The sequence below is a fragment of the Thalassophryne amazonica genome, chromosome 12, assembly GCF_902500255.1.
Source record: "Thalassophryne amazonica chromosome 12, fThaAma1.1, whole genome shotgun sequence".
Lineage (NCBI taxonomy): Eukaryota > Metazoa > Chordata > Actinopteri > Batrachoidiformes > Batrachoididae > Thalassophryne > Thalassophryne amazonica.
In genome coordinates, this window is record NC_047114.1 from 8,924,021 (window position 1) to 9,068,199 (window position 144,179).

Genomic DNA, 144,179 nt, shown 5'->3' on the forward strand with positions numbered 1-144,179 from the left:
TTAAATGAGTCAACACCCCCGAGTCACACTAACTGCCAGAATGCTCGTAGCACGGGCCGAGGCGGAGGATTAGCAGCAATCCTCCATTCCAGCTTATTAATTAATCAAAAACCCAGACAGAGCTTTAATTCATTTGAAAGCTTGACTCTTAGTCTTGTCCATCCAAATTGGAAGTCCCAAAAAACAGTTTTATTTGTTGTTATCGTCCTCCTGGTCGTTACTGTGAGTTTCTCTGTGAATTTTCAGACCTTTTGTCTGACTTAGTGCTTAGCTCAGATAAGATAATTATAGTGGGCGATTTTAACATCCACACAGATGCTGAGAATGACAGCCTCAACACTGCATTTAATCTATTAGACTCAATTGGCTTTGCTCAAAATGTAAATGAGTCCACCCACCACTTTAATCATATCTTAGATCTTGTTCTGACTTATGGTATGGAAATTGAAGACTTAACAGTATTCCCTGAAAACTCCCTTCTGTCTGATCATTTCTTAATAACATTTACATTTACTCTGATGGACTACCCAGCAGTGGGGAATAAGTTTCATTACACTAGAAGTCTTTCAGAAAGCGCTGTAACTAGGTTTAAGGATATGATTCCTTCTTTATGTTCTCTAATGCCATATACCAACACAGTGCAGAGTAGCTACCTAAACTCTGTAAGTGAGATAGAGTATCTCGTCAATAGTTTTACATCCTCATTGAAGACAACTTTGGATGCTGTAGCTCCTCTGAAAAAGAGAGCTTTAAATCAGAAGTGCCTGACTCCGTGGTATAACTCACAAACTTGCAGCTTAAAGCAGATAACCCGTAAGTTGGAGAGGAAATGGCGTCTCACTAATTTAGAAGATCTTCACTTAGCCTGGAAAAAGAGTCTGTTGCTCTACAAAAAAGCCCTCCGTAAAGCTAGGACATCTTACTACTCATCACTAATTGAAGAAAATAAGAACCCCAGGTTTCTTTTCAGCACTGTAGCCAGGCTGACAAAGAGTCAGAGCTCTATTGAGCCGGGTATTCCTTTAACTAGTAATGACTTCATGACTTTCTTTGCTAATAAAATTTTAACTATTATAGAAAAAATTACTCATAACCATCCCAAAGACGTATCGTTATCTTTGGCTGCTTTCAGTGATGCCGGTATTTGGTTAGACGCTTTCTCTCCGATTGTTCTGTCTGAGTTATTTTCATTAGTTACTTCATCCAAACCATCAACATGTGTATTAGACCCCATTCCTACCAGGCTGCTCAAGGAAGCCCTACCATTATTTAATGCTTCGATCTTAAATATAATCAATCTATCTTTATTAGTTGGCTATGTACCACAGGCTTTTAAGGTGGCAGTAATTAAACCATTACTTAAAAAGCCATCACTTGACCCAGCTATCTTAGCTAATTATAGGCCAATCTCCAACCTTCCTTTTCTCTCAAAAATTCTTGAAAGGGTAGTTGTAAAACAGCTAACTGATCATCTGCAGAGGAATGGTCCATTTGAAGAGTTTCAGTCAGGTTTTAGAATTCATCATAGTACAGAAACAGCATTAGTGAAGGTTACAAATGATCTTCTTATGGCCTCAGACAGTGGACTCATCTCTGTGCTTGTTCTGTTAGACCTCAGTGCTGCTTTTGATACTATTGACCATAAAATTTTATTACAGAGATTAGAGCATGCCATAGGTATTAAAGGCACTGCGCTGCAGTGGTTTGAATCATATTTATCTAATAGATTACAATTTGTTCATGTAAATGGGGAATCTTCTTCACAGACTAAGGTTAATTATGGAGTTCCACAAGGTTCTGTGCTAGGACCAATTTTATTCACTTTATACATGCTTCCCTTAGGCAGTATTATTAGACGGCATTGCTTAAATTTTCATTGTTACGCAGATGATACCCAGCTTTATCTATCCATGAAGCCAGAGGACACACACCAATTAGCTAAACTGCAGGATTGTCTTACAGACATAAAGACATGGATGACCTCTAATTTCCTGCTTTTCAACTCAGATAAAACTGAAGTTATTGTACTTGGCCCCACAAATCTTAGAAACATGGTGTCTAACCAGATCCTTACTCTGGATGGCATTACCCTGACCTCTAGTAATACTGTGAGAAATCTTGGAGTCATTTTTGATCAGAATATGTCATTCAAAGCGCATATTAAACAAATATGTAGGACTGCTTTTTTGCATTTACGCAATATCTCTAAAATTAGAAAGGTCTTGTCTCAGAGTGATGCTGAAAAACTAATTCATGCATTTATTTCCTCTAGGCTGGACTATTGTAATTCATTATTATCAGGTTGTCCTAAAAGTTCCCTGAAAAGCCTTCAGTTAATTCAAAATGCTGCAGCTAGAGTACTAACGGGGACTAGAAGGAGAGAGCATATCTCACCCATATTGGCCTCTCTTCATTGGTTTCCTGTTAATTCTAGAATAGAATTTAAAATTCTTCTTACTTATAAGGTTTGAATAATCAGGTCCCATCTTATCTTAGGGACCTCATAGTACCATATCACCCCAATAGAGCGCTTCGCTCTCAGACTGCAGGCTTACTTGTAGTTCCTAGGGTTTATAAGAGTAGAATGGGAGGCAGAGCCTTCAGCTTTCAGGCTCCTCTCCTGTGGAACCAGCTCCCAATTCGGATCAGGGAGACAGACACCCTCTCTACTTTTAAGATTAGGCTTAAAACTTTCCTTTTTGCTAAAGCTTATAGTTAGGGCTGGATCAGGTGACCCTGAACCATCCCTTAGTTATGCTGCTATAGACTTAGACTGCTGGGGGGTTCCCATAATGCACTGAGTGTTTCTCTTTTTGCTCTGTATGCACCACTCTGCATTTAATCATTAGTGATTGATCTCTGCTCCCCTCCACAGCATGTCTTTTTCCCGGTTCTCTCCCTCAGCCCCAACCAGTCCCAGCAGAAGACTGCCCCTTCCTGAGCCTGGTTCTGCTGGAGGTTTCTTCCTGTTAAAAGGGAGTTTTTCCTTCCCACTGTCGCCAAGTGCTTGCTCACAGGGGGTCGTTTTGACAGTTGGGGTTTTTACGTAATTATTGTATGGCCTTACCTTACAATATAAAGCGCCTTGGGGCAACTGTTTGTTGTGATTTGGCGCTATATAAATAAAATTGATTGATTGAAATTTCATGGACTAATTTGGTGACTTCTGCTAGGGTGATGGCGCCAGATCTGTCCGACTCTTCCATCCTGCCTCCTTGATGGAGGGCATGTCAATAGGGTTGAGGAGATCCTCAGAGTGTTCTTTCCACCTTATGATAATATCCTCAGTCCAGTTTAACAGCTCTCCTCCCTTGCTAAACACAGCCTGGACTAATAACTGCCTCCCTTTCCTGAGGTGCCTGACAGTTTGCCTGACTTTGAGGCTGACCGAAAGTAATTTTTTATGGCCTCTCCAAACTGCTCCCATGCCCAGGTTTTTGCCTGACCCAACACTGAGGCTGCTGTCCTTTTGGCCGATTCCAAAGACCTCTGTGCCAACCAAGCACAAAAGGCCTCCTTCTTCAGCCTGACGGCTTCCCTTTCCACTGGAGTCCACCGGTGGGTTCTAGGGTTCCCGCCACAACAAGCACTGTCCACCTTATGGGCACATCTCAAAAAGCAGCAGCCTTGGCAATGGATGACTTGAATGTGGACCGCTCTTTTTCCATGTCCTCGACCTCCCTCGGGATCTAGGAGAAGCATATGCACAAACAACAGTGAGATTCCTCTCTGCGACACAAAGTGGCATAGAGGCAGCCGTCTCATTCACAGGGGAAAACTACAAAATAACGGTGTTCAGCTGGAGACATGTGAATATCCCCTCACCCACCCGGCACCTCTCACCCTGGACAACTCTGGAAAAAGAGAGAGTTCAGCCCGTCTTTAGGAGTATGATTTCAGAGACCATTCTGTACGTGGAGGTGAGCCCAAATATTTTTAGAGTGGTTGATATCGCTCAACCTCCCACACCAGCTCAGGCTGTTTCCCCACCCGAGAGGTAATGTTCCACATTCCCAGAATTAAGTTCCATAACTGAGTGTCAGTCCATACCTTTTTCCTTTGCTCGTTTCTCCTTTTCTTCTTTTTCTTTCAAAATTGGGCACCTGATGGCTTTGATCGTTTCCTATCCATGATTATGTCTTACTCCGTTTCAACCACCTCCTCGTCCAAACATTGAATGATTCCCCCCTCCTCCTGCACAAACTGCACTGTGCAACCTTGCTCACCTAACGCGAGAGGTGAGATGGGGGGAGCGATCTGCCGTAACGTAACCACGAACTCCCCCGTCAGGACAACCCCACCCCGGTATTATTTATTTATTTATTTTTTGGACAGGTTTTTTTTTTTTTTTTTACCGTTTTTTTTTCCCCGCACGCTCGTGCCCCCCGTGATACCGCCCTGGGTGGCTGCCCAGTCGGTCCGCCTCCAGGACCATCCCTGCCTGTTCTGGGCGAGGTGACTCCATCCCTACTGGTGTCCGTCATGCAGGATCATAAAGAAGGGTCATAAAGTGCAATAGAGTTGTAATTTAATAATTCTTGAAAGTGTAGTTGTAAAACAGCTAACTGATCATCTGCAGAGGAATGGTCTACTTGAAGTGTTTCAGACAGGGTTTAGAATTCATCATAGTACAGAAACAGCATTAGTGAAGGTTACAAATGATCATCTTATGGCCTCAGACAGTGGACTCATCTCTGTGCTTGTCCTGTTAGACCTCAGTGCTGCTTTTGATACTGTTGACCATACAATTTTATTACAGAGATTAGAGCATGCCATAGGTATTAAAGGCACTGCGCTGCGGTGGTTTGAATCATATTTATCTAATAGATTACAATTTGTTCATGTAAATGGGGAATCTTCTTCACAGACTAAGGTTAATTATGGAGTTCCACAAGGTTCTGTGCTAGGACCAATTTTATTCACTTTATACATGCTTCCCTTAGGCAGTATTATTAGACAGCATTGCTTAAATTTTCATTGTTACGCAGATGATACTCAGCTTTATCTATCCATGAAGCCAGAGGACACACACCAGTTAGCTAAACTGCAGGATTGTCTTACAGAGATAAAGACATGGATGACCTCTAATTTCCTGCACCTCTCACCCTGGACAACTCTGGAAAAAGAGAGAGTTCAGCCCGTCTTTAGGAGTATGATTTCAGAGACCATTCTATACGTGGAGGTGAGCCCAAATATTTTTAGAGTGGTTGATATCGCTCAACCTCCCACACCAGCTCAGGCTCTTCCCCCACCCGAGAGGTAATGTTCCACATTCCCAGAATTAAGTTCCATAACTGAGTGTCAGTCCATGTGGGCATTTGCCCCTGTTCATTGCCAAGAGAACAGTGCACCAGACCCTCTACAGACTCCATGCAGGTGGTGATCCCACTTTGAATCCCACAGTGGTAGCAAGAGGAGGCCCCAGTATCCCTGTTCTCAGTGGCTGTCCTAGAGTGATTTACTCCCCGGGCCAAAACCCCCTGCGCACACTAACGTGGCCACCACCTCCGCCCCACCACCCATGAAAACACTAACTTCATCCAGAACACCCACAATCCCACAAATTAACTCACAACAGCTATTTTCAATAACAAATTTCCGGTTTTAATGACTACTGCAATAACAAACACAAAGATAAACAATAATTACTTCAATAAAGTTTTTGAACATAAAAAACAAAAGACTCAGTGACTTCACATTACAACTATGTACAGTACAGGTATTTAAGAAAGCACAACTGCACTACAGCACCACCCAATGGTCAAAATATTGCACGTCATTCAGTTTTACCTACAGAGAGCACTTTGCATTATCAGAGTATCATTCACCATAATGAACAAGACTTAAACCTCCATTAAAGTCGCACCATATAAATAAAAAAAAGAAGTTAAACTAGTGTGAAGTGTGTACGCCTGTGTGTGCTTTGTGACGGTGGAGGAGCTCAGCAGCACCCGCTGCTCAGTAGGGACAGAAACTGCAATAGAAGTCAGAAAGAGTGATAGAAGTCAGTCTCCAAACACAAGCAGCTACAAAAAAACACACCAGAAATAGAAGCTCGATTTGTCGCTAGTCGTTTTTAACAAAGAAAATGCCGCTAGAGGATTAGGAAAGTCTCCGGTTCAACTCAGAACAGAATGAAAATGCTCCCACGGATGTTTACACCAAAAGATCGCTGATTCGCTCATTTCGCTGTCAATCAAAAAGGGATTCAGCCTCGACAGATCATCCAATCATCATGCAGAAGCTGAGCGTCCGGGCCAGCCCACTGCCCCATAGACCTCCAGACACGCTGAGCGTCCGATGGGCGGGACAAAGCCCAGCATTTGTCCAATGACACGTCTCGTTTCGCGGCAGTCTTTGCTTCGCTAAAGCACTGTGAAGCTGCGGGAATACGTAAATAAATACATACCTTTTTCCTTTGCTCGTTTCTCCTTTTCTTCTTTTTCTTTCGAAATTGGGCACCTGATGGCTTTGATCGTTTCCTATCCATGATTACGTCTTACTCCGTTTCGACCACCACCTCGTCCAAACATTGAATGATTCCCCCCTCCCCCTGCACAAACTCTGCACTGTGCAACGTTGCTCACCTAACGCGAGTGGTGAGATGGGGGGAGCGCTCTGCCGTAACGTAACCACGAACTCCCCCGTCAGGACAACCCCACCCCGGTTTTATTTATTTTTTGGACAGGTTTTTTTTTTTTCCTGCATGCTCGTGCCGCCCCCCACGATGCCGCCCCGGGTGGCTGCCCGGTCGGTCCGCCTTCAGGACCGTCCCTGCCTGTTCTGGGCGAGGTGGCTCCATCCCTACTGGTGTCCGTCATGCAGGATCATAAAGAAGGGTTATAAAGTGCAATAAAGTTGTAATTTATATTTTCTTTTGTTTGTATATTGCATGCATGTGCCTGTATGTGCACAGGATGAACTATAACATGTCATTAAAAAAGCAGAACGTGCTCTTGCTATTTTCCAGACATGTAAAATTGAGTTGAAATAAGTGGCGACGAGACGCTGCCATCATGCAGACGTACAAAGAGCTATTACAGGCTGTGATAGAAACAGATTGTACTGTACTCCAGCCTGAAGATACGACCCCACAGGGCAGAACGAATCAAGTGTTCTCCAAATGAGCTCAACAAATAGCACAAACGGCTTTGCTGGGCACTCCTGCGGATGAACATTACCCTGTACCTTCCCACCCGGAAACTGAACATTCTTTGAATGTTCATTGAACGTTTGCATGAGAACATTTCCCACTTTTTTATTAAATCCTATGCTTCACAAATGATTAAGCCAATGCTGTTGACCTTTCATCATGAGCACGGACAAATCTGTGAATGAACTGAGTGATGAAAGTGAGCTATGGAAAAAAAAAAAAAAAAACTTGAAAGATCTAGAAAAGGCCCTGGCGGGGTCTGGTGGTTGTCCCCCAGAAAAATGTGAAATCTCAAATGCATTCTGGTGCTTACTCAGGTCTATTCCAAAAGAATCTCAAAAAATTAATTTTTTTTGTTGGCACAGGTCAGTTTTTCCACCCCAGATAAGGTGGTAAACCTCAGTAGTACAGCATAGAAGTCCTTATGTTTCAAGTGTATGGCACCATAGACAGTATGCACACACTATGCAAATGAAACATTATGCAAGGGACACAGAATTTTTTATATAAGAAATTCTGAAACTTTAGCAATAAATAAATATGTTTATTGAGTAACAGGGCCTGTAAATTATTTCTTTAAGGAAGGAAAGTTAGCATATACAACTTCATTACTGACAGATTTTACTTTATTTTCAAATTATATCCCAAATAGAACAGACAGAGTATTTCTTGCCAGCAGAGGTGTCAAGTAATGAAGTACAAATACTTCGTTACTGTACTTAAGTACACTTTTTAGGTATCTATACTTTACTCCATTACTTATTTTTCTGCCTACTTCTGACTTCTACTCATTACATTTTCACACAAGTATCTGTACTTTCTATTCCTTACATTTTTAAAAACAAACAGCCTCATTACTCTTGGCTTCAGTTTAACGTTTATATATATATTTCACGTCATGTGCGCCTGTAATCAACTTTTCTGCAGCACGGCTTTGCTTTGAACCGTGAACCAATCGAAGCAGTGGTTCGCAGATTGAGGCAATGCTTCGACCTATTGCTTCGTTTATTCTTTCGCTTAATTTGCCCCCGCTAAAACCATAAAGAGCATACTTCTGTGAGTATTATTTACCTTTTCTATGTTAAACTGACCTGTTATGGTCTTCTGAAACAGTTGATAGATGAATTTTATAACTTAAAAACGGGAGCAATGCTAACGCGTTAGCATATCTATGGCATTTTCAGTGTTAAAAGTTAGCATTTAGCAATTGCAGCCGTCATCACGTTCGGGTGCATCCATCCATCCATTTTCTTCCGCTTTATCCGGAGTCGGGTCGCGGGGGCAGCAGCTCAAGCAAAGCCGCCCAGACCTCCCGATCCACACACACCTCCTCCAGCTCCTCCGGGGGAACCCCAAATTGTAATATTCCTTAAATTTATTTTTGCTTATATATTAAGATGTATTTTATAACTTAAAAACGGGAGCAATGCTAATGCGTTAGCATGTTTATGGCATTTTCAATGTTAAAACTTAGCATTAAGCAATTGCAGCCGTCATCACGTTCGGGTGCATTTGTTTTCAAATTGTAATATTTCTTAAATTTATTTTTGTTTATATATTAATAATCTAATGATTATTATATACAATTTTAGAGAAAGAGGCAAAAAGAACCTGAATAGAAACAACAGAAAATATAAAAGCAACTAACAATGAACATACATAAATACATAAATAAGTGTTTCCTGTGAACACCTAGTGACTCTTACACCTCCACTTCATCCCTGTCTTATTTAAGTTTAATGACAGTTTGTTTTGGTCAAACCATATTTTCAATGTGTTAATTTCTTCAGTGATTTTCTCCAGAACTATCTGCCAAACTAGAAAACTGCTGCATCCTAGTAAGAGCAGAATACTACTAGAATGAATGTGAATGAGGAAAGTTGTGGGTTTTTTTTTTCTTCACTAAATGGATGCTGCACTCACTGCAGTTTATTGTCTGGAATAGTCCCAGATTGCATTTCAGAGCTTCTAGAATTGAAACATTTTCGTGCAGGTGGTGTTGGGGGGTAATTTTGGGTTTTGGGTCTTGGACCACATGTAGAACGAATCAGTTTTTAAATTAAGCTTTCAGTTCATATAGTGGCATCTACCTTTTTTTTTTTTTTAAAGGTTACTTTATACTTTTATACTTTAAGTAGGTTTTGGAGCACATACTTTTTCACTTTTACTTGAGTAAAGAAGTCGAGTTGATACTTCAACTTTTATCAGAGTGCTTTTAAACTGCAGTATCTATACTTCTACTTAAGTAACAAATGTGTGTACTTTTGACACCACTGCTTGCCAGAAATGTTTGAATATTTTGCTTGCTGAACATGAATTTTAGAATCTACTGGCACAAGACACTATACAATCTTATTTAACCATTATAGTACAAACCTCGAGATAATCGGGCTGATGTGAATCAACTTCAGGCACACACTCAACCCACTGATCAGATGGAGGATTCACTGATTCAACAACTCTTATGGCAGCCAGCATGGTTGCTGTTGGGGGGAAACAAGCAATAATCCAAAAATATTATCACAAGCTTATCTTCATAAAGTCTCTTTCTGGGCACTGACATTACTTAAATTTCAAATGCGTCAACACCTAATACAAAAAGAGTATATATTTTAGTCATGTTTTAGTCAAAATATTAATTAGTCCTGTGCCTCTCTGTGGGTAACGTTAGCTCTGTGCTAGTCAAAAATGTGTTGGTTTGGTTCCCATTAATCTATGGCTGGCATAATCAAGCTTCAAGCAAGTTTTGTTATTTCTGGCTAAAACAAATTTGTGCCCACATCAGGTTCCGTTACCTTTTGATATTCACAGCGTTGATATCACGGCACAAAGGCCCAGCCATTTGAAGCTAGCTGCTACATCATGGTAGCTATGTGGTGGTTCTTTGTGAGGAATCCCAGTCGACGAGCGTCCGGCGTTAGTCTCCTCTTCTGCTCTCAGTGGTCTCTTAATCACAGTATAGAGACTAAACAATCAATCAATTTTTTTTATATAGCGCCAAATCACAACAAACAGTTGCCCCAAGGCGCTTTATATTGTAAGGCAAGGCCATACAATATAACTTATAACTATAAGCAAATTAACTTCTATTTGCTAAAACAGAACGGAGTTGAGTGCTGCAACTCAGCCAAGTCGTCTTCTTCTACTCTGTTAAACAGCGGGTTTTAACACAACTCGGTGCACTACTGCCACCAACTGGTTGGTGAGCAGCACTGCAAGCAACTGTGAAGCAGCAAGCATATTGTTAAAATAATTTAATAGTAAATAGATCTATATACACAAACTACTTTAAATAAAATGAATTCATTTGAATTGTATCCTCTGATAATGTTGGTCAAACATGTTTTAAAATAAAGCACTATAGTGTTTCAGACGTTCTGACCCAATTATTACAGTAGTTTTGTGAGACAGCATTTCTCTGAGCTGATAAACCTGCTCTGGCTTTACCTTTAACCACGAAGGAACCAAACACGTATGCTAGAAATTTGTTAACTTAATTGGCAATACTTGAATATATAATGTGATTACAGGAAATTATACACAATGATCACTGATGCTTATTTATTTATTTATTAATTACCAGAATGAGTATGTTGCATTTTACATACAGAAATGATTGTATCCAGGTGTTACAATTATATTGTGTACAATGTACATGTTTTACCCTGGATAATTATAATATCATGCCTCACTGCAAACATGAATTAAGCAGCTGATATTAAAGGAATCAGAAAGCAAGAAATATGTTGTAACAATTACGTGGTAACAATTCCCACCAAACACTGTTCGACTGTGACATGAAGTCATCCTCAAATGAGGCCTGAGTGAAACACTAAACCCTGGACAAATGTTCATTCTGGAAATGTGAAATCTAGTTGATTTCTGCCACTGTAACGTGTGTGACTGCTATATTCATCTCACGTTCAGCATATTTGTTTAAAAACATGTTTGAACTGCAAGTTGTGAAGTGACCAGAAAAAAATATTATTTGTCTGTGAGCTGTTTTATTTAAATGTCAATGCTTCCTGCTCATGCATGTTGAAAACATTATTTTGTAAATCAATTTTTAATAACTTCAATGTATTTTTCCTTATTTTCAAAAATGCTAAAGATAGGCTTTTTTAAAATTTGGCAAAATGTATGTAACTCAGGTCTGTGGGACGTCTGGATAATAAGATGCCACTGCAATCTGTTTCCATAAAAAACATATTTTGGTAGCTGACAACCACAGTCTGTAGTGATGTAAATTATTTTGCAAAAATTAATATTCCAATTAACAGAGTGCATGTTTATGCAAGTTGCACCAAGACATGTTTTGGAGTTAGCTCTGTCAGTTTATTACAGTAATCTTGAAATTATACAGTATATTCAGTAGGCCTGAATAAATCATAAATCGATAAATTCTTAGTTATGGTAGAGCGCTTAAATTATTTCCTATTGTTCATTCTGCCTATGTTTGCACACATAATTTAAATGGAGTCTAACATTAACTTTCTGTATGCCGTAAATGATATTTAATGTTTTCCTATAATGTGAAATTTTACATATACATATATATATATATGTGACGGGTCGCAGGCTACCACATTGCTGTTGCCTCCAGAGATGACGACCAGGTGGATTATGATGGTACTTTATTACAGCACTGCAACACAGCATATAGCACCGCAGTGGTGTGGGAAAGATTGCATCAGTGTCGGGACAATCTGAACACACCACAGTGAAGTCCTCTTTTTTTCTGTGCTGGACAGTAATTAAGTCAATTGTTGCAATTAAATACAGAAATCTGTTCATATAAAATAAAAAGAAAAATACATTCTAATGTGATCATATAGTGTATTATTTTGTTGTTCTAACATTCTAAATTGACAATCCCTACATAATCATTATATGACATGAAGCATCTTTGAAGAACACAATAAACATCTACTATGAGATATTTTACTAGTGACTCATTAACATTAAATACAGAACTATGTGAACAAATGCGAGCCCTTTAACTGAACAACCAAAAGCTGCTCACACAGGCTGATAACAAAATAAAACATCAGGGAAGGTTACATTTACAGGAAAAATGCACAAAAAAGAATATTACCTGCAACACAGCATATAGCACCGCAGTGGTGTCGGAAAGATTGCGTCAGTGTCGGGACAATCTGAACACACCTGCCACGAGGGAAAACATTTAAGCTAGTTTAGCATCATTAATAAGTCTCTAAACATCTTTTTCTTGGTCCAATAACTCACAGAAAGTGCTCAAGCAGTTAGCTTAAGCCACAGTGAGTACATGCCGCGGCAAAATGTTAAATATAACCATTTGGAATGTAAAGAAAATAATTAATTATCCCGGACCGTAGGAAAGGACGTCTTACCACAGTGAAGTCCTCTTTTTTTCTGTGCTTTACCCAAGTCCACCACTGCGCCACTAGATGGCGGTGTTGCACCTTTTTGCCATAATTTAACAGGTACAATTCAACCCCGTTACATATATATATATATATATATATATATATGTATATATATTTATGCATAAACTATAACATTGACCAAACAAAAACTTGACTATGCTAGACACTAAAACGTTGACCGAACGAAAACTTGACTGTGCCATAAACTAAAATGTCAACCAAACAAAAATCTGACTGTGCCATAAACTGAAACATTGACCGAACAAAAACCTGACTGTGCTAGACACTAAAACGTTGACCGAACGAAAACTTGCCTGTGTCATAAACTAAAATGTCAACCAAACAAAAACTTGACTGTGCCAGACACTAAAACGTTGACCGAACGAAAACTTGACTGTGCCATAAACTAAAATGTCAACCAAACAAAAACCTGACTGTGCTAGACACTAAAACGTTGACCGAACGAAAACTTGACTGTGCCATAAACTAAAATGTCAACCAAACAAAAATCTGACTGTGCCATAAACTGAAACATTGACCGAACAAAAACCTGACTGTGCTAGACACTAAAACGTTGACCGAACGAAAACTTGCCTGTGTCATAAACTAAAATGTCAACCAAACAAAAACTTGACTGTGCCAGACACTAAAACGTTGACCGAACGAAAACTTGACTGTGCCATAAACTAAAATGTCAACCAAACAAAAACCTGACTGTGCTAGACACTAAAATGTTGACCGAACGAAAACTTGATTGTGCCATAAACTAAAACACTGACTTAACAAGAACATGACTGTTATGTGTTGGGGGGCTTGGCTGGACACTGTTTTGCGGTTTTTGTGTTTGTTTTCCTTCCCAGGTGGTTTGGGGCTGATCTCTGGGGAGAATGTGCTGCAGAAGAGTCTCTCACCTCTGTCACGGTGATCTGCTGCACCTGTTGCACTCACGTGCGATTCTCTAATCAGGACGATCTATGACACCTGTGACATTCACGTGCAGTTCTGAGGACTCTCAGCTGGTACCAATGAAGGGATGAAGAACTGCATTTAAGCCAGCAGTGATCTGGGCTTAATTGCCGGAGAATACGACAGTGTGACGACCGTTTGAGGACGCTGACGGCCGCTCCAGAATCTGACATTGCGTCTGTGAAGGAGGACGAGGGTGAGAGGCAAGCGCTGTCAGCACGTCAGTGGTGATTATCCTTATAAGCTTATCTGTGAATATAACGTGGCATTGTTGCGCAGCTAAAATTAAGTATTGAAGAGAATCGTCTCGTTTGCTCCTCGCGGCTGTGGCGTGCGGATTGATAATCCTCCACAAGCTGTGAGCAGCTGTTCTTTTGAATTAAGCCTGAAATCAGTCCTGAACGTGTTGCTGATAAGTGTGCCTCTAAATAGTTTTTCTTGATAAAAGTACTGAATAACCTTACCTCTGTTCCTCCTTCGCAGAGTACAGTCTCGGGAAAAGCCACCTGGGGGGTGTCGGCGGAACTCCTGAGTCCAGAATGTTCGGGCTCCGATCCGTTGAGGCGCGGGGAGAGCGCGCCGCCTCTTCACCCCACCAGACTCATTTACTTTGTATTTGAGTATAGCACAGTGGGAAGAAAAATAAATTTCTTTTTGGAACTGCTTCTGGTTATTTAGCGCTGGGTTCAGTCAGACGCTGGACCGCTCCTCCACCTGCGTCCTACACATAACAATGACTGCGCCATAAACTAAAATGTCAACTAAACAAAAACTTGACTGTGCCATAAACTGAAACACTGACCGAACAAAAACCCGACTGTGCTAGACACTAAAATGCTGACCGAACGAAAACTTGCCTGTGCCATAAACTAAAATGTCAACCAAACAAAAACTTGATTGTGCCATAAACTAAAACATTGACTAAACAAGAACATGACTGCGCCATAAATTAAAATGTCAACTAAACAAAAACTTGACTGTGCCATAAACTAAAACGTCAACCAAACAAAAACCTGACTGTGCCAGACACTAAAACATCGACCAAACTAAAACTTGACTGTGCCGTAAATGAAAACGTTGACCAAACAAAAACTTGACTGTGCCATAAACTGAAATGTTGACCAAAGGAAAACTTGACTGTGCCGTAAACTAAAATGTCGGCCAAACAAAAACGTGACTGTGTTGTAAACTAAAACATTGACCAAACAAAAACTTGACTGTGCTAGACACTAAAACTTTGACCGAACGAAAACTTGCCTGTGCCATAAACTAAAATGTCAACCAAACAAAAACTTGACTGTGCCAGACACTAAAACATTGACCAAACAAAAACAGGCTAGTTTTTGTTTGGTCGATGTTTGCCTCAGGATTCATACAGGCTATTTATATCCTGTGTGATTATTATCCCAAATATTTTATTGATTTTGCTTCCCACTTTATTCATTACTCCTGATTTTGCTATTTGGTGTGTAATTTAGGCAAAGTACCTGTGTGTTGTTTTTTTTAATATTCAGTTTATACCCTGACATCTTGCCAAAATTTTCCAATGTGTTCAGAAGTTTAGGGATTGTTACATTAGGGTTTTTTTTTTAAGTAGGCAATAATATTGTCTGCAAACAGCCCTACTTTACGCTCCTGTGTTGCGATATTGAGCCCTTCTAATTCCTTATTTTGTCTTATGTCCTGGGCTAATGGCTCAAACAAAGCAAAAAGGGAAGGGCTAAGGCAGCATGCCTGTCTTGTACCCCTACTGAGGTTAAAATCACTGGTTAGAGAGCCATTAATCCTCAACCTGGCGATGTATTTTATAAAGAAAACGCCATCTAACTCTGTCGAAAGCCTTCTCAGCATCAAGGCTAATCAATGCTGTGCTAAATTGTCTTTGTGCATTTTATATTATCTTGCGTTTGTCTTCCCTTTATGAACCCAGTTTGGTCTTCATCTGTTAAATCTGGGAGGAAATGCTCAAGCCTTCTGGAAAGTATGGATGTAAATATTGTATAATCTACATTCAATATGGAGATCAGGCGATAAGATTCACATAGCTCTTTGTCTTTACCTTCTTTTGGTATCAGTGATATCACTGCTTCTCTCCACGATGGAGGTATTTTAGCATATTTAAGAGTCCATTTCAATGATTCAAGAGGTATGGGTGCAAGATCTGCAAAAATCTCATTTGGGAAGCCATCACTCCCTGGACATTTATTGTTTTTCAAATTGCCAATTGCTCTGTCTAATTCTTCCTTTGTAATTGGGGTAGACAAAGATTAATTTTGTATCCTTCCTATGGAAGGGAGATCAAGTGATTGTAAATATTTATTAATTTTCTCTTCAGCTAGTGGGTCTGAGTCTGAATATAGCGATTTATAATATTCTTTGAAGCAGTTTTCAATTGCCTTGGTTTAAAAATTAAAGCATTACTCAAAGGATCTCTAATCTTAAAGATACAATTTTTAATTTGTTGTGTTCTTAATTGTCTTGCCAGGGTTTTCGTTGATTTAGAGTGAAGTTCATAGAAGATTTGTTTTGTGAATCTATATTTCTTTTCCAGATCTTCAAACAGGGTAGCATTTATTTGTTTTCTGATTTTGTTTAATTGATCCGTCAGCCCTATATCTTTACTTGTTTCCTTTTGTTTCTCTAACTTTTTCAGTTCTTCCTGTAGTTTCTCATATGTTAGTCTCCTCGCTCTGTTTATATGAGCCATCTGTGAAGTTTCCTCTCATAATTGCTTTAACTGTATCCCAGAGTATTGTTGGTTCATCTCCACAATTAATATTATTTTCAATACAGTCCCCAATTTCTCTTTTTATTTCATCCACGGTTGTTGTGTTATTTAGAATACCAATATTTATTCTCCACTGTACATTTGTTGGTCATTTAAATGAATTGTTAAGTACATTGCATTATAATCTGTGACATCTGCGGTTCCATTAGAGCATTCTTTCACCCTGTGTCTGTCTATGATGCTCATCAAGAAGAAATCCAGTCTTGAGTGAATTTGGTGTGTAGCTGAAAATGAGTATTGTCTTTCTCTGAGCCATGAAAATTCCTCCATACATCAAACATACCCATCTCTTTGATTAAAATATTGAGGCTTTTAGACATGTAAGACTTGCATTGTTTTTTGCTTGTCGTGTCCAAGGAATAATTCAAGACCGTATTCCAGTCGTCAGCCAAGACAAGTATTCCCTCACTGAAGGTGAGAATTTTATCAAAAAGTTGAGTTGGGAATATTCTATCACTTTTTGGAGGAACATAGATACTAGCAAATGTGACCAATACATTATCCAGTTTTCCCTTGACTAAAATGTATCTGTGTTCCTTGTCTCTTTCTTCCTTGATCAAGTCAAAATTCAAAGAATTAGACATCATAATGGTTACTCTTCTTCTCCTACTATTTTTACAAGAGCTATAAAATGAATTAAAAAAAACAAACCTCTTCAGCTTATTATGTTCTTCTTTAGACAGATGTGTTTCCTGGAGCATTACAACCTGTGATTTATCCTTTTTTTTTTTATCTTTGTCAACACTTTACTTCTCTTAATTGGTTTCCTAGGCCATTAACATTCAAGGATGTTATCTTTAAGCTATCTGACCTAAACATATACATCACCTCTCAACACAACCCGTTTAATGTTAGAAGAGAACCTAGAAAACACGATCAAGAACATCAAGAACAATTTTACAAAAGAAAACTCAAGTGAACTTAGACTTTCAAAAAAGGAGGGAGAAATCCATTTCCCCCTGTGACCCAGGTGGGGGGTCGAGGGGTAATCCTCCTGTTTAGAGAGGGCCCGCTATTAGAGATGGTTATTAATTCTACCATAAGAACTTTCACCACCCTATAAGTCCAACAACTTCAGTATAATGTGCCTGGGATCACTCTTCCCTGTGATAGTCAAATACTGGGATCAAAAATGAATTAAAAGGTAGCCGGTAATCCATTCACCCCACCGGGGTCTCAAATCCTACCAAATCTTGCAAGATCCCAGAGAGGTGGCCTTTACTGGGAGATGTATTCTATGTTGTATTCTATGTGTGTAGCATCATATATGTCACACTACACATATTATTATATGTGTAGTGTAACATACATATTGTCAGGAAAGATGACTTTAAGCTTGCTTTCAGCTTGTTTTCATCTTGGAATATAATACGTGCCATGGGATTAATATACATGCTGTTGGATTAAACTGCACAGTGTTTAGTACCTTCCCGGAGTAAGTGAGGTCATACCGGACTTTTCCATTACAAATGGGGAGGCCCACAGAATGAACTCAGTGGTGAAGACGATGGAATATGTCTAAAAATGATTCTAACATGACAAGTATGATTAAATGAAGTATTAATGTGTTAAAATTAAGAGTTGATTAGAAAAAGTATGTTATAAATAAGTGAAATGAATGATTATATGAGTTGTTTTTCATAAAGAGTGCAGAGTCAGAGGAAAAGGGGAAGTGAAGAAGATGTCACAAGCAGGGCAAGAAAAGCTGATGATAAACAACTGATCAAATGATTAAGATGTTGGTAAAATATGAAATGAATAATAGGGAATGAAAATGTTTGTATATGATCATATGAATTGTTTTTATGTGAAAGAGAGTTGTAATGAAATGATTGAATATGATTGATGTGATTCTAAAGAAATGATTTAGAAGAATGAATTCTCAGAAAAGCTGAAGTATTAACAGAAAAGAGGAACTTGAGCAATAAGTTACTGGTAAGGAGCTGCAGAAGATTTCCAGTAAGGGAAGGAGAAGGGAGGAGGTTTTGAGTCAACAGCGTCCCCATGGTAACCAAGATCATCTGAACACAACAAGAGTCAAGCACATATATAAACTGAGAAACACCAGGAAACTGGGTTATTCTTCCAGGGAGAGGTGCTGTTGCCACTTCTCCCCTGCTATGAGGAGATCACAAGACTTGACCATCTTGTGAGCAGCAATTGGAATCGTGGAGTGAGAGGATTGGAGCCATAAGAGATCATTTGAGAGAGTTTTCAACTCCCACTCAGGCCGTCCAGTCACGGAGTAGCAGAGCATTGGAGAATAATCACTGGCCTTAAGTCTGAGTGGGGAATGTTCAACGTTTTCTCTCTCAAGAAACATCACAGCATACCAGAATGGATTAGATCAACTTTTGGTTGATTGAAGAAGGAATAAACTCTTATGTGGATTAATTTCCTGAAGGATTACAACATCACACAAGGATCGTGGTCAGCTAACGACTAATAGCTGATGAAGAGGAAATCAAGTTCATCGAGCTGGGGACTTTAACCTCAAAAACCTCCTTCCCTCACTCCTAGAAAAATTGTTAAGAAGTTAATCCAGTCCTAGTCAAAGTAAGATCAGACAGTATTATTGAATCAAAAACAAAAATCTCTGCCAATCATTATTCTAATTATACTTGAATTACTGTTGTGAAATTATCATCATATAACCTATTTTGATTATGTTGTCGGCACTTGCAAAACCTGCAATAAATTTCCAAGCATGCAGTTAAAGTGTCAAGGCTCGGACATTGGATTATTGATGCTTCTTAAGGTGTAAAAGTTAAAGTTTATTGGGTGTACAACATCAAAAAGTGCTCTAAAAGGTTAGTCTGGTTTTTTATGAAAATAACACATCCTGGGGACTCGCTGTACGAGTCACTAAATTCAAAATCTAGCAACATTCCAAGAGCCCTGATCCATAAGAGGAGAGCTGCCATTAACGGGCGTGGCCGGTTCGTATCCTGGTTCCAGAGAAGGCTATTCGACCGGGGTGCGAGATCAGCTTCAGCGGGTGGATGTCCGAATGGAGGCAGTGAGCGGCTAGACGAATCTCCTCGCCACCAGCTTAAACAGCCTTTGTGCAGCCCTGCCGGGTAATACCCGTGGAGACACGAAGGTCGGACCCCAGAGACGGAGAACTGGTTTAGTACACAAACACACTCATCGGAGGGTGAGCGTGTGCCATGTATCTAAGAAAAGCGGGATCTGTCAATATTTACGTATTACTATAACGGATTATCGGTGCTCCCCACAGCTGACAAACGGCCACGGAGACACACGCAAATAAAGAACGCAGGCACATTCCTCTGTGATCTCCCGCTGGAACTCCCGCAGTTTCCCTCTTGCTCTCTGTGCTGGAGAGTTGTCATTCCTCTGGCGGTCTTGTCTTTGTTCCCAGCCAAGAAGCTTCGAAAGACGTGAATCCAGATCAGACTCTCTCTCCCTCACCGGTGGCTTGTCCACCTTGAATCCCCGTCATTGTAACTCTTGCCATGCCACCTCCGCACTGCTGTATGTCTTGACTCCATTGACCCAGTGGATCCTCATATTGGTGTAATGCATTTGGAAATGTATTTCTTTCGCCTTCAAAGCTCTCTTGATTGTGTTGTACAAGCTGCGCTTTTTGACAATCTCAGCTGTGTAGTCGTGGTCAAAGATCATATTTGTATTGCCCATTTGATGAGAGGGATTTAATACAATGCAATGTTTTTATATGGTGCATTGTTTAGTTTTTTTTAAATACATCCATGTGCTTCCTGATATGAGGCAGTGTTCAGCGCCTTTTATAAGACAGCGATGGTAGCTCACTTGGTAAAGTTTCTGACTGCAATCAGAGCTTTTGGAAGGTGCGGGTTGGAATCCCCTGAGTGACGTATTTTTTTTTCAGCTGTACGATGTGGTTACACATCGCACAGCTGGTGGCACTGTGTTCCCATGTGCAGGAACCGTTGCACCAGCATCATATACACCTGCCCATCGGTGCAATGTTTTGTGGTGCGCACATACCACCTGCTCCGATGGGTGTCGCCCTGGAGTTGTGCATATTTGCACTATGTGTGAAGGGGCCTTCATTTTGGTAAATCAAAACTTTGTAATTGTTAGAATGGCTTAAGCGGTGGGTCACCCCTCTGAGTCTGGTTTGCTTGAGGTTTCTTCTTCAGAGGGAGTTTTGTCTTACCACTGTCCCCTGTGCTCAGGGGTGGTAAGGTTACACCTTACTCATGTAAAGGGCCTTGAGGCAGCTTTGTTGTGATTTGGCACTGTATAAGTAAAATAAATTGAACTGAATATGTCCAGGTATGGTGTATAGTCACCCTCCAGTTTTGTGAGATTTACATTTTGCAAATATGGGTGATTCTGATTCTCCAATCATTGAAGAATTTGTGCCCCTGACAGAAATAAAGAAAAGCAAAAAAAAAAAAAGAAGAAGAAGAAGAAAAAAAAGTCATTTATTTATTGATTATTTATTTATTTTTGTAATAAAAGAGCAAATCGTTTCTCCCTGACAGATTAATATAGCGTCTAATAACAGACATTTAGCATGTGAGACCGTGTTTATTCAAATTTGCAATTTGTGGATGAGTTATATTGTAGCCTGCAGTCTTTTGATGTCAATTACAATTTCAGGGGCACTTCTAAAATACTAAAAATAATAATAACAAAAACTGGCTGTTTGTGCAAAATTTTGACCATTTTTTGGGGGGCACTTGGAGGGCGTCTCACCCGGGGAGTAATTCAGTGTAGAACCTCCACTGCACACACCTGTCTACATATAAGGTCCCACAGTTGACAGTGCATGTCAGAGCACAAACCAAGCATGAAGTCAAAGGAACTGTCTGTAGACCTCTAAGACAAGATTGTCTGGGAAAAGAGACAGAAACATTTCTGTTACTACAAAATTCTCTGGTCTGAAGAGACAAAGATTGAACTCTTCAACCCAGTCTCACGGCAAGTTGTGATTCAGCAGCACAAACTATACATTAATCTATTGGTTCGTGATATTGTCACGAAAAGCGCCACATTTTCATCACGGAGGCACAAATTCATTCTAATAGATTCCGTGAAGGCTGCACAAAATTAAAAGTGAGGTGGGGGTCGGGGGGGGGGGGGGGTCGGGGTGGTTATGGTTAGGGTGGGGGGAAGGAGTAGAGTGCAGTTATGGATAAGGTTAGGGTTGGGGGTGGGAGTAGGGTTAGTGATAGTGAGTTACTGTGAAGGCTCTCAGTTGTCCAGGTGGTTTCCATAGAGTGAGATAAAAAAATCCCTGTCACGAATTAATCATTTCGTGACGGTAGCACGAAAAAACAAACAACAACAACAACACAAAACGTGAGACTGGGCTGGAATGTCAGGTGTCACATTTGGAGGAAACCAGGCACCATCCCTCCAGTGAAGCATGGTGGTGGCAGCATCATGCTGTGGGGATGTTTTTCAGCAACAGGAACTGGGAGACTAGTCAGGACTGAGGGAAAGATGAATGCAGCAATGTACAGAGACATCCTGGATGAAAACCTGCTCCAGAGCACTCTTGACCTCAGACTGTGGCGACAGTTCATCTTTCAGCAGGACAATGACCCTAGACACACAGCCCAGATATTAAAGGAGTGGCTTCAGGACAACTCTGTGAATGTCCTTGAGTGGCCCAGCCAGAGCCCAGACCTGAATCTGATTGAACATCTCTGGAGAGATCTGAAAATGTCTGTGCACCGACGCTCTCAACCTTTAGCTTGAGAGGTGCTGCAAAGAGGGCTGGATGCCAGGCTGGGCCTTAGGATACTGAGTGCCTAGTTGTGTTTCTGCATGACCTCCACCAACACCTGGTACCAGAGTCAGAAAGGGATCAGGTGGGATTCGGGAAGAACACGAGGACCTACGTGATCACTTGGGACAATGTTACTTTCCACCACTCACAGACCATCACCATATGGTTCAAAGACCATTCAAGAATGGACCCTCTTTTCCTTCGCCTTACCTAAGTCTCATCGAGGGGTTCTTTTCTGATTGGAACATCTTTAAATTTTGACCCCTGTGCAATTTTTCAATTGACACTGGCTGCATCTTGAAAATTCAAGTGGCCTGTCGGGTTTCTTCAAAAGAGTAATATCTAAGGAGTACTTGTGCTGAATTTAATGCTTCTGTCACCATTTGCAGGATTGTTTCAGTTATCTGCTGCTGTGCTTCACAGCTATTATGACTGACAGTCCTATACCGCCCCCTGTTGGGCTTTTGATGACATGCTTTTGCCAGTTTGAAAAAGAAGTCGAGTCACATATATTTTTCAGAATATAAATTGCACCAGAGTACAAATTGCACCTTTCCCCCTGTATTTTCAGATGTTTAAGTTAGGATGTTTTGCATTAGCATTGTTTTGGCATTTATTCTTCAATTATTAGTTTATTTTGTTTAGTGCTTTGGTTCCTTGGAAAGCATAAATAATCATTAGAATTATTGTCATTATTACTAACACAATATTTTCTTTCTTCAGAGTATAAGTCCCACTGGAGTATAAGTCGCAGGACGTCCCAAACACCTGCAACATATGCTCTGGAAAATACAGTATGTTATTTGGACACATTCTTATCATGATGTGCGTCTGATGTGTTTCTGCATGACCTCCACCAACACCTGGTACCAGAGTCAGAAAGGGATCGGGTGGGATTCGGGAGGAACACAAGGACCCACGTGATCACTTGGGACAATGTTACTTCTGACTGTATCAGACAATTTTTCTTCAGTATGAAACCTGTTTTTAACCTTTGCCCTACTTTGTGCCACTAAAGTAGGAAATAAAGAGCAATCAGTCGAGGACCACAGTGTAAATTTGAAGCTTTTTTGTGTCATATATGTGTGTGTGTGTGTGTGTGTGTGTGTGTGTGTGTGTGTGTGTGTGTGTGTGTGTGTGTGTGTGTGTGTGTGCTTGAATATGTACTTTTATTGCCTAAAAATGCATCAAATAAAATCAAACTGGTTCCCTCTCTGGGGTCACTGTAGCTTGGTGATGCCAAACAGCCTTCAGCCTTCTTAAGAAGACCCCCCCCCCCCCCCCGTTTTACCGAGAACCAGGGGCGCTTCTGATCATCCCAGGCAACATCTGCTGCCCTGCTGATAAGACGAGATGAGACCTGGGTTGCCCAGGCCACGACCCCCAGACAGCACCCAGGGACTGATGTGCTGCTTACAGATTTTTTTCCTTGCAGCTGCTACAGAACAAATATACACAGCACACATACACAGTGTTAAATTAACACTGACAGTGAACATATGGTCTTTACAAGTTGAGTTGAGTTGCAAAGTTGAGTTCAACATCCAAAACTTGTAAGAGCTCTTTATGTTAAAGAGAGGGAGCAAGTGGACATAACTAAACACAGCAGCATGTTTTAGAGTGTGATACAATGTGTAATTACTTCATGTAATTTTATTATTGCACATGGTTGCCATCCAGGACCAAAGGCAATCCTGTGGTGTGGATGCGGTGAAGTGCAGCACCAGCACATGCACCCAGACTTCACCAAATACTCTACAATGTTATAACTGTTCAATATATACTCCTATACATGATACTTACAATATATCATCATCATCATCATCATCATATTTATTGTTATTATTATTGTAATTGTAGTTTTCTGATCCTGTCCATCACCTCTTGTCATATTCTTTGGGGGAGGTGATGGTCTAGTGGTTAAAGTGTTGGGCTTGAGTCCAGAAGATCATGGGTTCAAATCCGTGCCTGACTGGAAAATCACCAAGGGCCCTTGGGCAAGGCCTTTAATCCCCTATTGCTCCCGGTGTGTAGTGAGCGCCTTGTATGGCAGCACCATGACATTGGGGTGAATGTGAGGCATAAATGTAAAGCGCTTTGAGCGTCTGATGCTGATGGAAAAGCGCTATATAAATGCAGTCCATTTACCATTTACCATATTCGTAACATAAACGCTGCTTTTATTTTGAAGGCCATGCACCCTATGTTTTTATTTTGTTCTGATGAAAGGACGTTTTATTTTGGGTTTAAATTTAATTTTTTATTGATTTAAATGTATGTTGGGTTTTAAATTAGTCTTAGCTTTGAGGTTGAAAGCGAACTTTTGTTGCTGCTGTTTTTATTTTATTCGAGAGAAATGCTGCTTCTGCAGTTTAGCACTGCGGCTAGTTAGAGTTAGTATGCTACACTTATTCTGGTTATACTCTTCAAAATAAAATACACTTTATATTTTACAAGTAAAAAGTTGGGTTTACTGCTTTTTAAAGTTCTAACTGTTAATTAATAAAGCAAAACATGTAAATAAAAACTATTTTATAGATTATTTGCCTACAATGATCTACGTGTTTTAGTGACACTGATAGACCTTTTCACATATTTTAAAGAAAGAAAAGTGTCATTTATTTTATCCCTGTGAATTGTATTTCAGGTTTTGGAAAGATTTAGAGTCATATTTAGCGTATGTAAATTTTCAGTAATATAAAGCTAAATAATAAAGACACAAAGTCAGCCTCCGATGTATGTAATTTATTTTATTATATCAAATGGTTATCTTTATTTTCATAAATTAAAAAAATCTTAAACTCTCATCGAAAAACTTTAATATTAAATGACACAGGTACCTTAAAAAATGAGATGTAATAAAATAAAGCAGGCGTGAAAGAATTTCATCTCAATTTCTTAGATTGTATTTGTTTATTCGCTGTACATATTCTGATTGTAACAATCTTTTTTAAACCCTTTTTTAATCAAGTTGGCATATGTGACTATTGTAATAAAGACCTGTGTTAAATCATATATAAGTAATAGATTTGAAAAATCTTAACTTTTAGTTGTGACAGAACCGTGTTTTTCGATCCTTTGGAGTGCAGTACTTTTATTTTGAAAGGCAGAGCGGCTTGTCTCTGAGTGTGTTGATTTTACGGAACTTGACAGGTTGTTGTCACCGCGCAGAGCGGCTGAGCGACACTGCGGCTTTTCGCTGCAGCTCCGCGCGCGCACCGAACCGCTGGAACTCTTCCGCTGTCCTGCCCTACATCCTCGTCATTTTTACAGGCGCCTCGCTGGAACTAAACGCGGGAATGTTGCGGTAAATGAACGGCCGTGACGCTTGCCGGAGGACAGCTGATGCGGTGACAGAGAGGGGGAGGGGGGGAGGATGCCCTTGACTTGCGGAGGAGGAGGAGTAGTTAGGAGGAGGAGGAGGAGGAGGAGGAGGCTCTCCATCATGTGAGGGACCAAAACAAGAGACTCTACAGTCGTCAGGTGCAGGATGTCCAGGATGCAGCAGTTCCCAGACGTCATCGAGCATCTTCAGGGAGTCCTGATCCTGGATCTGCTCCGGTCCGGCTGAGGAGGCCTGAGCGGTCTCGTGGAGCCGATTAGTGAACCTGTGAAACTACTTTCCGTTTGGTTGTTGCTCTTTGGAGGCTTTTCGTAAGACGCCTCATCTCCAAATCCAACAGATCTGTAAATGCAGGTTTGTTAACGGTCGCGTTTTATTTGTGACTGTGCAAAGGTGGAACTGGGGGTCATGGCTGAACACGAGGAACCCGAGCTGCCAGACTCTCTTCAGAAGGACCACTGCTTTACCTCCAGTGAGCTGGAGGATCCAGGTATGAATATCAAGTCCAAATGTTTACCTGTTTTAAATGGAACAGAGCCTCAACAGGAAACCTTGCGGGCTAGTTCGACACCAATGTCGAATTCAGCGGAAGAGAGTACCGAATTTATCCAGTTCCCAGAAAAGCCAGAGTCACCGTCAACTAGGAACTGTGTCCCCAAGCCAGGAAAGTTGGTGTTGAATAGGCCGAGCTCTTACATGGAGAACGCGGAGATCCGTCGAAGTAAAAGCATTGAGAGACGGAAGCTACCAGGGGTTTTTAGGTCTCGGTTAGCTCAGATCCGTTTGCCAAACAGGAAGTACCTCACAGTTATCTTGCAGGATTCTCGATGTTTTCTGTTTTGCATGTGCTACTTGACATTCATCCAGTCACTCATGGTGTCTGGTTACCTCAGCAGCGTCATCACCACCATAGAAAAGAGGTACAGCCTGAGGAGCTCCGAATCAGGCCTACTTGTAAGCTGTTTCGACATCGGGAGTCTTCTCGTGGTCGTTTTCATCAGCTACTTTGGAGGGCGTGGCCAGAGGCCTCGCTGGTTGGCAGTAGGCGGGGTTTTCATTGCAGTGGGTGCTGCCCTCTTCTCCTTACCTCACTTCATCTCCCCGGCATACCAGATCCAAGAGGTCAACTCATCCTCGGGCAACGAGGGGCTGTGCATGACCAGCAACACCAGCACCAGGGACCGCGCTGACATCACTTCCTGTCCCAGAGAGCTGGAGGCCAGTGAGCACAACCTGTACGTGGCACTGTTCATCATTGCACAGATTCTGGTTGGCATGGGTTCCACGCCCATCTACACCCTGGGACCCACCTACCTGGATGACAACGTGAAGAAGGAGAACGCCTCGCTGTACCTAGGTAAGCCATTTGTCGGCAAATCGTGTGCGGGTCTCCGCCCAGCAGGTAGACCATCTGATCTCACTGATTACTTTCTTCTGTCTTGAGGCAATTTGAATTAAAAAGAATTATTAGCATTTTCTTCAGTGCTTTGAGAATTACTTGTCATGATACTTACAAGACACCTAAAAAACCCTGCTCATTATGGAATGTCTGCCTGTAAAATAAAATGGTGGGGGTAAGGTGGCTGCCCACCTCATGTTAAAAAACTGACATGATGAAGCTGAGCATGAAGTTCTTAAGGTGTTCTGTTTGTCTTTCCTTCACCAAACTACAACTATTTTTTACTTCATTATTCCCAAATGAACAACCATAAATAGCAGTCTATAGATTTAGAAATCTATTATTTGTACAGGATTTTTCAGTATCCGGCATTAAAGTTGAAAAACAAATGTGACAACTACAAAAAAAAAAAAAAAAAACAGGGCACCGCAGTCTCGTTTGAACCCTGCGTGGTGTCGCAGGATTTGACCACTTATGGGGACAGCCGCTCCCGTTGGGCAGTATATACACAGTGATGGGCACAGCTAATCAAAAAGTTAGCTTTGATAACTGGTAATGAGCTAACTGAAAAGTTATCGTTTTTAACGCTAAACCATTAAACTGCCTAAAAACGTATCGGAAGCTACAGCTAACCAATAACTTTAAATTTTTGCTTCAAATACGCTCTCAACTACTAAGAAGCTAATTTTGAGTTTAAACACTGCCAAAGCTTCTAATAGAACCAAAGGCAATCACAAACCCAAACAACCAATGAGCCAGCATTTGTCTTTGTGCGCTCTGCCCCCTGGTGTAAAAAAGCATCACATTTCCGCAATGAGGCAGAGGTCTTGAAATGGAAAGCAGGTTTGAATTATGGTTTTGCTTTAAAAATAAAATTATTCCAGATAGAATAACTATACTAATTAATTAAACTGTACAAAGTGATATATAACACATATCTGTTAATTTTAAAATAATGCATTAATTTTGAAAATTTGAACATTAACACACAGATCCCCAAAGGGGATTATGAGTAACTAAGCCTCCGCTCATACTGATTGGTTGATTCAGTCATTCTATGTAAAAACCAACACAAGTGAATCAGTGTAACGTGTGGTGTTTACAAATAAATGTGCTTTTGTAAATATGTCATTTTTTTCACTTGTATAAAAAAGAAAGAAATTTTCAAGATGCCGCTAGACAGTGCCTAAGCACTAAGTCAGGTGCCTAAGTCAGGTTCATCTTGACATCACAACTCTATCCGGAGAGGAGACAAGGTTTCTTTCAATAACAAGAACTGAAAAAAACTTTCTTGTGTGCGGTTGGAATTGTAGTAGCGATAGGAATCCCCTTTTGAATGCTTGAATAACGATGTCAGTCGCACAAATAAATCAAATAATAGTGAAAACATGTTCGGTGCGGTGTTATAATGCATCAATCAGTCGCTCCGTGAGGCATCATAACATCAAGCCTGTTTCACATGGCAAGATAATTAGGCCGATATCGGACCCAATCTTCCCCTTCCGACAAGCTTAAGGACACCCCAACAATTGTGATGATGCTAAATATAATCTTATCAGATATTCCTGCCGTGTGTGGCTGTAAGCACGCTCTGATCTGCTCAGAAGGACGCAAGGAGCTAAATGTGACATGCAGCCAATCAGAAAGCGAGGTGTTTGACCTGGGAATGTTCGTGTGCGAAATCTGTTTGTGTATGTTGTTTTTACCGTGTGGCCGACACCACACACTGTACAACTAAACCTGTCAGATATATGATTTGTTTTTATCTCCATGTGTGGGGTCTCTCAGGTTTTGGAAACCTACAGATAATTTTAAAATCCTGCGGTCGACAACACTGTGATATAACCAGTCACCAGTAGATGGCAGTGTTCTATGCATTTTGATGCCGGTTATATCACACGGCCTGAATCACAATTTCGGCTTTTGAAAAAGCAACCTGGGCTTCTTCTGGCATTTTTACATAAAACAAACACAATAAATAAATAAATAAATAACAACGTCTATAAACCCAGAGAATATATTCACAAGAGTTTTAGGCACAATATACTAAGAATTTAATGCTGTTGTCCGTGTGGAGTCTGATCAGAGCGTCTCAAATGGATTTCTCCTGTCGTGAACTTTTACCCATAATGCATTGTGTACACACCATGTCCACACTAAACCTTCAAAATTAGTGCATTACTTTAATGCACTTTATTAGTGCATTAATTTGACATAAATTTAAATACCTTGTCCAAAATTAGTTTGGTGAAAATTCTAACCATAAATTAAAACTCTATGCCTCTGGAGGACTTGGCTGCTATTGCTAGCGTGTTAGTATTGGGTCAAAGAAATTAGTTTTTTCTTTTTCTATGACCAGTTCTCCATTGCCTGCAGAGGATAGAGCAGTTTATTCTGGAACCTGCTCTTCTGTTTGTAGAAGATAGAACTGCGCATCTACTCCAAAAAGTACAGTAGGGTTCAGAATAATAGTAGTGCTATGTGATTAAAAGATTAATCCTTTTGAGTATATTTCTTATTGTTACATGGGAAACAAGGTACCAGTAGATTCAGTAGTTTCTCACAAATCCAACAAGACCAAGCATTCATGATATGCACACTCTTAAGGCTATGAAATTGGGCTATTAGTAAAAATAGTAGAAAAGGGGGTGTTCACAATAATAGTAGTGTGGCATTCTCTGTAATTATTGTATGGCTTTTGCCTTGCCAATATAAAGCGCCTTGGGGCAACTGTTGTTGTGATTTGGTGCTATATAAATAAAATTGATTGATTTGATTTGATTCAGTCAGTGAGTTCGTCAGTTTTGTTGAACAAACAGGTGTGAATCAGGTGTCCCCTATTTAAGGATGAAGCCAGCACCTGTTGAACATGCTTTCTCTTTGAAAGCCTGAGGAAAATGGAACGTTTAAGACATTGTTCAGAAGAACAGCGTAGTTTGATGACAAGTTGATTGGAGAGGGGAAACTTATACGCAGGTGCAAAACATTATAGGCTGTTCATCTACAATGATCTCCAATGCTTTAAAATGGACAAAACAACAGACGCGTGGAAGAAAATGGAAAACAACCATCAAAATGGATAGAAGAATAACCAGAATGGCAAAGGCTCACCCATTGATCAGCTCCAGGATGATCAAAGACAGTCTGGAGTTACCTGTAAGTGCTGTGACAGTTAGAAGACGCCTGTGTGAAGCTAATTTATTTGCAAGAATCCCCCGCAAAGTCCCTCTGTTGAATAAAAGACATGTGCAGAAGAGGTTAGAACTTGCCAAAGAACACATCAACTGACCTAAAGAGAAATGGAAGAATATTTTGTGGACTGATGAGAGTAAAATTGTTCTTTTTGGGTCCAAGGGCCGCAGACAGTTTGGTGTTAATGATGGCTTTCGTTTAGCTTTTCTGTATGTAAATCCCATTTCCTTTAGGTGGTTTCTTACAGTTCGGTCACAGACGTTGACTCCAGTTTCCTCCCATTCGTTCCTCATTTGTTTGTTGTGCATTTCGATTTTGAGACATATTGCTTTAAGTTTTCTGTCTTGACGCTTTGATGTCTTCCTTGGTCTACCAATATGTTTGCCTTTAACAACCTACCCATGTTGTTTGTATTTGGTCCAGAGTTTAGACACAGCTGACTGTGAACAACCAACATCTTTTGCAACATTGCGTGATGATTTACCCTCTTTTAAGAGTTTGATAATCCTCTCCTTTGTTTCAGTTGACATCTCTCGTGTTGGAGCCATGATTCATGTCAGTCCACTTGGTGCAACAGCTCTCCAAGGTGTGATCACTCCTTTTTAGATGCAGACTAACGAGCAGATCTGATTTGATGTAGGTGTTAGTTTTGGGGATGAAAATTTACAGGGTGATTCCATAATTTTTTCCTCAGAATTGAGGTGAGTCCGTATTTTTTCCCTCTGCTTGGTCTAAAAAGTAACCGTTACTGACTGCCACAATTTTTTTTCTTGATTTCTTATAGTGTTTCTTAAAGCCAGAAAGTTGCAATTTGAAATTACTTTAGTTTTGTGTCATGTCTGTGATCTGCTTTTTTTCTACATCATTTTTGCCAGGGGTTGTACTAATAGCCCAATTTCATAGCCTTAAGAGTGTGCATATCATGAATGCTTGGTCTTGTTGGATTTGTGAGAATCTACCGAATCTACTGGTACCTTGTTTCCCATGTAACAATAAGAAATATACTCAAAACCTGGATTAATCTTTTTAGTCACATAGCACTACTATTATTCTGAACACTACTGATGTCTGCAAAATGTTACAGGTCTACAAATTATCGGGCCAAAACTTAACGGAAGATAATTGGTCCGATGGTTTTCAGAGTTATTTCAAAAGCTTATCTGATATGAAAACATTATCTTCGATAAATTAGCGGTTAGTGGATTAGCAGAACTGTGCCCACCACTGTATATACACAGCATAACTTCACACGGGAAAAGGGTATACCGTTTTGTTTTCGGCTGCAATCATCGAAGCAGTCATGAAAAGGTTTTTTTTCCTTTCCCAGTGGAGAAGGGAAGACAAAGCGAATGGGAGACGACGTAGTGTCGGTAAGTGTTAGCCTACACAGCTAACCAGAGTAGCTACATTCTCTCGCCTGCAAAACTGTCTCAACACGTTTGAGCTCTGGGTCATAAACAACCGCAAACACATGTCCACTGCGTCATATTTTACCCCTTTAGCCCCGCCCTTAAACAAGACTGTGCTGCCCAATCGGTCCTGATGTCCACTGGCCCATTTTCAGGTTCATCTTGATGTCTGGGATGGTCCAAATGGAGGAGCGGGTGTTGGGAAGGTGTGTAGTGTAGCCTCATAGTTTTCTGACAGCTTTGTACCTTATGGATCTGCTGTGGCGATCCCAAGTGGAAAAAGTGAAAAGACGTAAAAAACTGATCTTTACCTTGCATGTGCACTCACTCCTCCACATGTGTACAGCGGGCCGGGCCGGGCTGGACGGTGAAGTGTTACTGATAAAAGTGTCATCCAATCACCTCCCTTCCTCTCTTGTTTCATTATATCATTGCATGTAGCAAAAGGGGCAAACAGAGCGGTTAAACCACTCTGCTGCTCCCACCCTGCTCCATCGGGATTTTAAAAAGGAGCCTTCCCCTCCTTGACTGGGGTAAGTGGAGCACCCTCCTTTTGGGGAGAACTTTGTAAAGTCATTTACCGTTGTGTTCCATGTTGGCGTCCACAATGGTGTTGACTAAATGAGTCACCCTGCTGCTGCTGGTATCTCAGTGAAACAAAATATTAGCTAGCTGTGTCACAGTCTAACTTTTAAAATTTTCCCAGCCACAGAATAAACTGCTCCAATACAGATTAATATAAACTAACGCTCCAGATTGGGTAGTGTCTATAAAATAGGTAGCTGACATTTTTCAAGGGTGGTAATAAATTAAGCAAAGTTTCTGTAATGATTTGGATGGTGCATGAGTCCAGAAGGTAATTATCAACATCCATTGTTCACTGTTGTTAGATAATATCCATAGTTTCTCCAAAAATATTTGTCCTATCAACCGTTTCGTTTTTGTGGCGTTCATCCTGACCTAAAATATATAAGCACACCAAACAGCACATGTCAGGTCTCCCCGGTTTCTCCGTGATCAAAGCCATACGCACACACATGCATGCATACACGTACACAGAGACCACTTGGCTCTTATATATAGATTTGTTGTGTCTTGCAAGACAAAAGTGGATATTTAAAAATTTATAGGTTTTATATAATTGTTAATCAAATTGTACTGAAGAGTATCCAAATCAGAACTTTTCTGCAGTTGGATGTGGACCATATCAGAATATGCTGCTGCACCAGACCTTCAGAAGTGTGCAAAACTGTGGTCCAGAAGTGGAGCATTATACAAATATGTAAGCATTTTGTGAATTTCAGACAAATTAAACCCTAAACCTATCCTTATCCTAACTCCAAAACAATGAGATAAAGTCATTGTAAGGTTACTCGACAGTTGAGACATCAGGTGTAAAGACTTGTTCCAACACTGGAAGGTGTGCAGCACCCTTCTGGAAATGGCAGTCAGTTTCTGGAGTGCAAATAATAATAATTAAAAACAAAACATCCCCACCTCTCTAACTAAGCATCTACTGCTGTATCCAGGTGAGATGTGTGCGTGTCCTTGACCTTCTCCAGTTGCTTTAACACTGAGGCACCTGTGTGCTGAATCAGGACCAGCTGAATCAGGACCAGAGAAACACCCCACACAACTACAATGACTCACGAAGTACGGTGGAACTCGCACTTCTCGCCCTTCACAAACAGCCGGTTCTCCAACAACGCTGCAGGACCTGACGTACATGCTGCACATGAGTCTCAGGATCCAGGGAGAAGATGAGGATATCGTCTAGGTATACGAAGACGAACCGATGCAGGAAATCCCGCAAGACGTCGTTTACCAATGCTTGGAACTGCGCGGGGGCGTTAGTGAGGCCGAACGGCATGACCAGGTACTCAAAGTGACCTAACGGGGTGTTAACTGCCGTCTTCCATTCGTCTCCCTTCCGGATCCGAACCAGGTGATACGCATTCCTAAGATCCAATTTTGCAAATATTTTGGCTCCATGCAGGGGCGTGAACACTGAATCCAATAGGGGCAAAGGGTATCGGTTGCGAACCGTGATCTCATTCAGCCCCTAAAATCAATGCATGGACGGAGTCCGCCGTCCTTCTTGCCCACAAAAAAGAAACCAGCACCTAACGGGGAGGAAGAGTTCCGGATCAACCCGGCAGCTAAAGAGTCCTGGATGTAGGTCTCCATCGATCACGCTCGGGGCGTGAGAGGTTGTACAGTTTGCTGGACGGAAACTCAGCGCCCTGGATCAAATCAATGGCACAATCATACGGTCGATGGGGGGGAGCGTGAGTGCCAGATCTTTGCTAAAAACGTCAGCAAGGATCGTGGTACTCAGCTGGCCACCGCCGTGAGATTGGGAGGGACTCGAACCTCCTCTTTAGCAGTCACACCGGGTGGGACGAGGTCTTAAACACTCCGGTGGCAGGTTTCGCTCCATTGAGCCACAACCCCAGACGGCCAATTGATCCGGGGATTGTGCTTACTAATCCATGGATAGCCCAAAATAACTCTGGAGGTAGAAGGTGTTACAAAGAACACGTCCTCCCTGTGGTTTCCAGACACAACCAGTGTTAAGGGCTGTGTCTGGTGTGTTATTAGTGGAAGAAGGGTGCCATCTAGTGCCGTACCCTCACTGGTGAAGGAAGGGCCACTAGAGGGAGCCCTACTCCTTAGCCCATCTGCTATCTAGCAGATTCCCTTCTGACCCCGTGTTGATTAGTGCTGGGGCTTGAAGGGTTAAATCCCCACAGAGGATCATAACTGGGATTCGTGCGGATTTTGTGCATTACCCGCGTGTGTGTTATGGCCCACCCTTAGCCCCAGTCTCTAAGGGCGAGCGTTGGTGTTTAACCGCTTGGGGCATTGTTTCTGCAAATGCTCGTTAGAGCCGCAGAAAAAGCACTCTCCGCGGGCCAGCCTCCTCTGGTCTGTTTTCTAATTTTATTTTGGCCCTGCTCGTGTCCATAGCTTCGTCAGCAGGGGGAGCTGTCGTCACCACGGAGCATTCTGGCTCTGGAGCGTGGGGAAGGCGGGGCTGCTTCGGACTGGGAAGGGAGAAGGGCGGCGAGTGCCCGGCCACGTCCTTCGTCTCGCTCCTGTCGACTTTCTTCCAATCGGTTGTCTAAACGTATGACTAAATCAATAAGCCCGTCTAAATCCCGCAGCTCGTCTCTACCCACCAGGTGCTCCTTCAGGACCGAAGACAGTCCATTTACGAAGGCGGCGCGGAGCGCTACCACATTCCAGCTGGCCCTCGCGGGCAGCGACGTGGAAGTCGACTGCATACTCTGCAGCACTCCGATGCAGCAAAGTGGAAGCAGATTCGCCTCGATTAGGGTGACCAAACACTTGTCTGAATTCCCGTACGAACCCAGTGTATGTCGTTAGGAGCCGTGAATTCTGCTCCCAAAGCGCCGTAGCCCAGGCGCGTGCCTCACCTCGAAGCAAATTGACAACATAAGCCCCTGCTGGAGTCTGACGCGTACATTACTGGACGCTGGTGAAGACGAGCGAGCACTGCATTAAGAAGTCACGCACATCTCTACACAGCCTCCGTATGGCTCCGGGGGACTTATGTATGCTTCAGGGGATGGGGGGGGGGGGGGGGGGGTCTGTTGAACGACCACTGGAGGGTCCCTGTTCTGCAACAGGTCAGCAGGAGGAGGAGCAGCAGCCGCGCCCTGTGCATGCACTTCCACCTGTGCAGTGAGAGCCTCCATCCTACGATTGAGTAGTACATTCTGCTTGGTTACCAAATCCAACCGAGCAGTGAAGGCGGCGAAGAATTGCTGCAACTCACCCATTATTCCTCCTGCAGAAGCCTGTGCACCTTGCGTCTCCATTGACTGTTCAACGGGTGGGTTGTGCCCTCGGGATCCATGACGTTGGCCGAGATATCCTGTTGGGGGAAGTGTAATGCACGGACCCACAACAGGGGGTGTAATGAACGGTCAATAGATATTCCAATAAATACAATTTATTGCGGCAAATGTGCACAACAGGTCGAATACTGTTTTTAGACAGTCAATCACAAAATACAATAAATGACGTGTATCCGTGTATCTGGATAGGAGACGCCTATCCAGAGAAGAGCCGGGGCCCACAAGGTTCCGCTGCCAACGAAGACCTGCAGTATACTGAAGCCGCCAAGTCCCGAGTCCCCAGGTGGCCTCAGCTTCAGCTGTCAGATCCGGTACTGCTGGCAGGAACAAAAACAGGTTAATGGTGGGTGTGTGGACACCCAGTAAGCAGTCAGCAAAAAAGACACCAGTCCTTCCTGAGGGAATAATCACCACCCCAGGAAACAGGAAACGCTAAGTACGTGCAGCACCAGTAGTATACTTAGGTGAGAAATGAGGAGTAGGAAACGCAGACTCCTTCCAACTTCTACCACCCAGCTCCAAGCTGCGAGTATACAAGGTTAAACACTGCCAAACTTAGAAACAGGAATATGTGCGAATGGCACAGTAATGGCTGAGAAGTTTACCTGTGAGGTAAGCTGATATCTCGGCAGAGATGTGCTGTCTCCTCCAGGCTTTTATGGTGCAGATGATGATGATTGCTGACAGCTGTCAGTCCTGGCTCCTGGATGGTAACTGCGCCCTCTGGTGCCTGAAACCCGACAACAGGCAGGGCGCCCTCTGGCGTTGGCCAGCAGTACCTCCTCTTCGGGCGGCCCACACAACATAACCTCTGCTGCTGATATTTGATGGTTCTGGATTCTTACACTGCACCCAGAAAGTATTCACAGCTCACATTCATGTAATGTTAAAGCCTTATTCCAAAATGGAGTTAAGTTTTTCCCTCAAAATTCTACTCACAACACCCCATAATGACAAAATGAAAAAGCAGGACATCTCTGTACATTGCTGCATTCATCTTTCCCTCAATCCTGACTAGTGTCCCAGTTCCTGATGCTGAAAAACTTCCCCACAGCATGATGCTGCCACCACCATGCTTCACTGTAGGGTTGGTGCCTGGTTTCCTCCAAACATGACGCCTGGGATTCAATCCAAAGACTTCAATCTTTGTCTCTTCAGACCAGAGAATTTTGTTTCTCATGGTCTGAGAGTCCTTCAGGTGCCTTTTGGCAAACTCCATGCGGGCTGCCATGTGTGTTTTACTAAGGAGTGGCTTCCGTCTGGCCACACTACCATACAGGCCTGATTGGTGGATTGCTGCAGAGATGGTTGTCCATCTCCTCTCTCCACAGAGGAATGCTGGAGCTCTGACAGCGTGACCATCAGCTTCTTGGTTACCTCCCTGACTAAGGCCCTTCTCCCCCGGTCGTTCAGTTTAGACTGGCGGCCATCTCTAGGAATAGTCCTGGTGGATCCGAACTTCTTCCATTTACAGATGATGGAGGTCACTGTGCTCATTGAGACCTTGAAGCAGCAGAAATGTTCTGTACCCTTCCCCAGATTTGTGCATCGAGACAAACCTGTCTCAGAGGTCTACAGACAATTCCTTTGACTTCATGCTTGGTTTGTGCTCGACATGCACTGTCAACTGTGGGACCTTATATGTAGACAGGTGTGTGACTTTCCAAATCATGTCTAATTAACTGAATTTACCCCAGGAGGACTCCAATTAAGCTGTAGAAACATCTCAAGGATGATAAGTAAAAACATGTACACATGAATACTTAAGTACATGTGAGTTTTGTTTTGTTTTCTTATTTTTAATACATTTGCAAAAATCTAGAAAAAAGCCAAAACACATTTTTCACATTGTCATTATGAGGTATTGTGTGTAGAATCTTTAGGAAAAAAGGGAATTTCATCCATTTTGGAATGAGGCTGTAACATAACAAAATGTGTAAAAAGTGAAGCGCTGTGAATACTTTCTATATGCTCTGTAAGTGCAGTTTAGCTTCTTATTTGAAATAACATTTAGACAATGCCCTGCTCAAAGGCACATCTGCACCAAAGGCTGAATAGCAGCAAGATGCTGTCCGGCAGCCTCAGTTCCTCTGGGCCCCTCATTCGCGTGCCACTGTGATCCAGTTGCTCTCGAATGTTCTGCAGCCAAATGGACTGTGTGACCTTCGTTGCTCTTGTTCCCTTTCACATGATTCCCCACAAGTTTTCGCCCCAGTAGCCTCAAACAAGGTAAATCCTGATTAAAGCAACAAATGAGTGCCAGCTTACGAAAGAGAGCGGGGCGGTAGTGGGAGAAGGGGTGCTCTTATGTGCATTCCTGCCTTTGTGCCAAAAGGTGAACCAGTTCCACCAAAGCTTGGTTTTGATCACTCATGGAGTCAGTTTGTACAAAAGTGTCAACAATGTGTATTTATTTATTTAAGTCCTTTTGGCCAAGGTCCATGGGACTAATGCTGTGCGGTGATTTCTGAAAAACCAGCTGTAGAATTTTTTTGAAATGTGGTGTGATCTTTACACCTGTGGACCCCCAAGATGGGCAAAAAATGCTAGTTTTCACACTGTTTAATTTATCGCAGAAAATCTGTTTTATGTTTTTTTTTTTTCTAATTTTGCATAAAGAGTCTTTGGGAGATGGCCGAAAGGAAAGAAAAATGTCATTGTCATTGTCATTGAATTTGAAAGATTCTCCTCCCAGTTGTATATGCCTGGAAGACCTCCTTAAGGAGACGATCAGGGGGCATCCTCACTAGCTGCTTGAAGGACCTCAGCTGGATCTGTTTCATTGTGAAGAAGCAGCGGCTCTCCTCTGAGGCCCCTCCTGGATATTTGAGGTTTATATTCCGTTTATATAATAAAATATATAAAATAAATCATTTGTCCCTGTCCATTTTTCATTTTCCCTTAAAATAACACCAACATTTGGTTTGTCCTTGCAGCTGTGACAGGCTGAAAAAGTGTATAATTTTAAAATTTCAACACCACTTATTGCTGCCAGATGACACCCTCAGAACCAGTGGCCGTGGAATTTTCTGTTGTCCTTTCACTGAAAGGTCATCAACCTGGGTCGTGGCATCCAGGACCAAGGTAGTTTCATAATGTGGTGGATGTGACTACAAGCAGGATCAGCATGCATTAAACAAAGAAAGGGCGGGGCTTTTCTGGCACTGTGGGAGAGACAGGTTGTCTGATGGATGCTGCAGCTACCTTAAAGGTTCCTGTGTTCTTCATGCATTGGGCACGAAGTTACTACGTTGTAGTAACTTCTTGGTCCATCTTTGTCAAATTTGAACAAACTTGGTACATACGTAGTCTGTTGCGGCCATCACCGGCATCAGATTTGAAATCCAAAATCATTGATAATACATATGCGTATTTGTAACGGCTTCAGTCATGTTCGAACTACGTTAAACTGAGTATTCGTAGTGACGACGGCTCGAATCCTGTTTGAATGTGCTCATCGGGGTAAAAGCCGAAGCACCGTTTGTTGCTGTTTTTGTTCAAGTTGAATAGCTTGAGCTCCTTTCTTTCTTTTTTGGGCAGGTTGCCAGGTCTGCACTTATAAGATTGCAGTTGCCAGGTCTGCAATTTGTAAGCCAGCCTGTTAGAAGGCAAGCCAGAGCCATTTCATCCCATTTTTGTACTTTTTTTTGGATCCTGGGTGACCGTAGTAGAATGGCGCCCTGTGGAATAGCCCTCTTACCTTCATATCTTGCGTGATGGCCATCAAATCAGAATTCAAGTAGATGGCACTCTGTACTCTGAATGTTTCAACACTCCAGAAACATTCAGTCACCACGGCTGCCTCTGGGCCCTTGGCCTATGAGATCGAGAGATGCATGGGAAGATCTTCTGAAGTCACCCAGGAGTTTTTTGGTGGTGCTGATATCTTTGCAGGGCAATGAAGGTTCAATTCCTGAGGGTCCCGGGTACTAACTTTCTTGCTGTTGTGAGATTTGGACTCTAACCCGTGATCCTAAGGCAACAACTGGATGTCTTGATACCGGGTCTCTTTGGCATGTCCAGGCTCATCCACAATTTCTCAGTTAGTCACACGACTGAAAACCCACTGACAGCCATCTGAAAGCATCTCAAAGCCGTCCTGTGAGACCAACACGGAGGTGGTTTTGTGCTGCGCCATGAGCGGCCACGGTGGCGCATCCGTCCGCTTTTCTTTCCATGAAAAAACTCCTGTAACAGTGGAATGTGCCGAAAAACGTACTGATGTCCACATCTCCTGCCATTTTTGTGTAAGTCAGACGACGTCCCGGATCAACAAAGCCTTCACGTTGGAAATGATCTGGTTGTTTCAGCGGGGTTTGAGCCTATCGATCGGCACTCGGAGCACGGCGCGCTCTCAGCAGCTGTGGGCGGTCTTTAAACCAGCTGGAGCACTCCTTAATCTGTGTAATCCAATAAAATCGTTCCTCAAAGCCATTTGAATTTTCCGAATGGTGTCCACCTGGAGGTCTCTTACAGTTTCTTGAAAAATTGATGCAGCAAAGCTCCAAATCGTTCAGACATTTATTCGCAATAAAAATCCGACAAGAGGGGTGGACCACTGCTCACACAAAGCCTGCTCACAGGCGAATGACGCAACCGACAGGCGTGAAAAACTCAAGCATGCGCACGAAGGTTCAAGCTTGGCTGATGCAATCACACATGATTCAAATCCATATGGATTTTGAAAAAATAAAAAGGTCGGATACTTTTCTAACAGGCCTCGTATTAGTGTTGAAAGTTACACGGATCTGCGCTGTTCCAGCTGCTGAGCTGAGGCGTCCTGCTGCAGCTGCTGTGTTCAACGCAGCGCGGGCTCCTAAAACCATTACACTACATTTATATATATATTATCTTTTTACACAATTATCCTTATTGACCGAGTTTCATTCATGAGTCAGTGGTGTGAGTACACATCTCTATGTGTGGGTGTGACTGTGAGCGGCACAGCGCGGGTCATTATAATCTCATTATTTTAAGGTGCAAATTAAAAAAAAAATCCCCAGTCTTGTCGAACAATTTTAATCACTAATGACAAGTATTTTAACTAGACATTGGTCTAGTAGTGGAAATATCAACTAGACATAAGTGAAGAGTTAATGGTCTGTGTCATTGGGCGACACAGGTAAGGCAGGAGACATACAGCTGTTTATCATCCAAATATCACAGACAAAGTGACAAGAAGAACCAAAACCACTTACTTATGGAAGGAAATATTGTCTCCCTTGTTCCTCTGTTTCTGGCTTTGCCAACATGCACAGCTTTCCGGCATATTCCACCAGTTTCTTGAACTTCTATGCACGCAAATCACTAACTTGCTTGGAATTAAAATGGCGATCATGCCTCCTTGCCAGCACACGGCTGCAAGTGCGTTCTCTAGTTCTCATATATAACCTCTTTGGTGTGGAGTTTGTATGTTCTCCCCGTGTTTGTGTGGGTTCCGTCCGGGTGCTCTGGCTTCCTGCCACATACAACGACACGCAGGTTAGGTGGATTGGAATCTTTAACTTGTGCGTGTGGGTGTGAATGTGTTTGCTTGTCTGTATGTGGCCCTGTGACAGACTGGTGTCCTGTCCAGGGTGAAACCCACCTCATGCTCTATAACTGTTGGTTTAGGCTCCAGCTCCCCGTGGACCCTTAATTGGAGTAAGCAGTTGACGATGAGTGATGTGAGCGCTCATGTTTATGCCCGCTGTCTTTGTATGTTTCAGCTCCGCTCATTCTGTTTTGCCCGGTCTGATGTGGCATTGGCATGGCATCTGATATTCACCATGAACTGTGCACAAAGTGCCGCTGGTGCATCGACGGACCTATGATGGTTTCAGTCTGCTTCAGTTATTATGTTAGCAGCAGAAGATGAGATCAGTGGATCCACATGGTGTCTTCAGCAGCAGGAGCACCGTCTCATTTATTTCTCTACTTTATCAACGGAGGTCTTTCTAGAGCACACAGGAAGGGGGAGCCCAGATACACAAGACTGAGATCAGGCTGTGCTGTTGCCTCATAATCAGATCAAAGATGTCTCCTGGTTTCCGAAGGCTGATGGAGATAAAAGGCCCAGATTAGGGCTGAGTCTTCAACTTTTAGAGACTCTTGTGTCAGACTGCTGTGCCCAGAGGGATCATTTAGAGCAGTGACACAGGCTGTGTGGGCTTGCACCGGCACTTACATAATAAAAACAAAACCGTCTGGTGTCGTCAGGACAAACACGGGCGTTATGACAGCCAGTCCGTCATTTAAAGAGGAATGACAGCAAGCACAAGCTCAGTTTTTATTCTTAATCATTTGCACTGTGGAGCGTGTGGTCAGCTGGTGTTTGTTTTCAGGATTACGTAACTCGGTGGAAGGGTTAGTCTGAAGAGGAATAAGGCGTTATGTTTTTGTCCTGCTCAGGATCCATATTTGTGATCCTTGTAACACCGGTGCACAGTGGCACATGAAGGAGTCCCTGTGCAAACAGAATAACTCAAGTGTTTTCCAATTTGGACCAAACTTGGTGTGATTATTGATTTGAGATGAATCAATCAAAAGCCAAAGGTCATAGGTTCAGGTCAAAGTTTAGCCTCAATGATTGCATACAGGCATATTTAAATGGATATTCAGAGGGACTGTTTATAGATACACACATCATTACTATAAGCCCCATAAAAACAAACAAAAATTAGTTTATCATCCTTGACATCAGAAAAAAGTCACGAGGGAGGGTGGATTTTTTATTTTTTATTTTTTGTTTCTTTGTTTTGTCTGATACAACAAGAGAGAAGGATTTTTTTTCAAAAGATGTGAAATTTCAGCTACAGTTTGCCAGAAGGAACATGGAATAGAATGTGTCAGCACAGAGTTACAACTCCCTGAGGAAAGACTCACCTAGCTGCCGTTGTACTTAGCGTCCAAGCTCCCTCCATCGATATACCACATGCATACTGGCTGTAAATATGGCTCATGGTCACCTCATGGGGAACGTTCACCCTGTACCATGGCTTAAGCTTCTTATCAGCAATCATCCTTGTGTGTGTGGTTGTCAAGTTCTGGGCCCGGCCTGATAAACTTCAGCTGTCTTCAGCTAAAGCATACTCGCCACCTAGCAGACATGCTGATTCTTGCACCACCTGTATCGCCGTCAGTTAAATTAGCCAAAATAAAAAAACAAAAAACAAAATTGATACTGGCTGATTTTGACATAAGGGTGGGTATGATAAATTAACGTTTTTTTTTATGGGGCCTCAAAGACTAATAATAAGTTAGATACTTTATTTTCTGGTGTAAAAAAATGATTTTTTTTTAATAATCCAGTGCCACTTTTTTACCAAAAGATCACATGTTCAATAGTACTACAACTAGTAATAAGTGTAATTGATAATCATCTTCTTTCGGCTGTTCCTGTTAGGGGTCACCATAGCAGATAAATCGTTTCCATCTCACCCCGTCCTCTGTATCTTCCTCTGTCACACCAACCACCTGCATGTCCTCCTTCAGCACATCCATAAACCTCCTCTTTGGCCTCCCTTTTCTCCTCCTGTGTGGTGGCTCCATCCTCAGCATCCTTTCTCCCTGTATACCCTGGATCCCTTCCCTGCACATGTCCAAACCATCTCAATCTCACCTCTCTGACTTGGTCTCCAAACCGTCCCACCTGAGCTGTCCCTCTGATATGTTCCTAATCCTGCCAATTCTCATCACTCCCAAAGAGGAATCACATCTTCAGCTCTGTCTCCTGTCTTTTTGTTAGTGCCACTTGTCTCTAAGCAGTACAATGTAGCTGGTCTCACTACTGTCTTGTAAACTTTCCCCTTCACTCTTGCTGATATTCTCAGTCACAAATCACTCCAGCCACCTTTCTCCACCCACTCCACCCTGCCTGCACTCTCTTCTTCACATCTCTCCCCACACTCTCCATTACTTTGGGCAGTCATCTACTTTCACCACTTCTCCTCCTTGTAACTTCACTATTCCACTGGGCTCCTCTCATTCACACAAATGTACTCAGTCTTGCTCCTACTGACTTTCATTCCCCTTCTTTCCAGAGCATAGCTCCACCTCTGTAGGCTAGACTCAACCTGCTCTCTACTCTCACTACAGATCACAATGTCATCTGCAAACATCGTAGTCCATGGCGATTCCTGTCTGATCTCGTCAATCAACCTTTCCATCACCATTGCAAACGAGAAAGGACTCAGACCTGATCCTTGGTGTAGTAATCCCACCTCTACCTTGAACGAGTCTGCCATTCCTAGTATGCATCTCACCTCTGTCACACTGTCCTTGTACATCCTCACATATTCTCTGCCAATCCAGACTTCCTCATACAATACCACAACTCTTCTCTTGGCACCCTGGTCATAAAATTTCTTTAAATCCACAAACACACAATGTGACTCCTTCTGGCCTTGTCTATATTTCTGTTAGAGCAAACATCGCATCTGTAGTGCTCTTTCTCAGCATGAAACCATATTGCTGCTCACAGATCTTCACCTGTGTTCTAGCTATAACTTCATGTTGTGGCTAATCAACTGTATGCCTCTGTAGTTACTGCAACTCTGCAGATCAACCTTGTTCTTAAAAATATGAACCAGCACACTTCACATCCTCTCACTTTCCAGGATTTTATTTAAACAATTTTGTTTGAAATACTAAGATTTCCATGCCTCCACTGGATTGTCATCTGGACCAACTGCCTTTTCACTCTTCATCCTCTTTCATAGCTGCCCTCACTAATTCTTACTAATCTCTTGTACTTCCTGATTTAGTCTTACTACATCATCCAGCCTTTTCTCGCTTTCATTTTTTTCATCATCGCTCCTCAAAATATTCCCCTCACCTTCTCAGCACACACTCCTTGCTTGTCAGCACATTACCATGTGCATATTTACCACCCTATCCTGCTGCAATCCTTTTCAGCTCTGTTCCCTTTGTCTGGCTAATCAATACAAGTCCATTTCCTCCTTCCTACTATTCAACTTCTTGCACAGCTCACAATATGCCTCTTCCTTAGCTTTTGCCACTTCTCTTTTTTGCCTTACACCACATCTCTTCGTACTTCGTCTACTTACTTCATCTCTCGACTATCCCAAAACTTTTCACCAACCTCTTTCTCCTTATGCTTTCCTGGACAACTTCATTCCACCACCAGGTCTCTTTGTCTTCCTTCTGCTGTCCAGATGTCACACCCAGTCCCTTCCTAGCTGTCTCCCTCACCACATCTGCAGTCCTTTTCCAGTTGTTCAAAATTGCTTCCTCTCCTTCCAGTGCATCTCTCACCTGCTCACTGAATTTCACACAACAGTCTTCACTGCTTCAGCTTCCACCATCTGATCCTTCGTTGAGCTCTCATTTCTCTCTTCTTCTTTACCTCTAAAGTCATCCTACAAACCACCATCCTCTACTGTGTAGCTACACGCTCTCCTGCCACCACCTTACAGTTTCCAGTTTCTTTCACCCTTGCTCCTACCCTTTCTTTAAAGTAGGTATTCACCGCAGCCATTTCCATCCTTTTTGCAAAATCAACTACCATCTGCCCTTCCACATTCCTGTCCTTGATGCCATATCTGCTGATTACTTCATCATCACCTCTGTTCTCTTCGCCAACATGCCATTGAAGTCCGCTCTTACCACCGCTCTTTCATGCTGGCCACTCACTCCAGAAATCTTTCCCTTTCATCTCACAACCTACCTGTGGGCATATGCACTGATGATATTCATCATTAACCCTTCAATTTCCACGTCACACTTATCCCCTTGTCAGACACTTGCTAAACTCCAACACCACTCTTAACATACTCTTCCTTTAAAATGACCCCAACACCATTTCTCTTCCTATCCACACCATGATACACCTTGGCAACTTGAACCAATGGCTATGGCTCCTGCTCTTACTTCCACTTGGTCTTTTTTCACACACAGTGAGCCTCATGTATCAACGTTGCGCACTTGTGGCGTAAATTTACGGTTGTAAATTTGAGTACACCAAAGTTGCCGTGACATGTATCAAGCAGTGCGCACCTGCCCATTTCCGGCGTTACGCCTGACGTGACCTTGATAAATGCGGCGGGTGAAAACAATCATAATTATAATAAACACTCCCCTAAATATTCAGACTCCGCTTCCGACACACCCTCATTTTACGACATGGAAGCCAGGAAGACGGCCAAAGAAAAAGAACGCCACCAATCACGACGCGTGCCCAATAGAGCGTCAAAAGCAGCCGTCGTATCAATTGTTTTGTAGTATAATCAAAAAAGTGTTACAGTGGTCCCTTGTTTATCGCGGGAGTTACGTTCTAAAAAATAGCCGTAATATGGGAAACCGCGACGTAGTCAACGTTATTATTTACAATTATTATAGACGTTTTAAACCTGTAAACACCCTGTAAACACCACTTTATACACTTTCTCAATCAGGCCATGAACATTTTCTCCCTTTTCTCTCGTGGTAAACACTCTCAAAGTTCAAACCTTATTAGAAAAATAAGACCAAACTGTTTTCAGGCCCAAACATTTGTTGAGAAATAAAACTAGAACGTTTTCCTATAAATAATTATGATGGCTTTTAGAACTAACAAATTTAATTTTAACGATCAACCTACAAGGTTGGACACATAAGAAATTATTAATGGTGACTGACCAGTATTTCACAGATCGTGCCTCTGCTCCTGACGCCCTGCCACCTTTTTCCACTCACACTGGCTGCAGGTGTCTGTTTCCGAGTGACAAAACACAGTTAAGAGTAGTTGTTGGCGCTCTTTTTCTTTCTGGGCGAGAAGATTCTTATAAACAGACACGCAGAACACAGAACACTGTAAAAAAAAAACCATGCAAAATTGGACTAAAGAAATCCGTGAAACGACGAGGCCGCGAAAGGTGAACCGTGTTATAGCGAGGGACCACTGTATTCTCTTTTCACATGTCTAATTCTTGACGTGGATATTTGCTCGCTCAATTAATAAGACACGCCTAATTTTTCAGATTTCTTTATCTTAAGATGTATTTCTTTATTTATTATTGTGACAAACGAATGGAGACGACAAAACCTGATTGCAGCACGGGCAAAGGGAATGACAACACTACAGTTGTAATGATCAATTTCATTGTCTAAAACGATCATACCACATAAAGTTAAGCTCAGCGCTGCTCTGGAGAGGCTCTGGAGAAAAAGGCGAGCAGCGCTTTCTTTGCGATCAGCGCTGTGGCCACGGATAGTGTTATTTATGTAACATATGCATTGATTTGTATAATGGCACTGTTTATCAGGCCGATCATATTCATTTTTATGTGGATTCCAGCGCTGGTTCATTTTGGCGTATAATTACGCCACCCTCGACCTGGTGTATATTTTCAGCGCAGCGTACGCCAACGACCACATTGATAAATGCCAAGTGGCGCAGCCGTTTTGGCGTACCCCATGTATGCTCAAATATCGCGTACGCACGTTGATACATGAGGCCCAATATGCAGTGGTGGCTCCAGAGATTTTTTTTTCTGCAGGTGCTATGGGGAGCTTGCCATTTTTATGAGGGTGCTATGAAATAAGGGCTCGTGTGTCACTAATAACATACAGAATAACCAAAATCACACACAAACCTACTGTTCAATACAAATATTCACAGACCTACACATGTAGCCTATAGCCTCAGGAGAAAAAAAAAAAAAAGAGTAAAAAACTTTCTCCTGCCATTGATATCTTCAGCACAATGCACCTGTTGTGGTTAAGAACAAAAGCATCACTGATTTGGTTCCTGTCCAGGGGCTTTGTTCTCTGAGGGGTAATTGCCAGGAGAGACACCAGGCCACTGGTTTGTCTGTGCCTACTGCTGTTCCTCAGGTAGTTATTTCGGCGACACAGACTTCACTTCTTTCCATTTCCACTCATGGATATTTGGGCAGCAGAAGCCAAACCAATTCAGTAAATTGAAACTACACTCACTACAGTACGACGTTATTGTTGATGCTGAAAAACTCGTCCATGCCTTTGTCTCCTCTAGGCTTGAGTACTGTAACTCCCTGCGCTTTGGGATCTCTGGAAAAAACCTTCACACCTATACTCCATAACCTTGACTGGCTCCCCATCACCTACAGAATCCATTTTAAGATTGCTCTCGTCACCCACCAATGCATCCTCACACATCCTCCCATTACCCTCCGTGCATACAACACAAATTTTCTCGGTCCCCCTCGCACCAAACCTCACACCATGAGAGACAGGGCCTTCTATTCAGCTGTCCCTCATATTTGGAACTCCCTCTCTGACCATCTGAGGGCTCAACAGACTGTGGAAGCTTTTTTAAAAAGCCTCAAGACATACCTGTTTAGACAGACCTATCATTTTTCTTCTTCTACGAAGGTGGATTAGCACTTTTTGTGGGACACAGCATTGTACAGGAGAGACCTAGCAGGCAATATGTGTCACTGAATTCAAAATGCAGGTCTTTCAACAAGACGTGCTGTGCTGTGACATGTCAGTCACCTGTGTCCAATCAGATTTCAGGGGAGTCCACTACAACCTTGGCCTCTGCTCTAGCTCCGCCTATGCCAGGAAGTGTTCAACATTTCGCATTTCCGTTTTCTCTGTGGACTCAAAATTTGGCACTTCTTGTTTCAGTCTCAACTTGCCACCAAATTCCCACGAGATATCCCGGCTCATGGGATCCAGGAAGTATTTGACATTTGACATTTCACTGTGTCACTGTGGACTCAAAATTTGGCACTTCCTGTTTGGGACTCCCTGTACCATGAGTGAGCGTATTATTATTATTATTATTATATTATTATATTATTATTATTATTATTATTATTGGGGCAAAGTGGTTTGTTCACTTATCTTTAAGTATGATGTCATCAGAAACAGAATATGTTGTAACTTTGGTGCCACCCGAATGTTCTGGATCATATTAAAGAATCGAAATCTTGACCAGTGCATTTCTTCTTAAACTGTTTGTATATCTCATAAAATAGAGATGCAGGCAAACCTGTGTTGGTCAGGTGACCCACTTTAGTGACCCACCCCTGAAAGTGAGTCAGCCGGTGGTGAGTCCTATGATATGGATGCATGAACACAGAACAGATGAAATCATATTTTCTCAAAAATTCCTGCTAAACAAAATTTGCTGAACCACTTCACCCCAAAAGGCTCTGTAACTTTTCTCAGTGTGAAATGTTCTCATTTTTGTAATTTTATAAATGAGCAAATGAGTCTTTGTTCATGTGATCAATAATCCTGCTTTTATTCCCTGGGTTTGAAATCATGAAATTTATGAGAAATTTTATGAGGAGAGAACCACGTTGCCCCCCCCCCCACACACACACCTCATGATGATCACTATGTGCTGAGTAAGAATCAGTTTTTAGTCACTGATGGAGCCTGTTAGAGAGATCAGAACACTTGATGTTATTTACTGACTCATATCAGATGTCACACTCGCACTGCAGCTCTGCTCCCAACGGCCTCATCCCGTTCAAATGCAGTCGGCATGAAAGCTTTTAGGCACCAAAAATGTTCTGTTTAAAAACCCAAAATCCATTAGATTTACAGATAAATAATGTGAGCGTTACAGAGTCCACCTCTGGTGCATCACAAAGTCATTCCTGGGATCCTTCAATAACCGCTTGAATGATTTAGTGACAAACAAGTGGTTACTAAAAGAGAGTAAGATGAAGGAGCACCAACTCTGACATGTTGGCCATGTGGCCCGTTTCTCTGTGCATGACTCAGTGTGCAGGTGCGTCGGTGCTGAGGAACACAATAACTGGAGAAGGCCAAGGACACGCACACGATTCACCTTGGCTAGACTAGACAGACTTTATTTTTGAGATGTGGGAGTGGACCAATTTTCTTTCTGCGTGGTTGCCATCCAGGACCCAGTGCGGTTCCATGGTGTTGTGGATGTGGCAAAGTGCAGCACCTGCACATGTTCCCAGATTTGCATCTGTGGTTCGGTTTCACCATCAGCTGACATTTGGTTTCCTGTTTGCAGGAAAATCAGACTTACAGCTTCAACGGTCAAACCGCTGCATGTGATGTGATGACAGATACCTGCACCGCCAGAGATGTGCAGTGCATGATGGGAAACTCCACAGCCAAGTCAAGTCAGAGAGCATGTGCTGGTCTGGTTTTCATCAGAATTATCTGCAGACCTCAGCCTCAAAATGAATCTCAACTTTTTTTTTTTACATAAAGCGCTCTGCAGAATTTAACTGAAATTTATACTTAAAAAAATAAGAAAAAACAAATGTCCTGTCAACAAACAAACAAAATAAAAGCTTTGTTGGCAGTGTTAAACACCTGTCAGACCAAGTCCTAAACTCCTGTTTTGATTTGTGTTTGCAGTTAAATTTATTTGACACGGTTTGAAAGCTTACAAGCATTTTGTTTGTGGTGTCAGATTTACATCTGGCTCAGACTCTGCAGGCTGTAACACCAGCTCACAGTTTCATCGCTCACAGTGACATTTATGACCCTTTATTACATACAGTGTTTGGCTGTGGTGGTGCTCCTGCAGCTTTTTAATTTATAATGACCATCGAGATATTTTGCAGCGGTTTTTGTGGTTTGTGTCACTACCTGTTCTGACTCGTGTCAGGAGGATGGCAGATGAAACCGTTGTGATTTTTGAAGCATTTATACAGTTTACGTTGCTCTGGCCTGCATGTAGCAAGAGCCATAAAACCTCTTTAAATTTAAAATTAAACCTGTGGTTTAAAGAATGAGGTTGTTTTTTTTTATTACCAGCTCCTGGTTGGATGTCATTTTGTGTTGTGACACCAGAAGCAAATAGATTGTGTGGATGTGATTCATTAATACATGTGTATGATCTCAAACACTCATGATAGTTACAATATTAGTTATCAATTAATGCTTTGATTTTGTTGAAATGTGGCCAAAATGTACTAATTTGCTTATAATGTGGACTCGGAAATAAACACCGGCTCTCTGAATCACTTCTTTTCTCTTTACATTTAAAATGATGCCACAATTTACTAACTTGTTTGCTTACTTTCCATGAAATGTGGCCATGAATTATTCATAAAACTGGGGTTATGATTCATTAGTTATGTTACAGTGTGACCTGCAATTGATTTAGTTGAACCATGGACAGAATTTCTGCTCTCTGAGGGAGTAACTCCCAGGACACCGTGCACTGTAACATGGATGGGATAAAGAGTTTGGAACCGGTTCCTTGGCACTACCAAAGAGTGCCGTGATTGGTTCTGATGTGGTGCTGAGGATCACCCAGGTTCCAACCTCAGATGGCTCGTGTGCTTTACATGTGATGTCCTGAAAACAGACATCATTTTTATTGGTGATTACCATATTTCCTGGACTACAAGATTCGCTACTAGTCACATCTGTCCAAATATGTGTCATGAAGAGGAAGAAATACACAGTCATAAGTCAAAGTCATAGTCTCTAATACAGAGTCATAAGTCACAGTTATAGTCTCTAATACAGAGTCATAAGTCAAAGTCATAGTCTCTAATACAGAGTCATAAGTCACAGTTATAGTCTCTAATACAGAGTCATAAGTCACAGTCATAGTCTCTAATACAGAGTCATAAGTCACAGTTATAGTCTCTAATACAGAGTCATAAGTCAAAGTCATAGTCTCTAATACAGAGTCATAAGTCACAGTCATAGTCTCTAATACAGAGTTGTGAGTCACAGTCATAGTCTCTAATACAGAGTCATAAGTCACAGTCATAGTCTCTAATACAGAGTCATGAGTCTAAGTCATAGTCTCTAATACAGAGTCATAATCGCAGTCATAGTCTCTAATACAGAGTCATAAGTCACAGTCATAGTCTCTAATACAGAGTCATAAGTCGCAGTCATAGTCTCTAATACAGTCATAAGTCGCAGTCATAGTCTCTAATACAGAGTCATAAGTCACAGTCATAGTCTCTAATACAGAGTCGTGAGTCACAGTCATAGTCTCTAATGCAGAGTCATGAGTCACAGTCATAGTCTCTAATACAGAGTCATGAGTCACAGTCATAGTCTCTAATGCAGAGTCAAGTCACAGTCATAGTCTCTAATACAGAGTCGTGAGTCACAGTCATAGTCTCTAATACAGAGTCATAAGTCGCAGTCATAGTCTCTAATACAGTCATAAGTCGCAGTCATAGTCTCTAATACAGAGTCATAAGTCACAGTCATAGTCTCTAATACAGAGTCATAAGTCGCAGTCATAGTCTGTAATACAGTCATAAGTCGCAGTCATAGTCTCTACTACAGAGTCATAAGTCACAGTCATAGTCTCTAATACAGAGTCGTGAGTCACAGTCATAGTCTCTAATGCAGAGTCATGAGTCAAAGTCATAGTCTCTAATACAGAGTCATAAATCGCAGTCATAGTCTCTAATACAGAGTCATAAGTCGCAGTCATAGTCTCTAATACAGAGTCATAAGTCGCAGTCATAGTCTCTAATACAGTCATAAGTCGCAGTCATAGTCTCTAATACAGAGTCATAACTCACAGTCATAGTCTCTAATACAGAGTCATAAGTCACAGTCATAGTCTCTATTACACAGTCATAAGTCACAGTCATAGTCTCTATGTCACATATATTTTTGAAACATGCACCAAGAAGCAAAATTAATTTAATCAGCACGTTATTTACTTATAAACCAAACAGTGTTAGCGAGCAGAAGCTCATGACTTAATTGATGTTGAGGCACAAAACCTGAGTAAACTACTTTTTGCCACCACTGAACAGATGATCATAGGTGAAGTAAAAGTATGATATAATTAAACATTTGAAAACTTGCTGCATTGTTTAAACACTCATTCATTCATTTTCAACCGCTTATCCGGGTCCAGGACGAGGTGGCAGCAGAGCAAGCAGCTCATCCCACAAGCACTGTAGCACTTCCCCGGGGATTCCCAAGTGTTCCCAAGCCATCTGGGAAATATAATCTCTCCAATGTGTCCTCGGTCTTCCCTGGGGCATCCTTACAGTTGGACATCCTTGGAAGACCTCCCTAGGGAGACAACCAGGCATCCTCACCAGGTGCCCCACCTCAGCCGGCTCCTTTCGACACAAAGAAGCAGCAGTGGTACTCTGAGTCCCTCACCAGATAGTAGGGTTGAGCCAGATACTTGTTTCAGATGAGTATCCGGTACGGATAAAGCATTTTTGATGAGCACGAGCATGATTTGAATAAAACTCTTCAATATCTGTGCTTGTGCTGAAGGAAAATTCTCATTGGCTAACTGACTGTCTTCACGCTCTGTGATTAGCCAGTCACACACAGTGCCCACCCCTCCCTACACAGACACGTCTCTCTGCAGCTTCTCACACACACACACACACAGGATCTCTCTCTGTGCTTGGCTGGATTTTGCCTCACGTTGCTCTGTCAGTACTCTTAAGTTTTCTTCAGCTCGCCTCTTTTTCCGTTTGTCTGATATTTAACCTCTTAAACCCTAGAGTCCCCAAATTTGGGGACTTGCCCTGTTTTGGAACATTTGAACACTCATAACTAACCAATGTTGATACCAACATACACCTATTATACATCAAAATGTCAAGTGAAGTCTCCTCTACAAAAGTATCCACTTCAATCACATATCAACTAACCACAGTTGAAACGCCAAGCAAATAAAGACATAAATTGTAATTCATTTTTTGGGAAAAAAAAAACCCTCATTTACTCCTGCCAAGTATTATTTACTTTCAATTTTTTGCATGCACAACATCCCCTAGGACCTGTCTTTTACCTGATCCAAACTTGTGCATTTTTGACCTAATACAAGCTGAGAAATAAATCATAATGTATGGGTATGTGGTTTGGTGAAATAGGCTCTAGGGGTTTTGAGAAGAACACAGTGAACAAGGCTGACATATTATTTCCCTGTTTGCCATCATTGGATGTTTGCATGAATGACCAAGTTCACACAGATCATTAAAAAATAAACAGTCTTATAGACCACTTACACACATACACACATGTAGCTGAACACACAAAGTAGCCTATATTAATATTTTTATTGTATATGGCTGCATGCAGTATCTGACACTTTCTCACTGCAGTTCATAAAAATAAATTGGTCAGTTGAACAACCTCTGTCTGTCTCTCACACAGTCACACACACACATGCACACACAGACAGTCATGCACGCACAGACACACATGCATGCACAGACACAAACACACACACACACCTTAATCAATATTGTTTAACTTTGCAGCACTCGCAAACACAACCATATCACACCAGCTCTTTACTCCCTCCATTGGCTCCCGGTTCAGTTCCGAATACAATTTAAACTCTTGATGTTCATCTTTAGTTCAATCCATGGCCTCACACGCCTTACCTCAGTGACATTTGACTCCTCACCAGCCCAGCAGAGCCTTGTGCTCTTCAGACCAACACCTGCTGGTGGTTCCAAGGTCGAGGTATAGATAGTGGGGCGATCGTGCCTTTGCCGTGGCAGGTCCTAAACTCTGGATCTCTCTTCCTCTGGAGTTGTGCTCCATCTCATCCCTGCCCCTGTTCAAAGCCAGGCTGAAAACATATTTGTTTCAATTGGCCTTTGACACATAGAGCTGTGACTCCCTGGAAACCAACAACTGTAATATATTTAGATGTATAATGTTTAGAGTATGATGTTTTATCTTATGTTTGTTTTTAACTGTGTGCAGCACTTTGATCAACTTTGGTTGTTGTAAAGCACTTTAGAAATAAAACTTGTTAAATAAAAAACTTGATTGATTGATTGATTGTAGAAAGAAAAGCTCATCCCACAAGCGCTGTCCAGAAGTAGTCTTCTGTGTTTCCCAAATATATATTGATGAAGTTTTGTTCACAAAATCCAGAGTACACACACATAGATAGATAGATAGATAGATAGATAGATAGATAGATAGATAGATAGATAGATAGATAGATAGATAGATAGATAGATAGATAGATAGATAGATAGATAGATAGATAGATAGATAGATAGATAGATAGATAGATGGATGGATAGATGATGGATGGATGGATGGATGGATGGATGGATGGATGGATGGATGGATGGATGGATGGATGGATGGATGTGTGTGTGCTGCAGTTATTTGGACACTACTCTGAATAACCAGTGAAATTAATCGAAAATAAAGCATAATCCTGCGACGGAGATCTTTAAAACTGTGACACACGTCATTGTATGACATGGAGTTACAGAGTTACAGAAACATAAATCAGGCTTTAAATTAATTAAATAAATCACCATGAATTGTAAATTTATGTAAATTTGATAGCTTAACTATTTTCATATTTATTTTAATAGTACCTGTACCTGGATGTGTTGCTTTATTAATTAAATGATTTTAAAAAAGTTGAAAACATAAAAGGTTCAGTGCAGTTGGAACCAAAATGGTGCAGCTCGGAGTTGATGTTACTCACCTCAATCAAGGGACTGTAACCACAACGGCCCGGTGTAGCGTCTGTAACATTTCAGATGCTGGCCTGCTCAGTCCATTGATGTCTCTGTCCAACTTAGCCCCACTTGTGAACAAGATCACGAGGTGATTGAACTCCTCAACTTGGGGCAGTAACTCTCCCCTGACCCAGAGGGGGCAATCCACCATTTTCCGACAGAGGACCATGGTCTCAGATTTGGAGGTGCTGATTCTCATCCCAGTCATTATTTATTTATAACGCAAATTATAAATAATTTGCATTATAAATAACGCAAATTACAAGCATTCGTCTTGCTAGCCAACTGGGTTAGCAAGCCGAATGCTAACCACCATGAACCATAAGAGATGAAGCAGAGCATCGAGTTAGGAGGGCAAAGGCATTGAGTCTTGACTCATGTGTTGATCAGTTTGCCAGAAATCACCAAAACCGCAGAAGGCAGTTGCTCTAATACAACCCCTGGCAATAATTATGGAATCACCGGCCTTGGAGGATGTTCATTCAGTTGTTTAATTTTGTAGAAAAAAGCAGATCACAGACATGACACAAAACTAAAGTCATTTCAAAACAATACCTGCATCAAATCAGATCTGCTCGTTAGTCTGCATCTAAAAAGAAGTGATCACACCTTGGAGAGCTGTTACACCAAGTGGACTGACATGAATCATGGCTCCAACACGAGAGATGTCAATTGAAACAAAGGAGAGGATTATCAAACTCTAAAGAGTAGTAAATCATCACGCAATGATGCAAAAGATGTTGGTTGTTCACAGTCAGCTGTGTCTAAACTCTGGACCAAATACAAATAACATGGGAAGGTTGTTAAAGGCAAACATACTGGTAGACCAAGGAAGTCATCAAAGCGTCAAGACAGAAAACTTAAAGCAATATGTCTCAAAAATCGAAAATGCACAACAAAACAAAAGAGGAACAAATGGGAGGAAACTGGAGTCAACGGCTGTGACCGAACTGTAAGAAACTGCCTAAAGGAAATGGGATTTACATACAGAAAAGCTAAACGAAAGCCATCATTAACACCTAAACAGAAAAAAACAAGGTTACAATGGGCTAAGGAAAAGCAGTCGTGGACTGTGGATGACTGGATGAAAGTCATATTCAGTGATGAATCTCGAATCTGCATTGGGCAAGGTGATGATGCTGGAACTTTTGTTTGGTGCCGTTCCAATGAGATTTATAAAGATGACTGCCTGAAGAGAACATGTAAATTTCCACAGTCATTGATGATATGGGGCTGCATGTCAGGTAAAACATTCCTTGCAAAAAGACACATAGGGTCAATGTCATGGCCTGCAAATAGTCCGGATCTTAATCCAATTGAAAATCTTTGGTGGAAGTTGAAGAAATGGTCCATGACAAGGCTCCAACCTGCAAAGCTGATCTGGCAAAAGCAATCAGAGAAAGTTGGAGCCAGATTGATGAAGAGTACTGTTTGTCACTCATTAAGTCCATGCCTCAGAGACTGCAAGCTGTTATAAAAGCCAGAGGTGGTGCAACAAAATACTAGTGATGTGTTGGAGCGTTCTTTGTTTTTCATGATTCCATAATTTTTTCCTCAGAATTGAGTGATTCCATATTTTTTTCCCTCTGCTTGGTCTAAAAAAGTAACCGTTATTGACTGCCACAATTATTTTTTTCTTGATTTCTTATAGTGTTTCTTAAACCCAGAAAGTTGCCATTTGAAATGACTTTAGTTTTGTGTCATGTCTGTGATCTGCTTTTTTTCTACAAAATTAAACAACTGAATGAACATCATTAGAGGCCGGTGATTCCATAATTTTTGCCAGGGGTTGTAGATAGTTGAATAGTTGAATGTGCCCCTCTGAAGAACCCCCAGGCCCCAGCAAGGCCCCCTTAGTCAAACTGGCCTAGAACTGCCACTGGGAGAAAGTCGCTTGAAAATTGAAAAGTCTCACACACCAGCGGCAGTTTTGTGATTCCGTTGGGTCTCTCGATGCGTCTGCAAAGCACGAACACAAGATTGATGGCTGCTTCACAAAGCTTTTTCTTTTTTTGCCTTCCTCCCCCTGATTCTGCACAGGATGCGCATTTGTGTGCATGTGTTAATTCAGAAGGCAGAATAACGCACCATTCTTGCACTCCAAAACGCATCTCCGTTTGGTGTCGTGAAGTAACCGGAGACAGACACAAAGCAGTCTACCGTCCTTTTTGGCTGTTGTTGCTGGAAGTTCCTCTTTTGAATGAATTTGAATGAATGAATGAATTTATTCGGCACACACATACTTAACAAAAAAACTCGTGAATCAAAAATGAAAAACTCAAACAATTTCCCAGTTTGTGCGGCTGAAAGGGTGTAGGCAGAAGCAGATCTTATAAACCCCCACCCCTTTTATCATTTACTATATACAGTGAGGAAAATAAGTATTTGAACACACCCTGCGGTTTTGCAAGTTCTCCCACTTAGAAATCATGGAGGGGTCTAAAATTTTCATCTTAGGTGCATGTCCACTGTGAGAGACATAATCTAAAAAAAAAATAAAATCCGGAAATCACAATGTATGATTTTTAATAATTTATTTGTATGTTACTGCTGCAAATAAGTATTTGAACACCTACCAACCAGCAAGAATTCTGGCTCACACAGACCTGTTAATTTTTCTTTTAGAAGCCCTCTTATTCTGCACTCTTTACCTGTATTAATTGCACCTGTATATATATATATATATATATATATATATATATATATGTACATGGTCTATTAGATAATAAACTGACCCTTTTATTTATTTTTTTAACTATATGGATTTGAATGACATGCGATTACACCAATCATGCTTGAACCCTCGTGCGCATGCGTGAGTTTTTCCACGCGCGTCCGTGACGTCATTTCCCTGTGGGCAGGCCTTGAGTGAGATGTGGTCCCGCCCTCTCGGCTGAATTCCTTTGTTTCACACGCTGCTCGAGACGGCGCGCGTTGCTTTATCAACATTTTTTCTGGACCTGTGAGGAATATCCGAGTGGACACTATTCGAAAAATTAAGCTGGTTTTCGTTGAAAAGTTTAACGGCTGATGAGAGATTATGGGGTGTTTCTGTCGCTGTAAGGACTTCCCATGGAGCGGGACGTCGTGCAGCGCTTCCAGGCGCCGTCGTCGGCCTGTTTCGACCTGAAAACATTCTAATTTAAGCCTTAATTCACCCAGGACATCGTGAGAGAACAGAGAAGATTCAGAAGAGGCCGGCATGAGGACTTTATGCGGACATTCCACTGTTTAAGGACATTTTTTAATGAAAGACATGCGCGCAAATTCGCCGAGTCGTTTCCGTGATGACTTGGCAAATCTGTGTGCGCCGTGACAGGAAAAACACCTCCATGTTGAAAACCATTTGTAAAATTCAGGCGGCTTTTGATGGCTTTCAACAAGTGAGTAACTGAGAAATTGTTTAACAGCTTGGGCATGTTCCAACTTGTCCGTTAAGGTTTCCAACGGAGGTGTTTTTCCTGCCGCGACCCCCCGCGGTCGGGTCCGGGCCGACATGCGACTCTGCCTGCACGTTCTTTCATTACAAAATGTCCGTTAACAATGGAATGTACGAATAAACTCCTCATGCTGACTTCTTCTGAAAGTTCTCTGTTCTCTGACGACTTACTGGGTCAACAGAGCCTGAAATGTGGAAGTTTTCAACTTGAAACGGTGAGACGCTGCCGCCTTGAAGCGCAGATCGCCGTCAGGCGCTGTGGGCTGTCCTTACGGCGACACTACCAGACCAAAATCTCTGATCAGCTGTTAAAATTTTTACCGAAAACCAGCTGAATTTATCGAATGGTGTCCACTCAGTTGTGCCTTACAGTTTTGAAAAAATTTTGATCAAACAAAGCAGCAGTCTCTGAGCCATTCCTAAACAATGAAAAAATGACGAGAGGGTGGACGACTCCTCACTCAAAGACTGCCCACAGGCGAATGACGTAACCGACAGGCGTGAAAAAACTCTCGCATGCCCACGAGGGTTCAAGCATGTCTGATGTAATCACACGTGATTCAAATCCATATGGTTTTTGAAAAAGATAATAAGGTCGGATACTTTTCTAATAGACCTCATATATATATATATATATATATATATATACAGTCATAACAACAAGTGCCAAAAAGAAAAAAACACAGGGATGAAAAGTTGCTCTTCAACAGCTGCATCAGCTGTGTTCCTTTTGGAAAGGACCGGTACGGAGTACTGCTGCCCAGTCAAATTTCTTCTACTTTTATGCTGCAGTAACGAGTAATGAAGATGTTTAAGAGAAATGTATAGGAGTAAAAGTATACATTTTATTGAAGAAATGTAGTGGAGTAAAAGTGAAAGTCGCCAGAAATGAAAATAATGAAATGAGGTACAGATACGTCAAAATTCTAAAGTACAGTAACGAAGTATTTTTACTTTGTTGCATTACAACTCTGCTCATTTGATATACAGAAGCAGCTTGTAACACATGGTGACATCTTGTGGCTATAGGTGATAATACAGTTTTTTTTTCATATATAAGATGCGGGACCACGCAAATTAGTAAAAACAAAAGAAACAAACCAGTCCAAAAAATATGATAATCTTTATAATAATAGGTTCCCTTATTATTTGCACTTTGGTGAAATAGTGCCCCCACCTGCAAGTTGAACATTTTAAGAAGAGCTTGCCAGAGAAGTGTCAACCTTTGACAGACATATGCATTCTGTAGTTTTTATTGTTTTTTTCACCTGACTTCATTTCTTGCTTGTGTCATTATCGCTTCTTTCACTTTCTTGTTTTATATGTATTTCCAGTCAGATTGGTTTCTTTTAGTCATATTTTGCTTTCTTTTTTACTCTCTCCACCTTTCCTTTCCTGGTTCCTTTATGTGTTTCCTTTGGTTCGCTCTTGACTCCTCCCCATCACGCGCTGTACCAACAGCAGCCTGGATTTCTTTTATCCCTTTGCTGCCTGTCACGTTGTGTACCACGGCTGAGGGTTTTCCTGTTTCTCTGGCGATATGAGAGATTATCCATGATGCCGTGGAAACAAAAGCCCTCTCATCATGATAAACTTTGTTCGCTGTCGAGTGGACGGATTCGACACTGGATGGATGGTCAAAAACCCCAAAAACCTTTTTGAAGATACTATGAACTGGATTTGATGAACAAAAAAAAGTTATATGTTCTGTGTTTTAATTGTTACAAAGATGAAAGACTTGATTAATCATTAAATTGGTCAACTAAATATTGATACAGTGAAACGTATATGCATTCACAGATTCTAGCTGATCACATGTGTAAATTTGTAAATTAAAATTTTGAGTATGTTTAGTTTTTTCTTGGACCGTTAGTCACACTAACGACCCACCCACCCACTGGTTCCTGGTATTTTGAGCATAAAATGTCAAAAACTACTGAGCTGCTCTCATTAAAATCCTCTGCGAAGAACAAAAAACAGGCAAGAAAAAATAAAATAAAACCCCACCACAATGGAGCCAATGGAGAGTTTCAAGTCTAATTTTGTACACAAATAACAGATTTGATTTCTGTGGATCAGGCGTCTCAGGGGCAGAACCTCACTATGTTCCCTGGAGCTGTAAGGGGTCATTGATTACTTGATCAATTCATCATCAGAAACCAAATTTTTGCTTGTTTTGATAGATTCTGTGTTGACGTTACTAATTGGGATGTTTTCCAACTTCTGAAAGTGTAGTTTTTGTCGCATTTTATCAAATCTGCTTTCACATTATTTTTATTTTATTTTATTATTTTTTTTCTCTTTTTGAGGTGTCTAAGTAGGGCAGCAGTTAAAAAGTTTCCTTTGTGGTGAAAAACAGGAAGAAAGGGTACCATTTCCAGGAAGAAACTGGTAAACTGTAGGAGCCTGTGGCTAATGTGGTTTCACAAATCAATGTATGAAACATCAAAAGTGTCAAATGAAAAGAGCTACAGATGACTGGATTTGTTTTGGGTACTTATACCATGCTGTCAATCATTAAGGCCCCTTCACACATATGTACAACTCCAGGGCAACACCAGTCGGAGCAGCTGGTATGTGCGCACCACGAAACATCACAGTGATGGACAGGGGTGCACGATCCTGGTGCAACAGTTTGTGCATGCAGGAACACAGCAGCTTTTCCCCAGCAGCAAAAAAAAAAAAAAAACGTCACCCATGGGATTCAGACCTGCACCTTCCAAAAGCTCTGATTGCAGTCAGAAACTTTACCAAGTGAGCTACCATTGCTGTCCTGTAAAAAGATGCTGAACACTGCCTCATATCAGGAAGCGCATGGACGTATAAAAAAAAAAAAAACAACCATATAAAAATCATAAAACATCACATATAAACATCGCATTGTGTTAAATCGCTCTCAGCAAGCGGGCAATACAAATATAAGTCATCTGTTCCTCTGTAGATGACCCATGGTCACTGACGTAGTCATGAAATGGCATGAATGAGAAGCAGTTTGCTCGTCTCATTCATGTCCACATCTGCTGGCGCATGTCCTGCAGGACACCGCATCATGTGGAACAGAGGTCACGTGGGTGACGTGACAGTCAGATCGCCTGCTGCGTGTTATGATCTGATAGTCCGTTTCATCCTGGGGGCAGCTAATCCATGTGCACACCGTGCACACATGCGTGCTCGTTTCCTGCAGCCCGTCGCCACAGTGATATATGTTTTGATGACACCAAACAGACACACGCGCGTCACAGTGGTCAGTTGTTAGTCCATGTCCTTCCAAACACAGTACTGTCCAGCTGGGATGCCCAGAATGACAGATCTCCAACAGCTGCTCCTGTCAGTTCAGCGCACACACCAGAGCCACACTCATGGGGCACTTAGACAAATTTCATTGCGAGTATGACAGTGATTGTCTGCAGACTGTTGTCATGCCAAGAGTGTGAATGGCCACACATTTTCTAAGTGCCACACGAGCGGTGTTCGTGCGTGTCACCTGGAATTTGGCTGACACCTGCTGTGACAGGGTTGATGGGCTCGCACAGCGCACACACTCTGTCTTTCAGCCGCTGGTGTAATAATAGTAATAATAATAATAATAATAATAATAATACATTTTATTTGGAGGTGCCTTTCAAGTCACCCAAGGTCACCTTACAAAAGTAAAAGCATAAAAAAATCACAAACGTTAGTAAAACAAAACATTGACATAAAAACGTGACAGACTCCAGTTAGAGACCATATGCCAGGTTGAAAGAGATGGGTTTTGAGTTGGGACTTGAATGATGTGATGGAGTTTGATTGTCTTATGTGTGGGGGTGGGAGTTCCAGAGTCTGGGTGCTGAGCAGTTAAAGGCCTGGGCACCCGTGGTACTGAGGCGTGAGGTGGGGATGGTCAGCAGTCCAGCAGAGGTTGAGTGGAGGGTGCGGGAGGAAGTGTACTCATGCAGGAGATCAGTGAGGGCTAGGTTATTTAGAGCTTTGTAGGTGTGTTCAAATAGTTGTAGCAACAGGTGTATGAGGCGTTAGAGGTGGCTACGAAATTACACGGTTTGCATACGATTCCTGCTTCATGTGCACTTAATGGGCAGTTCGGCCAAATTTGCACTATGCGTGAAGGGGCCCATTAAGAATTCAACTTAATGCAGCTCCGAATGTCACCCTGATGTGACTGAGAGATCTTGGTGAGTTCCCTGAAAGAAAACCCAGAGATTCTGGTGAGTTCCCTGAAGGTAAACCCAGCGATCTCAGTGAGGTCTCTGAACATAAACCCAGAAATTTTGTTGAGTTCATTGAAGGTAAACCCAGAGATCCTGTTACGTTCTGAGGAGGTAAAGTCTCCTAACCAAGCCAGAAGTTTTGGTGAACTACCGCAACGAAAAACCCAAAGATCCTGGTGGTTTCCCAGGCTTGTGACAATTAGATGTCAATCTGGTCCAGTACTTTGGCCAGTGTCCCATGTTCAGGTCACGCTACCAGAATTTTTTTTGTTTGCCTTGAACTGCACTGTATAAAAAATAGTTGAGAATACTTCAAATATGCAGGCAACAGTCTGCAGTAAGGCTTTTATGTTGTGCCGATGATGAACTATATACTATAACATATATTTAATCATGGGCACAACATAAAAGTCTTAGTGCAGACTGTTGCCTGCAAGTTTGAAGTATTCTCAACTATTTCTTTTTACAGTGTGCAGCCAGAGAATTTAAGATGTAATTCCTTCTAATTGATGAAATCTTTGTCTAAGACCTGAACTTTCCCCTTTTTTGTGAAGTCATATAATCTGCACTCATATGACTGCACATTTGTACCCCGCTCTTCTTAGTGGTTGATTAATTTGCATTAAATGTTACATAATAGAATAGAATAGAAAGCCTTTATTGTCATTATACACAGCAAACACAGTCTGCATAGTACAACGAGATTAGGGGGGGCTGCTCCTTAAAATGTGCACGCAGTGCAATACAAGACAATATAACATGAATAAACAATATAACATAAAGAAACGCGTGAAGTCCTTTGCTGAAATGTAAAATTGTGTAACATATGGACAGCATAAACAGTGTAGCAATTGAGAGAGTGCAAAAGGAAATGTAAAACTGTATGACAACTATAGGCAATGTAATGTTGGAGTAATTTGACATAAAGTAGTCTTCTGTGTTTCCCAAAGAAATATCGATGACGTTTTGTTCACAAAATCCAGAGTACACACACATAGATAGATAGATAGATAGATAGATAGATAGATAGGTAGGTAGCTACATACATACATACATACATACATACACACACACACACACACACACACACACACACATACATACATACACACACACACACACACACACACACACACACACACACACATACATACATACATACACACACACACACACACACACACACACACACACACACACACACACACACACACACACACACACACATACATACATACACACACACACACACATACATACATACATACATACATACATACGCTAGTTGATCAGCATTCTGATACTGTATGTACGTATGTAGCTTATTAACATGCTGCACAACACAAGTGAATCTAGAGTCCCTTGATTGAGAGAGTGGCATCAACTCAGAACTTGGCGCCATTTTGGTTCAACTGTGCTGAACTAATGAATGGACCTTTAATGTTTTAAACTTTTTTTTAAAATCATTTAACCACATATAGCAACACATCCAGGTACAGGTGCTATCAAAATAAATATCAAATTTACAATTTATGGTGATTTATTTAATTAATTTAAAGCCTGATTTATACTTCTGCCCCTCTTTAACTCTGTGTCATAAAATGACTTGCGTGACAGTTTTAAAGATCTCTGGATTATGCTTGATTATAGACTAATTTGACCCTCAAGCTTTTCTTTCTACAATCATCACCTCCACCTCTTTTACCAACTTTGTGCTGTAAATGTGTGGACTTTTCTGATCCAGTTATCAGTGTGCACCCTATAAAATGGTTAGAATATGATAGGAGATGAAGGATTAAAAGCAGAAAAGTGTCAAATCACAGCTTTTTGTATTTGATGTATCTGAGTCTGAACACGGTTTGAAAAAATAAACAGTCGGGCTTTTAATCACAAAAATGACTCCTCTCCCATTTTCCTCAAAAAGCGAGTGTCAGAGCTGAACTTTAATTTGTACCTTTGCACGTCAAGACTGCTCGGGGTTTTTAATGGAAATACATTGCGATTGCACAGGACATTTATCCGATGTGAGCGATATGTATGTAACGGATTAGCTGTAGTTACAGTCAGGAGGCGCTGACCATCTACAGGAATCCTGCATCGGGATCTGCACCTCATTAAATGACTGGGTCAAAATTTCCTCTGAATTTTTTTTCTGCCAGATGTATTTGATCCATTATCAAAATGTAATCTGTGTGCGCACTGTAAAAAAATATTAAAATATGATGGCAGACGAAGGATTGAAAGCAGAAAAGTGTGAAATCACAGCCTTTTGTTGTGTCTGAGGATTTACGATTATTTTTGTAACATGCGCATGTCAGGCTGCAGGTCTGAGTCTGAGCACGGTGTGAAAAAAATTAACGGTCTGATTTTAATAGCGTAAATGTCTCCAGTGCCACATACGAGGGGTTTAATGGAAATACATTGTGATCGGACGGGACATTTTATCGGATGTGAGTGAAAAATCCGCTGTACAAAATCTGTTATATACGGTGTTTATTACATGGAAAAGAATACAAAAACTTTGGGACTTTTTTTGCCTGGTGACTGCGAATATCCGGTTTATACGATGATGGTTAGGTGAGTTTTACTGTACACGGAATGGAACAATACATTTTCCTTTCAAAACTTTGACGATGAAGTCGCTTCCGTCTCACACGGCTGACTTTATTTTCCCAAATTTTTCTTCTGTTCAGATCTGAAGGGAATCTGTACATCTTGAAGCCCTTGTTGTGTCTATTTGTGCCTCCAAATGCACAACAACCCGCATTTTCAGAGAATAAAAAAATAAAATAGCTGAATTTACATGCAGACACATTAACAGTGAACAATATTTTGAACCCAAGATGGAACCATGAGTCACGTGACCGATTTTTTTCAACTCGTCATGTCACCACTCTCTCTAATCAAAGCACTCTAACTGAATCTGCCCCCCGCCATCACCACCACCAAAAAAACCTTCATTTTCGAATGGGTTTCCATAAACCATCTGTGGTAGTCTTGTCTGTGCACATAGCTGAGCAATTTTGGTCCTATTAAAACGTTATTTCATAAATTTTCTGTTTTCTGTGTCTGTCAGTTTAAATGAGGTAATTAACTCGGGCCTGCTCCTCCAATCAAGAGCCGGGAAACACAAACTCAGTAATAAATAAATAAAATCAGGTTTGGCTACAACAAGTAGACATGGAAAACATACAAGGCAGGTGATCTCTAGGAACAGGGGTGGCGACGCCTGCTTTATCATTTATACCACAGACCATAAACTGCAGGTTTGTAGTACTTCTCAGGCCCCTGGGACACCAGTTTGTGACCTCAGAGTTAAAATTAAAAATTACATTTTCTGTCACCAAATAGAATGTTACAATCTGGAAATCATTTTTCCCCACAACGTTTATTGTTATTATTATTAGTAGCAGTCGTATTTTGTTTTCCATATGAGTGATATTTGCTTGTGATACTTTTCGTTCCTGAGCAGCTTCAGATGAATGTCTTCTATGATGTGTTTCTCCTGTGGAGGTCACTGATGCGTGGTTCTTCTCATCTCCTCAGCCATCATGTACGTGATGGGAGCGCTGGGCCCAGCGGCAGGTTACCTGCTGGGAGGAGTTCTCATCGGGTTCTACGTGGACCCTGAGACGGTTGTCAACATCGACCAGAGCGACCCGCGCTTCATCGGCAACTGGTGAGACCAACATGGCAACTTTTTTTGCCGACTGAAAAATAAAACACAAACCTTGTTTGTGTTTGTTGTGCATTTTGTTTTATTGTGCAGCCAAGCGTAGATTTAGAATCTGAGTGTGAAACTCCGACAAGAACAAAAATGTAGCGTTTTCTTTTTTCCTTTCATCTGGACCAGTCCATTCAGGCTGCAGGTTTCTCAAATGATCTTATTTCCCACCGCCATTCTGTTGGTGTGTGGTGTTGCTGCAGTTCATCGTCTGTTTCCCGCTTCTGGTGATGTCACCCTGCGAGTGACATCATCACCAGCAGTGACTCACCAGCTGGCAGCCGCTGACTTCCTGTGGCAATTATGGTGATGATACAATAAGACTTTATTCTAAGTCACATGATTCCTTCTGAACACGTCTGTGTGACATGGCCCGCACGAGAAAAATTTGTAAAAAACAAAACAAAACAAAAAAACAAATAAATAATAAAAATTAAATAACAAAGTGACAGTAGCAGCAATTTTTGAAAATATTTACTCTTTTTATTATTTTATGGAAATATAAGACAAACAAGGCAGCACGGTGTCTTAGTGGTTAGCACTGTTGCCTCACAGCGAGAAGGTCATGGGTTCAGTTCCCGTCTCTGGCATTTCTGTGTGGAGTTTGCATGTTCTCCCCGTGTTTGCGTGGGTTTCCTCCAGGTGCTCCGGTTTCCTCCCACATCCAAAGACATACGGGTCAGGTGGATTGGAATCTTTAAATTGTCCAAGTGAGTATGAATGTGTTTGTTTGTCTGTTTGTGGCCCTGCGACAGACTGGCGTCCTGTCCTGGGTGTACCCCGCCTCGCGCTCTATGACTGCAGGGATAGGCTCCAGCCCCACCGCGACCCTTGACTGGACAAAGCGGTTGAAGATGAAAGTATGTGTGTGTGTGTGTGTGTGTGTGTGTGTAAGACAAAAAAAAAATGTACTGTACGTTATAACAACAGATCTAATATGTTAATAACAATTTGCGTTGATAATCCTAAATCAGTAATTCTCCACGGCACATACAATTAATGATATTTTGAAAAACTCAACATTTTAAGTTACGGAAGGCTTTTAATCACCCTAAACACGACAGTGGCTGCAGCCAATATTGCTGACTTCTCGCTCCTTTCCTAAATGAGATTTGCCAAAATATGATGGAGCACCTGTTCTCTGCTCCAGACAGTTCAGTGCACTGCTCACCAAAAGTCATGACTGCCAAGTGTGTGTGTGTGCGTGTGTGTGTGTGTGTGTGTGTGTGTGTGTGTGTGTGTGCGTTGCCAGATTGGGCATTTTTAAATTTAATTAGTTTTGGCTGCACTGCTTTCTATGATAGGGGACAGTTAAAATAATGACAATAAAAACAGATCTAATATTTTGGGTTATTGAAGAGCTTTTTAGCTGGAAAACATGTGTGCGTGTTGCCAGGCGCACGCTGCAGCCAAACAAGCTGCAGAAACCTGACATCAGATCTGCAACATTAATGGACTTTTTGTGTCCAGGAATGACAACACAAACATGTAAATATAAAAATAATTCTTAAAAAACAAAACAAAAATTGGTTAAAAAAATCATGTGACTGCTATTGGGTTAGAAATCACTTTTTTGCTTCAGACTTTATTCAAACTCACAGGCCGTAACTCACACAACATAACATTTTACAATCAAGAATCAATAAGCAGGTCTGTGTCCTTTATTACACGGACAACAAATAATGACAGAGTGAGATTACAACACATTCATGCATGAGATCCTGAGAACGAAGCTTCTGCTCAAGGAGTAACAGTCGCCTCCATACAAGCTTTTGTGTTTTTAAATAACATCAACAGTCCAGGGCTCTCCCTAAGGGCCCCTTCACACCATGCAAAGTTTGGTGTGAAGTCTGGTCGACGTCTGGTCGAAAATGGTGAAACAGCGTGAAACAGTTAAATTTACACACCACAAAACATTGCGCCGACGAGCAGCCATGCACGAGCCCGGTGTGAGAGTTCGTGCATGCGACAGTGTGTGTTGATCAGGAACAGTGCGAAGTGCACCACTTGATTGCGCGCTTATGTGGAATAAATAAAAAAATAAAAACCAGACCTGTGGGACCACACCGCGCCACTCGTGGAATAAAAAAAAAGAAAAAAAGAAAAAACATACCACCCATGGGACATGAACTCACGCCTTCCAAAAGCTCAGATTACCAGTCAGAAACTTGATACGGAGCTGTTCTTTGAAAGCTGTGGGAATCTACCTCAAGCCAGAAAGGACATGGAAGTATTACAAAAAAAAAATCCCACACCATATAAAAACACCACATTTATCAAGTGAGCAATACAGATATGATCCGTCTGTTCCTCTGGTGATGACCCATGGTCACAGACTGTCTAGCTGGAATGTCCAGAATGACAGATCACCACAGTCACTTCTGTCACAACCACACTTCCTGTCAGTTCTCAGCACACACACCGAAGCCACACTCGTGTGGAACTCAGACAAATTTCTCTGCCAGTACAACAGTGATCGTCTGCAGTCTGCTGTCGTGTGAAGAGTCTGCTGTCGTGTGAAGAGTGCAACTTGCCACACATTTTCTAAGTGCCATGCGAGCGGTGTTAGATGTTCGTGCGTGTCACCTGGAATTTGGCCGACACCTGCCGCGAGAGGGTTCGATGAGCGCACAGTGCACACTTTGTCTTTCAGCCGCTGGTGTGCACAAATAGTTGTAGCAACAGGTGTACGAGGCATTAGAAGGAGGGATGATTTCACATGGTTTGCACACGATTCCTGCATCATGCGCACTTCGTCCAAACTTTGCACTATGTGTGAAGGGGCCCTAAGCAATGGCACAATGTCGCTGTGCCATCACACAGATTGTCAAATTTACTGTTTCCCTTTCTGTTTTCCTGGGTAATTATTTATGTTTTCACATCTTTACGAGTTTTGGATCTTGCCCGGTGTCAGGAGCTCAACTACAGTCTTGACATTTTGCTGAAATGACAATGGGATGTGGCTTTCTGTTTTTTGTTTTCCCCAACTTGTAAAATTTAACAATTTTAAAGTTTTTTTTTTTAAGGATGGTGGACTGGGTCTCTGTGTGAAATCTTTTTTAATCCCTCTTTCTCTGCGATTCAGCAGATGCATTTCAGCTAGAGGTTGAACATGCAAGCCTCACAGTCACTGTTTTTGAATTATTATTATTATTATTTTATTTAAGTTACAGTGTTTATGAAGCGTTGTGTGTTGCCCAAAAAAGTGAAAATTAAAAAGTGAAACACTCAGTGTGAGTCTGAGCAAAACACAGAAGAAAGAGTGGACTTTTGCTGAGAGGATCTTTCAGAAACTGTCAGTGTGGTCGGGGATGGAGCTGTGACTCGCCTGGTGTGAGGGGAGTGCTGAGAGCCCCTCACACCGGGCAGAGAGAGACAGCAGACGACCGCCGGGCCACGTAGAGCGGAGAGCAGGCAGCGGACCAAACCGTGTTGTTTAAAAATAGACAAACACACTGCTTCACTTTAAATGTGCAGTAAACTATTTCAGATGATCATTGTGGACCGTCTTTCTCTTAAAAGGCTTTATTTTAAGAGAAGCTTGGAGGCACAGAATTTGCCTCGAACATTTAATTATTCGAATTATTCGAGTTACTCGACTAATCGTTTCAGCCCTACTTCAGAGTAATTATTGTTTCAGTTAATGATCACAGAACAAGAAAAAGAAATAACTACCAGGTTTTCTATTGGTTACCAACTTCAAGTGCTGAATCACTTTGTTGATGATAATGTCACTTTATTTTGCTGCATATCGCTGAACGGGTAACGCAAAAAAATGTACAAGGACCAGATTTGGCGTGGTGATTCTCATGATCTTACTGAGTATATGTGGTCGACTGGACACTTGAAAATTCAAGATGGAGGCCATTTGCCAATGACTTTTTGCATAGAAATGGTATTTATTAGAGTGAGGTTCATTACTTATTACAAAAAAATTTTATTTAGCAGCCAGCTTGGAATTAGATGCCATCTTGAATTTCCCTGATGCAGAGAAACAGATCCATTGTGTCAGGAATATTTCTACACAAAGTCATTTTCAGTAGGTCAGTTTGGCAGCTATATTGGAAAGTGACAGCCATCTTGGATTTTCAAGTAGCCAACCAGATTGAGCGCTTGTACCAGCGTTTGCACAGTTTTGCTGAATTGATGTTATCTGTTCCACTAATATGAAATGGAACATCTTTGTTTGTTTGTTTTTTCTTTTCTTTTTTTTTTTTTGCTATAATATCATAAATCTGCACGAATGAACATTAAATTTAACTCATGAATGTGATTAACCCATTAATCATTGCAGTTATGTATCCAAAATAGCACAAATCAAATCTGTAACAGAATGGACATTTTCACTATTGATTAATTAATTACCAAATAACTGATCAGACTGTACAGGATGATAGATTACACTCATTACAATCTCTCCACATTGACAGGGGAGGTGATGGTCTAGTGGTTAAGGTGTTGGGCTTGAGACCAGAAGATCCCTGCCTGACTGGAAAATCACTAAGGGCCCTTGGGCAAGGTCTTTAATCCCCTATTGCTCCCAGTGTGTCGTGAGCGCCTTGTATGGCAGCACCCTGACATGTCACAATAATGTGAGGCATTATTGTAAAGCGCTTTGAGCGTCTGATGCAGATGGAAAAGCGCTATATAAATGCAGTCCATTTATTTACCATTAACATGGGTTAAAATTCAAATTCCTTGAACTTGATCCTAATGACATTGATTCTTTATGGCAGAGGTCTCAGACCGGTTCCAGAAAGGGCCAAGAGCTTTCTGTGCAACCACCCACTGCACCAGGTGATTTCACTGATTAACTGATTCCACCTGCTCAAAGTGATGTTAATCAGTGAAATCACCTGCTGCAGTGGGTGGTTGCACAGAAAGCCTGCACCCTCTTGGCCCATTCTGGAACCGGTTTGAGACCTCTGCTTTATGGGCAAGTACAAGGTTAACCTTCATCCACACTTCAGGTTTTCCAAAAACTGGACACAGAACCTGGGAGGAGCAGACAGACAGAGACCTTGACTTTGTTCCACAGTGATTGACGTTGTGCAAATTTGACCTCACTGAGACACTTTAGACACCTACCTACACATGTGTGCCCAATTTGGTCAAAGTCTAATTTAGAAACTAATTCACTGACCTTAATCCCACTCACCTTAGTCCAATTAGTCCTTTCAGGGCAGGCCACCTTCATCCCTTTACCGCGTTTGTTAGCAACTGGGCAAAGGTCATGCGGTTCCTCCCTCGCTTGTTTGTTTTTTCAGGTGGAGCGGGTTCCTGCTGTGTGCCGCGGCTATGCTGCTCGTCATCTTCCCCATGTTCACCTTCCCCAAGAAGTTGCCGCCGCGACACAAGAAGAAAAAGAGGAGGAAAAAGCGAAGCTTGGATGAGCTGTCGAGTGACGATGACGTCCTCAAGGAGAAGAGCAACAACAGCAAGAGCCAGATGGTCACCTCATCCATGGGCTTCGGGAAGGACGTCAAAGGTTCCGTGTCAGACGTTTTAGAAGGTTTCTGCGTTAAAAGACAGAAATGTCATATATGCTAGCAGTTTTTCTTCTTTTTTCAGTTAACTGTTTTGCTTTAAAGCCATAGTTTGAAGCTCATTCACCCAAATGTCACAGACCTGAGTCTTTACTGCCTCAGAAACCTCCTGGAGCCATAGGTGTCAAACTGATTCCAGAAAGGGCCAAGTGGGTGCAGGTTTTCTTTGTAACCACTAACTCCAGTAGGTGATTTCACTGATTAACATCAATTTGAGCAGATGGGATGAGTTGGTTGTATTGATTCAGGGAATCAATACAACCAACTCATTTAACCAACTCATGTCAATTAAGACTTTTTATTTACTCTGTGTGCTGGGGTGAACAGGTCAGATTAAGACTTTTTATTTACTCTGTGTGCTGGGGTTGAACAGGTCAGATTAAGACTTTTTATTTATTGTGCGTGCTGTGGAAGACAGGTCAGATTAAGACTTTTTATTTATTGTGCGTGCTGTGGAAGACAGGTCAGATTAAGACTTTTTATTTACTTTGTGTGCTGGGGTGAACAGGTCAGATTAAGAGTTTTTATTTACTCTGTGTGCTGGGGTGAACAGGTCAGATTAAGAGTTTTTATTTACTCTGTGTGCTGGGGTGAACAGGTCAGATTAAGAGTTTTATTTACTCTGTGTGCTGGGGTGAACAGGTCAGATTAAGACTTTTTATTTACTCTGTGTGCTGGGGTGAACAGGTCAGATTAAGAGTTTTATTTACTCTGTGTGCTGGGGTGAACAGGTCAGATTAAGACTTTTTATTTACTCTGTGTGCTGGGGTGAACAGGTCATATTAAGACTTTTTATTTACTCTGTGTGCTGGAGTGAACAGGTCCGTTTAAGACCTTTTATTTATTCTGTGTGCTGGGGTGAACAGGTCATATTAAGACTTTTTATTTACTCTGTGTGCTGGAGTGAACAGGTAAGATTAAGACTTTTTATTTATCCTGCATGTTGGGGTGAACAGGTCAGATTAAGACTTTTTATTTATTCGGTGTGCTGGGGTGAACAAGTAAGATTAAGACTTTTTGTTTATTCTGCGTGCTGGGGTGAACAGGTCAGATTAAGACTTTTTATTTATTCTGTGTGCTGGGGTAAACAAGTAAGATTAAGACTTTTTGTTTATTCTGCGTGCTGGGGTGAACAGGTCAGATTAAGACTTTATTTATTCTGTGTGCTGGGGTCAACAGGTCAGATTAAGACTTTTTATTCTGCGTGCTGGGGTCAACAGGTCAGATTAAGACTTTATTTATTCTGTGTGCTGGGGTCAACAGGTCAGATTAAGACTTTTTATTCTGCGTCCTGGGGTCAACAGGTCTGCTTCACATGGTGCAAACGTAATGCCATCTGTCATCCCTTCAGCATTCGGCGAAAATAAATGTATGTTATAACAACAATAACATGTCATTAAATATGAGCGGCTGAGGTTACAGAGGCGGGGCTATGACATCGCTTCACAAAAATTCTGTATGTTCAGCGTCTTTATGCTGACATGACTGAACCCGACCCAACCTGAGTATCATTTTGAAATATTTGTCCAAACCTGGCCTGAGCCCAGATCAGGTATCCATACTCTAGTTTGCAAGGACATGCAGCCATTATGACAACTTCTCTGTTGTCCTCCTCTGTCAGAAGTCTGGACCGATACTTTGTATGTGAGAGAAATCATTTCTTTTTTACTGCCGAACACAGTCCTGGAAGTCACATGCGGTCAGTGACAAATGCAAAAATGCTTTAAGCCCTCAGCTTCAGTTTAAACAAAGGCTTTGTCCCAATTAAAGGTGATGTAACACAGTGGTAAAAATGCCACTGGCCCAACTTTTTTGAAACCTGTTGCAGGCATCCATTTCAAAATGAGCAAATATTTGCACAAAAACAATAAAGTTGATCAGTTTGAACATTAAATATCTTGTCTTTGTGGTGTATTCAATTGAATATAGACTGAAGAGGATTTGCAAATCATTGTATTCTGTTTTTATTTACATTTTACACAACGTCCCAACTTCACTGGAATTGGGGTTGTAAATTTTGATATAATACAAATATTCAAAAGCCACTTGGCACAAATTAAAGATACTTGATCCACATGTGAAGGTGATAATAAGCACTTTTTATGTCATTTGGGTCTATGTTTTGATTGACATGTTACATTATATTATTATTATTTGAATATAGTATTTCATTGTTTTTTTCAAAAATCAGTTTTATTATCAATTATATGAAAATAAAATACATGAAAATAAAAGGATTCCTATGAAACAGGCTATTGGATGAGACTCAAATTTAAACAGAACATTTACAATATTTAGATATCGGTACACCCACCTTCTGAACACAGTTTAGCAAATATAATATAACTTACAGCAAAGTTTTTATTCAGCTTATGCACCATTGTATCATTGTAGAAATAGTGGAAAATTTGTTGGTGTTAGCAAAAAACAAATTTTAGCTAACATCTCCTCAATGTTGTCAAGTTAAAGTCAGTCGCAAGGAACACTGACAGGATGCATTTCATAGTATAATTATTTGCTGGAATGCTGGCATTAAATGATTTATTGAGGAATGGTTTTGAGCAACATGAACTAGCTGATGTTGTTTAACTTTGCTACCAGTAACATCTGCGAGCCACACCATCTTGCAAGTATGAATGTTACAATGTTAATCAAAAGAAAGATTTTGAAAATTATTTCCCAAAATGTTCATTTTCAAATTTTCAAAGGATGCACATCATCTTGCTATGTGCAAGCCATATCTGAACACTGAGGCCAATATAACAACTAGTCAGAGACATATGCAAGCCTCATGCTACACAGACGTTTCTTGCTTCATAGATAAATTAAATAAATTTTAATAGTGATACTCATTAATTCATAACCATGTGGTAAATTGGTCAGAAAACCAGATGCAGCCTTCGTGTGGATTATTAATGGTGCAAAACGTGTGTATTGAAATGGTTGTTCAGGTTTGTTGCATTTCAAAAACAATTTTCCAATTAATGTGCGTAAATACTGACCTGTTTTGGCCTCATTATTGATATATGTATCACTCAAATGTAACAAATGCATATGAGAAATTAACATTAGATTTTATGAAATCCTGAAAAACGTTGAATTTACAAAAGAACTTAAAACTTTGAAGACTTGCAAATAATTCACATCTCTGTATTTGCTTTTGTGAAATTGATCAAAATAGTGGAAAAAGATATTTAATGTCTCAATATTAATAATTTAAAGTTTTTTCCAGGATCTGCCTCTTTATGTGGACCTGTCACAAAATGTGTTGGTCTCTACTATCAATTTTATTGAGCGGAGGAGCAATCAGTCTGTTCCCCATACATGCCCCGATCTCCTCTCTACTCAGAAAACCTCTTCAACAGATAACTTTTACCATCATGAGTTATAATTAATTGAAATAAAATAAATAGGATTAAAATCTCTCGCTGTCCATTCTGCTTTATATTTCCAGATTTGCCCAAAGCGGCAGTGAGGATCCTCAGCAATGTGACTTTTGTTTTCGTCAGTCTTTCGTACACTGCAGAGAGTGCCATCGTGACCGCCTTCATCACCTTCATCCCAAAGTTTATAGAGTCTCAGTTTGGCATCCCTGCCTCCAATGCCAGCATCTACACTGGTAAGCCAAAGCAACACAAATGTGTTTGATTTGGCAGGACTCACCCGAAATGAATCAATGATGATCAGGCAACCAGCTCATCCCTGGTTGTCAAGGTTTTTATTGTTGTTGTTTCTTTTGCACTGCATTTGCGCCTCAAATCTTAAAAAGCTGCGATGTTATGGAAATATAATACAAATACATAAATGGCTAATTTAACCATAACCGTAGCTCATCTAGCTATAGTTATCTTATACTTATATACATGATGTCCAATTTCTTGAGCCGCTTGGGTGGGTAGGGAGAGTTCCCATGGGATAAAAAGCTTTTCAACCTGCCATCCCTGGTTCTCAAGACCAGGCACCTAAGTGGCTCTACTCTACACTGTTCTACTCTTCTATTCTACTCTTCTTCTTTTTTTTTTTTTAGATATTTAGATATATCTTAGTATACACTAATAGAGTTCTACTTTAGAATTGGAATATATAGAAGACATACCTTACTGAATTTTCATATATAATATAATATAATATAATACAAATTTCACAAAACAAAACAGTGACTCTTTCATTTACTTTGACTCTTATTTTATTGCAGACTGTATTAATTCAAGATATTTCATGTCTTTTTCTGGTCAGCTTAATTTCTTTTGTTAATAAACATCCATTCCTACTTTTCAGGTGTGCAACACCTTCCAAAAATATTTGGAATACTAAACCATTTACCACATAGTAATGTTGCCATTCCTTCTCACAACAATTAAAGGAAGTTTTGGTGTTGAGGATTCCAGGTGCTGAAGCATGTCGGGTGTTATTTTGTCCCATTCTTTATGCAAACATTATTACTTTACAGAAAGTAAAGAAACAGGAATATTAGGCTGATTAAAACGTAGCAGTGTCTGCATTTTTCTTTCTGTGACCCTTATTAGACCCTTACAGGTGGAACCTTATTTAAGGACGAAGGCACCAAGTACTGTACATGCTGGTTGTCGTGTATCTCTCTCTGAAAATCTGAGTAAAACGGGTCGTTCCTGACATTTTTCAGAAGAACAACGTACTTTGATTAAAAAGTTGATTGAAGAGGGGAAAACATATAAAGAAGTGCAGAAAATGATGGCCTGCTCAGCTAAAATAATCTCAAATGCTTTTAAATGGCAACTAAAATTTGAAAGCTGTGGAAGAAAACAGAAAGCCATCATTCAAATGGATTGAAGAAAAGCCGGAATGGCAAAGACTCAGGCAACGATCAGCTCAAGGGTGATCAGAGAAGGTCTAAAGTTACCTGTGAGTACTGTAACAATTAGAAGACGCCTATGTGAAGCCAAGCTATGGACAAGAAGCAAGAAGACCCCACAGTGTCCCAGTGTTGAAAAAACCGCACCTGGCCTAACGAGAAATGCAACATTTTGTGGACTGATGACAGCATGGTGGAGCAAACATAATGATATGGGGAGGTTTCTCGTGCTATGGAGTCAGGTCTATCACATACCAGGGATCATGGATCAGTTTGACTATATCGAAATACTTGAAGAGGTCATGTTGTCTTATTCCAAAGAGGAAATGCCGTTGAAATGGGTGTTTCAACAAGACAACGACCCCAAACACACCAGCAAGTGAGCAGCAGCTTAGTTCCAAACCAACAAGATTAATGATATGGAGTGGCCAGCCCAATCCCGGGACCTTAATCCAATAGAAAACTTGTGGAGTGACATCAAAAATGCTGTTTCTGAGGCAAAACCAAGAAATGCAGAGGAACTGTGGAAAGCAGTCTGATCGTCCTGAGCTGAAAAACCTGTTCACAAGTGCCAGAAGTTGGTCGACTCCATGAAACACAGATGTGAAGCAGTTCTCAGAAACAGTGGTTATACAACTAAATATTAGTTCAGTGATTCACAGGAAAGATAAACCTTCAAGCATCTTTCAGTTTATACAGTAACTGTTTGAGTTTAAAGAAAAATACAGACACTGCTATTTTATTTATTTAGAAGAGCCTAATATTACGTTTCTTTACTTTCTGTAAAGTAATAACAAATTTGATTAAAAACAACTTCATGTTTTGATTTGGAATAGAATGTGCAGTCTTCCCAGTTGTGTCTATGGAAATAAAAGCTATTATAAGGTTTCTTAAACACTGTTGCTATTTTGACCACGGCTCAGGTCTTCTTCATGTCATTAAAAGATGACCTGAAAAAAAAAACATGAAATATCTTGCATTCTTACTGCCTGCAGTGAAATAAGAGTCAATGTTCCTGTAAGATCACTACTAGTAAGTAAGTCCCTTTGACTGCTCCCTTGTTTGCACTCAGGGTCACCACAGAAAGTCCAAGGAAGATCTGCATGTTGAATTGGCATAAGTTTTACGCTGGATCACTGCAGGAGATTTATTGATTTGCATTTTCCATACTGTTCCAACTTTTTTTGACTTGAGGTTGTAAAAAAAACTTATTGTCCCGCAAATATAACAAGTTGGACAGTATGTTTATCAAATATTACATATTAAACACAAAGTGTGTTTCTGGGAATTAAATATCATTGTTTTTACTTCAGCTACTTGTGTGCACGGATCCAGATTCTGGGCCTCCCTTATGTGATGCAGTTGGTTTAAACCGGCGTCATCTTCACTCACCAAACGCTTTAAATCAAATCAGTCCTGAAATTGAATCCTGTGCAAATCTCATGTCACAGTGAGCAGAAACGCTATATGTCACTTTACAAAATGATTTTTGACTTTTAGGCAGCTGCAGCAGCTCAGACACGCTGCAGAACGTTCAAAGGCAGGAGAAACCAGCTGAGCTGCAACTTCAGCATTAATACCAAAAAATTAAAACTGCCACACTGTTAGAAGAAAAAACATTCTAACTGATTGTTTTATCCAGATCACTATTTTTTTTTTATTACTTTATGACTTTTGTTACTCATTAAGTGAAAAAAAATAAATGTTGTTTCAGCCTCTTAAATGTGACACTGAACTTTTTCTGCTTTTTGATTTAAGATGAATAAAATGTTTTAATCTCAGTTTGGCTGTTACTGTATTAAAGCAACATTCTTTAGCCCTTTAGTTAATTCCTTATTATGGTTACACTTTAATTGTTGTTTTACACCGTTTTGAAACATCCAAGATACAAAAATTTCAACCTCAAGCAGTTTCTGTGGCTTTTTTTTTTTTTTTTTTTTTTTGCTGCACATGGTTAGTTCATGGACTATTGGAAATTTAAAACCCTGATACTTTCTCATTTTACAATTTCTGGCAATGAAAACATGCTTTTCAAACCTGCTGAAAGGTTATGGGGTTTAAAGGCTGAAACTGCACATATGCTGCTTCATTAGGTGTTTTTGAACTGGTTTTAGTGACAATCTAAATATTTTGTCTTTTCTATTTCTATCTATTTTCTGTCTTTGGTTTATTTTAAATTTGAATCAAAGTTTTCATTTTATTTCTTATGACATCATAAAGCTGTGATAGGAATCTTGACTGCCCTCCTCGGGTAGTTGGTATGCACTCTGAGTGCCCCTCTGGTTTAAACATGTGGAATGTGACAAATAGTCCAGTCATATAGAGACTTGACCCACCAATAATTACAATAATTATAATAATATTATAATAATTTATAACAATAATTATAATAATTATTGTTCTACTGATGTGATCCTGCTGCAGAGGAAGAAAGACAAAAAGATAAAAGCAGCAAAACTCTGAACTGACTTTATGAAATGTATGTATTTACTTGGGGGTGGGGGGGGTGTAGTAACATATCATCTGTTTGATTTACAGAATCAAGTCAAACTGTCATCATACTTACATAAAACTGAAGTTATTGTACTTGGCCCCACAAATCTTAGAAACATGGTGTCTAACCAGATCCTTACTCTGGATGGCATTACCCTGACCTCTAGTAATACTGTGAGAAATCTTGGAGTCATTTTTGATAAGGATATGTCATTCAATGCGCATATTAAACAAATATGTAGGACTGCTTTTTTGCATTTGCGCAATATCTCTAAAATTAGAAAGGTCTTGTCTCAGAGTGATGCTGAAAAACTAATTCATGCATTTATTTCCTCTAGGCTGGACTATTGTAATTCATTATTATCAGGTTGTCCTAAAAGTTCCCTGAAAAGCCTTCAGTTAATTCAAAATGCTGCAGCTAGAGTACTGACAGGGACTAGAAGGAGAGAGCATATCTCACCCATATTGGCCTCTCTTCATTGGCTTCCTGTTAATTCCAGAATAGAATTTAAAATTCTTCTTCTTACTTATAAGGTTTTGAATAATCAGGTCCCATCTTATCTTAGGGACCTCATAGTACCATATCACCCCAATAGAGCGCTTCGCTCTCAGACTGCAGGCTTACTTGTAGTTCCTAGGGTTTGTAAGAGTAGAATGGGAGGCAGAGCCTTCAGCTTTCAGGCTCCTCTCCTGTGGAACCAGCTCCCAATTCAGATCAGGGAGACAGACACCCTCTCTACTTTTAAGATTAGGCTTAAAACTTTCCTTTTTGCTAAAGCTTATAGTTAGGGCTGGATCAGGTGACACTGAACCATCCCTTAGTTATGCTGCTATAGACTTAGACTGCTGGGGGGTTCCCATGATGCACTGTTTCTTTCTCTTTTTGCTCTGTATGCCCCACTCTGCATTTAATCATTAGTGATCGATCTCTGCTCCCCTCCAGAGCATGTCTTTTTCCTGGTTCTCTCCCTCAGCCCCAACCAGTCCCAGCAGAAGACTGCCCCTCCCTGAGCCTGTTTCTGCTGGAGGTTTCTTCCTGTTAAAAGGGAGTTTTTCCTTCTCACTGTCGCCAAGTGCTTGCTCACAGGGGGTCGTTTTGACCGTTGGGGTTTTTACGTAATTATTGTATGGCCTTGCCTTACAATATAAAGCGCCTTGGGGCAACTGTTTGTTGTGATTTGGTGCTATATAAATAAAATTGATTGATTGATTGACTTTATTCAACCAAAAGAAAAGCTTTAGTGACAATTAACCACGTTTACAGCAGCTTCCTCAGCAAACACAAGAAACATACAAAAGACCTCTGTGTGTGTGTGTGAGTGTGTGCACGTGTGTGTTGTGTGCATGCGTGCGTGTGTGCATGCATTAGTAGCTGAGTTGTTACCCAAAACTGTTTTTAGGTATTCTATTTAACTTTGACCTCAGAGAAAGTTAATTATTTAAAGCTACAGTATGTAAGATGTAAGAGTGTTTTTGAAAGGAAATATAGCATCATAACCATGTGTTCATTAGTGTGTACTTGCCTACAACAATGAATCAGTGTGTTTTGATGAACTTAGAATGAGCGCTTTATATGTACATGGGGTGGGGCCCCCTCATGGAGGCCACCATGTTGATACAGTAGGCCAAAAGGGATATAGAGTAAAACTGGCATACAATGGATTCAGGTGGACCAGTGAATTTTGTCGCTTATAATCAAAATCCACTATATGTATAAAACAGACAAAATCTGTTATGTAAGGATTAAACAACGAGAAGCCATGCATTATACGGTTTGAATGCACAACGCGGAGTCTAAAACACCACGACGTAAAGCAGAGTGGTGTTACTCCGCAAAGTGTATTCAGACCGTATATTGCACGGCTTCGAGTTGTTTAATCCGCTTATACCATGGTCCCACACAGTGAGCTAACGCACAGATATTTATTTAACAGAACTTGATAAAAATGCATAAGTATTTGGGACTATTTTATGCCTCAAGATATTTTCATCCTTGGCAACTGTTCTCTTCTTCTTTCCCGTCTTCAATCTTGTCCAGTTCTCCGATGTTAAATCTTTATGCCGTTGCTGTTCTTCTCATTTGCTCTCCTCCTCTTTCCATTCCTCAAACATTTTATTTTGGCCAAAAATATTAAAATTCACTTGGAAATCCATGTTTATCGCATTTCTGTCATTCACCTGTCGAAACACAGCCGATCTGCGCCAACTGATTTGCGCGTTGCTGTGGTGACGACCAGAATGGAGTGATATTACAGTGACTTAACCCGTGAACTACGTGTGCGTATACCTGAAAATACGTAATGCACACCAGTTAGACATGGAATTCTCACTGACCATGGTATAAATGTATGTAACAGATTAGTTACAGTCAGGAGGCCCAAGCAATCTACGGGGAAACCCCAGCACCAATTAGGCTGATGTATTTACTTTATTAAACACCTGACCTTGAATCAATGCAATGACGTTGACATGCGCGTGACCCTTTTAAAGTTCTCTGTTGCCTCTTTATGCAGTTTACCGCAGGAACAGTGGCTTTTTATGGATCAGTTTGTCCCTGTTGTTAATTTTAATAACTTGTCCAGTTTGTTTAAAATTTTAACCATAAATCAAAACTGTCTTGCTGTGCATAACTCCTGTGACATGTCTGCAAGACTGTATGCTGTGAAAATAAATTCTTTTATTTTTTTTTTTTACTCCCCTTCCTTTCTCGTCACCAGGTCTCTTTTGCTGAGAGAAGGTGATCTTAGACAGTTTGGCTGTGATTGCCTTTGAATTTACTTAGTAGTATCAGTAGCTGCTAGTGTACTGGAGTTAGTATTAAAAGTTATCAGTTTAGCTTTTAGATGTAACTTTCACTAAATTTTTTAGGGGTTTATCAGTTTAGTTAACTTTTCAGTTAGTGGATTAACTGTTATTGAAGCTAACCTTTTGGTTAGCTGTGCCCACCACTGCACCCTGATACTCTGTTTACCAGTTGGTAGCGCTGGCTAACAACTTTGAGAACCCTCATTTTTGTGAAACAGACGATCATCACAAGAGACGGCAAATGAGCATGAATCCCCATCACCAAAGACACAAAAACATGAAGTGAAACAATATTGTGCCCGCAGACGGCATAATGCAATCTGCAACCTCACCACTAGTGGACACCAAATCATAAACACAGGATCTTTAATTTTGGGCTCAACTATTAACCTTTTTTCAGAGGAAGTGTTTTCATTACATTTTCAAAAAAAACAAAAAACATCTGTGTTCTGTACATGCCACTACATTTTCCACCATGAGCGTAAAAAATAAACATGATTATTTCAGAGGGAGAAACAGCCATTAAATAATTAACTGTGTTATTTACATAATAGTGACTGTATGACTCATTTCTTGAATCCAGGTTTTTTGCTTTTTGAAAAGTGTCTCTGTCTAGTCAGTTGCACAGGTTGTGTTAGCAATGTGCTCTTTAAAAGCTTTTGGCAATGTTACTTTAATTGTTTCACAAGGCAATCACACAGTGAGATCCTTCATGTGTTCACACATAATGTCTACCCACAGCTTGTGATATTTTAAATCGCTGTGCCAAATCAGCCATGACAAAGTTTTGTCTTAGTTTCATCAAAGTCATTAGAATTTGATCCACAACTGGCATTGATGGTGACGTGTTTGAAATTCTGTGAGTGGATCCCTGCATACAGACGGGAGTCTGCATCACTCTCTAAGATGCAGTCAGCTACAGGGTGTGGCGGTCCTGGTGGTGGATGCATTTCACACTTTTGAACAGGTGTAACTCTCTACCACTGGGCATCACATGATGGCTTCTTCACCCTGATCCATCTCATCTTGTTCATCTGAGGGCAGCGATACAGGATTATCAACACTTTAATTACACCATTAACCTTCCATCAACCCCACTAATTCCCACAGCAGCACCTCTGTGCTCCAGAAACCAAGAGAAAACATGATACATAATAACAGCTACAATATTAAATCCACGTTAAGATCAACATACTGCATTGTCTGTACTGAAATTATGGTATTTTTAGGTTCATACTGACCAGCAGCTCAAACGCACGTTACGTTCAGAAAAGGGTAATACATGTTGTTGCCAATGACTAATACTAAAGATTTTGTCCTCCACAAACATGAAATCATCCCTGTTATTCTGGTGTCGCTGCTGTTAAACCTTGTTAGTTTCTCCGGTGGTCTGTTATATCCCGGCCACAACTTCAGACATTCCTCTGTGGGCTTTTTGTCAACAAAGTCAAAGGTTTTAGGTGGTCTTTTCACGTTTTTTCAGCCACATACTTCTGGGGTCTTCTTCTCTCGGTTGGTGGAGGAAACTCTCTCAGTCCGGCTGCACGTTAACAACATCGCTGTTGTACCTGCAGATTTAACTTTGCCTGGTTGTTAGTACAAAAGCGAACGTCGCAACATGTTCCTGAGTTGCGCAGGACATTTTTAAATGCTGTGGGAGCTGATCATCGTTTAGAAAAGAAAACAATGAACTTTCAAATAAACCAGTCTTGAAAATGAAACCGCTCACTGCTACTTCTGGTGTTTCACAGGAAGTTGCAGACATAATTGCTTCTACAGCAGCGTCCTCAGGAATAAGGTGCATAAATTAGCTAAGAAACATCGAGCAGGTTTGCTTATATCCAAACTGAGAATGATCTGGAAGCACACAGAAAAATGCTGTCCATTCGACTGCTCTCGGGTTTTTTTTTTTCGGGGTCGCCACAGTGGATACAGCCAGATACACATTGGTATTTGGCACAAGTTTAACGCTGAATGCTTTTCCTGACGCAACTCCAGTTTTACCTGGAGAAACACACACAGCCGCTGGTGTTCCGAAGATATCTCCCATCCAAGTACTAAGCCGATGTTGCAGTGCTTAGCTTCTGAGATCTGGCGGGATCAGGCTGACACAGAGCAGACCGGCTGCTGAAGCTCACAGAAAAATAAATTGCTGAATATGTTTCTCTATCTGAAACATGTTCCCGTCTGAGGCAGTTTTCACCGAACAGATCAGAAAAGTAAGAAGAAACATTTCCACAAACTCAACGTGAGGTCACGAAAGGACACACACAAAGTTCATCAGTCTACAGACAGAACAAGTGAATGTGAGTTTAGTTTAAAAAAAATCATGAATCAGGGCAGTTCATTAGTTTTCTGATTTCATTATTATTTCATTTCAACTCAGTTGTTTTTTTTACCAAAGCATATCCCAGCATGCACTGGATAAAGAGACTTACTTTCAAATTAATTCAATAATTTCACCAAAGTGACCATTTTATTTTTACATTTTTTATTGTTAATGTAAAAAAAAAAAAAAAAAAAAAAGATTTGAAGTTATTTTTATTCACAATCGTCACCGCTCAGAGTTCAAGGCATAAAACCTCAAAGTCTGTCCTTATGTTTGTTGTCTGGCTGCAGGTGTGATCATCGTGCCCAGCGCGGGCGTGGGCATCGTTCTAGGTGGCTACATCATCAAGAAGCTGAAGCTCGGTGCTCGTGAGTCGGCCAAGCTGGCCATGATCTGCAGCGGTGTGTCCCTGCTCTGCTTCTCCACGCTCTTCATCGTCGGCTGTGAGAGTATCAACCTCGGAGGAATCAACATCCCCTACACCACTGGGTGAGAAAAGCCACCGCGCAGTCAGGGCGTCGCCTCTGGCGAAATCACTGCAAAATTGAGGTCGTCCCAGTGAAGGACTGTGTTAGAGCATATCTCAAGTTCACATCTTCTTTTTAAGAAAATCCATCTCTGTTCCACCTCACCATGAAGCAAAAAGTGAGACAACAGACAAACACAGTCAGCCACAGAAGCCGACAACTCCTCCATAGTTATCATGGGCTTCTTGGTGGCTTCCCTCACTATGTAGTTCATACCCACCTTTAGTCTAGGATATTCCTGAACCAAAGTCTTTCTAGTCGGAATCTTTACAGAGGCACTGTTCAACTCTGGTCATTTTTTCACTATTTTCTTCTTTGTTTTTTTTCCTTGTTTGTTTTTTGTCGCGTTCTTCTCTACAGAGCTCCAAAAACAACTCGGAGTACATATTTCACAAAACTGACATAAATACTCACCGTCAGACCACCAACAGAGCCGGCGAACGTGGTCCATGGAGTCATGTCACGAGAGCAACATTACACTTAAATACCCAGAGAACAGAGAGTTTATCTCTGTATACTTACAATCACAATAGTAAGGATAAGATGCCGATATCAGTATCAGGTATCGGCCCAATCCCATATTCATTTACTTGTACTTGTAATCATAAAACTTCTCAGATAGTATGACACCCGATACCCCTTCACAGCAGCATGATGTCAACCTCTCAATGAGGGATTTTCACGCACACACTCCGTAATTTCCGGACTATAAGCTGCTACTTTTTTCAGACGTTTTGAACACCGCAGCTTAAACATGATACTGCTAATTTATGTGATTTTATAGGCTTTTATGTAATTTATTCATAAGTCAAAATACATCCATCAAAGTTGTCCATTGATTGGCTGAAAGCTGCAGTTCTCATGCGGAGTAAATTCACACACAGAGTAAATAATATAGTCTTACCTGTTTGTTTTACTGGAATTCATCACGTGATCCTGAAGAAAAATTATCCACATAAAGCCTCCTGACTTTGGAAAGCAACATCTGAAAATACTTTTAATTCCTTGTAGTGGCTGAAAACGTTCCTCTGTGACTTTGGCACTTTGCACCACAGTTTCTCCGTCAGAACACAGATCACAGTTTCAGCGGCAGAGGTTGTCCATCAGGGTGGTGAATTTCAGCCCCTGGTGTGGGTGTTCAGGCCAATGGGAGACCAGTTTTGTCTGCTATAGGTGTCATCTGTTTGTTGAATGTCTGTGGTGCTGCGTTTGGAGCTGCCGCTCACCTCCACGAAAAATGAAATAAAGTAATATTATGTTTTGCCTCTATGCAGTGTGGAGATGCCGCGCAACACCATGTGTGTGTGTATGCGTGACACCGTGCTCGTCAATATTACGTGTTTAATGAAGTTTTTAAAAAAATTTTTTTTTTTAAATAAGTTAAAAAATACTGTGGAGAGTGAAAGGCTGTTTGGCTCAGGGTCACACATTGTAGATATAAACAGAAACAGAAATAACGCAGAGAAGCTTCTTTTCATCAAAGGGAATCTGCCCCTCACATTTAAAAAAAAAAGGCTTTTAGTCCTCACAGACAGAAGTAAGGTTATTGACGGACAGCTTCACTTCAGTTATTGGTGTTGTATATTTTGTAGTGGTGAAGTCCACAGGTTACATTTAAAATTTTAACCAAATAGCTGTCGTCTTGAGAACTCCTGCAGTTGTCTGTCTACATAATAAAAAGGAGGGGCGAAAGAATGCACCCTTGTGGTGAACCTGTGGACAACACACCACAACGCTTACAAATAGGCTTGCACAGTAGGTTGGCAAAAGAAGAACACTGTTGTGGTACGATGCTCCAAAGGAAGGCAGAGGTAACCCTCTGAAGGCACAGGTACTGAGCCACAAGTAACATATTGTTCCTATAGTTTAAAAATCTTATGAACCTGGCAGTGATTAAAATTACCTAAAATTAATTTTGGAGTGTCATGCGAAAGGGCATCTAGTCTGTCTGTCACCTCCTCGATCAGCACACATTAGCACGTGGATGAATGTAAACAAGGGTGAAAAAAGCTGATGGAACTCCCTCGGCACGTGAAACGGGTGCAGCTGGCACTTCGTCAGGATTTTTACACTGTCGAAAACTTTGAACCAATCCTGCCAAAAACCTCAATTCATCCGTATTTTGTTTTGCTGGCATTCTTGATGGTTTCTTATCATTTGTTTTGTAATGTTAGCGTTTAGTTTGACTTCGTTCGACCAGCTGAATGTTTTCATACAGTGTCTTTGTAGGAGCATGATCAGCCTCGTTGCCGTAGAGCTGCTGAGAGCCGTCACGACATAATAATATTTTGTGTTGTCTGCAGTGATCTCTCAGAGCGAACTGCACCTCAGTTTGTGCAAACCAGGCGGCAGTTTACAGAAGTGGGACTTTGAGCATCAAGTGTGGAAAAAGTTCCAGCAGCAGTGGACATAGCTCAACAACCGGCCTCTCTGTCCTAGCCTGTGATTAGTTGGTGGCCGAGACGCTGATGTCAGCCTCACTTTGGTGTGGCGTGAGCGTTGCTCTCCTATTGGTCATTTAGGAGTGGGAATTCCCACTCCTAAATGGCAGCCAGTATCCGGCCTAATTCAGACCGGTTGTCGGGCTACAGCAGATATTCGCATGTGAACAGCTTTGATCCACAGAGGTGTGACATATAAAAACAGAAAACCCAGTGTGATTGCAAATGGCTGGCTGAGTATACACGCATTTTGGATGTACAGACAACGATTAGAGTTTTGGTATTTGAGAGATTTGAGAAATATTTGGCATGTTTGAAGTGTGTATTATTTTGGTGGAGTATTTATTGTGTGTGGTTAGTGTGGTGGGTTTTTTTTTTTGTAAAAATGAGACGTCTTATGAATGTTGAGCAAGCACTTCAGTTTTTTTTAATTGGAGCAAGACAGTGTGCGCGTGTTCAAAGGGCATCATGTTAGAAATTTTTAAGGCCTGAAAGCAGACGCGGGGAGTGTTTGGTTTAAATCCCAGCACCGGAAGGAGAAGGTGTTGCGCTTCCTCATGGATCTCACCTCGTTGTATTTAGTACTGAGTCACTGATTGATATTTGACTGTCTGGTGGATTCTTGCCGCGGTGCGTCCTCAAGCACAGCCTTCGCGTGTAATTTTGTGGCACCACAGCTCTTTTGTAGTTTTCGCGCCTTACATGTGGCAGATGTCTGAGAGAGGAAGTGAATGCTTTGATCACTGTGGAATAACGAGCCAGAAATGCGGATGCCGTGCCTCTGAGAACAATTCCAGACCAATGATGGGAAATATCCAAGGACAGCTTGGATGTTGGCTGGATGCTGTCTCTCTGACCCACCCCCTTGGCAGTGCTTTTACTTCAGTTTATCTTGTTAATTGCTCTTGCTCTGTTGCATTTTGTTCTTTTAATCTTTGTCTTGTCTCTCTCTTCCACCCTCTGTTATTTTCTGCCCCATGCTATCTTGTGTTCCCTTCTTTACCTTCTCCTCTTCATCTGCAGACCAACGCTCACCATGACGCACAGGAACCTGACTGGCGGCTGTAATGTGAACTGCGGATGTAAAATTCATGAGTACGCCCCGGTCTGTGGCTCGGACGGCATCACCTACTTCAACCCGTGCCTGGCCGGCTGCAGCAGTGTGGCCAATGAGAGCAGCGGGGTAAAAAAACTGCCTGAAACCTAAAACACACAAAGTTTCATTACACAGTCTTAGCGTAATGAATGGCTCTCTGCCACATAAATGTAAAACTAAATACACATACGGCCTTCTGCCTATATACCCTGGGTCCCGCCTCTGCACATATCCAAACCATCTCAGTCTCACCTCTCTGACTGTCTTCAAACTGTGCTACCTCTGTTGTCCCTCTGATATGTTCATTCCTAATCTTGTCCATTGCCATCACTCCCCCAAAATCACAGCATCTTCAGCGCTGCCACCTGTCTTTTTGTTTAGCGCCACAGTCTCTAACACCCCATTCAGATTTGAGTTGGTAATCCAGCTCAAGATGGATTCAGTCCGGATTGCTTTCTAGCCGGATAGCGTTCAGACCTGTCTTTAAGATCTTTACACACGTCTAAAATTAATGCAGCTCAAGCTGAAAGCGATGTGTCTGGACGTGTGTGACACATGGACGAGAAGGCACCCACCTGATTTTCTTGGTGAGAAGGCACTGTGGAGAAAGAAGGTTGTTTACTGTCCTCGCCATTGCAGCTGCACTGAACGTCACTACAGTAGAGAGGACGCTGTGGGTGCACGGACATAGTGAGGACGTTTGACGTCATTTCAATTTTTCAGTTTCAATTTATTTTCATTTATATAGCGCCAAATCACAACAGAGTTGCCTCAAAGCGCTTCACACAGGTAAGGTCTAACCTTACCAACCCCCAGAGCAACAGTGGTAAGGAAAAACTCCCTCTGAGGAAGAAACCTCAAGCAGACCAGACTCAAAGGGGTGACCCTCTGCTTGGGCCATGCTACAGACATAAATTACAGAACAATTCACAGAACAATTCATGGACGAATATACAAGAAATGCTATTGGCGCACAGGACAGGAGGGTCGCCAACACGAATACAACTCCCATCTCTGGATGGAGCTGCAACAATCTTGATCGTCATGATCAAGGTAGCTGGATTCTACCCACGTTTGCGGTCAGACCATGGCGAATCTCACTCCAGCTGAAATCTGATTGGCGCAGTTCACATTTAGAAAAATAATAAACCTATCCTGATGGAGATGGATTCAGCGCAAATCCCTCTCAAGCTGAATTGCCAGCCCCAGACTTAATGAGGTCCAAATCATACAACATAGCTGGCCGTAATAAAGTCGGTAAACTTTCACTCTTGTAGATATTCTTCGGTCACTCCTGCCACCTTTCTCCATCCACTCCATCCTACAACCCCTGGCAAAAATTATGGAATCACCGGCCTCGGAGGATGTTCATTCAGTTGTTTAATTTTGTAGAAAAAAAGCAGATCACAGACATGACACAAAACTAAAGTAATTTCAAATGGCAACTTTCTGGCTTTAAGAAACACTATGTTGTGTGGGCCGCTGAAGAGGAGGTACTGCTGGCCCACCACCACCAGTCGGCGCCCTGCTTGGAGTGCGGGCTTCAAGCATGAGAGGGCGCCAAAACAGAGAGTGACAACTGTCACTCGTTTACACCAGCTGTCACCAATCACCACCACCTCTACAAAAGCCGGATCATTACTCCACCTCCTCGCCGAGAAATCAACTACCGTCGAAGGTAATTCTTCTCTGCTGTTGTTATTCAGTGTATCTAAACTGTGATCTGTGTGCAGCCGCGTACCTGTGAAGTCTGTGGAAGACTGGATTAGCGGATAGTGAGAGGACGACGGTCTTCGTCTCTCACTCCATCCAGAAGGAAGACAAACAGGAGCTGCACGAGTGATAACGTATCTGGAGGTGGAGGTTCTCCCTCCCGAAGGAACTAGTTCCAAGGATTACTGGGTGTGTGGATACACACTCACCATAACTGTTTTGTCATCTTCTGCCAGCAGTACCAGGGTCTGCAACCGAAGACGGTGACCACCTGGGGACTCAGGACTTGGCGGCTCCGGTTTTCTTCAGGCCGTTGGTGGTGGAAGCTGTGTGGGTCCCGGCTCTTCGATCGCCAGAGGTCTCCTATCTTCGAGCCTGCCCGCACGTCACCTTGTGTACAATTGGCATTATCTGTATCTGTATTTAGTTGTGCGATTCACAACATTAAATTGTTACTCTTTGTCTTATCCATTGTCCGTTCATTTGCGCCCCCTGTTGCGGGTCCGTGTTACGACCCTTTCCCAACACACTATACGAAATCAAGAAAAAAAGATTGTGGCAGTCAGTAACGGTTACTTTTTTAGACCAAGCAGAGGAAAAAAAATATGGACTCACTCCATTCTGAGGAATAAATTATGGAATCACCCTGTAAATTTTCATCCCCAAAACTAACACCTGCATCAAATCACATCTGCTTGTTAGTCTGCATCTAAAAAGGAGTGATCACACCTTGGAGAGCTGTTGCACCAAGTGGACTGACATGAATCATGGCTCCAACACGAGAGATGTCAATTGAAACAAAGGAGAGGATTATCAAACTCTTAAAAGATGGTAAATCATCACGCAATGTTGCAAAAGATGTTGGTTGTTCACAGTCAGCTGTGTCTAAACTCTGGACCAAATACAAACAACATGGGAAGGTTGTTAAAGGCAAACATACTGGTAGACCAAGGAAGACATCAAAGCGTCAAGACAAAACTTAAAGCAATATGTCTCAAAAATCGAAAATGCACAACAAAACAAATGAGGAAGAATGGGAGGAAACTGGAGTCAATATCTGTGACCGAACTATAAGAAACCGCCTAAAGGAAATGGGATTTACATACAGAAAAGCTAAACGAAAGCCATCATTAACACCTAAACAGAAAAAACAAGGTTACAATGGGCTAAAGAAAAGCAATCGTGGACTGTGGATGACTGGATGAAAGTCATATTCAGTGATGAATCTCGAATCTGCATTGGGCAAGGTGATGATGCTGGAACTTTTGTTTGGTGTCGTTCCAATGAGATTTATGAAGATGACTGCCTGAAGAGAACATGTAAATTTCCACAGTCATTGATGATATGGGGCTGCATGTCAGGTAAAGGCACTGGGGAGATGGCTGTCATTACATCATCAATAAATGCACAAGTTTACGTTGATATTTTGGACACTTTTCTGATGTTTAAGGATGATGAAATCATTTTTCAAGAAGATAATGCATCTTGCCATAGAGCAAAAACTGTGAAAACATTCCTTGCAAAAAGACACATAGGGTCAATTTCATGACATAGGGTCAATGTCAACAAGCAGATGTGATTTGATGCAGGTGTTAGTTTTGGGGATGGAAATTTACAGGGTGATTCCATAATTTATTCCTCAGAATTGAGTGAGTCCATATTTTTTTCCTCTGCTTGGTCTAAAAAAGTAACCGTTACTGACTGCCACAATCTTTTTTTCTTGATTTCTTATAGTGTTTCTTAAAGCCAGAAAGTTGCCATTTGAAATGACTTTAGTTTTGTGTCATGTCTGTGATCTGCTTTTTTTCTATAAAATTAAACAACAGAATGAACATCCTCTGAGACCGGTGATTCCATAATTTTTGCCAGGGGTTGTACCTGCACTCTCTTCTTCACCTCTCTGTCACGCTCTCCATTATTTTGGATATTATATTATAGTTATTACTGTTAGCTGCTTAAACTAAAATAGACCTGCTGCCTAAAAATATCAAAGTGGAGAAAAGGTGTTTATTTGAGCCTAATATGATCTGTGAAATGTTAAGCCAGAAAACAGAACCGTTAGATAAACAGCCGCAGATCAGCTGCTGAATCTTTGCCATAAATATGATGTGTGGCAGTGACAATTACATTTATGTGACCTTTAAAAAAATCTGTTTATTTTCATTATTTCAACATGACATCAAAAAGGTGAAGTCAGAACTTTCACTGATTGTGCCTTAGTGTCGTTGGTATTTTAAAGCTAGTGTTATAAAGTGTCCTAACAGATCTGTAACTACCTTTCAGATTCGAAACTACTCAGATTGCGCCTGCGTGCAGAGCAGGCAGGTGATCACGCCATCATCCAGTGGTCAGGGCAGCAACCAGCTGCAGCTTGTCATCGTTAAGACCTACCTGAACGAGAACGGCTATGCTGTGTCAGGGAAGTGCGACCGCACCTGCAGCACCCTCATCCCTTTCCTGATCTTCTTGTTCATCGTCACACTGATCACTGCTTGTGCACAACCGTCCGCCATCATCGTCACCCTGAGGTACGACCTGATGTCACAGCAACTGGTACAAACCGATTCAGCAAAACCAAAAGTCAGATCCTTAAAAAGGCTGAACAGTCCTTAAAACATTTCAAAACAGTCCTTCAGATGTTTCAAAACAGTCCTTAAAACATTTCAAAACAGTCCTTCAAATGTTTCAAAACAGTCCTTAAAACATTTCAAAACAGTCCTTCAAATGTTTCAAAACAGTCCTTAAAACATTTCAAAACAGTCCTTAAAATGTTTCAAAACAGTCCTTAAAACATTTCAAAACAGTCCTTAAAATGTTTCAAAACAGTCCTTAAAATGTTTCAAAACAGTCTTTAAAACATTTCAAAATGGTAATTAGAACATTTCAAAACAGTCCTTAAAATGTTTCAAAACCGTTCTTAAAACATTTCAAAATGGTAATTAGAACATTTCAAAACAGTCCTTAAAATGTTTCAAAACCGTTCTTAAAACATTTCAAAATGGTAATTAGAACATTTCAAAACAGTCCTTAAAATTTTTGAAAACAGTCATTAAAACATTTCATAGTAGTCCTAAACTGTTTCAAAACAGTCCATAAAGTGTGAAATATCGCAGTAAGATTTTGTTTAAATTTGTGGAAAACACTTAATTTTTACTGACTGCAGATAAGTGACTGAAACCAAAAGCAGACATACATATATAAAAGGCAGCTGTGTAACTATGTATCTATGACCGTGAAAAACCTTCACATCATTTGTCCCAGTCCCATAAAAGGGGCATCAGAACATTTATTTTATTGTCCAGAATGCACGTAATACCTTGATTTTATATATTACTTGCAAATAATTGAATAAAAAAACTGAAACTTGTGTAGATGATGGTCACTGCTTTTGCATAACATGAGCACCCCCTGGTGGAGATCACATGAATGTATGTACGTACGTACCTTAGATCACACAATTGCCACCAGGAGACATTTTTCACACACACACTCATCTTCAACTGCTTAGCAAGATTGGGTCAGGGGGAGCTGGAGCCAATCCCAGCAGTCATAGGTTGTAAGGCGGGGTGCGCCCTGGACAGGATGGCAGTCTGTCAAACACAGACTGTCGTCAACACAGCCAGTCAAACAAACACAGTCACACCTGCACACTCCGCCAGATAATTTAAACTTTCCAATCTACATAACCTGCATGTCTTTGGGTGTGGGAGGAAGCCGGAGCACCCGGAGGAAACCCACACAGACACGGGGAAAACATGCAAAGTCCACATAGAAAGGCCACAGGTGTGAATCAAACCCATGACCTTCTCGATGTGAAGTAAAAGTGCTACCACTAAACCACCGTGCTGCCATGGGGCATTTCAAGGATGTGAAATATACATCACTCTGCACAGAGGGTTTCACACTGCATGTGATTTCATACCGTATCCACACATTATGTACATAAATTCATATAATCACCACCAGGGAGCATTCATGTCATGCAAAAGTGCAGACCATCATCTACAGTGGCTCTGGAAAGGAAAGTATTCACAGCGCTTTACTTTTTACTTTTTCCACATTTTGTTTTGTTTTGTTATGTTTACAGCCTTATTCCAAAATGGAGTAAATTCAACCCCCCCCCCCCCCCCCCCCCCCACACACACACACAGAAATTCTACTTACAACACCCCATAATGACAACATGAACAAAAGTTTTTTTTTTTTTTTGGCAGAGTTATTAAAAATAAAAAACTAAGAAATCACAGGTATGTAAGTATTCACACCCTTTGCTCAATATTTTGTTGATGCACCTTTGGCAGCAATTACAGCCTTAAGGCTTGTTGGATATGATGGTACAAGCTTGGTACACCTATCTTTGGGCAGTTTTGTCCATTCCTCTTTGCAGCACCTCTTACAACCAGCTTGGATGGGGAGCGTCGGTGCATAGCCATTTTCAGATCTCTCCAGAGATGTTCAATCGGATTCAGGTCTGGGCTCTGGCTGAGCCACTCAAGGACATTCACAGAGTTGTCCTGAAGCCACTCCTTTGAGATCTTGGCTGCGAACTGAGGGTCATTGTCCTGCTGAAACATAGATATCAAACTGATTCCAGAAACAGCCAAGAGGGTGCACGTTTTCTTTGTAACCACAACTCCACCAGGTGACTTCATTGATGAACTCATCCCATCTGCTCAAAGTGATGTTAATTTGTTAATTTGGTTAAGTTGGTGGTTACAAAGAAAACCTGCACCGTCTTGGCCCTTTCTGGAATTAGTTTGACACCTACAACCCCTGGCAATAATTATAGAATCACCGGCCTTGGAGGATGTTCATTCAGTTGTTTAATTTTGTAGAAAAAAAGCAGATCACAGACATGACACAAAACTAAAGTCATTTCAAATGGCAACTTTCTGGCTTTAAGAAACACTATAAGAAATCAGGAAAAAAAATTGTGGCAGTCAGTAACGGTTACTTTTTTAGACCAAGCAGAGGGAAAAAAAATAGGGAATTTCATCCCCAAAACTAACACCTGCATCAAATCAGATCTGCTCGTTAGTCTGCATCTAAAAAGGGCTGATCACACCTTGGAGAGCTGTTGCACCAAGTGGACTGACATGAATTATGGCTCCAACACGAGAGATGTCAATTGAAACAAAGGAGAGGATTATCAAACTCTTAAAAGAGGGTAAATCATCACGCAGTGTTGCAAAAGATGTTGGTTGTTCACAGTCAGCTGTGTCTAAACTCTGGACCAAATACAAACAACATGTGAAGGTTGTTAAAGGCAAACATACTGGTAGACCAAGGAAGACATCAAAGCGTCAAGACAGAAAACTTAAAGCAATATGTCTCAAAAATCGAACATGCACAACAAAACAAATGAGGAACGAATGGGAGGAAACTGGAGTCAACGTCTGTGACCGAACTGTAAGAAACCACCTAAAGGAAATGGGATTTACATACAAAAAAACTAAACGAAAGCCATCATTAACACCCTAAACAGAAAAAACAAGGTTACAATGGGCTAAGGAAAAGCAATCGTGGACTGTGGATGACTGGATGAAAGTCATATTCAGTGATGAATCTCGAATCTGCATTGGGCAAGGTGATGATGCTGGAACTTTTGTTTGGTGCCATTCAAATGAGATTTATAAAGATGACTGCCTGAAGAGAACATGTAAATTTCCACAGTCATTGATGATATGGGGCTGCATGTCAGGTAAAGGCACTGGGGAGATGGCTGTCATTACATCATCAATAAATGCACAAGTTTACGTTGATATTTTGGACACTTTTCTTATCCCATCAATTGAAAGGATGTTTGGGGATGATGAAATCATTTTTCAAGATGATAATGCATCTTGCCATAGAGCAAAACTGTGAAAACATTCCTTGCAAAAAGACACATAGGGTCAATGTCATGGCCTGCAAATAGACTGGATCTTAATCCAATTGAAAATCTTTGGTGGAAGTTGAAGAAAATGGTCCATGACAAGGCTCCAACCTGCAAAGCTGATCTGGCAACAGCAATCAGAGAAAGTTGGAGCCAGATTGATGAAGAGTACTGTTTGTCACTCATTAAGTCCATGCCTCAGAGACTGCAAGCTGTTATAAAAGCCAGAGGTGGTGCAACAAAATACTAGTGATGTGTTGGAGCGTTCTTTTGTTTTTCATGATTCCATAATTTTTTCCTCAGAATTGAGTGAGTCCATATTTTTTTTTCCTCTGCTTGGTCTAAAAAAGTAACTGTTACTGACTGCCACAATTTTCTTTCCTGATTTCTTATAGTGATTTCTGATTTCTTATAGTGTTTCTTAAAGCCAGAAAGTTGCCATTTGAAATGACTTTAGTTTTGTGTCATGTCTGTGGTCACAGTCTGAGGTCAAAAGTGCTCTAGAGCAGGTCTCTGTACAGTGCTGCATTCATCTGTCCCTCAATCCTGACTAGTCTCCCAGTTCCTGCTGCTGAAAGACATCCCCACAGCAAGGGCAATATGGGTCATTCATAATGTTGGCTATCAAGACCAGACTCACTCACTCTTCTTAAAGTCAAAAATGTCAGATGGCACCGACATTGGAGCTGTCACTCACGCACCCACTCAATCAAATCTCCACTTGTCTTCAAATTCCCAGCGCTAAACTGACCTCTCATCTGTGTGTCTCACATGACGGAGTGCGTGTGCGTACAACAGGTGTGTGTAGAACAGGTGATCAAAGCAGTGTGTGAGTGTGTGGCTGAAAATATTCGCTCAGCTGCTTGTATATGTGTATATGTGTTCATAAACTCTGTACCAGCCACGAGCACAGGAGCTGTCCATCCAGAGAGCGCACAAACAGGCTGACAGCTGTCAGTGATCGCCTACTGTTGTACAGTCCAGTGAAAAATCCCTTTAGGTGTTTGATCAGTATATACTGGCATTGCTAGATTTTATTTGTCTGGCTGGACTCCGTAACTGCTGTTGAACTGTGCTGGCAGTGAACCAACTTCCCACATGTGTGCAACTTTCAGATGCAGCCAGTGGACTTTCTCTTTTCTCGTTTCTAAACTATTTTTTGTTGTCATTTTACTTGATATGCATCTTAACACAACTGTAGTTGGATTATCGTGGGACAGTGCTTCACATGGGATTTATTTATACCAGAGGTGGATTATGCATTTGTCAGCTGATTGACATTGCCAGCACACAGCGCAGCCAGGTGAAAGGGACTTCACCAGCTGTCTGCACCGCGCTGTGGAACGCCAGGTATCGGAGGTGAGTTACATGTTTATTTATGTCATCATGTGCTGGGCAAACATTTCTACATCATACCTGCTACAGACTTTAGGAGGTGAACTTGTAATAATACGTGCGTTACAGCGGTGACATCCCGTTCAGCTGCGTTGCTGCACGAGCCTCTGACATGCACACAGTGCCACATACATGTTAGTACATAACAACATTTCCTTCGTCCTCCCTGACCGGGGTCCAGTGGAGGTGGACAAACATGGCACAACATGCAGACAGGCTTTGCTGTGACCGATCGATCTCAGAGCTCAATCAACTGTGATCAGATCATTTAAAATGCTATTTTGATGCTGTCAGAATCTGTAAATTGTGGTCACATGGTCATCAAATTGGACTGCCATCGGATAGGTGTCCCATCTCGACGGCGCCCACAGGGTTTTAAACAAGTGTTTCACACTTGGGGCCGTCGCCCGATTTTGACCAACTGTGTCGACTTCCACAAATGGCTGTCAGAATGTTTTGGAACTGAAATCCGACACTTTTTGGATGTGTGCCAATTCAGAATTCTGACGCCATTCTGCATGATTCCAGCTATGTGTGATGGGGTAAAACAGTTCAATCTTTGTCTCATGAAACCAGAGAATTTTGTTTCTCATGGTCTGAGAGTCCTTCAAGTGTCTTTTGTCAAACTCCAGGTGGGCTGACGTGCCTTGAAACAGTGGCTTCCTTCTGGCCACTCTACCATACAGGTCTGATTGGTGGATTGCTGCAGAGATGGTTGTCCTTCTGGAACGTTGTCCTCTCTCCACAAAGGAATGCTGGAGCTCTGACAAAGTGACCATTGGGTTCTTGGTCACCTCCCTGACTAAGGCCCCTCTCCCCCGATTGTTCAGTTTAGACGGGTGGCCATCTCTAGGAAGAGTCCTGGTGAATCCGAACCTCTTCCATCTCCCTCAGCCCCAACCAGTCCCAGCAGAAGACTGCCCCTCCCTGAGCCTGGTTCTGCTGGAGGTTTCTTCCTGTTAAAAGGGAGTTTTTCCTTCCCACTGTCGCCAAGTGCTTGCTCACAGGGGGTCGTTTTGACCGTTGGGGTTTTTACGTAATTATTGTATGGCCTTGCCTTACAATATAAAGCGCCTTGGGGCAACTGTTTGTTGTGATTTGGCGCTATATAAATAAAATTGATGATGATGAGGTTGAAAAGATCGATTCACCGATTTTAATTCGATTCTCATTTTAATTCCCACAGATTGATTTACACATCCAAAGATTGATTTTTTTTTTTTTAATATATATATGCACTTCTCACCAGTGTTGGAGCAGCGTCTCTGAAGAAATGGTGCTACAGTTGGGCTGTTGTGCTATTTCTGCGGGTGTGAAAATGGTCATTTCTCTACACTGATTGCGGAGCTGCTGGTTCTGATTAACAAGAAAACGTTTACAATTTATTCATCGACCTCTGTCAAGTCAATCATGAGGACTGGGACTCTTGTCTGTTGTGGGCAAGACAAGAGAATCGTCCGCTGTTTAATTCACACAGTAGTGTTTGTTTGTTTATTTTTCTTTCATTCCTCAATAACGTGCTTTTTCCGTGGGACCGCACACGAAGGTTCTCTGGTGTAGACTGACTTTTCAGTTCTCCTACAGACGCGAGTGTTTCTAGGGGAGACTGGCACCATTTGCCCACAGAACATTTTTAAATTTAGAACTCTCTGAAACACTATTTCCTGCATTTTGATGACCAAATTTTGTGAAGCAAAGCCATAGTTTGCTTGTTTTTTTTATCTTTGTTACAGCCTTACTTTAAAGCCAAAAGAAACAAGGCATCAGGCCAAAACATGGAAGGGTGTAGAAATGTATCTGTGTCAGGGCCAATGAACCAGGTACCTCTGGTGTTCTCTTTTGACTGCCCTGGATCTGTTCAGTAATTCTGCCCCCCAGTCTGTTTGTAAAATAAAAATACTACTCTATCATTCTGGGAGGGGGATTGGTCCGTGCCATCAGTCTTACAGCCATCGCTAACTGACAATACTTCATTAATTTGCTGTCAAATGTCAATATACTAGTATTATGTTGCATAACTAGACAATTAGGTAACAGCTCAAAAATGGTTTTAATAACACCAACCCAAATCAATATCAGATTGGATCAAATCGAATCAAAATTATCAAATCAGAATCTTAAGAATCAGAATCTAATCGATTCTTGAAATTTGAATCGACACCATCATCTCCTGCAGTTGGACGGATGCCAGGTGGAGGAATATGAGAAGGATAAAATGTTGCCAAAACTGAATTTAAAATGTTTAATTGCAGAAATGATTTTTGAGTGTGTGGGATAAGGGCACGTGTGTGTGTGTGTGTGTGTGTGTGTGTGTGTGTGTGTGTGTGTGTGTGTGTGTGTGTGTGTGTGTGTGTGTGTGTGTGTGTGTGTGTGTGTGTGTGTGTGTGTGAGAGTGTACAGATATGCATGCATTTTATGTTTCATATATCTGTGGAGTTTTTCTTTTAAACTGGCAGTTTTTTCTTGTACTACTCGTATGTATTGAGCTGTGGTGGGCGTAATTTAGAATAAGGTTTACTCCTATTTAAAATGTACTTTAAAGGAACCGGTAATAGAGTTCCTGTGTGTTTTCAGGTCTGTAGCGGAGCAGGAGAGACCATTCGCTCTCGGGATGCAGTTTGTTCTCCTCAGGACTCTTGGTGAGTAAAAACTCTTACAATCTTAAAGTCTGAACATTAGTCATTAAGAAAACTTCTAAATGTGGTTCCTGCTGACTGACAGGCTGATTCAGGAAATGAGATGTCTCTTTGGTGTTCAGACTCACGTTCTCTTCAAGAATTAGATTTAATCCATCAGAGACGGGGACAGCTGCTATCAGTCAGCGGGAATCAGAAAACTGTTGGCTGAGTCGTGAATGCACAATGAATCCCTCTATTCTTTTTGGACTGAACCAATCTGCAGGATCCATATCAGTGCATACATCTGGATGTTTCATAAAGTCAGATCCAACTTAGATACTGTATGGATTTTCTTTGTTTGGGTCACTTCTGCTGTTTATGTTGAACTTTAAAGAACTCTGGAATGTTCTCAACCTGGGGCCTATTTCACAATGTTTTGTGTTCAAATCATTACTAGGGACAAAAACAGCTATAACTGGCCCAGTATTGAGTAGGAAAGCAAAGACAATCATGGATTCAATAGTTATACAATGTAAATCTATGGGGCAAACTAAAAATCTCAAAGTAAATCTCATCATGATGCGAATGGGTCATTAGAAATGTCTTCTACAAGTAGTAAAGAGAGGATCCCTACAGAGATAAATGTAAAGAAACAATTTAAAACAACTGATTTCACAAGCACTAACTTACCATTACAAGCTGATTGCTATTGAGGAACTCGTTTGATTCAGTTTCAGTTTAATTTATTTTCATTTATATAGCGCCAAATCACAACAAAGTTGCCTCAAGGCGCTTCACACAATTAAGGTCTAACCTTACCAACCCAGCACACAGGTGACAGTGGTAAGGAAAAACTCCCTCTGATGATTTGAGGAAGAAACCTCAAGCAGACCAGACTCAAAGGGGCGATCCTCTGCTTGGGCCATGCTACCAACACAATTTACAAAACAATTCACAAAACAAATACACAGGAAATGTTGCCGGTGCACAGGACAAAAGGTTTTCTAAAGCAGACACCACACCCATCTCTGGATGGAGCCGCACTTCAAACAGAGAGAAAAAACAGAATCAGGCATCTAAAAGACAACAAATACAGTATAATTTGTTAGCATTAAGCAACAACAACAAAAGAAATACTAAGCTGGCCACTAACCCTAAGCTTCACTAAAAGACCCAGAATTTAGATAAAATTGCGGCTGCGGCACGCTCAGTTTCCTTATAAAATGAATTTAAAAGAGTAAAAAGCATAGTAACATACTCTGTCAGTATGCTATATATACAAGAAAATAAGTGCATCTTAACTTTGAACTTGAAAGTCTGGACAGAATTTGACTGTTTTATTGATGTAGGGAGATCATTCCACAGAACAGGGACACGAAAAGAGAAAGCTCTATGACCCACAGACTTTTTATTCACCCTGGGGACACAAAGTATTCCTGCACCTTGAGAATACAAAGGTGCAGGAATACTGCACTGGTACATAGGGTTTAATTAGGTTAGTTAAGTAGGGAGGTGCTAGTCTGTGAACCTTAAAATCTGATCTCACAAGGACAGGAAGCCAGTGAAGAGACGCCAAAATGGGAATAATGTGGTCAAACTTTCTGCCAAGTGTCAAAAGTCTGGCTGCAGGATTTTGAACCAATTGGAGAGCCCTAATGCTGGACTTGCAATAAACCAGAAAATAGAACATTACAGTAGTCCAATCTAGAAGAGACAAACACATGAATCAGGGTCTCAGCATCAGCCATAGACAGGATGGGACGAAAGTAAAACTATGCACATGACTGTCTACAACCCCAATTCCAATGAAGTTGGGACGTTGTCTAAAATGTAAATAAAAACAGAATACAATGATTTGCAAATCCTCTTCAAACTATATTCAATTGAATACACCACAAAGACAAGATATTTAATGTTCAAACTGATAAACTTTGTCTTTGTGCAAACATTTGCTCATTTTGAAATGGATGCCTGCAACACATTTCAAAAAAGCTGGGACAGTGGTATGTTTACCACTGTGTTGCATCACCTTTCCTTCTAACAACACTCAATAAGCATTTGGGAACTGAGGACACTGATTGTTGAAGCTTTGTAGGTGGAATTCTTGCCCATTTTTGCTTGATGTACGACTTCAGTTGTTCAACAGTCCGGGGTCTCCATTGTCGTATTTTGCGCTTCATAATGCGCCACACATTTTCAATGGGTGACAGGTCTGGACTGCAGACAGGCCAGTCTAGTACCCGCACTCTTTTACTACGAAGCCACACTGTTGTAAAACATGCAGAATGTGGTTTGGCATTGTCTTGCTGAAATAAGCAGGGACGTCCCTGAAAAAGACGTTGCTTGGATGGCAACATGTGTTGCTCTAAAACCTGGATGTACCTTTCAGCATTGATGGTGCCATCACAGCGAGTTGCCCATGCCATGGGCACTAACACACCCCCATACCATCACAGATGCTGGCTTTTGAACTTTGCGCTGGTAACAATCTGGATGGTCTTTTTCCTCTTTTGTCTGGAGGACATGACGTCCATGATTTCAAAAAACAACTTGAAACGTGGACTCATCAGACCACAGCACAGTTTTCCACTTCGAGTCTGTCCATTTCAAATGAGCTCGGGCCCAGAGAAGGCAGCGGCGTTTCTGGATGTTGTTGATGTACAGTAGTGTTCAGAATAATAGTAGTGCTATGTTTCTAAAAAGATTAATCCAGGTTTTGAGTATATTTCTTATTGTTACATGGGAAACAAGGTACCAGTAGATTCAGTAGATTCTCACAAATCCAACAAGACCAAGCATTCATGATATGCACACTCTTAATGCTATGAAATTGGGCTATTATTAAAAAAAAGTAGAAAAGGGGGTGTTCACAATAATAGCAGTGTGGCATTCAGTCAGTGAGTTCATCAATTTTGTTGAACAAACAGGTGTGAATCAGGTGTCCCCTATTTAAGGATGAAGCCAGCACCTGTTGAACATGCTTTTCTCTTTGAAAGCCTGAGGAAAATGGGACGTTCAAGACATTGTTTAGAAGAACAGCGTAGTTTGATTAAAAAGTTGATTGGAGAGGGGAAAACCTATACGCAGGTGCAAAAAATTATAGGCTGTTCATCTACAATGATCTCCAATGCTTTAAAATGGACAAAAAAAAACCAGAGACGCGTGGAAGAAAGTGGAAAACAACCATCAAAATGGATAGAAGAATAACCAGAATGGCAAAGGCTCACCCACTGATCAGCTCCAGGATGATCAAAGACAGTCTGGAGTTACCTGTAAGTGCTGTGACAGTTAGAAGACACCTGTGTGAAGCTAATTTATTTGCAAGAATCCCCCGCAAAGTCCCTCTGTTAAATAAAAGATGTGCAGAAGAGGTTACAATTTGCCAAAGAACACATCAACTGACCTAAAGAGAAATGGAGGAATATTTTGTGGACTGATGAGAGTAAAATTGTTCTTTTTGGGTCCAAGAGCCACAGACAGTTTGTGAGACGACCCCCAAACTCTGAATTCAAGCCACAGTTCACAGTGAAGACAGTGAAGCATGGTGGTGCAAGCATCATGATATGGGCATGTTTCTCCTACTATGGTGTTGGGCCTATATATCACATACCGGGTATCATGGATCAGTTTGGATATGTCAAAATACTTGAAGAGGTCATGTTGCCTTATGCTGAAGAGGACATGCCCTTGAAATGGGTGTTTCAACAAGACAATGACCCCAAGCACACTAGTAAATGAGCAAAATCTTGGTTCCAGACCAACAAAATGAATGCCTCGCAGATGTGAATAAATCATGAAAAACTGTGGTTATACAACTAAATACTAGTTTAGTGATTCACAGGATTGCTAAAAAAGCAGTTTGAACATAATAGTTTTGAGTTTGTAGCGTCAACAGCAGATGCTACTATTATTGTAAACACCCCCTTTTCTACTTTTTTTTTTTACTAATAGCCCAATTTCATAGCCTTAAGAGTGTGCATATCATGAATGCTTGGTCTTGTTGGATTTGTGAGAATCTACTGAATCTACTGGTACCTTGTTTCCCATGTAACAATAAGAAATATACTCAAAACCTGGATTAAACTTTTTAGTCACATAGCACTACTATTATTCTGAACACTACTGTATGACTTTCACTTTGCATGTAAATTCAGTAAGGTATGTCTTCTATAATACATTCCAATTCTGAGGTAGAACTCTACTAGTGTATGCTAAGGTATATCTAATTATCTAAAAAAGAAGAGTAGAATAGAGTAGAGTAGAGTAGAGTAGAGTAGAGCCACTTACTGCCTGGTCTTGAGAACCAGGGATGGCAGGTTGAAAAGCTTTTTTATCCCATGGGAACTCTCCCTACCCACCCAAGTGGCTCAAGAAAATGTACATCATGTATATAAGTGATATTTATACTTTTATTATAGAAACAGAAGCTATGATGTAATATGTTTTAGGTATCTATATGCAGGGTGAACTATAGGAAGACAAATGACATATTCTATATGCTATCTAATGGAAACCCCAACTTAGATACTATATGTTGATATCTATTAAAGAACCCATAAACTGAAGAATCATTAAAAATCTACACCATGTAAAATTAAAATGTAAATCACGAAAATAAGCTAACTATAGCTAGATGAGCTGCCGTTAAATTAGCTGTTAATTAGCCAACCATACCTTGCTAGCCAACAAGGTTAAGCAAAGCCGGTAACTAGCATATAAAGTACAATAGCATAGTTTAACCCTACAATAACAGTATTAACAAATAGATATAACAACAAATGTAAACAAAAGTGTGTATTAACATTAGCTTCCCAAACAGAACAGAACCAACTATAGAATCAGAATCAGAAGCTCTTTTATTATCATTGTAATTTGCATTACAACAAGATTTGAGTGCAGCTCCAGAAAGGTGCATTCTGTGGTGCGAGTAATTTTTAGCCAAATAAAAGATAGTGAGATTTAACGGTAAATTATTCAGAGTATGTGTACAACAAATATAAACATAAGATAAAACAAAATGTGGACCAAAGTAAAATGTAAAATGAGAAGTATTTACAACTGTGGAATAATATTGCACAGGAATACTGCACATGGTTTACAGATATTGCACAAGAAACTTGAAAAGTGCAGATTAGAGTGATTAGTGCTCTCTGAATCTTCTGATTATATTATGGACTGTAGATGATGGAATCTCTAAATTCCTTTTAATTGAACATTGAGAAACATTGTTCTTAAACTGTTGGACTATTTTTTCATGCAGTTGTTCACAAAGTGGTGATCCTCACCCCATCTTTGCTTGTGAATGGCTGATCCTTTTGGGGATGCTCCTTTTATACCCAATCATGACACTCACCTGTTTCCAATTAGGTGTTTTTTGGGCATCAACTTCCCCAGTTTTTTGTTGTCCCATCCTAACTTTTTGAAATGTGTTGCAGGCATCCATTTCTAAATGAGAAAATATTTGCACAAAACAAAAAAGTCTATCAGTTTGAACATTAAATATTTTGTCTTTATGGTGTATTCAATTGAATATAGATTGAAGAGGATTCGCAAATCATTGTATTCTGTTTTTATTTACATTTTACACAATGTCTCAACTTCATTGGAATTGGGGTTGTACTGATTGGGCAGGTGAAGCTAAGATATCAGGTAGTCTAACTTTAAGTTCAGTCGTAGTTGAGGACTTGATGCATCACCGCAGTGATAAATTAGGTTGTTGTTCCACTAAACATGGCAGTGAAACTGTAAACCTAATAAGTGAGTGATGAGAGACCACTGATGCAAGAGACATGATGTCAATATTTGTGACAGCAATACCATATGCGAGAACCAAATCCAGGATATTTCCACTAATGTGCGTCAAGTCCTGAATGCATTGCTGAAATCCTAATACATTCACAATTTCCATAAATGATTTGCAGAGGGGATCAGTACGCTTATTTATATGAATGTTAATGTCACCAATATTCAGAATGTTATCTGCACTATTTGACAAGTTAGAGATGAACGCACCAAATTCATCTAAGATTTCAGAGTATGGGCCAGGAGGGCTATATACAGTGACAAAGTAATACGGCTGATTTTTATTCTTCTGACCTTGGCAATAATAGCATCATGGGCAGAGTGGAGAATCAAATGCTCAAACGAGTTATATTTTGACCCACAACAGCTAATAAACTAAACCTAGATTTACCTAGATAAACTAAGCCTAGATTTATAAATAAGAGCAACACCCCTGCCTTGCTTCGCATCACAAGGGACATGACTAAATATGTAGCAGGCCTCATTTAAGGGCCTCGTTGTTCTGCATACAATAGGAATGTTGTCAGTTGGACTTGGTTCAGTTTCAGACTGTATGTTGTTGTTCTGCATTTGGACGCTCCCGTTCTGTATTCGGGGTAGGGGTCGGGGTCGCCACAGCGGATACAGCCAGATCCGCATTGGTAGTTGGCACAAGTTTTATGCCGGATGCCCTTCCTGACGCAACTCCAGTTTTACCCGGAGAAACACACACAGCCACTGGTGTTCCAAAGCGGTCTCCCATCCAAGTACTAACCAAGTCCCGCACTGCTTAGCTTCTGAGATCTGACAGGATCAGGCTGACACAGAGCAGATCGGCTGTATGTGATCATATCAAATGTGGATACTGACAGAAATGATTAGCTGTGTTTTCATCATTATGATCTGTTTTTCAATGTTGCTGAGGATAAAGTTAAAAATGGGTCACTGGTAGAGATGAGATGTGACACTGTCCATTTAGTGTCACTTTTGATTCTTCTAATCGTTTTCCTCTTAATTTTCTACAAATTTCTATTGTATATTTTTCAGCCATCTCTCTCTTTTTGTGTGATTCTCTCCAACTTTTTTTTCTTCCTTTCAATTTGATCTTTTCTTCCTTTTTCTACCCCTCCTCCTTTATCCTTCTGTTATATTTTCCTCTTCTATATTCTACACTCAGGCTACATCCCAACACCCATTTATTTTGGTGCAGTCATTGACACCACCTGCATGTTGTGGCAGCAGGACTGCGGCGTCCACGGCTCCTGCTGGGAGTACGATGTCACCTCCCTGCGTTTCGTCTACTTCGGCCTCGCTGCCAGCCTCAAGTTCTTTGGTTTCCTCTTCATCTTCCTCACCTGGTATTCCATAAAGTACAAGGAGGAGCGGGTCGAGCGCTGGCTGAAACGCCACCTGTCGCCGGTAGACACTGTCGGCAGCCTCGTCTGCCACCCGGGAGGTCACAAGGGCCACGCCCGCACTCGATCCTGCCCCGTCAACATCCCCCGAACCGACCTCAACACTCAAGCCACTGCTGTCCCACCCAGCGCTCTCAACCGAGGCATCAGCACACAGAGTTGCCCCGGTAATGAGCTGAAAGCAATGACTCCACCCCCTCCGCCATCACCAGCATCTGCTGCACAGGCTCCACCCACACCCGCTCGCTCCCTGGAACACGTTACAGTCCGTGTCTAAGTTTCAGAACCCAGGTAGGAAGTGACTCCACCTCCACTCTGACTCACTGCCGACTGGTGGTGTGAACCTCAGTATTTATGATCAACCAAACACATCCTGGTGACGCCATTGCAGAAGTCCTTCTGGCTTCATTTCCACCTTCAGCCTGTCTTGGAGGTCACTGACCATCACTTGAAATCAGGTGGGGCTCCTGATTTAATGAGCATCCAGATCTTAATTTTCTTGTAAATGTCACTCACTTGTTTGTAGCATTTTCTTTGAAGAAAAGGGTTTGAGTTTGTCGTTCATTGGCCCACCTGCCCCGCCTCAGCGACATGTGCCTTCTGTCACTGCGGTCCTCACATTCATTGTCAGTATATGTACCAAAACACTGGTCCTGTATTCACAGAACAGATACCTCAGCTCAGCCCGTCCGCCTCCTCCTCATGTTGTTGTTTGACACTGCGTAGCAACAAGCACTTAAAAAAAGCCCTCTGGAAATGTGATTGACTGCAGTTATGTGTTACGAACTGGAAACCGATGGGATGGTGCTGCGTGAATAAATGGTTACATTTTTTTGTTGGACGATGGGTCGCTGGGCTGAACAGCTCAATGCTCCACAACACATTCCTGCCTGATGTAAAGCCTTTTGTTGCGTTATTTAGACACAGTGGCACACAGTATTCCCACTGGAAGTCGGATTGCCGGCTCCATACAATGCATCCATACAGCTGAGCCCCCCCTCAACCAACCACACACAGCGCACGTGTAAGTGGATTAACCTGATGGAACAGGATCTGCATTTTAATCCTCACCAGGGATCTGCTTCCCAAAGGAAAACAGGGTCTGGAATAGTTTTCCAGTTCGAACAGCGTTCTTGACATCCTGCATTCTGCTTGTCGGGCTCAGACCCAGCCTCAAATGTTTGTCCTGTACATGTACACACACGAGTCCACTCGAGTCACATCGTGTCTGTGTTCCATTACCGAAAACTGCTGAAGAAGATCAGGATGAAAACTTTAAAGGACCTATGTAAATGTTGCAGTACAAAACAGCGCCCCCTGCAGCCTAGTTTTCAGCCCCATGGCTCATCCCCCAAACATTTAAACTAAACATGCACTGAAACCTACCACAAGGAGGTGTTCTTTTCCAGCGGTTCCAGTTTTCAGCCTTGTCTGTATTTATTTTTGCTCAAAAGAAACAGGATCTGCACTTTTCTCTCACCACAAATACACTTTACATAAATACTCCTTATAACGGTAGAAATGAGCCAAAAACGTCTAAAATTTGAAGTGAAATTTGATTAAACTGCCAGAAACACAAATCAGTGAAAGGCAGTGCTTCCCAGATGGTTTTATAGATCCTTTTGGGAGCGTTAAAAAAGAGGAAAAAAAAAGTCATTCTGCACATTTATTTTTCAGCTTTGCACAACTCACCGTTGAACATATGACATGTGCATGTAACGTTTTGACCAAAGTTGTGTTTTCTTCACAAACATGCAGAACTAAATAAAACATGAAAATTACAGGTAAACCTTGTTAACTCGTGCAAGGTGGGGTCCACAAAATCAGACTGTGAGTTAGAGGTTGACCAAAAAACTTAAAATCAGCTTAGCTTGCCATATTACTATAGTTTCGGGCATTTGAAGTGTGAGTCCTTCCTGGATGGTGATGATTTCTTCATCTGGAGTGGGTTTGGGATCTTTTTTCCCATCCTGCTGCTGCATGCCAACGATGAGGGCTTCGTCAGTACAGATGATTCTGGATGATTCAAAGTTTTTGGATGTGACTCTTTAGATCCTTACTGCCGGTTCAGGTGTGGCGGGCATGTGTGTAAATTCCGGACCAATCTGCCTCACAGTAAGGATCTAAAGAGTGACATCCAAAAAGTTCAAATAGTCCACAATTGTCCACATTGACGATCCCTCCCGAAGACGGTCAAATCAAAATAGACTTTTATACAGTAATCTAAATTTTCGGTGTCCACAAATTGACCGTGAGTAAGGCTGGAACATGACTTATGCGTATGCGAGTTAACGAGGTTTACCTGTGTATCATTAGCAGGAAATCCAAGAGTACTTTAGGGTCTTTCTTTATTTTTAATATATGTTGTTAAAGTCCATTATATATTGTATACAAAATATTTCTTTTTCTGTCAAAGACATTAGAAATATTTTCTGTGGAAAATACTACTACTACTACTAATAATAATAACAACAAATTGCTTCTGTAGAGGCCAAATATGAACTCGGGTAATCCTGAGGATACTCAGCACCAAGTTAGACATTTATGAAACTTGCGTTAACACACAATCAGAAACAGTCTCTTGAACATTTAAAAAGATCCAAAGGGGAGATCGCTAATGTATTAGCTAGTTGCATCATGTGTAATTTAACAAATTCCTTCCCTAATGAAGTATAACCTCCTCCAAAAACACACCAATACAGTTTGTAATCCATTAGTAAAATTGCTTTACCTTCAAGAACCTCCCTTAACAGCTGAGTAGTGACTGTGCTAGCTAACTAGCGTAGCCCTTACAGTAGCTAGAATCTGCTATTTTGGCTTTGGCTCACACACAAGATTGTTTGGGGAGAAATCTGTTCTGCTGTGCTTTCATTGTGTAGTATTAAGCTACAAAAAGAAAAAGAAATTAACTTTACACTTATGACAGCTGATATGATGATTAGTGCCACACTCTAATTGAGTTTGTGAAGTTGATGTCAAACCACGCTGTGTTTATGGGTCATTAAAGCGTCACACCACATTTTCTTTGTGGCTATTTTATGCGTTTCTTCACGAGTTGGACACTTCTACCATTCCTGCAGTGGTTGGCCGTGTTCTCAACTGTAACGATGAATCTGCCACCAAATGTTGTCGTAAAATGTCGACAGATGTAAAACGTGATCATTTTTCATTGTTAATAAGCCAACAACAATTTACTGAATTGAATGATAGAATGTTCTTGTCTTTTGCAGTGTTATATTAAAACAGGACGCTTTCGCTCTGATGGTTGATTAAAAAGTGAGCTTTATGTGACACTGCAGCTTAATTCTTCTCTGTAAAAAACAAATTATTCACATTTACCAAATTAAAACCGGGTGGTGCACTTAACGTTCTGGTGGTAGGCGCTATTGTGGGGTGCAGTTCATGCTCTCAGCCAGTAGGGGATTCATTTCACAGAAACAACCCCGGTTTCTTTCTGCTGCGATCAGCCAATACGCTGCCCCCCTCCACAAAACAACCATTTCACGAAATACTCAATTTGTGTCAGAAAGGGGAGTGTTATCTTACCTTTAGCTAATATGACTGCGCTCACAGCTAGCCGGCTTGTCAATAACTACGTTTACATGCAGCCAATAACCCTTTCATAACCGGAATATTAGCAATAACCCGGTTGCACACAGCCATGTAAACACCCACAAAAACCCGAATATGCTCTTATTCTGGTTTTTAAAAACCCAAATATGACCCCTGGGTTACTCCTTTTCTAACCCGAATATCAGGTCATATAAACGCGCATTGGAATATTCCCATAGAAAGGAACATTATTTTGTGTTCTGCGCATGTCTGCAAGGAATCTTGGTCTTTTGAGTACAGCAACTACTTGTATGCAGCGTGCGCAACCTACCGGACACCACAGAAGCAGAGGTAAACAAGCATGGGGAAATCCAGACGCGGCTGCACAGCACCACACTTTTGAAGCGAGGAGGAAACCGAGTACTTCATTAGTATCGTGAAAGACATGAATATAATGTCTTTTATTGACGGTAGAAAGTACAGAGATAGCGACATTTTCAAGAAGGTGGCCGAAAAGTTACGCAAAGCAGGATTTGCACGAACGCCAGACCAAATCAAGCACCGGTGGAAGACGTGCGTCGCTGTTTAGATGGGGATATTCCAAATGATACCAGTGACCATGTATACAGGAGTAACTCTGTCTGCTTAAGCATGTAAACTGGTTATTCCTAATGATTCAGAAACCGGAATATTGACCTTATCACGAATATTAACGGCATGTAAACGTAGCTTATGAGATGAAGCTTTAACACCCAACCGTGGCAGAAATGTTTAAGAGCTTCAAGCAACTTTTGCTTTTTTAAACCTTTGTCAGTCCAAAAATGAGGTAATTTAAACTGTCTCGGTAAGTTAGAGGACTTAGTGCAGCGGGTCTTTCATCCACTTGCAAGCTGCTAGCCTTCAATACAATAATAATACAGTAATACAATAAAATTTTTAGCAGCAAGAAAACTCTGTATTGTTGTTGTGCGTGTCTCTGCAACACTGTCTAAGGTGTAAATCGCTATGGCAACAGATCAAATTCACCAACAAAAATAAAAGGAGTCCACCCGACATGCAACGATGTTTGGATTTTGGGGGGGGGGTGACGTAACTCCACAAACTCAGTCATTACTCAGAGTCTTGTCTCAGAGTGATGCTGAAAAACTAATTCATGCATTTATTTCCTCTAGGCTGGACTACTGTAATTCATTATTATCAGGTTGTCCTAAAAGTTCCCTAAAAAGCCTTCAGTTGGTTCAGAATGCTGCAGCTAGAGTACTGACGGGGACTAGCAGGAGAGAGCATATCTCACCCGTGTTGGCCTCTCTTCATTGGCTTCCTGTTAATTCTAGAATAGAATTTAAAATTCTTCTTCTTACTTATAAGGTTTTGAATAATCAGGTCCCATCTTATCTTAGGGACCTCGTAGTACCATATTACCCCATTAGAGCGCTTCGCTCTCAGACTGCGGGCTTACTTGTAGTTCCTAGGGTTTGTAAGAGTAGAATGGGAGGCAGAGCCTTCAGCTTTCAGGCTCCTCTCCTGTGGAACCAGCTCCCAATTCAGATCAGGGAGACAGACACCCTCTCTACTTTTAAGATTAGGCTTAAAACTTTCCTTTTCGCTAAGGCTTATAGTTAGGGCTGGATCGGGTGACCCTGGACCATCCCTTGGTTATGCTGCTTTAGACGTAGATTGTGGGGGGGTTCCCATGATGCACTGTTTCTTTCTCTTTTTGCTCCGTATGCATCACTCTGCATTTAATCATTAGTGATCGATCTCTGCCCCCCTTCACGGCATGTCTTTTTCCTGGTTTTTTCCCTCAGCCCCAACCAGTCTCAGCAGAAGACTAACCCTCCCTGAGCCTGGTTCTGCTGGAGGTTTCGTCCTGTTAAAAGGGAGTTTTTCCTTCCCACTGTGGCCAAGTGCTTGCTCATAGGGGGTCGTTTTGATCGTTGGGGTTTTTCATAATTATTGTATGGCCTTGCCTTACAATATGGAGCGCCTTGGGGCAACTGTTTGTTGTGATTTGGCGCTATATAAGAAAAAAGTTGATTGAGTTGATTGATTACCGTGCTAACTAGCTATCAGTTGATTTTTTTTTACTTCTCCCACTAGGCCATGCAAAGAAAATTAGCTTTGCTCCTGTGACCGCCAGCCTCACAGTGGTTTTGTTTATTGATCCCAAGTGAATCATATTAATTGACATTATGGGTCAGTTCTCACTTCAGGACTGTTCTGCAACAAGTTCAGGAACCATCAGTAACAACTGTTATCACTGTAAAGTCACTCATCTTAAAAAAAAAGTATCAACAACACATCAACATTCATTTTTATTTTCTGGGTGAATTAACTCTTTATTGAACAAGTGAATTACTTCACATTTTAAAGCTGTCTGCTATTAATCTGGTCAGTTTCTAACAAGCTGGCATTTTAGATAAAAAAATGAATCAATTTATTTAATTATTTTTCTTTTTAATAAAAGTTGAGGTCAGAATGACAAGCAAAAACCAAAAGAGTCTGTTACGTAATCAGATTTTGATTGGCAGACCAAAGTATTTTTGATCCCTGGTCATATTTATCTGCAACAATCATAAATTTAAAAGAAAAAAAAATGCACAGTATTATAAGATTTTGAATTTTAAAAGTTAGTCTAATTGTCAGAAATTGTTTGAGCTATGTGCTGAGAGCATGTTACAAATCCTCATTTTCAGCTTTTTCATGTGCAAACTAGTGTGCCTTAATTGAGAGAGTGGCGTCAACTCAGAACACCCAACTGTGCCGAACTACTAAATGAACCTTTAATGTTTTCAACATTTTTAAATCCTTTAACTACATGCAGCAACACATCCAGGTACAGGTGCTATCAAAATAAATATAAAAATAGTTAAGATATCAAATTTACAATTTATGATGATTTATTTAATTAATTTAAAGCCTGATTTATGCAGCTGCAGCTCTGTAACTCCATGTCATACAGTGACGTGTGTGACAGTTTTAAAGTTCTCCATCTCTGGATTATGATTTATTATGGACTAATTTGACCCTCAACAAGCTTTTCTTTCTACAATCATCACCTACAAATCAAAGGTAAGCTGTACAATTTGCTCTTTTTCCACTCGGTGTTGTAAAGTTGCGCACTTTTCTCATCCATCTGTAATCAGCGTGTGCACTGCAAAACCTAATGAAATATTAAATAGTGAAACAGAAAAGTGTTAAATCACACCCTTTTGTGTCTGATTTAACAAGTGCACGTCCCGGCTGCAGGTCAGAGTCTGAACACGGTTTGAAAAGAAAAAAAAAAAGACGACGGTCTTTTAATCACAGAAATGACTTCGGTCCCACTTTACTCACATCAGCAAGTGTCAGCGCTGAACTTTAATTTGTATCTCTGTTACTGTGCACGTCCAAACCAGACTGCTCAGGTTTTAATGGAAATACATTACAATTGGATGGGACATTTTATCCGATGTGAGAGAAAAATCTGTTATACAAAATCCTTTATATACGCCGTTTATTACATGGAAAACAATGCAAAAACTTCGGGACTTTTTTTGTTCGGTGACTGTGACTATCTGGTTTATACAACGACAGTTTAGGTGAGTTTTACTGTACATGGGACTGAACAATAAATTTACCTTCCAATAAATTTGGCTTCCATCCCACACAGTTGACTTTATTTTCCCAAATTTTTCTTCTGTTCGGAAATGAAGGGAAAAAAGCCCTTGTTGTGTCTATTTATGCCTCCAAATGCACAACAACCCGCCATTTTCAGCAAATAAATAAAACAGCTGAATTTTTACATGCAGACAGATTAACAGCCAACGCTATTTTGAACCCAAGATGGTCAAGTGACCAGTTTTTTTTCTGTCACCACTTTCTCAATTAAGGCACCCTAGTGCAAACAATCCTGTGAGGACACCTGCTGGTGAGATGAGGAAAATAAACAATTCAGTCACTTTAAGCTGTTCTCAGGTTAAATATGGTCCAAAAAAAAAAAGAAAAAAAGAAGCATAAACAAAAACAACCCAAAGTAAATGTCATGTGCATTTGAGAGTAGTTCACTATCTTTGATTATATAACGGTTGACTGGATCCTTTGTCATTTGATTGGTTCTTCATGGATGAATTCATCCCATTTGTGTCGCATTGCAGTTAGAGTGCAGTTTGGTTCCATACATTTGGTACATTGCACTCTGCACACACGTAAGCGCTCACGTCCTCATCCCCGCTCATGTGCGTACATGCATGCACACACAAAACAAATCCACTGTGCTGCCTGCAGGAAGTTGGAATGAAAAGCTGGACTAATTTCTGACGTGATTTTTTTTTTTCGCTGCACTGAGGATGTACACAGTCTTTTTTGGTAGTACACGCACGCACAAGTGCCGACGTGGTTGTGTGTGTGTGTGTGTGCGCACAATGGCTCTACCGAGACATGGTTTGTTTGAGCTAACTGGCGCTGCTAATTCTTGTAACACATATACACACACACAAAACAAATCCACTGCACTTGTCTGGAAGCTGTTAGCAGGAAGAAAGAATGAAAAGCCTGACTAATTTCTGATGTGATTTTTTTTGCTGCACTGAGGATGTATACAGTCTTTTTTTTGGTAGTACACATGCACTGACCCGGTTGTGTGTGTTTGCGGGAGTGCAGGGGACAAGAACATGAGGATTTGATTGAGTGAACTGACGCAGCTAATTCTTGTAAAACACACACAATCCACCCGCTGTAAGCCATCTGAATGCATGAAGACCTGTTCAGATGAAAAGCTGACATGATTTTTGGCTGGACTGAGGAACTACACACAAAGTCTTTTTTTTCTTTTCTTTTTGTTATGGAAGTCCGAAGTCTGCACAGCATCACTGGACTACACGTCACAATTTGGACTTCAGCAGCAGTGGAACACCAAAATGTAAGTCCCTTTTCTGTTGTTTATAAATTAATAAAATATCAAATGACAAGGATCTACACTCAACAAAAATATAAACGCAACACTTTTGGTTTTGCTCCCATTTTGTATGAGATGAACTCAAAGATCTAAAACTTTTCCACATACACAATATCACCATTTCCCTCAAATATTGTTCACAAACCAGTCTAAATCTGTGATAGTGAGCACTTCTCCTTTGTTGAGATAATCCATCCCACCTCACAGGTGTGCCATATCAAGATGCTGATTAGACACCATGATTAGTGCACAGGTGTGCCTTAGACTGCCCACAATAAAAGGCCACTCTGAAAGGTGCAGTTTTATCACACAGCACAATGCCACAGATGTCGCAAGATTTGAGGGAGTGTGCAATTGGCATGCTGACAGCAGGAATGTCTACCAGAGCTGTTGCTCGTGTATTGAATGTTCATTTCTCTACCATAAGCCGTCTCCAAAGGCGTTTCAGAGAATTTGGCAGTACATCCAACCAGCCTCACAACCGCAGACCACGTGTAACCACACCAGCCCAGGACCTCCACATCCAGCATGTTCACCTCCAAGATCGTCTGAGACCAGCCACTCGGACAGCTGCTGAAACAATCGGTTTGCATAACCAAAGAATTTCTTCACAAACTGTCAGAAACCGTCTCAGGGAAGCTCATCTGCATGCTCGTCGTCCTCATTGGGGTCTCGACCTGACTCCAGTTCGTCGTCGTAACCGACTTGAGTGGGCAAATGCTCACATTCACTGGCGTTTGGCACGTTGGAGAGGTGTTCTCTTCATGGATGAATCCCGGTTCACACTGTTCAGGGCAGATGGCAGACAGCGTGTGTGGCGTCGTGTGGGTGAGCGGTTTTCTGATGTCAATGTTGTGGATCGAGTGGCCCATGGTGGCGGTGGGGTTATGGTATGGGCAGGCGTCTGTTATGGACGAAGAACACAGGTGCATTTTATTGATGGCATTTTGAATGCACAGAGATACCGTGACGAGATCCTGAGGCCCATTGTTGTGCTGTACATCCAAGAACATCACCTCATGTTGCAGCAGGATAATGCACGGCCCCATGTTGCAAGGATCTGTACACAATTCTTGGAAGCTGAAAACGTCCCAGTTCTTGCACGGCCGGCATACTCACCGGACATGTCACCCATTGAGCATGTTTGGGATGCTCTGGACAGGCGTATACGACAGCGTGTACCAGTTCCTGCCAATATCCAGCAACTTCGCACAGCCATTGATGAGGAGTGGACCAACATTCCACAGGGTACAATTGACAACCTGATCAACTCTATGCGAAGGAGATGTGTTGCACTGCATGAGGCAAATGGTGGTCACACCAGATACTGACTGGTATCCCCCTCCAATAAAACAAAACTGCACCTTTCAGAGTGGCCTTTTATTGTGGGCAGTCTAAGGCACACCTGTGCACTAATCATGGTGTTTAATCAGCATCTTGATATGGCACACCTGTGAGGTGAGATGGATTATCTCAGCAAAGGAGAAGTGCTCACTATCACAGATTTAGACTGGTTTGTGAACAATATTTGAGGGAAATGGTGATATTGTGTATGTGGAAAAAGTTTTAGATCTTTGAGTTCATCTCATACAAAATGGGAGCAAAACCAAAAGTGTTGCGTTTATATTTTTGTTGAGTGTATTTTAGCCATTATATGAAACAAATAATGAATGTCTTTACATTCTTTCAATGGAACGAATATTTCATGAGGTGAAAGCTGGAACAAACAACAGAATAAAACATTTCAATGACTGTAGAAGGAAGAGGATTAGAGAAATAAATCACAATACAAAAGGTTTGTTCTAGAAATTTTTAGTTGAGAAATCCACTCGTTCATGGAATGACAGTGTAATACCATTGATAACAAAAAATAATAATTTTGATATGGTGGTAGTAAACAACTTTTTCCATCATGAATACCAGCATTAAGAAAAATATAATTTGCAAAGCAAAATATTCATTTTTATTATAAGTCATAGCTTTCATTATTCTGGTCAAGACACGAATATACAATGTGGTATTGCTTGTTTTTGGAACTGTTAATGCATTAAGTCAACAGACAGGCACATTTTTAACAAACAATTTTTTTAAAAAGTTTTAAACATTATCTCAATCTATCAATTGGCTTTTTTTTTTCTTCACATCTTTTTGGGGGGCTGGTGAAGCCCCCAATCCATACCTGTGTAGAACTTTTTAGGCAGACGTCAAATCAAGTTGAATAAAAGACTCGCGGCTGATTCGATTTAAAATGACACGGACAGGAACAGAGCAAACACATCATAGTATGTCAGTACAAGGTTCTGACAGCTGATGGCGCTGTAACTTTCAAAACTAGGCCTCATTTCCCAAAGGTATTTAAATGCTGAAATGATTTTAGTCCATTTCTACATTATGAGCTCACAATATCTAAAGATGTTTCTGGGAAACAGAACCGTAGTTTGTTAGAAAATGCAGCTTAAAAAAAATAAAATAAAAAAAAAATTTGAGAAATTGAGCCACTGTTGTATGTTTACATCGGAGTGAACTTCTTTGTGGATGAGCGTCAAACTGCAGCAGATAGAAGGTGGTTTTAGTACTTTGTTTTTTGTTTCCTGTCTGTTTCTTCTTTTGGTCCACATGCTCATTTCCAGACTGTGATGAACATAGAAAAGTGGGGGGGGACTGAGTGATTCTTACGAGCTCCTTCAGGCAGATGATTTTCACATGATTTTCAAGTTAACTTTTTTTTTAATTATTGGATTTATTTCCAAAGAATGATTATGCTGATGAGGACAAATGTAATTTGTGGAGACACAGTTTACAAAGGCCTCACAGCACTTGATTCTGTCAACAAACAAACAAGAAAATAATAATAAAGCAGTATTACATAAAAACGTAGCTTGTTTGTTTGATTCTGCGTTATTCAGTGTGAACAGCTGCACGGCCAATTCCAGTTTAATCAGTAACTCTGCTTCTCATTTACAAAATCATTATCACAAACTGAGACATAGGAGACCTGGAGGTTAGAGTGGTGTACTTATAACCGGAGGAGTCTCAGTTCCACTTTTCATCAGACAGGAAACTCACTAAGGCGTCCTTCAGCAAGATTACCTTGGAAACAGCTCAAAGTCCTGTTAGAAGTGGCTTTTCATAATACAAAATACAGTTGTATGTAAAAGTTTGGGCACCCCCAATGATTTCCATGATACAAATCATTGGTTGTTTATCTCAGCAATTTCAGACAGTGATATTTGAGAAGTGAAATGAAGTTTATAGGATTTACAGAAAGTGTGCAATAATTCTTTAAACAAAATTAGGCAGGTGCATAAATTTGGGCAACCCAACAGAAAAATACATCAATATTTAGTAGACCCTCCTTCTGCAGAAATAACAGCCTCTAAACGCTTCCTATAGCTTCCAATGAGAGTCTGGATTCTGGTTGAAGGTGTTTTGGACCATTCTTCTTTCCAGAATATCTCAGGTTTGTTGGTTTCTGAGCATGGACAGCCCACTTAAAATCACACCACAGATTTTCAATAATATTCAGGTCTGGGGACTGAGATGGCCATTCCAGAATGTTGTACTTGTTCCTCCGCATGAATGTCTTAGTAGATTTTGAGCAGTGTTTAGGGTTGTTGTCTTGTTGAAAGATCCAGCCCTGGCGCAACTTCATCTTTGCCACTGATTCATGAACATTATTCTCAAGAATCTGCTGATATTGACTGGAATCCATGTGACCCTCAAGTTTAACAAGATTCCCAGTACCTGCACTAGCCACACAACATGATGTAACCACCTCCAAATTTTACTGTAGGAAGCAAGTGTTTTCATTGGAATGCTGTTCTTTTTCAGCCATGCATACCGCCCCTTGTTAGGGACAAATAACTCAGTTTTAGTTTCATCAGTCCACGGCACCTTATTCCAAAATGAAGGTGGCTTGTCCAAATGTGCTTTTGCATACCTCAAGTGACTCTGTGGCGTGTACACAGACAAGGCTTCCTCTGCTTTTCAGCATCATACAGCATCTCTTTGTGCAAAGTGTGCTGTATAGTTGAACGATATACAGAGACACTATCTGCAGCAAGGTCATGTTGTGGGTCTTTGGAGCAGGTCTGTGGGTTGACTATGACTGTTCTCACCATCCTTCACTTCAGCTTATCTGAGATTTTTCTTGGTCTGCCACTTCAGGCCTTAACTAGTACTGTGCCTGCAGCCTTCCATTTTCTCACTATGTTCCTCACAGTGGAAACTGCCAGCTGAAATCTCTAAGATAGCTTTTTGTATCCTTCCCCTAAACCATGATGTTGACTGTATAGATTAAAAGGGCTTTTCAATGGTAACATCACATATCCGCTAAATCAGCACTGTGGATCAGATACAGAACAAACTTAGTCTGTTCATTGAGAGTGCCAGTTTGCACCTCATTATCACAACTGAGAGTGATTGAGGCATTTTTGATTGAGTTATAATGAAAAATGTACATCAAATGAGGTTTTCAATATTAAATTCAAATGACCACAAAATCTATGATCTGGATCAGATCCTGTGTTGTCAACTGAATGGTCCCCCCTAAAAATTGGTCCACCCTGCCTTCACTGCGCATGCATTATTTGGGACCACAGCAGCACGTCTGTGTCTGACTCTCTACACCCAAAGTGATCAAAGGGAATAATGTGATTAACCATCAGATGACAAAGTAAAACTTCTTAAATCATTCTAAAGTCAGTTTTAAGCAGGAATGAGTCCATTTTAAGCAGAAAATGAGGTGGTAATTGGAGAGTCGTTACTGACACTTTGAAATAACCAACGAGCAGTGAATGCAGCAGCTAGCAGCTTGGTTACAAGTGGCGCTTTGATCACTTCCTCTGTCTTTTATGATAAAATAATGTTGAGTTTATGTTGAAATTGTTGTACAAAAGCTTCAGGTATCTGTTGCTGAGATAGATGAAGACTGGAGTGCAGTTTTAAACAGACACAAGGTGATAATCTGAACCACGGCTAATGACGCAGCCGCAGTGAAGGCAGGGCGGACCGATTTTAGGGGGGGACCGTTCTGTCAGCGAAACCAGATCAGATGTGGATCAAACTTTGTCAGTTGATGAAGGATGCCATCCTACATAAGGCTCTCAAATATGAAAGAAATTCAATCTTTTTGACAGTTATGAATTTTTGAAAATTTGGTCAATGTAAAAGTTTTTTTTAATAATATTTTTTTTCCTGACTTTGACCTTTGATGTTGAAAATTTAATCAGTTCTTGGCTATCAGGATATGAATCCTCTGTAAAAATGTTCATCACGATGTATAAAACATTGTGGGTTCCAGGCTGTTCACAAACAAACAGGGGTGAAAAACACCCAACTTCATAGGCGGAGGTAAAAATATAATAATTTAAATAACTCACTGATTCAACTCAATAGTGAGAAGCCAGCAAACCACCATAACATTGTGGATCTGACCTTGAATATGTTCTGAGTCATTCAAGGTCAAATATGCCCACATATGACCTCTTTTCGTATTCTTATATTAATTGCTGGTACACATCTGTCTGTCTATCACATGGAGGTTTCCTGACTACCTGTCAGCAGTCGCTAGGTTGAAATGCTCGAAAATTGGCTCGCAGGTTGGGGGTGCAGCAGTGCCTACTTCATTTTCATCATGATCGGCCTGCAACCTTAAAATGATCTACAAATGCCTCCTCTTTCCCTGTGGAACACAGCTCAGCCAAATTTTGTAGGTGGGTTCAGCCGGGTATTTCCATGTACATGCCTGAATTAGGTCCTGATTGGGCAGGATCCCTGTAAGTAATTGGGATGAGAAAAATACACCTCCTCCCAAAAGGGAAAGATTTCAACCTGTCCAGTGTTTCTACATCAAATCACATTTATCTGTAAATCTGGGATTCTTATCAGTGTTGCCACAGTTACTTTGAAAAAGTAATCCAATAATAGATTTGTCAGGTTCTTGGTTTGTTGGGTTGTTTATGTGTTCCGTCTGTCTCTTGCTCTGTCTTTCTGCTTGGGTTTTCTCTGTCCTGCTTTTTCTTGTCTCCTTCTCTTGGTGGTGGGTGTCTCTCTCTGTCTGGCCACACCCGGTTTCTTGGAGCTTCTCCGCACACCTGTTCTTGGTTTGTAGTTAATCACCTGGGTGCTTTATAAGCCTCACCGTTTGCCTTTGCTCTTGGCCAGATCGATGTGCCTTGTGCCTTCCTTCCAGCTCAGTTCCTGTATTTTGCTGTTTGCCTCATCGTTTTTTGACTACCTGCTTGTGTACTTCGACCACACCTTTTTGCCTGATGTTTTTGATACCGTTGCTCTGCTTGGACTGCCTTTCTGTGTACCAACCCCAGCCTGTTTACCCAGTAAACATTTTTACTCCACTAGCTGTGTTCCTGCATCCTGCATTTGCGTCCAGCCTGTCCTGCCTATCAAACCTGATAAGATTACTCCTTGAAAAAGTAACTTAGTTAATTTACTGATTACTCAATTTCAAAAGTAACTAAATCAGATTACTAGTTATTTTATTAGTTACTTTCAACAGCTTCCGAAAACAACCCCCTGCCACCTCAACATGAAAATAACCTGTTTTACTAATACTCACTTTATAGTCACCCTTTCTTGACTTCGATGAACATAAATACTTGTTTTATAAAAAATAAAATAAAGACATCTTTAGTTGTTGAAATCATTGTTATTACAAGTAGTAGTAGTAGTAAAAAAAAAAAAAAAAAGGCTTCAAAAGTGGACCTTTAATCTAGAGGTATTGTGGGGGGCCACGTCCCTGCCCTGTGTCAGGGCTCGTGATGGATTGACACAGGAAACAGGTGGAGACCAATGCAGACTCTCAGACATAGCTGGTTGTGATGAATAAAAGGCTTTATCTGGTAACCAGGCAGTAGAGTCGGTACACGGGTAATCAGATAATGAGGCAAAGGTATCAAACAGGGTACAGGCTGGGATGTGGTCAAAAATACAAGCTGAGGTCATACCAACGGCGTCGAGGAGTATCACAGGCAAAAACAGAGGCAGAGTCAAAACACAAGCTGAGTTCAGGATTAAGGCAAGGCTGAGGTCGGAGCAAACAAGCAAGGTCAAAACACTAGGAAGCAAACAAGACATGAACTAAAGTTGAGAGAGTAAACAAAGTCAACAATCGGGCAGTGAGCTGTGGAACTATAAGAGTTTTAATAAGGAGCAAACTAATCAGGTTGATGTGAAGCAGCTGTGTGGAAGGTTCTGGAAAGAGGTGTGGTTTAGTGAACAAAGAAGAGGGAAGAAAGGCAAGAGTGTGGGAGGGCAAAACAAAGCGGTGCAAAACAAGACAAGTGAGTGACAGAAAAACTAACTGTGAGAAACATGATGTGCTCAAATAAATAATGTGAGCAAAACAAAAGGGGCAAACCTAAGAGCTAACGTGACAAGTCAAAAAGGGGAAAACAAGAAAACTAATGATTAAAATTAAAACTGGAATGGAACTGTTCTTGACTGGTACAGAAAAGTAAATACAATAAAATGGCAAAACAAACTATTGGTTAAACACAGAATAAGAGTAATAAGAATAATAAGAGCTTATCTGCACAGGTCCTCAGCAGCCTCGGACCTGATGGGATCTCCCCGAGGCTGCTGAGGACCTGTGCAGATGAACTCTGTGAGGTTCTCAGCCACATCTTCAACATGAGCCTCAGCCTGGGGGTGGTCCCCACCCTGTGGAAGACCTCCTGTGTGGTCCCAGTTCCCAAAACACCGCATGCCAAGGAACTAGCCCACTACAGACCAGTTGCCCTGACCTCACTCCTCATGAAGACCATGGAACGGCTCGTCCTGTCTCACCTCCGCACCGTGGTGAGTGACATCCTGGACCCACTGCAATTCGCCTACAGGCCCAACATCGGGGTAGATGACGCTGTTATCTACCTGCTGCAGCGAGTGCTCACCCACCTGGAGACCTGCGGTAGCGCTGTGTCATGTTCTTTGATTTCTCCAGTGCTTTCAACACCATCAGACCGGCGCTGCTGCAGGTGAAGCTGGAGGACACAGGTGTGGATGGACATCTCGCCGCCTGGACCATCGACTATCTCACTGACCGCCCACAGTACGTGCGGCTGTGCGGCTGTCAGTCTGAGGTGGTAAGGTGCAGCACCGGGGCCCCCCAGGGCACCGTCCTCTCGCCTTTCCTCTTCACCCTCTACACCTCGGACTTCACCTACAACACGGACAGCTGCCATCAATCAATCAATCAACTTTTTTTTTATATAGCGCCAGATCACAACAGACAGTTGCCCCAAGGCGCTCTATATTGTAAGGCAAGGCCATACAATAATTATGAAAAACCCCAATGGTCAAAACGACCCCCTGTGAGCAAGCACTTGGCTACAGTGGGAAGGAAAAACTCCCCTTTAACAGGAAGAAACCTCCAGCAGAACCAGGCTCAGGGAGGGGCAGTCTTCTGCTGAGACTGGTTGGGGCTGAGGGAGAGAACCAGGAAAAAGACATGCTGTGGAGGGGGGCAGAGATCAATCACTAATGATTAAATGCAGAGTGATGCATACAAAGCAAAAAGAGAAAGAAACAGTGCATCATGGGAACCCCCCCACAGTCTACGTCTAAAGCAGCATAACCAAGGGATGGTCCAGGGTCACCTGATCCAGCCCTAACTATAAGCCTTAGCAAAAAGGAAAGTTTTAAGCCTAATCTTAAAAGTAGAGAGGGTATCTGTCTCCCTGATCTGAATTGGGAGCTGGTTCCACAGGAGAGGAGCCTGAAAGCTGAAGGCTCTGCCTCCCATTCTACTCTTGCAAACCCTAGGAACTACGAGTAAGCCTGCAGTCTGAGAGCGAAGCGCTCTAATGGGGTAATATGGTACTACGAGGTCCCTAAGATAAGATGGGACCTGATTATTCAAAACCTTATAAGTAAGAAGAAGAATTTTAAATTCTATTCTAGAATTAACAGGAAGCCAATGAAGAGAGGCCAACACGGGTGAGATATGCTCTCTCCTGCTAGTCCCCATTAGTACTCTAGCTGCAGCATTTTGAATTAACTGAAGGCTTTTTAGGGAACTTTTAGGACAACCTGATAATAATGAATTACAGTAGTCCAGCCTAGAGGAAATAAATGCATGAATTAGTTTTTCAGCATCACTCTGAGACAAGACCTTTCTGATTTTAGAGATATTGCATAAATGCAAAAAAGCAGTCCTACATATTTGTTTAATATGCGCCTTGAATGACATTTCCTGATCAAAAATGACTCCAAGATTTCTCACAGTATTACTTGAGGTCAGGGTAATGCCATCCAGAGTAAGGATCTGGTTAGACACCATGTTTCTAAGATTTGTGGGGCCAAGTCACTGGACAGTCACAGTTTGGAGGATCCAAGAAAATTGGCCAGATTTCTAGAAATGAGAGCTGCTCCATCCAAAGTGGGATGGATGCCGTCTCTCCTAACAAGACCAGGTTTTCCCCAGAAGCTTTGCCAATTATCTATGAAGCCCACCTCATTTTTTGGACACCACTCAGACAGCCAGCAATTCAAGGAGAACATGCGGCTAAACATGTCACTCCCGGTCCGATTGGGGAGGGGCCCAGAGAAAACAACAGAGTCCGACATTGTTTTTGCAAAGTTACACACCGATTTAATGTTAATTTTAGTGACCTCCGATTGGCGTAACCGAGTGTCATTACTGCCGACGTGAATTACAATCTTACCAAATTTACGCTTAGCCTTAGCCAGCAATTTCAAATTTCCTTCAATGTCGCCTGCTCTGGCCCCCGGAAGACAATTGACAATGGTTGCTGGTGTCGCTAACTTCACATTTCTCAAAACAGAGTCTCCAGAAGTTCTCTGATGACTCCGCCATTGTGGGTCGCGTGTCTGAGGGGAACGAGCTGGAGTACCGGTCAGTCATCACAGACTTCGTGGACTGGTGTGAGCGCAACCACTTGTGTCTCAACACCAGTAAGACAAAGGAGATGCTGATCGACTTCAGGAGGAAACCACCACCTCACCCACCGGTGAACATCCAGGGGGTGGACATAAAGACTGTGGACAGTTTCAAATACCTGGGTGTTCACCTCAACAACAAACTGAACTGGACTCACAACACAGACGCCCTGTACAAAAAGGCCAGAGTTGCCTCCACCTCCTGAGGAGACTGAGATCCTTTGGAGTGAGCAGGCCTCTGCTTAAGTCCTTCTACGACTCTGTTGGCCTCTGCTCTCCTCTATGCTGTCGTCTGTTGGGCCCCGGGCAGCACAGAGCGGGAGAGAAAGAGACTGAATAAGCTGGTCAGGAAGTCCAGCTCTGTCCTGGGCTGTCCTCTGGACTCTTTGGAGGTGATGGCTGAGAGGAGGGTGTTAGCCAAGTTCAAATCCATCATGGACAACTCCTCTCACCCTCTGCACTGGACTGTATTGGAGCTGATCAGCTCGTTCAGTGACAAGCTGAGGCACCCTCAGTGCAAGAAGGAACGATACCGCAGGTCGTTACTCCCTGCTGCTGTCAGGCTGTACAATAACACTGAAATAACCACATGCAATAATATGTCCACAAATCACGTGCAATAACAACTCGTTTACAAATCCCAGCACTAATGTCACCTTATCACATCAAAACACCATCTCACATATTGTAAATAAGATGCTCCTATCAATTTCAATCCCAATCATGTTTCTATATATATGCATATGTACTTACATATGTACGTACATATATACATGCATATGTATATGTGTATAGGTATACAGTAGTGTTCAGAATAATAGTAGTGCTATGTGACTAAAAAGATTAATCCAGGTTTTGAGTATATTTCTTATTGTTACATGGGAAACAAGGTACCAGTAGATTCTCACAAATCCAACAAGACCAAGCATTCATGATATGCACACTCTTATGGCTATGAAATTGGGCTATTAGTAAAAAAAAAGTAGAAAAGGGGTGTTCACAATAATAGCAGTGTGGCATTCAGTCACTGAGTTTGTCAATTTTGTGTAACAAACAGGTGTGAATCAGGTGTCCCCTATTTAAGGATGAAGCCAGCACCTGTTGAACATGCTTTTCTCTTTGAAAGCCTGAGGAAAATGGGACGTTCAAGACAATGTTCAGAAGAACAGCGTAGTTTGATTAAAAAGTTGATTGGAGAGGGGAAAACTTATACGCAGGTGCAAAAAATTATAGGCTATTCATCTACAATGATCTCCAACGCTTTAAAATGGACAAAAAAAAAAACCAGAGACGCATGGAAGAAAACGGAAAACAACCATCACTGCTGTGACAGTTAGAAGACGTCTGTGTGAAGCTAATTTATTTGCAAGAATCCCCCGCAAAGTCCCTCTGTTAAATAAAAGACGTACAGAAGAGGTTACAATTTGCCAAAGAACACATCAACTGGCCTACAGAGAAATGGAGGAATATTTTGTGGACTGATGAGTGTAAAATTGTTCTTTTTGGGTCCAAGGGCCGCAGACAGTTTGTGAGACGACCCCGCAAACTCTGAATTCAAGCCACAGTTCACAGTGAAGACAGTGAGGCATGGTGGTACAAGCATCATGATATGGGCATTTTTCTCCTACTATGGTGTTGGGCCTATATATCGCATACCAGGTATCATGGATCAGTTTGGATATGTCAAAATACTTGAAGAGGTCTTATGCTGAAGAGGACATGCCCTTGAAATGGGTGTTTCAACAAGACAATAACCCCAAGCACACTAGTAAAGCAGCAAAATCTTGGTTCCAAACCAACAAAATTAATGAGATGTGAAGAAATCATGAAAAACTGTGGTTATACAATTAAATTCTAGTTTAGTGATTCACGGGATTGCTAAAAAAGCAGTTTGAAAATAGTTTTGAGTTTGTAGCGCCAACAGCAGATGGTAATGTTATTGTGAACACCCCCTTTTCTACTTTTTTTTTTTTTTTTTTTTTTTATTAATAGCCCAATTTCATAGCCTTTAGAGTGTGCATATCATGAATACTTGGTCTTGTTGGATTTGTGAGAATCTACTGGTACCTTGTTTCCCATGTAACAATAAGAAATATACTCAAAACCTGGATTAATCTTTTTAGTCACATAGCACTACTATTATTCTGAACACTACTGTATATATATATATATATCTATCTATATATATATATATATATATATATCATCATCATCAATTATCATCAATTTTATTTATATAGCGCCAAATCACAACAAACAGTTGCCCCAAGGCGCTTTATATTGTAAGGCAAGGCCATACAATAATTACGTAAAAACCCCAACGGTCAAAACGACCCCCTGTGAGCAAGCACTTGGCGACAGTGGGAAGGAAAAACTCCCTTTTAACAGGAAGAAACCTCCAGCAGAACCAGGCTCAGGGAGGGGCAGTCTTCTGCTGGGATTGGTTGGGGCTGAGGGAGAGAACCAAGAAAAAGACATGCTGTGGAGGGGAGCAGAGATCAATCACTAATGATTAAATGCAGAGTGGGGCATACAGAGCAAAAAGAGAAAGAAACACTCAGTGCATCATGGGAACCCCCCAGCAGTCTAAGTCTATAGCAGCATAACTAAGGGATGGTTCAGGGTCACCTGATCCAGCCCTAACTATAAGTTTTAGCAAAAAGGAAAGTTTTAAGCCTAATCTTAAAAGTAGAGAGGGTGTCTGTCTCCCTGATCCGAATTGGGAGCTGGTTCCACAGGAGAGGAGCCTGAAAGCTGAAGGCTCTGCCTCCCATTCTACTCTTACAAACCCTAGGAACTACAAGTAAGCCTGCAGTCTGAGAGCGAAGCGCTCTATTGGGGTGATATGGTACTATGAGGTCCCTAAGATAAGATGGGACCTGATTATTCAAAACCTTATAAGTAAGAAGAAGAATTTTAAATTCTATTCTAGAATTAACAGGAAGCCAATGAAGAAAGGCCAATATGGGTGAGATATGCTCTCTCCTTCTAGTCCCCGTTAGTACTCTAGCTGCAGCATTTTGAATTAACTGAAGGCTTTTCAGGGAACTTTTAGGACAACCTGATAATAATGAATTACAATAGTCCAGCCTAGAGGAAATAAATGCATGAATTAGTTTTTCAGCATCACTCTGAGACAAGACCTTTCTAATTTTAGAGATATTGCGTAAATGCAAAAAAGCAGTCCTACATATTTGTTTAATATGCGCTTTGAATGACATATCCTGATCAAAAATGACTCCAAGATTTCTCACAGTATTACTAGAGGTCAGGGTAATGCCATCCAGAGTAAGGATCTGGTTAGACACCATGTTTCTAAGATTTGTGGGGCCAAGTACAATAACTTCAGTTTTATCTGAGTTTAAAAGCAGGAAATTAGAGGTCATCCATGTCTTTATGTCTGTAAGACAATCCTGCAGTTTAGCTAATTGGTGTGTGTCCTCTGGCTTCATGGATAGATAAAGCTGGGTATCATCTGCGTAACAATGAAAATTTAAGCAATGCCGTCTAATAATACTGCCTAAGGGAAGCATGTATAAAGTGAATAAAATTGGTCCTAGCACAGAACCTTGTGGAACTCCATAATTAACCTTAGTCTGTGAAGAAGATTCCCCATTTACATGAACAAATTGTAATCTATTAGATAAATATGATTCAAACCACCGCAGCGCAGTGCCTTTAATACCTATGGCATGCTCTAATCTCTGTAATAAAATTTTATGGTCAGCAGTATCAAAAGCAGCACTGAGGTCTAACAGAACAAGCACAGAGATGAGTCCACTGTCTGAGGCCATAAGAAGATCATTTGTAACCTTCACTAATGCTGTTTCTGTACTATGATGAATTCTAAAACCTGAGTGAAACTCTTCAAATAGACCATTCCTCTGCAGATGATCAGTTAGCTGTTTTACAACTACCCTTTCAAGAATTTTTGAGAGAAAAGGAAGGTTGGAGATTGGCCTATAATTAGCTAAGATAGCTGGGTCAAGTGATGGCTTTTTAAGTAATGGTTTAATTACTGCCACCTTAAAAGCCTGTGGTACATAGCCAACTAATAAAGATAGATTGATCATATTTAAGATCGAGGCATTAAATAATGGTAGGGCTTCCTTGAGCAGCCTGGTAGGAATGGGGTCTAATAGACATGTTGATGGTTTGGATGAAGTAACTAATGAAAATAACTTAGAACAATCTGAGAGAAAGAGTCTAACCAAATACCAGCATCACTGAAAGCAGCCAAAGATAACGATACGTCTTTGGGATGGTTATGAGTAATTGTTTCTCTAATAGTTAAAATTTTATTAGCAAAGAAAGTCATGAAGTCATTACTAGTTAAAGGAATACTCGGCTCAATAGCGCTCTGACTCTTTGTCAGCCTGGCTACAGTGCTGAAAAGAAACCTGGGGTTGTTCTTATTTTCTTCAATTAGTGATGAGTAGTAAGATGTCCTAGCTTTACGGAGGGCTTTTTTTTATAGAGCAACAGACTCTTTTTCCAGGCTAAGTGAAGATCTTCTAAATTAGTGAGACGCCATTTCCTCTCCAACTTACGGGTTATCTGCTTTAAGCTGCGAGTTTGTGAGTTATACCACGGAGTCAGGCACTTCTGATTTAAAGCTCTCTTTTTCAGAGGAGCTACAGCATCCAAAGTTGTCTTCAATGAGGATGTAAAACTATCGACGAGATACTCTATCTCACTTAGAGTTTAGGTAGCTACTCTGCACTGTGTTGGTATATGGCATTAGAGAACATAAAGAAGGAATCATATCCTTAAACCTAGTTACAGCGCTTTCTGAAAGACTTCTAGTGTAATGAAACTTATTCCCCACTGCTGGGTAGTCCATCAGAGTAAATGTAAATGTTATTAAGAAATGATCAGACAGAAGGGAGTTTTCAGGGAATACTGTTAAGTCTTCAATTTCCATACCATAAGTCAGAACAAGATCTAAGATATGATTAAAGTGGTGGGTGGACTCATTTACATTTTGAGCAAAGCCAATTGAGTCTAATAATCTAATAATAGATTAAATGCAGGCTGTCATTCTCAGCATCTGTGTGGATGTTAAAATCGCCCACTATAATTATCTTATCTGAGCTAAGCACTAAGTCAGACAAAAGGTCTGAAAATTCACAGAGAAACTCATAGTAACGACCAGGAGGACGATAGATAACAACAAATAAAACTGGTTTTTGGGACTTCCAATTTGGATGGACAAGACTAAGAGTCAAGCTTTCAAATGAATTAAAGCTCTGTCTGGGTTTTTGATTAATTAATAAGCTGGAATGGAAGATTGCTGCTAATCCTCCGCCTCGGCCCGTGCTACGAGCATTCTGGCAGTTAGTGTGACTCGGGGGTGTTGACTCATTTAAACTAACATATTCATCCTGCTGTAACCAGGTTTCTGTAAGGCAGAATAAATCAATATGTTGATCAATTATTATATCATTTACTAACAGGGACTTAGAAGGGAGAGACCTAATGTTTAATAGACCACATTTAACTGTTTTAGTCTGTGGTGCAGTTGAAGGTGCTATATTATTTTTTCTTTTTGAATTTTTATGCTTAAATATATTTTTGCTGGTTATTGGTGTTCTGGGAGCAGGCACCGTCTCTACGGGGATGGGGTAATGAGGGGATGGCAGGGGGAAAGAAGCTGCAGAGAGGTGTGTAAGACTACAACTCTGCTTCCTGGTCCCAACCCTGGATAGTCACGGTTTGGAGGATTTAAGAAAATTGGCCAGATTTCTAGAAATGAGAGCTGCTCCATCCAAAGTGGGATGGATGCTGTCTCTCCTAACAAGACCAGGTTTTCCCCAGAAGCTTTGCCAATTATCTATGAAGCCCACCTCATTTTTTGGACACCACTCAGACAGCCAGCAATTCAAGGAGAACATGCGGCTAAACATGTCACTCCCGGTCCGATTGGGGAGGGGCCCAGAGAAAACTACAGAGTCCTACATTGTTTTTGCAAAGTTACACACCGATTCAATGTTAATTTTAGTGACCTCCGATTGGCGTAACCGGGTGTCATTACTGCCGACGTGAATTACAATCTTACCAAATTTACGCTTAGCCTTAGCCAGCAGTTTCAAATTTCCTTCAATGTCGCCTGCTCTGGCCCCTGGAAGACAATTGACTATGGTTGCTGGTGTCGCTAACTTCACATTTCTCAAAACAGAATCGCCAATAACCAGAGTTTGATCCTCGCCGAGTGGGGAAAAACGGTTAGAAATGTGAATGGGTTGGCGGTGTACACGGGGCTTCTGTTTAGGGCTACGCTTCCTCCTCACAGTCACCCAGTCGGCCTGCTTTCCCGGCTGCTCGGGATCTGCCAGAGGGAAACTAACGGCGGCTAAGCTACCTTGGTCCGCACCGACTACAGGGGCCTGGCTAGCTGTAGAATTTTCCACGGTGCAGAGCCGAGTCTTGACAGTGTTCCTTAGCCTCAGTCCAGCTCATGGCACAAGAGACGTAGAGGAAACAGCGGCTGTTGAAGTGGGTCCAACCAACAGGACAACCGTGTCTGGCATCCAGATCAACAGCTTCATTCAAAGCCACCACAGCACAAATTAGGACAAACAGCATATATATATAAACCCTGTGACTAAACATCATACAGCCAATGTGATAAACAGAACTAAAACTAAAGTAACTTAAAAGACCCAGAGTGAACAAATACAAACTACACAATAAATGATAAGCAAAGAATGACCCAATGACGAAAGTGTAACACAAGGAAAAGCAACGAAAAACTGAATGACTACAAACTAAATGATGAAGTGCTGAATGAAACCAATAATCAAAGCAAAACAATAAACAGAACCAAACCGAGACTAACATGATAAAATATGAACTAATGAAAAGTAAAACCAGAAATCACAAAGGAAATATGCCAAGGGCTAAGACCTAAAACCCGAGCCGGGGGCCGAGCATGGCCCCACGCCCCCTTTCCATCTGGATTCGCCCCTGCTTTGGAGTTTGAGCAGCAAGAATGGATAACATTTATTTATGCAGAAAACATGACCAGATTGACAGGTAAGAAACTTTTATCAGTGTTTTTTTGTCATGTCATCCTCAGAAAGAGAATTTAGGCGCGTTTGAGTGGAAAAAAGTGTAAGTTGTTAACGCATCGTGGATCAGCTGTTTTTAGCGAGGACACACAGAGCGGCTCAGAGTTTTAAATAAAGGGGAAAAAAAGAGTGTAAAATGTCTTTGTAAAGATCAGTGCAGGTGTGCTGTCGTCACTGCGCTTTGAGAGATGACGTCTGTTTTTTTCAACTCGAAGAGGCTGCTGAAAACCGTGGATAAGAAGCTGGCAGTTCAGTCGAACCCTGCCCACGGGCCAAGTTTAATGCTGCGATCAACCCGCAATGCAAAAATAATAATAATAATGCACAGTGACTTGGGGTAAGTAATTTTAACCTGATTACTGATTTGGAAAGATTAATGTGTTAGATTACTCGTTACTAATAAAGTGGTGAGATTAGAGTAACGCATAACGTGTTACAGGCATCACTGGTTCTTATGCACCAGTGATGCTGGTCATGGTGATCATGAGTGTCTGTGTCTGTCAATTGCGCCAAACATTTCTACATTTTTACAAATCACAGATTTGTTTTACGAGAAATTGTTCGGTCTTCACAGTAACCTTTTTTAGAACACTGGCTAAACCTAATCCATAAAAACCATAAGGTGAAAGTGAATTGGGATAGTCAGAGAGATGAAGAAAGTAGACAGGAGTACAAGGAGATGTGGTGTATGGTGAAAACAGAAATGGCAAGAGAAAGAAAAGACATATAGCGAGCTGTAAAAGAAGTTGAATAGTAAGGAAGGAGAAAAGGACTTGTACCGATTGGCCAGACAAATGTACAGAGCAAGAAAGGATGTGCAACAGGTTAGGGTGGTAAAAGATGCAGATGGTAATGTGCCGACAAGTGAGGAGAGTGTGTTGAGAAGGTGAAAGGAATATTTTGAGGAGATAATGAATGAAGAAAATGAGAAAGAGAAAAGGCTGGATGATGTGGAGAAGGTAATCAGGAAGAGCAAGAGATTAGTAAGGATGAAGTGAGGGCAACTATGAAGAGGATGAAGACTGGAAAGGCACTTGGGTCAGGCAACATTCCAGTGGAGGCATATGGAAATGTCGAGGAGAGATGGCAGTGTTGTTTCTAACCAGATTGTTAAATAAAATCTGAGGAATGGAGTAGAAGTCTGCTGGTTCCTATTTTCAAGAACAAGGGTGATGTTCAGAGCTGCAGAAACTACAGAGGCATAAAGTTTATTAGCCACAGCATGAAGTTATGGGAAAGAGTAGTAGAAGCTAGGCTTCGAAAACAGGTGAATATCTGTGAGCAGCAATATGGTTTCATGCCAAGAAAGAGCACCACAGATGTAATGTTTGCGCTGAGAATATTGAAGTATAGAGAAAGTCAGAAGCAGTTACATTATGTGTTTGTGAATTTAGAGAAAGATTATGACAGGGTGCCAAGAGAAGAGCTGTGGTATTGTATGAGGAAGTCTAGAGTGGCAGAGAAGTACGAGGTCTGTTAGAAAAGTATCCGACCTTCTTATTTTTTTCAAAAACCTGATGGATTTGAATCACGTGTGCTTGCAGTCTTTGGCCGACTGTGGCGCAGCTCTGTGGCGACATGGGCTAGTGCTACTGTTGCCTGTTTAAAGTGTTTAAGTGTCTGTGTGCTGATTCTGTGTTTAACCTTTAATGGACGAGTGAAAAGCCAATGTGTATGTTTGAGAGGACTGCCTTACACTATATCACATCACGCTCAGATCATGCTGTTTGACAACCCGGCAGCAACAGGTAGCCAAACAATGGTATCCGGGCTGCTACTCCAGCTACTTGCAGCACTGATCATTGTTGAGCTGCTTAATCAATGCTTTGCGCGGAACGTCCAGCAAGAATACGATGGGCGAGTGGTTTACTCAAGGTCCGATCTGCTCTCCTTACGCCAACATCATTATGCTGCACCGGAGGATATCCGCGCATCGCGCATTGGGACCCGGATACGGCGAAAGTGAGGGAGGCGGGGGGGGACTACGGGAACAACTATGTCGCAGAGCCAGCCTCCACTTCCCTCTGTGATCCTGAGCAACGCCAGGTCACTGCTGCCGAAAATGGATGAGCTTCGCGTCATGACTAAGGCTTGTTATGAGTATCGTGAGGCCAATGTTATGGTTTTCACTGCGACTTGGTTACAAGAAGGAGCCCCTGACGCACTACTTGGATTGAGTGGACATGTTGTGACATGCCCAGCTCGTCCACAATTTCTCGGATAGTCACACGACTGAAAAGCCACCAAAAGCCGTCTGAATCTTCCGAATGGTGGAAGAGGTGGGCATGTCACAGCATGTCCTGTGAGGCTTCAACACGAAGGCACTTTTGCTCCGCCGTCAGCTTCGTTCCGATGAATTTCGCTGAAACTCTTTTCATGGCAAAATCTTCTGTCACAGTGGAATGTGCCGAAAAAGTGCTGATGTCCACCTGTTCCGCAATTTCTCGGATAGTCACACGACGGTCCCACATCACCACAGCGTTCACTTTGGAGATGATCCGATCATTTCAGCATGTTGATGGCCGACCGGAGCGCGGCACGCTCTCCACCGTTGTGCGGACGTCTTTAAACCGGTTGTACCGCTCCTTAATCTGTGTGATACCCAGAGGATCATCACCGAAAGCCGTCTGAATAATCCGAATGGTTTCCACCTGGCTGTCGCCCAGTTTGTGGCAAAATTTGATGCAGTCACGCTGCTCCAGTCGTTCCGCCATTTCCTTGCAAAGAAAAAACGACGAGAGACAACACCCATCCTCACACAAAGGCTGCTTGCAAGCAAATGATGTAATCAACAGGCGTGAAAAAATTCACGCATGCGCACAAAAGTTCAAGGTTGGCTCATGCAAGCACACGTGATTCAAATCCATCAGGTTTTTGAAAAAAATAAAAAGGTCGGATACTTTTCTAACAGACCTCATATGTGAGGGTAGTGCAGGACATGTAAAAGGACAGTGTGCAGAGGTGAGATGTGCAGTAGGAATGACAGGGTCATTAAAGTTGGAGGTGGGATGACACCAAGGATCAGCTCAGTCCTTTCTTGTTTTTAATGGTGAAGGACAGGTTGACAGATGAGATCAGACAGGAGTCTCCATGGACTATGATGTTTGCAGATAACATTGTAATCTGTAATGGAATCTGGAATCTATACCAGAGCATACTTCCACCTCTCTAGCCTGGAGAGGTGGAGTAATGTTCTGCAGAGGAGGAGAAGGAAAGTCAGTCGGAGCAAGACTGTGTTCATGTATGAATGAGAGGGAGCCCAGTGGAATAGTGCAGTTACAAGGAGTAGAAGTGGTGAAAGTAGATGAGTTTAAATATTTGTGGCCAACTGTTCAAAGTAATGGAGAGTGTGGTACAGAGGTGAAGAAGAAGAGTGCAGGCAGGGTGGAGTGGGCAGAGAAAAGTGGCAGGAGTGATTTGTGACCAAAGACAGTAGTGAGACCAGCTATGTTGTATGGCTTAGAGACGGTGGCACTAACAAAAAGACAGGAGGCAGAGCTGGAGGTGGCAGAGCTGAAGATGTTGCGATTTTCTTTGGGAGTGAAGCGGATCGACAAGATTAGGAACAAACCTATCAGAGGGACAGCTCAGGTGGGACGGTTTGGAGAAAAAGTCAGAGAGGTGAGATTGAGATGGTTTGGACATGTGCAGAGGAGGGACCCGGTGTATACAGGGAGAAGGATGCGAGGATGGAGCCACCAGGCAGGAGGAGAAGAGGGAGGCCAAAGAGGAGGTTTATGGATGTGCTGAGGGAGGACATGCAGGTGGTTGGTGTGACAGAGGAAGATACAGAGGACAGACGTGAGATGGAAAGGATTGATCTGCTGTGGTGACCCCTAATGAGAGCAGTCAAAAGAAGAAGGCTAAACCTAATTACAAGTTTCTCCTCTTCTATTAGTAATTCGACACCATGTAGCCACAAGAATGATCAAATCTTGAGTGACCCTGAACGTGACCTTCAAGGTCTGTAGAGGTGAAATGTGAAGCTTTCTGAAAGTTTCTGTTCATATGTGATCGTGACCATGAGTCCATCACCTACGATTCACCAATTACAAGCCGCAGAAAATATTCCCCTATTTGTGTTTGGCAAAAAAAAAAAAAAAACTGATGTTACCCTTTGACCTCTGAAAGGTTAATGAGTTCATCTTTGGGCGGGACTTTACTAACGTAGAACATTCCATTAAAATTCCTCAATTAGTTTTTGAGATTTTGTTAAAAGTCAGACACAAAAGTCAACATGGTTCAACACAAAGCTTTACAGATCAAAGCCCACAAATATAATTAAAGCAAAGCCTTGGCGCAAACATCGATGTAGATTGATGTAAATTTTGAAGACTGGTCAGGAGGTGAATTTCAACAAAATATTTATTGAAATGGGCGGGACACCAGCGATCGCAGCAAAAGTCAAATAAATTTAATTCTGACGTTGTTGCAGACAACAGCTGGCAGAAATCTGAGTGGGGCGCCAAGTGGCCAATTTCGGCACTACACACTACTTACTTAAATCCGAGACGCGTTTTGTTTGGAGTTATAATTCTTTAGACAAGAGCCACATGTTGTAGTAAAAAAGATGAAAGCAGGTGTCAGATTTCACATTTTAATGATTCTAATATACAGACAAGCTTTTTATAAAAAACATTTAGCACTTTTGCAAAGCATGCACGAGGATCCGTGCACCCGGGTCTGCACTGCAGCAGCCTTTTCAAACAGGTGATTTCTTCAGATTATGACAGTTAACATTATAACTAAAGCAGACTCCACTCACAGCATGTGTTCTTTCCATGCTCCGTGCAACAATCTCCACTTAACTTTGATTCCAGGAGCTATTTTTAAAAGCTTTCATTGCAAATATTCCCGTCAAACATTACAAATGACTAAATACCGTCAGGTGGATTTCCTCCAAACTGCTTCAATACAGCGTAATCTTAAAGATCATCAGGAGAACATGTTCAACAAACAGAGCCCCGTCCGACGCTCTGTGAGACAAATAATCCAAAAAATAACCAAAAATTCTCTTGCTGAAAAAGAGTTTTGTGGTTTTAGAGTGCAGACGGCCAACGTCAGAAAAACGAAACATGTACATACAAGTAAACCAAAGAGGGAAAAAAAACAACACATCATCTCCAAGACAAAAATAAAATGTCAGAATGTGTAAGGCAAAAAATTCCTTCAGTAGCAGAAGCACTTTGACCCCAGAGATCCAGAGAACAAAAGAAAGTCAACTGTGCATTTTCAGAGCAAATCGTCTGAGTGTCGAATTCCTGTTTGGGGCTACCACTTAAATGAGCCCTTTCTCTGGATCCTCTTTGTCATCCAGATCCTCGTCAGAGTCTGAAAATGGAGCAAAAAAATATGATTGTGACCAACTTCACAGAGACAGAAAATATTAGATTTATTCATGTGTGTGTGTGTGTGTGTGTATATATATACACACCTTTTTTGAGCAGCTACACATCACACTCCCACTAACATTACCTTTAAACTTTAGGGGAAAGTGGTTAGATGAGCGAACGCTCATAGAACATCATAACTCTTCTCAAGGATTCTCTATTTTCAATTAGCTACTTTACATTTTGCTGAAATACTAGGGCTACAATATGCTTTGTACCAAAAACGGACACATTATCAGACTTTTGGCCAAACTTGTTTATCACCAAGAGCAGTCACATTTGTTTTTGTTGTTGGGCTTTTCCCATGAGGTCACTGGGGATTCCTCTAATGTTTCAATACTCCCTGCAGAGGGAACAGTTGGAGCTACAAATGAATAAAGTATCACCAACAAAAACCAGGTGTCTACTTGCATGTATGTTTTTCCCTCTTTGACTACAACATGTTCATTTAAATTAAGTAGCAATTTTCCATCAGGTAGTGACGGGTGTCATCTTGCTAGTTAAACATGAACATTTTCAACCTACCATCCCTGGTTCTCAAGACCAGGCACTGAAGTGGCTCTACTCTACTCTACTCTTCTTCTTTTTTTTTTTTAGATATTTAGATATACCTTAGTATACACTAGTAGAGTTGTACTTTAAAATTGGAATATATTGTAGAAGACATACCTTACTGAATTTTCATGAATATGTAACAACGAGACTGCTGTCTAATTTAGCTTTTAAACTAACGTCGTGAGTAACTTCACTTCAATAAGTGTCCCGGCTTTTTGACAGACAGAACTGTAATGATGAGGTGTTTTAGGCTAATATTTAGGTGAGAACAGAAAACAGACCTGCCACAGACTGAGGCGGAGAGTAGAACTGCCCATCAGATACAGGACCAGGACAGAGGAGTGGAGCTCGCTCTGGGGCGTCCATCAGTGACTGATATCCTGAAAGAAAGATGGAAGACACACAAAGGTAAAAACACAACGTGGAAATAAATACCTCCAACTGGAGTAGTTGTGTACTGCTAACACGGTAGTTCTAGCAGCGGCAGGTCTTAGCACAAACAGTACAAAGCTTGACAACGTTAGCATACATAAATAGTAATAGTACAGTCATTCAGTAAAATTTCTAACAGCAGTACTGCTTGTAGTAGCACTTGAAGTCAGAGCAGTTATATGAGTCTTTCCAAAAGTTTAGTTTTTAAAGTCACAGAGCAGCATATTATTATTATTATTATTAGCACTGGTAACGAGTCCAATTGCTGTGACTCACGATGGTCGTCTTTGGCCTCCTGAGGCAGAACCTTAAAGTCCAGCAGCCACGTTTCTATCCAGGCCAACACAAAGGAGATAATCGGCAGCAGGTAGCCAAAGGCGCCTTGAGACAGCAGCTACAACAACAACATGTCACTGTAGCTTTTCTGAATGAACACAAAACCTGCGAGGCTGCTCCAACACATTTTAATGTCTGTCTGTATAAAATCACCCTGGTCCTATTTCACTGTCTCACCTTTGATAAAATCACCTTTGCAATCAAGAAGGCACAGCTGACTGCAGTAGTGATCTGTAAAAGTACACAAACACTGGAGACGTGAACCCCTGAAAACAACCAGAGTGTCAATGCTGTCATAGATGGTCACGCTTTAGGAATTCTGTTGGGACTTTTTGTGATCTTAATAACTCATTTCCTGGTTCAAGCTCTCCTGTGCCTCATTCTCCATGGACAACAGGAAGGGCATCTGGCACAAAACCAACTCAACAACCGGCCCGAGCAAAAAGGGGAGAGCCGAACCTCAATCCTAAATCCAGATGGTACCACATGCTTTAGTTCTGTGCCCATCCTTCATGGGTTTTGAGACAAAAGATAGAAATAAACCAGAGACCTTTAATGAGACAGCGCCATCTGATGGTAAATGTATTTATTTTATAAAGTACTTTGGGATCACTGGTACAAACTGAAGTCAGACAAGACTTACTGCGATGGCCCACCAGTGACGGAGTTTACAGACAGCGTAGGCCAGAATGAGAGCAGCAAACCTGAAAACACCCAGGAGCTGAGGAGAGGAAGCAAGCAAAGGACACAAGGGAATATGAAAAGTACACAGAGAGAAGAAAAGGAGAAAACGGACAAAAGTAAACAAAAGAAACAAACAAATATTCTATATTATTATTCTTGATGTGAACAGATCTTACAAAAATGTCAAAGAAGGAGGCGTGGTAATCGTAGTGAAGAACTTCCTTATCCAGCTGCTGTAGAAGGCCACCGTTCACCTGCAACAACAAACACAATCACTAAATAGATTTCTACTTCAGCCGCGCCGTTTTTGCAGAGTTTAAGCTTATCATTCCACATTTGACCTGAAGTTTCACCTAACTGTGTGAAAATGTGATCTAATAGATAGATATTCTTACATGTCTTGGCTCTGCCCGTTTATCAAGATTCGTTGTGTAACAGCAGCATACCTGTTCTCAGATCACAGCCCATGAAATGTTTCCTCACTTGGAGTCTGAATGATCACTGATGTGTTTAGTATGTTGGCATTTCTTACCATGATAAAACAATTTGTAGATTATTACCTTATTAGAAATAACTGCACTTCTTTCAGTAATCTGTCATTTATCAAGACTGAATGCTAATTTCAGTTATTCTTCCTATTGTTTGAGATTAAATTATTTTAAAGTGTTCTCCAATAACAACAGGATGGTTTAAAGTTGAGCTGGAGCGATTATTTTCAAAACTGGTCATCTGTTGGTTACTTTTACAAGTCTGTAAATTGTCACATGATCGCATTTTCACAGATACGCATCCTGGACGGTAACAGTCTACACTCACCCGCCACTTTATTAGGTACACCTGTTCAATTGCTTGTTAACACAATTAACTGATCATCCAATCACATGGCAACAACTCCATGCATTTAGGCATCTAGACGTCCTGATGACGACTTGCTGAAGTTCAAACTGAGAATCAGTATGGCAAAGAAAGAGGATTTAAGTGCCTTTGACTGTGGCATGGTTGTTGGTGCCAGGCGGTCTGGTCTTAGAATTTCAGACACTGCTAATCTACTGGGATTTTGACAACCAACCATCTGTAAGGTTTACAGAGAGGGTTCGAAAAAGAAAAGATATCAGTGAGCGGCAGTTGTGTGGACAAAAATGCCTCGTTGGTGTCAGAGGCCAGAGGAGAATGGGCAGACTGGTTGAAACTACTTAATGTCATCATGTCACTATTGACCAACATCTCTGAGGAATGTTTCCAACACCTTGTTGAATCTATGCCACAAAGAATTAAGGCAATTCTGAAGGTAAGGGGGATCCAACCCGGTACTAAGAAGGTGTACCAAATAAATTGGATGGTTAGTGTATATCCGCGAGAAAGCAGAAGATCACAGTTGCCCAGAAATATAATGCAGTACATAGCTTGATAACATTTGTCAAATGTGAACCAAGGAAAAGAAAAAAGAAAGAAAAAGCACATTCAGGGTGCTTCTGGAAACATCTCAGTGATGTCACGACATGGTGACAAAGTTATGGGCTCAACAGATTACTAAAGTACAGTGTTTATGACAGAAAAAAAGAATTTCTGGAACATCTTGAAAATCCAACCAAATAAACGTTGACAACACAATGACAATGCCGTGATTCATCACGGACAGTGAAGTTGTCCAAGGTACTGTGAAGGTTTCACAATAGCGGGGGCAGATATTTGTAAAATACTGCTATGAATGTGTTTTTAATAAAAGCACTTAATGTTGAACATACACTGTTTGACAGAATTAGCTATCATGCCAAAGTCTGTTATGGCATCCATCTTGGATTATTTATTACCTCAGCAGAAAAATGAGTGTGTCAATGATAATATATATTTTTTACATTACATTTTCCATTACATTTTCCATTTTCAAACCATATCTTTGCAGAATTTGGTGTTTTAACCATAAAATGCACCTCACATATGACTCACTAAAACCATGACTTTCTGAGATGCTTGCAAAAATTCATTCAAATTTGGTTTTAACAAAATTCAAAGATATTGTTGGTATTTTACAGCCAGATTAAATTCCGTTTAATTTTATTGTTGGACTGTAGTGTCAAGTTTCCACTGTGAAACTGGTTTAAAAGCTGTCTAAATCAGTTGTTTAATTTTGTAGAAAAAAAGCAGATCACAGACATGACACAAAACTAAAGTCATTTCAAATGGCAACTTTCTGGCTTTAAGAAACACTATAAGAAATCAGGAAAAATAATTGTGGCAGTCAGTAACGGTTACTTTTTTAGACCAAGCAGAGGGAAAACAATATGGACTCACTCAATTCTGAGGAAAAAATTATGGAATCACCCTGTAAATTTTCATCCCTAAAACTAACACCTGCATCAAATCAGATCTGCTCGTTAGTCTGCATCTAAAAAGGAGTGATCACACCTTGGAGAGCTGTTGCACCAAGTGGACTGACATGAATCATGGCTCCAACACGAGATATGTCAATTGAAACAAAGGAGAGGATTATCAAACTCTTAAAAGAGGGTAAATCATCACGCAATGTTGCAAAAGATGTTGGTTGTTCACAGTCAGCTGTGTCTAAACTCTGGACCAAATACAAACAACATGGGAAGGTTGTTAAAGGCAAACATACTGGTAGACCAAGGAAGACATCAAAGCATCAAGACAGAAAACTTAAAGCAATATGTCTCAAAAATCGAAAATGCACAACAAATGAGGAACGAATGGGAGGAAACTGGAATTGTCTGTGACCGAACTGTAAGAAACCGCCTAAAGGAAATGGGATTTACATACAGAAAAGCTAAACGAAAGCCATCATTAACACCTAAAGAGAAAAAAACAAGGTTACAATGGGCTAAGGAAAAGCAATCGTGGACTGTGGATGACTGGATGAAAGTCATATTCAGTGATGAATCTTGAATCTGCATTGGGCAAGGTGATGATGCTGGAACTTTTGTTTGGTGCCGTTCCAATGAGATTTATAAAGATGACTGCCTGAAGAGAACATGTAAATTTCCACAGTCATTGATGATATGGGGCTGCATGTCAGGTAAAGGCACTGGGGAGATGGCTGTCATTACATCATCAATAAATGCACAAGTTTACGTTGATATTTTGGACACTTTTCTTATCCCATCAATTGAAAGGATGTTTGGGGATGATGAAATCATTTTTCAAGATGATAATGCATCTTGCCATAGAGCAAAAACTGTGAAAACTTTCCTTGCAAAAAGACACATAGGGTCAATGTCATGGCCTGCAAATAGTCCGGATCTTAATCCAATTGAAAATCTTTGGTGGAAGTTGAAGAAAATGGTCCATGACAAGGCTACAACCTGCAAAGCTGATCTGGCAACAGCAATCAGAGAAAGTTGGAGCCAGATTGATGAAGAGTACTGTTTGTCACTCATTAAGTCCATGCCTCAGAGACTGCCAGCTGTTATAAAAGCCAGAGGTGGTGCAACAAAATACTAGTGATGTGTTGGAGCGTTCTTTTGTTTTTCATGATTCCATAATTTTTTCCTCAGAATTGAGTGATTACATATTTTTTTCCCTCTGCTTGGTCTAAAAAAGTAACCGTTACTGACTGCCACAATTATTTTTCCTGATTTCTTAGTGTTTCTTAAAGCCAGAAAGTTGCCATTTGAAATGACTTTAGTTTTGTGTCATGTCTGTGATCTGCTTTTTTTCTACAAAATTAAACAGCTGAATGAACATCCTCCGAGGCCGGTGATTCCATAATTTTTGCCAGGGGTTGTAACAGCTAAATGGCCTCTGTGTGCATGCTTGCATATGGCTTCAATCACACAGAAACCGGGGAGAGCTGACGGAGAGCTGACACTTGCCATTTGGTGTTCATTGATTTATTGTGTTTTTGTAGTTCGAGTGGTTTCATCAGTTTAGTTAAGTGTGATGTTGCCGTTACCATGAGTGAAAAAAGTATTGCTTTTGATGTCTTCCACCACCATCTCTGTTTGTGCATGTGCAAAAATTAAAAGCACCTGCTTGCAGCAGAATGCAGAAAAAACAAAAAGCTCTGCGCCCATGCGACTAGGGAGAGCTGACATTTGCTGTTTAGCATGTTTATGTGTTTTGGGTCAAAGATGAATGCTGTGAAAATGGAAAGTTGATTGGAGTAATATTTCTGAAGAAATGCGCAATCTATCTAACCAGAAAACAATGTACATTGTGCTGCAATGCAGCAGTGTTTTAAATGTTGTTATTGTGGTTAATGTTAGTTTAACAGTGTTGTTAGTGTTATTGATTTATTGCGTTTTTGTAGTTCAACTGGTTTTCTCGGTTTAGTTAAGTGTCATACTGTCGTTACCATGAATGAAAAGGGTATTGCTTTTGATTTCTTCCGCCACCGTCTCCGTTTG

The 144,179-nt window shown here is 41.2% G+C and overlaps 2 protein-coding genes across 2 annotated transcripts in view; one reads left to right on the forward strand and one right to left on the reverse strand.

Annotated features, from left to right (window-relative positions):
* The first annotated feature begins 25,457 nt into the window (after window positions 1-25,457).
* LOC117521655 (solute carrier organic anion transporter family member 5A1-like) lies at window positions 25,458-107,433 on the forward strand. The gene is made up of 9 exons (XM_034182977.1): window positions 25,458-26,764; window positions 65,900-66,032; window positions 71,345-71,565; window positions 75,078-75,242; window positions 84,372-84,570; window positions 88,073-88,232; window positions 92,142-92,386; window positions 99,703-99,767; window positions 106,705-107,433. The coding sequence occupies exons 1-9, from the start codon at window positions 25,816-25,818 to the stop codon at window positions 107,217-107,219; spliced, it is 2,652 nt and encodes an 883-aa protein (XP_034038868.1). The 5' UTR covers window positions 25,458-25,815; the 3' UTR covers window positions 107,220-107,433.
* A 29,568-nt stretch (window positions 107,434-137,001) lies between these two features.
* Window positions 137,002-144,179, reverse strand: part of stard3nl (STARD3 N-terminal like) — a 43,204-nt gene continuing 36,026 nt past the window's right edge. Inside the window, exons 3-8 of the mRNA XM_034183415.1 lie at window positions 139,992-140,069; window positions 139,775-139,852; window positions 139,309-139,362; window positions 139,072-139,189; window positions 138,645-138,743; window positions 137,002-137,749 (exon numbers count right to left, since the gene is read on the reverse strand). Coding sequence (XP_034039306.1) covers window positions 137,697-137,749; window positions 138,645-138,743; window positions 139,072-139,189; window positions 139,309-139,362; window positions 139,775-139,852; window positions 139,992-140,069 — 480 coding nt within the window. The 3' untranslated portion in view covers window positions 137,002-137,696. The remainder of the gene's footprint in view (window positions 137,750-138,644; window positions 138,744-139,071; window positions 139,190-139,308; window positions 139,363-139,774; window positions 139,853-139,991; window positions 140,070-144,179) is intronic.

Bases quoted from the DNA above. Each gene is read 5' to 3' on its own strand.
- LOC117521655 (XM_034182977.1), top strand. From the start codon at position 25,816: ATGGCTGAACACGAGGAACCCGAGCTGCCAGACTCTCTTCAGAAGGAC. The intron at 26,765-65,899 runs GTAAGCCATTTG...TCATCTCCTCAG, and splicing joins GAACGCCTCGCTGTACCTAG to CCATCATGTACGTGATGGGA. The intron at 71,566-75,077 runs GTTCCGTGTCAG...TTATATTTCCAG, and splicing joins CTTCGGGAAGGACGTCAAAG to ATTTGCCCAAAGCGGCAGTG.